Source organism: Notolepis coatsorum (assembly GCF_963971535.1).
Source record: "Notolepis coatsorum genome assembly, chromosome: 5".
NCBI classification, from domain to species: Eukaryota; Metazoa; Chordata; class Actinopteri; order Aulopiformes; family Paralepididae; genus Notolepis; species Notolepis coatsorum.
The window spans coordinates 15804266-15948444 of record NC_140169.1 but is presented as its reverse complement, the minus strand read 5'-3'; the positions used below and the strand labels follow the sequence as shown (position 1 = coordinate 15948444).

Here is a 144179-nt window from a genome sequence, read left to right as displayed (position 1 = left end):
GTTTCAGTAGCACAACCAAGGGTGCACACCTGGGAGTGCTACATTCATTTTATATTATCATACATACATTCATACATACATTTATATATATATTTATTGTTGTTGCTATTTGCTTGGTAGGTTAATGTATGATGTGTAGCACCTGTGTAGGAAATTGTTAATGTATGATGTGTAGCACCTGTGTGAAGCCTGATGGGAGGGGCTACCAGCCGCTACAGAAAATCTACAGCCAACCAATAGGAATCCTTGCCAAAAGGTGTGTGGGTGTGGGTGGGGCGGTTATAGGTAAGGTTTTATTGATTGATTATTTTATGTTTGTGTCTTGCACACAAAGTTCCCAACCCTCATGGGAGATGTACAGAATATTGTACATCTCGGTCTTACACAAAATATTCTGCCTTCTCCCCGAAGATTGGCAAATAGTCTGCTACAAAAAAGTTCCCATATTGGTCCAGCTCAAAGAAATCAACATAAATTGAAGACATTTTAGAAGAAAGAAATGTATCCCTTACATCATCATAGACAGGAGAGTAAAACAAAAAATTGACATTCTCAATTTTGCCTAGCTCACACACAAAGTCTCCTCTGGAGTGGCATTACACGTGCCAGTCTCTAGGGCTAATGGTAATGTTCCTGACCAAATATGTGCACATAGGGATCTTTGTCTTTTGTTTAAATTATACTTCACATAAGGTTCTGCACTGTAGCTATTCTTTATGAGACAATAAGTTCCTAATTTTCTGTTTATACCATATGTCAGCAGACAATTCAGCAAACAACATTTAATTCATAATCTCCTGAATATCTCCAGGATTCTTGGATGCATATCCTATCCTACTGATTAATAACCTGAATACTCTGTAAAACCCACTGCAAAGAGGAGATAGAGATTCCACTGAGATGCCATCATTGATGCATTTACTGAAATTAAGTCATGAGGTTGATTCACTGTTAAGATATTTCACAGTTGACGTCAAATGTCGTTCTGTCAACCGATTCCCACCCACATCCCCGCCCACCCTGAAGACCTTGCCTCAAAGAAAGGGAACTGAAGAGTAAAGTAATTCTTTCCATCCATGTGTAGCAGGGTGGATTATCCCTGCTTTATGGGAGTGGATGTACACGGCCACCTGGTAGTGAAGACGCAGCAGAGCTGGGTCCAGCTGAGTCCCCGACTTTAGGCCAGGAATGTTGAAGTGGAGGTCGAGCAGCAGGAGCGGATGGGGCCTAGGATTCACTGACTTAGGGATGTTACGCTGGTCCTTCTTGCCCTCCAGGGCGATCAGCAGTAGCTCCCCACACACCCACACTTGCCCCAATACTTCATGGGCCCTCCCACACCCGATGGCAGTAAAGATGGATGATATATTCGCTCCCCAAAGCAGTACCCTTCCTTAATGATGAGTAGAGACCTTTCACAATGAACTATAGGCAGGGGGTGGGAAAAGGGTTAAACTGTAATGAGCGTTACCCGGAAAGGAAAGGGTTAGACAGAATGCACATTAACAGTGGTCCCATTTACGTCTCCTTTACTGGAAGTCTGATGCACGTTACAGATTATTACACACCTATGGAAGTTATTTCCACACTGGGCACCTAGTGCTCTCGCTCTATACTACAGACTCAAGTTATTCCCACACTGGGCTAGACACAGTAATAACCTCTTCCCTTTAAGGGTTATCTACTGCTCCGCTTCTCCGTAGGTGGGGGAGAGAGGGGAAGAAGAGGGAGAGGGATAAAGGAGTTCAATGGGATTTTTGTAAAAGAACACACGTTATTATTACACTCAACCAAATGACAGTGGGCCCACGTTACAAATAAAAGTCCTATCTACAGCCGGCTTTTCCCAAAAATAATAAATGGTCGGGGCGCCCCTAGACACTGTTATCAGTGTCAGTTCAAAGCACTGTTTTCTCTTCGCCCTTAGAGAGCCTGCGCCGCCCAGTGGCGAATGTCTATCGATAAAACTTCAGCACTCGGAGCGCCTGCTGTACTTATCCAAATGGCAGGCCCGCTCTCACCACCAACCGTCCGTGTGGTGAGATGGCCGTCTGGAGGTCTCGTGATAGCAGGCAGCCGGGCAGGTGACTGCTGGGACAACGGCTCGGAGGGGCTGGAGGAGTGTGCAGTGTAGTGACGTCCGCTGCTGGGCTGAAGGGGCGACACACGAGCTAAACTGTGGTGCTAGCCTAAACAAAGCTAAGCTGTGGGTCGTGGTGAACCCCCTGTCATGACGCATATACTTACTAAAACGCAATGTGGGCAATATCCACCACACTCTTAGGCAGTCGCTCGACTGCTTCTACGTTCACAATGTCTCTTCCGCATTAACTAAAAGCTAAGCTATCGCATACTCATTACTAACCCGCTTCGTAACAGGGTTTATATCTTGCGTGCTTGATCTCCGGAGCTACAGCTCCGTGCGTCCTCTCCCCTCTGTGGAAAACGCTGAAGAGGAAGTGCCTCCCGTCGGCGCCGCCTCTGAGCCCATCCTATTTCACCTGTATCTCCCTGCCCAACGTCGTCACCAGCTCCCCCTGGCGGCACCTGTATCCTGTCCCACTGTGAAGTGTCAATGTTAGGATAGGGACCCATCAAGAGAGGTAGCAAGTTAAGTGTCAATGTTAGGGTAGGGAGGATCAAGAACGGTCAGCCGGTTACACAACGTCCTCGCGAAAACAGGGAATGCAAGGAATTAGCGTTAGACACATTGAATTATTGTCAGACATATTCAGGTGTCTACACATGCAGAGAATTGAGAAACCACACTGTGCTTTAAAGCCCCAAACCATAATTTTTTTTTAATATCCTATCAATGTAGGGTATATTCACATACATTCTTGAAGAGTTTAATCTGTAGTAAACAAGGAAATTCCGATGTTGGGAACTTTCTTAACCCATTGTAAAATGGAATATAGATCTGTTTTACTTGTGTTTGCAACCAATACCAACATAAACACGCCTTTCCAGCCACAAAATACAGAAAATACAATAAAAAACAACCTCTTATTTACTTATTGTTTAGTGCTAGTCCTTGTATCAAGAGCTCATTCAATCAAATGGAGAATGGAAACATGTCTCCATTATTATTTCTTATTCTAGGCGGTGGGGGCTACCCATTTGATTACTTTTGGATCACTGAATGAGCCTTTAAGATTTGTCTGAAAAAAGGAAAAAATGGCAAGGAAACATGGTCTGATTACTGAACTTAAGTACTTGGAATCCAGTCATATGTTGGACCCTGACAATTTAGAACTGGAAAACGCAGTGTTGGTTATAAAAACAGAATTACAAGCAATTCAACATGAGGAAAATGCATTTGCCCTCTTTCAGTTGCGTCGAAAATATTATGAATCTGGCGATAAGGCTGGTAAAATGCTTGCTCTCAGACTGAAGCAGTAAGAAAATCGTCAATCAATCTCTAGCATATATGATGAAGATGGCTCTTTGATTTGTGATCAACTTCAAATCAATCAAGCATTCACAAAATGTTATAGCACACTGTATAAATCAGAATGTTGTACGAGTGAAGAGGAAATGGAAAACATTTTCAGAGATATAAATCTCCCAACCCTCTCTGAAGAAGAAAGGGAATCATTGGATGCACCTATCCTGGAAAATTAAATTAAATCGGCTATCAAATCCCTCTCAACCGGTAAAACGCCGGGTGATGATGGCTATACAAGTGAATTTCTTAAGTGTTTCCAAGTCACTCTTACACCACTTCTAATATTGCTGTTTAATGATATAGTGGCCAATCAATCCATGCCGCTAACCATGCGGCAAGCTACTATTTCATTGATTCCAAAACCTGGCAAGGATCACTTGCAAATGTGTAATTTCAGACCTTTGAGTATTTTAAATAATGATTATAAGTTGTTTGCGAAGGTCCTTGCAGGGCGATTGGAAAAGGTTATAGCCTCATTGATTCATATTGATCAGGCTGGCTTTGTACAGGGTCGTCTAGCTTCAAATAACATGAGGAGGCTAATGCATGTTATGTCGAGGGCGGGGGCCTCCCAGCATCCAGCGATGGCAATATCGCTGGATGCTGAGAAAGCCTTTGATCGAGTGGAGTGGAAATATCTGTTTTATGTACTTCCTAAATACGGTTTTGGACCGGTTCTCATGAACTGGATAAAGGCACTTTACCATGAACCGGTTACTTCAGTCAGAACAAATGGTATAAGGTCTGATCCATTCCATCTCTATCGATCTACCCGCCAAGGATGTCCAGTTTCACCGCAAATTTTTATTCTTTCCCTCGAACCACTTGCCTGTGCTATACGTGCTCATAAGGAAATCAGTGGTATTCGTATTGGTAGTTCTGTATCATAGTGGCTCCGCTCGGCATCACTCATGCACTGTCCTCGCACACGTGCACGCGCACTGAATAAAGACCACAATGTACCTTTATATCCCAATATTTGTCTGACCACACCCCTATCAGCTTCCCATATAAGCAGGGGTGGGGCCACCCCCTCGCCTCCTTCTCGCTTTCACCACAAGGAAGTGCCTCAGTAGATCCCCACTTGACGTAATGTGATGATAGGAGAAGAATTGGAAAACAAGAGATGCATTGACATCATATCTTTATTTTCTCTCTCACTATATTCGAGAAAATACGGCGATATTGTCTTCGTACTGGAGTGTCTGGAAGATGATGATCATTCTAAAAATCCTCCACCGGTTTTCGTATTGGGAGTTCGCGCCGCTACATGCCTTCCAACTGCAGTCCGGTAAAAGCACAGCTGGACTTGGTTGGTGAGTAATGTTTTGCTTGCAAGCTCCACTCGTCTGTTAGTGCTATGGGGGCTAGCTGACAATGTTTACGAACACCGGCCCCAGATTAAGTGCAGTTCCTTCAAAAAGTGCTTTATATACCAAGGTCTTTGAAACTCGTCTTACTATTCCCGAGGGCCCGCTCCACTCATGCAAAGTAGCTCGCGGAGAGTTTGTAGGAGCCACCTGTCGGCTTTAATGGAGTCTCGTGGTCAAACTGTGCTCTCAGTTTAACCACCAATCTCCTATTTCATACGTTATCTCTCACCCACGAGCTTCAATAGTTCTCAGATTTGTACAAAGGCAAATCCAAGCCTGAACGATGTCGGATTGCGTCTTGACAACTCGCATCTGAGACGTCTCCCAAACGTTAACTGCCCCGCGCACCGATTCTAAGAAAGCCCTACTGATAAGCAACCTGGCACGAATCTCATCACTTGGCCGCGCGCGATCTGAACTAAATACAGACCAGTTTAAACCTCTCTTACTGGCAGTCATAATATTGACTGATGAAGGGTTTGTAAAACCCATAATGGTACTCTCTTTCCTCCGCCAGCCGTTTCCCAGAGCGGGGGCCCGGTTTGACGAGTGAAACAGCGCCTCATTTAACCCGTTCATCAACCAAAAATGCTACTACCAGACCTTCAATTGTTCCCTGAACAATTTCCCTATTTATACCGTTCCTAGTCCTGGTCTTAACCCGGGCCAGTCTCGTTTATAAATTCGTCACTCCTCGTTTCCCATCTGTACTGTTCCCCCCATTGCGCGCCCCTCCTAATACCCCTTATTTCAACTGACAGTATCGCCCGATCGAGACCAGACCAAATTGTGAGAATTGGTTCCTGATCTCTGCCGTAATCGATATCATCAGTCTGTTGTTACACACCATCTCAACCCCGTTCGGAAACTGTCCGATTCCTAGACACATTCTCTCAGTTCAACTCACCGTCAGACTTTGCTGTTCGTTGCTCGGCTGAGGATGGTGAAGAAAGCCGTCGTCGCTTCTGCTGATGAGAGTTTGAGGTCCAGTAGAAGTGTCGGTTCGGATGATCAGCCCGGGAGTCACACGGCACCACTTTAACGTGTTATTTCTAGGTTCTATATATAGCTATTATGATCGTTCTAAAGTGTATAGTGGAATAGCTTGTCTTACTCTACGATGTACACGTTGTAATGTCATTCATCTGATTGGTTCCTTGGAAATCAATGTTGAGACGGAGACAGCGCGGCGGTTCGATAACAGACTGTCTGTTGTTTAATGAAAACAGCAGCTTAATCATCAAGGTGTACAGCATCAAATTATTTCTATTTCTAATCAGCTTTCCCGGAGGGCGTCTCGGTTCTCGAACTGGTAGGTGATGAATTCTCCTTAGCAGCAGCTGTCTCGGTCCGTCTGTGTGCGTCTCTGCGTGTCGGTGTCTCTCCATCATTCACCCTACAGTTTTTAAAAGAGACAACTCCTCCCATTTTCCCTGCCCGTCAGGTGACGTTACTCCAGAGACCCCGCTTCCCTATTGGCTAAATTACTTCTAGAAGGTATCCCTTTTTGAGTGACACGTCTTCCTGGTCTTGTGAAACTGTGTTTACAAGGTGACCCCTGACGTGGTCTATAACGGGGATAATCCTACTTTCTATAGGCCGTTTTACTTCAAATCACTTGTGTTACTAAATGCATTGTTTTATACAGGATTTCCTTTTTAGATTACTTCCTATTTAGTCTAACTATTTTAGTTAAATGCTTTTCCCGAACTCTGGAGCCTTTCTACAGCTTATTTAACCTAGTTATGGATCTGATTAAACCTAGTTTCTTCTATAAGATTACAATGGTACTTTTAACTTTTGTTTTATCACTGTTTTACTACTCATGTTTTCTTAACCAATATTCTAATGTGATTTTGTTTGACAGTTTACTTTTAACTCTGAATTTATCCATCTCTTTCTATTTTTGTTCTAAACTAAAATAGTTTAGTCGTTTAGTTTATTGGTTCTATTGGGCAGACTATTCCTGATTATTCTGCCTTTATTATTACTCTACATAACTTAAAGTGGTAATATTTTGTTTAGTTGTTACCTTTTGTTCAAATACTCCAGTATTATAATCCAACATCTAGGGTTATTTCTATAATGTATATAACTAAATTTAGCTTTTCCATAGACCAATGTGTTTCCTGTTTGGTATCAAAATGAATGTTACTAAAGCCCACTCCCTTCTAGACTAACCTTTAATATATATTTATAATACTTTATTGTTATGCTTCATAGTATGAAGCATACGTGAGAGTCTGACCAGCTGCTTCCTGGTCCAGCTCCATAATTAAGAGTGGAGGTCGTTGGATTGCTCAACCACCCCCCAGTATCCTGGTGCCCAGGCCGGTTGATCTTTTATCTAGAGTAAACAAAAACTCTTTCCTGCTTACTTCATATAGCCTTGAGGCTGTCAGTTTATGACCTAAAGTCAGTCGAATTGGTTGTGTGAGGGAAGATTGTCATCTGATGCCAAGTGGTCTGTTTTTATCTAGCTGATCCCTGTGGCCTTGCTTTGTAGACGCTATTTTGACGGGGGATGGTGACCCTGTTAACAGCTGTTGGATTGGGTCCTGCTCCGTTGGCAAAGGAGACAGCAAACCATCCTGTAGTACTGTACTGGGCATTTTGATTTAATCAATTTACGACACAGGTCCTTAAGAAGTGGGGTGACATGGGCCGACTTCGGTAGGTTTGAGATCAGGCGGGCCGCTGCGTTTTGAATGAGTTGAAGAGGCTTAGTGGCAGTGGCCGGGAGGCCAGCGAGCAGTGCGTTGCAGTAGTCGAGGCGGGAGATGACTGTTGATTGGACGAGGAGTTGGGTAGCTTCTTTTGTCAGGAAGGGGCGGATCCTTCTGACGTTGCTCAGGAGGAATCTGCAGGTTCTGGTTGTCGCTGCGATGTGAGCAGAGAAGTTCAACTGGTCGTCGAGGCCAACACCAAGGTTCTTGGCGGACGCGGTCACAGCTGCATTCTCGACTGTGATGGAAAGGTCGGTCAGGGGGGAGGATTTGGCCGGCAGGTGGAGCAATTCTGTTTTGCTTAGGTTCAGTTTGAGGTGGTTGGTCGTCATCCAGGCGGAGATGTCGGACAGACAGGCCGAGATCCGCTCAGAGACGTGGATATCTGAGGGAGGGAAGGAGAGGAAGAGTTGAGTATCGTCGGCATAACAATGAAGGAGAAGGAGAAGCCATGAGACGTGATAATGTTACCCAGTGATTTAGTGTAGAGGGAGAAGAGAAGGGGTCCTAGAACCGAGCCCTGGGGGACACCCGTCCGCAGGGGGCAGGTGGCCGACAGGGTCCCTCTCCATGACACTTGGTAGGAGCGGTCATTGAGGTATGATGACAGCCATGTCAGTGCAGAGCCAGCCACTCCCATTCCTGCGAGGGCCGCGAGGAGGATCTGATGGTTGACTGTGTCGAAGGCTGGAGATAGATCTAGGAGAATCAGGACAGAGGAGAGGCCTTTCGCTTTTGCTAAGTGAAGTGCCTCTGTGACCGCAATGAGGGCCCTTTCTGTGGAGTGGCCAGTCCGGAAGCCAGACTGATTAGGGTCTAGGAGATCATTCTGTAAGAGATAAGCAGTAAGTTGGTTGGATACAGCACATTCAAGTGTTTTAGAAAGGAAGGCGAGAAGAGAGACAGGATGGTAGTTGCCTATGACGGTGGGGTTCAGGGTTGGGTTTTTTTATGAGCGGCGTGACTCTGGCTTGTTTTAGGAAGGTGGGGACCACCCCCGAGTTGAGTGAGGAGTTGATGGTTGCAGTTAGGAATGGGAGGATGTCTGCTGCTATGGTCTGGAGGAGTGGGGAGGGTAGCTGGTCCAGCTGGCATGTAGTCAGACAGTTGGACGTTACCAGTGTCAGGGTCTCAGCTTCTGTAATGGGAGAGAAAGATGACAGAGTGAAGGATGAGGTTCTCGATTCAGCATTTGGAATGGGTGGGGGTTGGGAGAAGGAGCTGCGGATGTTCTCCACTTTTTCCTCAAAGAAGATCGCGAAGTCTTCGCCAGTGTGAGTGAGGAGGGAGGACATGGTAGCATGCAGTTTGGGAAGATTCTTGGCAGAGGCCTCGATCCTATGGTGAAAGAAAGAAGCTTTGGCATTAGTAATGGTTTTGGAGAATGTTAACAATAGGTTGTGATATGTGTCGATGTCAGCAGTGAGGCGTGACTTTCTATACTTCCTCTCAGCCACTCTCAGGATCTGTCTTTGTTCTCTCACTGGATCTGTCAGCCGTGGACTGGGTGGGGAACGGCGGGCAGGTTTCTCAACGAGGGGACAGAGCTTGTCGAAGGAGGTTGCAAGGGCTGAGAGGAGGGTGGAGGTTGCCATCTCTATGGGGAGGGCAGAGAAGGTGTCACTCAAAGGTAGAGAGGATAGTATGTCAGAGGAGAGGGTGGAGGGGGATAGGGAGGGCAGGTTGCGTCTGAGTGAGACAGTTTGAGTTGGGGTGAAGACCTTTCGATTAAGCATGAGAGTTAGTGAGAAGGATATGAAGGAATGGTCAGATACATGTAGGGGAGTTACCGTGGTGTTAATGATGCTGGAGTTACGGGAAAATATGAGATCCAAGGAGTTGCCTGCTTTGTGGGTGGGAGGCATGGCAGTGGGAGTCAAGTCAAACGATTGTAGGATGGAGACCACTATGACTGAGTGAGATGAGTCAGGCAGGTTGAAGTCGCCCAATAGAAGGAGAGGGGTACCATCTTCCGGTAAGGAGTTTAGAAGCATGTCCAGCTCATCTGTGAAGTGATCGAGCGGACCTGGAGGGCGATAGAGTGTAACAATGGTGAGATTGAAAGGATTAGAGACAGATACTGCATGATATTCGAGAGAGGAGAGTGACAGTTCTGGGAGTGATGTTAAGTTTGTAGCCCATGAAGGAGATGTCATGAGGCCAGTGCCTCCACCCCGTCTGGAAGGTCGAGGTGTGTGAGTGAAGTTATAGTTTGTAGATAATGCTGCAGGTGTTGATGAGTTATTGGGGGTTATCCAGGTCTCAGTTAGAGCCAGGAGCTGCAGATTTAGACTATGGGCGTAGGCAGTAATGCAGTCAGCTTTCTTGACTGCTGATTGACAATTCCATAAGCCTCCCGTACTGTGACAGGTGTATTAGTGGCTGTAGGAGGGTAGAAGAGATTAGCCAGGTTGCTAGCAAACTGCCGTGGCTGGGTTGAATCTGTTCTGGAGGAGCAGATTGTGGATATAGGTATGAGACACATTGTGGTGTCAAGAGTGGCAGGGAGGAAGGGAGGTAGTAGAGAAATAGTAGAGTGGGAGGGAAAGGGACATTTTTCAGAGTGGAGTGAAGGATAGGACTAGGGTGTACTTAGCACTAGGTGGATCCCTCTGCGGAGAACTCCAGGAAAACTCCTCCTCTTTGTCCCTCTTTGTCCCTCTTCGTTTCTCGACGCTTCGCTGACGCTAAGCCAGCAAGCCTTTAAATCTCTATCACTAATTAGTGCTGTCTTAACACCTGGCCCTTAATGGGGGCACTTAACTAAACAAAATGGCTGTTTTAAACACGCCCCTTTAATCAAGTCAGCTGGTTCCTCACTTTTACAATTTCACTAATAAACTTAAAATGGCTTACCCTAGGTTTCAGTATAAAGCAATGTTTCTCAGTGAGTGTGTCCTGTCCTTCCTTAACAGATCTCAGATCTCAGATTTCAGTTTACAATCAGAGACAACATGTATTCACACACAAGAGTCTGACCAGCAAAATGACAAAGAGCTCTGGTCAGACGTACATTAATACACAGAAATAGACGTAACATTAGAACAGATATGACTGAAAGTATAAAATGGCCCAGTTAGGTTATATATCGCATAGCTCTGCTCTGCGTCATACTGGAATCCACTTCCATATCAGTTCTAACACTGAATAAATCTTCACATGCACCTTTACATACCATCATCTGTCTGGCCACACCCCCATCTGCTCCCTACATAAGAAGGGGTGTGGCCATACCATCAGCTCCTTCTTCAGTTTTCACCACGTCGAGTGCCTGCAATGTACCACACTTTGAAGATTGATGGATTTTTGAAGAAGAAAATAGGATATGAAGGAGCTACGTTGACATTATATCTTTGTTTTCTCTCTCACTATTTTCAAGGAAATACAGCGATAATGTCTTCGCCACTGGGGTGTCTAGAAGATGATGATCATTCTGACCTCCACCGGCATTTTCGTATTAGGCGCTGGCCTAATCCCCGTCCCCAGGGGCGACGGCTGTTGTGAGAGCTAGCTACCTCTCTGAGTGAGTGATGGTTTTGATACGCGAGCGCCAGTTGTGTTGCTATGAGGGGATTAGCTACACGACTTACGAAAGCCGGCCCCAGACTGGTACCCTTTTTTCTGCCTCTTAGACGGCGGGGAGAGGGTCCTGGTTTGACGCCCACGGTAGTCAAACTAGTGGGACCGTGACCAAGATCTGTGGTTAAAACCCCCGGATCTTTGGACGAATGGATTTCTCTCTGTCACGTGAATGGCCCCATCTTTCAAGATGAAAGTTACGCTAGCACGAGGAAAGTGGGTTTGGTGTTTCGTTATCGGAATTTTCTCCACGCCCAAGTTGGTTGCAGCCCATAGGAAATTGTGCCAGCACCGCTGTATACCGTTCTGAAAACTGCGTTAACTTCTTTTTCTCTTCTCTCTTAGGATGAGGAGGGGGACAGACGGCGGCTGTCTGAAGTGTTGGCCTATATTATGTTCTCCTAGTTGTACAGTTCGGTGCTTAGCTTGCGTTCTAGCTGGGTGAGCTACCTGTTAGCCAGTTAGCTGTTAGCTGCGGCGCTAGCATGATACGCTCGCTAGGCTAGGAACGTTAGCTTGATGCTACCAATCGGCCTGGAGTTGGCTGTTAGCTTACGCTACACCGTTGAACATTAGCCGTGAGAATAGCAGGCCATAACACTCTGACTACAACGTCATCTTTGACAGAGGATGTAGTCTGCCCTACACCATGATCGGCTGTTGGAGGGGGGCGTCTTAGCTTCTTTTGCCCCACCAGCGAGGACTTTCGTCAACGTGGAGGCCAGTGTTGCGGTCCTCTCAGACTGCGTTCATTGGTGCAGGTAAGGGTCCTTTGGACACTTAACGCCTCTTCCTTCCTTCCCTTCTAAATGTTTTGTAATACCGATGTTTTTTTCCAAAACGTATGTTGCTTCACTACATTGGGGATGCAACATGTGTTGTGTGTGAATTGTCTTGTCGCTGGTATAGCTTTCTCTCTACCTAGAAAATCGGCGTTGTTTTTTACGTGAGTAAAAATTTACTGGTTTGGTTGTGATGAGAAATTGTGTGTTCATGTAACGTTAGACAACGTAGTTGAGCTCACAACTAGCTGGGTTAATAACCCTGCAAAGCTATGCTTAGTGACATAATGATCGAGGGGTGAGTCCTTCTCTCAGCCTGTGATGACAATAAACAGGTGGCGTGTTCACATATTAACAGGGCGGTACCTGTTCAACCGAGTTGTATCAGGGGTAAGGTGGTGTGGGGTGATCCCCCCGGTTTCCCTGGGACCCCCCCCCCCTCTCAAACATGATTTTGTTTACAATATATTGTTTCACTATGTTTGTGGGGATACGGTGTAATCCCTCAGCTTCTGCTGGGGTTGTGCTCTTGCTTAGAGAAACAATTCTTTTCCTAGAGAAAAGATTGTTTGGTCGCTGTCGTGTGGATTTAGCAAGGCCTGTGGCCAGTACTTAATCGAGGACTTGTGTCTTCTCTCGTTATGAAAAACGGTGTTCCTCTTACGGTAGTGAGAGTGTACTTTTGCCTTTTTTGTTGTGATGGAGGGTTGTGTGTGTCGTTAAGATCCACAACTGGGTTAGGTGTTGGCCTGCAGAAGTCACATGTGTAAGCTCTTGTACCGGGGCTCTTAAAGGGGCCCTCTCTTGGTCTGTGTTTTTCTTCCTTTGAAAAATTCAGATGGCAGGTTCGCACATGAGTCTATGTGAAGCTGTTAACGCTTCATGTAGCATGCTATGACTGGTGTCATGGCTCTGCTTTGTCATTACATCATATCAGGGGTGAGGGGTCATGAGGGGTGAACTGGTCAAACCTTCCTCCCCTTTTTCTGACAGAGAGCCCCCTGCTGGACAACTACACCACTTTCCGACAGCAGCCTTGACCGCTGAAGGCACAGAAACATATCCTTTTTCATACCCAAATTTTTTAGGTTGGCAGAATTTTTCCTCGATCATAACTTCACTGGGACGTCACAGATAGGGATGCACAATATATTGGTGACCATATCGGTATCAGCTGATATAGGTGATTTTCCTTTTTAACTTTATTGGTATCAGCTGATATAGACCACCGCAACACTTCCGGTAGTCTGAAATCATGGGAGAGAGAACGGGGGGAGAAAATGAATATGTGGATGAGAGTCTTTGAGTCAAGAACTCACTTAAGTCTTGACATTAAGAACTCACTTAATGTCAAGTCTCTCATCCACATTCTTTCATTTTCTCCCCCCGCTCTCTCTCCCATGAGCTCAATGTAACACAGTGGTCTCTATAGGGGATTTTTAAACTTTATTGGCATCAGTCTAATGGACAAAACTAGGGCATACAGTATACCAGTGAACACACGTAGGATGATAATAGTGATTTTATTTTAATTTTTTGCCATCAGTCCAGAACTGGGCAGATGTTGATAACCGCTGATTAGTTGAAAAAGCCCTCAGCTCGGAACTAGGCAAAATCTGCATATGGCTCGCCGACAACAAACTATCATTACACATGGGCAAAACAGAGTCCATTCTCTTCGGTTCAAATAACAAACTCAGCAAGACCGACGGCTTCTCGGTTACAGTGGGTGACAATATTGTCACAAGGAAAGATGAAATTACCTACCTGGGTTCCATCCTAAAGGCTAATCTTTCCTGTGACAAAATGGCATCCAATGTAATAAAAAAAGTCAACCAACGAACTCGATTCTTGTACCAGATCTCCTCTCTGGTAAACAAGAATACCCTGAAGACTCTAGCAGGAGCACTCATTCAAGGGTACTACGACTATGCTTGCACCTCATGATACCAAAGCACCTCAAAGGCACTAAAAAACAAATTACAAACATCTCAAAACAAGCTAGTCAGACTACTGCTTGACCTGACTCCTAGAAGCCACCTCACCCCTGCCCACTTTGACAACCTAGGATGGCTTAGAGTAGACGACAGAGTACAGCAACTTGCAATGGGCCTGGTCTACAAGATACACTACGCGACCAAGGTACCCATGTACATGTCAAAATACTTCCCAAAGGTAGTGTTGGGAAAGTTCACTTTCTACATGAACTAGTTCAGTTCACAGTTCACAATTTTTAAAATGAACTAGTTCAGTTCATAGTTCATAATTCAAAATTAGTTTAGTTCTTTTTAGTTCTTTTTTGATATATATAGATTTTTTTATATAGATTTTTCACGTACAGTTACTTACATTACAAAAACACACATTGGGACAATGGAGGGGGGGGTCCTCCAGTTAATCTCTATGCCATCATCCACACCATAAGCAAGCAAAAACAAAACAAAAAGAAGCAAGCAAAAAGGAAAAGCAAACCATCTCTATACCACATTTGTAAAAATGGAGGCTTATCCTTAATCCAGTTTATCAGAATGCATTTCCGGGCTGAAATAGTTTGAATTATAAAGGGTGTCACCCCTCCTACCCAACCCCCCCCCCCCGAACCACCTCCAATGTACAGTCCCCCCCCACCTACCCAACCTCCTCCAATGTACAGTTTCTATGTCAAATGTATATAGGCCTGCTCTCTTTTCTGGACTCTTTTTGTATCACAAACAGTACTGTATTTGCAAATCTGGTATGTCATAAATGTATAGATGTAGCAGTACTGTCTATCTGTATGTCATGTATGTCCTGATTAATTGAAAATGGGGGACCCTGATACAGTACAGCTCAATACATACAATTGTTAAGGGGATGCAGACCAGAGAAAGACTTTCGTCTTTTTTACATCAGGGTCCCCCATTTTCAATTCATGACTGAGCTGTATACTGTACCCATTCTGCAATATGTTAATAAAGTGTTCAATCAATCAATCAATCACTTGGCCCCAGAACCTGGATAAACACTTAGATTCCCAAAAGTAGTGATAGACTGTAGCCTGTAGGTACCCAGGTCTGTTTGACATTTCGAACATAAAGGAGATATTGAACGGCCCATTTTGTTAGTTCTTTTTTCAATACGTTGCTGCAAACTATTATTTGTAAAAAATATTGAACCACACAGACAGCAATCAGAATACTGGCATTTCCATAACGCTTTGCACCGCGCATTCAGTCCACACTGCAGCTTTCATCTCTACAGTATATTTTCAAAAACATGAGGAACAACTTTGCTTGAATTGTCTTTATTATGAAAACTAAAACAGGACGTTTGCATATTCTCAATGTTGCTGTCGACGTCGTCGCGTCGATGTGGGGACTTGCTTCTTCAAACCGGGTGGACAAAGTTTACAGACAAACGTTAGATTGTTTCCGTCTGAGTCAGTACTGACTTTAACGTTAAACTATTTTAAATCCCCAAGCGCCGACATCTAGAGGTAGAGTTCTCTGAGCGAGTGCTGCTCTCGACCTGCTGCTGCGCAGCTCTGGGCTTCTGCGCGCTGTTAGGAAATACCCTTATAGTTCTTTTATTGAATGAAGCAGTGAGACAAGTTGAGTCTGAAGTCTGGTGCCGCCAAGGTTTTTATCTCGAAGTACACAGAGAACACAGGAAGGACAGCTCTTCAATCCGGACCATCTGCTCGAATACACCCGCAGAATGATACTTGACCACAGACAGCCACATATTTTATACAGTATGGTACATAGGCCAACCTCTTTTCTACCTTGGTGATTGATAGCCGTCATGTCACAGTTTGAGGACACAGGATCTTATCAGAATGGTATTGTGTATGTCTCTCGGTGTGTTATGCATTGATGTCTATGTGATGTGCGCTTGTGTGTGTGTTAAAGTGAGAGACATGAGTTTGCATGTTTAGCTGGCACTTTCGACACTCTCGAACAAAAAAAGGGGGGGGGGTGTGTATCTCTCTCTATGTGTGTGCATTAGTGTCTGCGTGATGTGTGCCTGTGTGTGTGTTAAATTGAGAGACATGAGTTTGCATGTCTAGGTGTCACTCTCGAACAAAAAAGGGGGGGGTGTGTGTATCTCTCTCTATGTGTATCCATTGATGTCTGTGTGATGTGTCCGCAGAGTGTGTTAAAGTGTGTGTGCTGGTGTGTGTGTAGGCTTGTGCATGCTCCTGATATCATCATGCACCTGTGTCCAGACTGTTTCAAAGGGGGCCCTATGTTTACACAGAGACCGTTTCATGGGGCGGCCTGTGTCTACACAGAGACATCTGACGTCAGTGTACAGCCTGAAGAAGATATTGACAACAGATCAATGAATTAAAACTATCAATCCCCCTTTTGACATATAAATCTATATGTCAACACAACAATTCATTGTGCACCCAACAATATGACACAACCATCAATCATCAAGACATACACTAAGCATGGACCTGTCAAAAGGCCAAGGTCAGGAACAAATAGAGTACATCTCCGGACATATACCTACATATCGGATGACCACCAATACTGCCATCAATACATCAGACCTGCACTTAACCAAGAGGGCGTGTATATCATAGAAGCGTGAAGCTTAACTATACGGGGGCCCAGAGGCAAACATAGCACGAAGCGCATGGAATAGCAGAGACATGTGACAATTAGATGGTCCAGTGGTCATCCAGTAGCGTCCAGTGTCGTCAGGGCCGTAGATGGGCAGGCCATAGATCAAACACGTGAAAATACTAATTACAATTACCCAATATAACCCACAACTAACACGAGGATACAGTCATCAAGATTCACTGTATATTCATAAAGGAATGAAAACACAAAAAAAAATAACAATAAACTGACGTTGATTTAACCTTAACCAGGACCTGTAAAATATGGAAATGATGCTTGACCGCTTTCGCACAATGTACATGCCTGAAATACTATGTAAGACAGTTCAGCCAGGTCAGTTTTCTTTTGCACAATATCAACCATATCTCAAGACAGTTCAGTTTCAGTTCAGTCACATTTCGCATAATTTCAATCAATTTATACTTTCTCATCTATTATTAATTTATTCAGTTGTTGTGTCCAATTCAGTTCAATTTATTCAGTTGTTGTGTGGAGTCCAATTCAGTTCAATTTATTCAGTTGCTGTGTGGAGTCCACACAGAGTCCAAACACCGCAGGCCATCAGGCAGAGAGTGGCGAACGACACCGTAAGTCAGCCATCACCCCCAGAGGACACTGCATCATACTGAATTCAGGCCGAAGTCCTGTTGCCGGCCCCTCCCCCTCAATCCGGCACCAGCCCTATATTTTCAGGCGAGCAGCGAGCAACAGCTCGTGACATCGTCGGGGTTGTATTTCCACCCCACCACCGGCGGAGAAGGGCCTCGGTACGGTTCTCAGCATGACCACAGCGTCCCTAATGAAGCGGATGACAGCTGACCGTTCCCCATCGCGTCCATGGTCGCTCAGCCTCTCCCCAACCCGATAGCCTGTGGAAGAATCAAAGCACACAGAACACCACACAGCTTACTCAACAACCAGTACAATGCATCCAGACTTATTTATGAGAAAACCCATTGATTGAAATACATAAAAAATGCGTAAAGAACCACTCAACTTTCAGATTCCAAGTTCCGGCACATCCGCGTCATACTTCGTCACCACCACCCAAACTCACAAAATGAAAAAGAAGCCCACATCAGAGATACATAAAAAATAATGCAATGATTTTCAATGGTTGCAATCTCTATGCCGAAGGATCATTAGAAAATCAGACTAAAATTCACATAAACCAAATCAAAACAAAACACACATTGTCCCACATCAGAGTATACAATATCCTATGAGTAGACAATATTCTAATGAGTATACCATAAAAAGGAAATAAAAAACAAAACACGCAACAATATCTTGACCCCATTCTCACAACCCTACCACGACCTCATAGAAACTTGCAGTTGGTTCCCCCACATCCTCATCCCCGGACGCCATCATGTCAGCAGAGTCCGGTGGCTCAGACACGGGGGACCCCAGCTGGACAGGAAAGAGACGGGGAGGAGAGCCGGCCGGCGCATCCTCCAAGGGCTCCTCATAGGCCGGTGCCTTGAGCACGGATCCTGCACTCGTCTCGTGGGCATCCTCTCCATCCCCCAACAGGGCCCCCAACTCGCCCATACACAGGGCCTCCAACTTGCCCATACCATGCATCCCCAACAGGGCCTCCAACTCGTCCATACCATACATCTCCAACATGGCCTCCAACTCGTCCATATCATACATACCACCCTCTCCATCGCCTACACACCCAGCCTCCCCCCCATTCACCATCATCTGGTACCCAGCATCCCCTTCATTCACCATCATCTGGTACTCCGGTACTTGCGCGAATCTCGTGTCAACCGCAGTCACAATAACTTTCTCACAGAGTTTCCTGATGCATGGAATACAACAGCATCCACATAGGACAAATAGTGCCACAGACGTTATGAGGGTTACCATCACTGACGCTATCAGTCCTTTCCACTGACCAAAATGTTTGCTCAACCATTCACTAACGACATTTGTCACTCCTGAATCAGTCGCCATACTTGCAGACAGGGTCCTCAGCCCCTTCAGGGCTCTGGTTACAGACCCATCACCGGCTGTGTTGTTGGGGAGGAAAATGCAGCATTGGTCCCCAAATAGCGAGCACACGCCCCCTTTCTCGGCCAAGAGCATATCTACAGCGATCCTATTTTGGTAGGCCATCAACGAAGTGGCTGATAATTGCTCAGACAGTCCCTCAATTGCATCACGAGTCATGTTCCCTAGCCTCTGTAGATTGAAATGAATATAATTGATTCGGTCCACATTCTTATTAGGGGTGATCCAGACGAAGATTGACTCGAACCCTGCAGCAATCTCGTCCACCAGCTTAAACTCGCTTGGTACCCCCCTTGGGATTCCTATTGCATCCACGTACGTAGGATTACCTGCATACAAATCAAAGCTTGCCGCTCTCCTCCTGCGGAAGAAATGCAGGGGATGCCTGACACGTATAGCAGCAGCAGCTCGTTCTATGTCAGCTACGGAAATAGAGGTTATTGTTACCGGGGCAACCAGTGAGATCAACGTACATGACCCTGTCCATGCCTTATCGAGCGTGTTCCTCAACTTTGTCCCTCCACAATACCAATAGATGTCCGCACGTGATTTTGTTAGTCTAGACACATTTTCCCAACGGGTAACATCTATGGTGATGTTGCACCACGTCTTGTCTATAGCACCCATCCTCTTCTCATCATTTGGTCGGATGTGATCGCGCCTATAGCACACATGATCACCCCGTATTGGATTGAACAAGGGGGGCCTTATGTCTTTGGGCGAGAGTGGGTAAACCCCGTCCAGGTATCTACACCCTTTACTGGGGTTATCAGTCATCATGAGTTCAGTCATGCACCAGGTCTCATTAATTGAAAACATAGAGGGTACCGTTAGTAACGCCGGTCTCGCTCCTGCACATATTACACATTCCCTTCTGGTTGCAGCCGCCGCATTTTCAGTGAAATCAATCCAATAATTCTTCTGGAAGAATCCAGTTTCCCTGGCAAATGCCCTCTCAATCGTGTCAGAGTCCCCTTTTACAGGTCCAACAACCAGGGAATTGTCAAGGTTTCGAATTACAGGCCTGGGTGGTACGGACAAGGGAGGTACTTCAAGGAGGTCCTCCTTGATTATTATGTGGAACAGAGCACTCGGAAAATCATTGGAGATAGAGGTAAGCCAAAACGACCCCCAGTCGTGTACACCGGGGTCTACAAGGGTTAAATCCAGAGGATTGCAGTTAGCTTTGGTACAGTTCCCGGGTCTAGGTAGTTTGGTGAATACCAGTCTCTGTATCAAGTCTCTACCACTGGACCTTCTCATGGTGGCGTCTATGGGTCGCGGTCCCTTCCTGGGATGTCGGGTGGCCCAGGCCGCCCTCTTGTAACTATCCCAGCAAGGATTAGTGTGGACCGGCTGGTCGTAGTAACTCAAGCATAATACGAACATCTCGTTCGTCATCAGCTGTTGGTATGTAACAGGGTTACCGTTGCACGTCAGGATCTCACATGCGTCAAATCTGTAGCTTGCCGTAGCTCCGATATTGAATCTAAACCTAGCGGGGGGGCGTGTCATCCTCCCAATGTCTTCCGACTCCCCTCTCTCATGGGATAACTTAGATACAGCAATAAACCTAGATGGATAAGGGCCCCCGGGCGTGTATGGCTCAGAAACGTCTCGTCTCTCCCGGCTGTGCTCAACCCTTGGCACACCAGAGCTAACATTACCAGAGATATCACATTTAGGATCAGATTTTGGGTTTGGGATGTCGAGCGGGAATGCTACAGCATACCGTAAATCCAATGGTGGGCCTGTATCAGAGGGGATTGCAGTTGTATTTCCTGCTTGTGTGTTCCTATAATATCTATCTACCCCCCATACGAAGGGAGCAATAACCAAGGCGGTCATTGCGACAATAATGAATATTATCTCGGTAGCTGAGCATCCCAACCCGGCAAGTGCCCTCTTACTCTTGGTAGCTGGACATCCCAACCTGGCGAGTGCCCCCTCACCCTTCAATTTGGTGTATTTGGACCCGGGCATTTTTGTCTCTAATCACTGGATACTTCGGCCAGGTCCCTCCGTACTGCGTTAAGATCCCGCTCGGTGGGGTCTCTTGACTTACAAATATGTGTCTTATGCAGCCAATTACTGAGACGTTCCTCCCTAAGCCAGACCTTAACACAATGGGTAGTTACTTCTGCTACCTTGAACGGACCTAGCCAGCGTGGGTCAGACCAATTGAATTTGTTCACTTTTCTCATCACCCAGTCCCCAACTTCCACTGGGCTGGTTTCCACTTCTCTGTCGTCCTTGGTCAGTATCTCGATCACCTGTTGAGATATTGCCATTACAGCGTTGGTCATGCCTTTTACGTAATCACTCAATTCGGAGTGTGCCAGCACCAATGGTGGAGTAGTACTGGGCGCGGTCTGAAATGGGCACGGCATCTTCCTACCAGTAAGCACCTCATGAGGACTCACATTGAGAGTCGCAGAGGTGCTGGATCTCATGGTGAAGAGGACTATGGGAAGGGCTTCCGGCCAAGCCAAACTGGTTGCTTTGCAGACTTTTGCCAGCCCTTCCTTGATAGTGCGGTTTGCCCTTTCTACCAGCCCCTGCGATGCGGGGTGGTACACAGCCCCGAATCGGTGTATTATACCGAAATGTTTCTCTACCTCCTGGAGGGCTTCATTAGAGAAGTGGGAACCATTATCGGACCGGATTGCTTCAACTAGCCCGAATCTGGGGATTAGTTCTCTGATTAGCCATTTAATCACTTCGGTTGCCTTCTCAGTCTTGGTGGGAATGGCCTCTACCCACCGGGAGAATGTGTCTACACACACTAACAGATACCTCTTCCCCTCCACCCGATGTTGCACTCCCATATCCGTAAAGTCTATGCAAATTTCTTTCCATGGTGCCGCCGGGGTGGGAAAACTACCGAGACCTGCTTTCAGTGCTGCCTTTGGGTTAAACTCACAGCATATCTCACATGATAACACAAAGTATTTACAAATATCCCTTAGGTGGGGGTGCCACCAGTGCTGGGAGATGAGGGTGTTAACCTTTGACCCTGCGCAGTGCCCTCTACTATGTGCTTCCTGACAGAGTAAGTTGAGTAGTCCAGCCGGAGCTACCACCTTCCCCTCATGGTTCCTATATATACCCTCCTGATCTCTGCTCGCTCCCTTCTCTAGCCACGCCTGCTTCTCCATGGGAGCCGCACCCTGCTGAAGTTCTCTGATTCGCTCACTCGTTAGTTCTCTCCCTTCTGGAGTGTCCTGTTTTCCTTTAGTTGGTTTCTGGACCAATTGCTTCTGCACAGTGGGGTCTCGGTATCCAGCAACGCGTTTAGCCTCCATATCAGCAGCGTTGTTCCCCTTTGTGATATATCCCTCCCCCTTTTGGTGTCCCTTGCATTTCAGTACAGCCACCTCAGCAGGTGCGGTCAATGCTTCGTAGAGTTTAGTAAGCTGTGTCAGATGCTTAACAGGTTCCCCTGACGAGGTGACATACCCCTTCCTCCCCCAATGCGGCATGTCAACATGAATCGCATGTGTGGCATACGCAGAGTCCGTATGCAAGTTTACCCGTTTACCCTCAGCTGCTAAACATGCTTCTGTTATCCCCACTAGTTCAGCCAACTGGGCTGACGCGGTCTGGGGTATTATGCCCGATGTCACTGTGGAGTATCCCCCATCCATTCCCAGTTCTACCACAGCATAGGATGAGATAAGTGCACCAGTGGGGCCATGATGACTGTGTCCGTCGCTAAACAGTGTCATGTCTGGTGAGTCGAGTGGGAGGTCAGACAGTGACTCATGCAGCTTCATCTCTTGTCGCGTTCGTTCAATACAGCAGTGGGTGTCTGCTCTGCATTCATGATCCTGTTCAGTTTCCATTTGCTCAGCCATGTTAACCCTATCTGTGCTGAAGTGTACATGGGTCATACCTAAAATGCGCTTCAGGTTTTCCGTCCTATGGCTTGATAGTGTAAACGCACTAGCGTCTAAATATGCCTTGACACCATGCCCTGTATGTACAATGGTCTGATTGTCCATTGTGATGTGTGATGTCTTTTGTAAAGCCTTACCTATGGCTGCAATGTTACGAGTGCATGATGGATGACCCATCTCTATTTTATCTAGTCTAGTACTATAATACATCAGCACCTGTCGCCCCTTCTCTGTCTTCTGGTACAGGACTGAGTTACAGATCCCGCCCGTTTCGGAGACATCTAGATGAAAAGGTTCGGAGTAGTCAGGTGTGTGGAGAGAGCATGCTTCGGACATGGCTGTTTTAATCTCTATGAAGGCCCTCTCGGCCTCTCCGGTCCAGATCAATGGGGCTTTATAGTCTTGATATCCTGCCTCCGTCATCATCTGTCTCATAGGAGTCACATAATCAGCAAAGTTTGCTATGAAGTTCTTACTATACGTCACTAGTCCTAGAAACTTCATCATTTCTCGTACCGTGGTTGGTTTTGAGTAGTGCAGGATGTCATGTCTAGTGCTATTAGTCATCTCAGCGCCGTCTTGGCTGATTACCTTCTGGAGGAATACAACCTGTGGGCGTCCTACTTGGAGTTTCTCTCGAGACACCTTGTATCCATAGTGGGCTAAGGAGGCTAACACAGCCTGTGTCGCCGTCATGATATCAGCAGAGGTTTCAGCCGAGATCAAAATGTCGTCCACGTATTGGTAAATGGTAACGCCCTCCGGCAACTTAATGCCTTGAAGGTGTGTCTTCAATACATGATTAAAAATAGAAGGAGAGTCTATATATCCCTGGGGCAACCGGGAGTATGTGTATTGTTGCCCCTTGTAGGTGAATGCAAATAGTTCTTGACTCTCATCATCTATGGGGATACTGAAGAAGGCATTAGCAAGGTCAATACAGGTGAACCATATCTGTTCAGGTCTTTTTGCATTCAATATGGTGTATGGGTTTGGTGTATCATACTTAGTGGTCTCGACCACCTTATTGATTGGCCTGAGGTCCTGGATCATTCTATAATCCTTTTTACCTGGTTTGGGAACTGGATTTATAGCGGTGTTCCAGCGAGACCGGGTGGGGTGTATTACACCTCCAGATACTAGTCCCTTAATAGTATCTTTTATCCCGTCCTGCTGGGCTTCACTGAGCTTGTACTGAGCCCGAAATATGGGTGTGGTTCCTGGCTTAGTTTTAATCGAGATTGGATCTATCTTTAGCCGTCCAACATCCATTGGTCCCTGGGACCACAGTGATTGAGGTAGCGAATCTATCAGTGCATCAGTGTCGGGGTGGTCTGTGTTTTCGCGTCCATGTGTTCTTGGTAAACGTTGTTTCTGGCATTCTACCGTGACCTCTGATTCGTGGGTTATTCGGTATGATTTAGTTCCTGGAGAGTACCAGAGTAAGTCATGCTGCGTTTTTTCCCAATCAGTAGCCTGCATGCATGCCTTAATCATGGGGCCTAGGTTCTTCGCTTCACCCCCTCTAGTAACCCCTAGGGTAAGGTGCGGACTAGAGGAGGTTCCTAGGTTATAATACTCAGCCTGTTGTGGGGTCAGTACCACCCCAGCCGCGGTGCCTGCTTCACCTACATAGATATGTTCTATCCGGAGTCTAGGTTTTGCGTCATCTTGACCCTTTCCCCATCCCTCCCACAGGGCATCATAATTCTCATCCTCCGCTAATGAGTAGAAGAACGTACAGTGCGGAGGGTCATTTGGGGCTTTTTGTAGGTACTGGGAAGAGATCCAGGGTTGCCATGTTTGGTTTGCGTCGTGGAGCTTGCTGCTGTTAAAATCCACGCACACTCCCCACCATACCTCAGCCATTGTGTCAGGGTGGGGCTGGCCAAACTGTGTCTGCTGGACCATTTGGTGCTTCATCACCTGCCATGGCGTGGCACATGTTAATGAACTCCCATCGGGGAATAATATGTCCATGCTAAGGGGGTGACACATTATCTCAATATTAAGAGAGCCCAGTATGTCTCTGCCTATCAAATTAAGTGGGCAGCTCTTAGCTAATAGAAATGAATGTTTAAATCTCTGTGTTCCCCAAACACAGTCGGTTGTCTCAGACAACGGCCACATTTCGGTGTTTCCCGAGAACCCAGTTACAGGGACGGCATCCTTTGAGTGTGGCAAGTGTGTGTTAAGTGTAGAATACCGTGCTCCTGTGTCCACCATAAATAAATGATCACGCCGTTTATGGTTAACTTGACCATGGGTTCCATGAATAATTTATCTACGCTGGACAAATCGCCTGTGTGTGGGTCTGGGCCTCCCTATTGGTTCTGGAACATTTGGTGTGGCCCACCACGGGGCATTTGATTCGGGCCGGGCGCCTGGTGGGGCGGGGGCATTATGGCCCTGGCACCCCTCCCCCTTCTCCCTGAGTTGTAGGGACATTCGCGGGACCAATGACCAGGCATTCCACATGAAAAACAGGTTCCTGTCCCGGGCACTGGGGCGTCTCGCATCGGGGGGTAACCCCATGGTCCGCCGCCCCGCCCCCTTCCATACCCCCTCCCATACCCCCTCCCATACCCCCTCCCCCCCTGAGTTTGGAACCTCTCGTCACCCCTATCCCATTCGTCGTCCATGTTGGACATCTGGTACTCCGCTGGTGGGGGATACTGAAGGTATTGTGGGGTGTGAGGGGATTGACAGTATGGTTCCTCAAGAATTACTTGTGGCATCTGTCTATATGACTTGGCGCTATTCATTTTGTCTTTCATTTCTTTTGCCTGTCCCTTCAGAATATGCGACTGGAGATTAGCCAGTTCCTTTTCAGATTCTGCTCTCTCCTCCAATTCCACATCTATGTAATGGACTAGATGGGAGGACCAGAGTTCATGAGAGAACTCATTTATGCCAATAATACCTCTGAGCTTTGCTTGAACGTTCTTGTTCATGGACCCCTCAACTGCACCGCGAAACAGTTTATCCATGGTTGGGGTAGTGTAATCCCCGGTGCTATCTACCCACGTCTCCCTGACCCTGAGTATGTATTCCGTCCCGGTTTCATCAGGTTTCACTGGTAGGTTGTTCAATTCACGCACATTCTGTTTCGTGGGGTATTTCTTCCTAAGTGCCGGCCATAATAGGTCAATCAGGTCACTTAGGGGGGTGTCATCTGGATCCCCCCTTGTATGTGCCTCAATTTCTACCCCCTCTAAGGCAGACCGAGAGGAGCAAGCAGCGAACACTTTACGAAAATCCCCCATGGCCGGTTCATGCCCCACACATGTGTCTAAATATGCCTTGATAAACATGGTTGCACCCTTATTGATGTCCGGCATACTCTCCTTCATGAGTGTTACGTCTCGGAGTGCCATTGGCGAGAATGTCGTGGTGACCCTACCAGTACCGGACGATTTGCTATGTGTGAGGGGCATCATATAGGCTCTATCGGGTCCCACCAGATTGTACACATTACTACCATACCTAGTCGGTGAGGCCCGAGTCCTATCTACCCGTTCCAGGTCCCTCCGTGTTGCTGGCGTGGAGGTCAATGGGGGTGACTGTTGGAGGTGACTCCCCACCCAGTCTTGTACCCCCTGGGTTTGTCCATTCTGAGGCGTGCCCGTAACCAGTACCGATTGTAGCTGAGTTATAAGGTCCTGCACCTCGGCTAATCCTATGCTACTTACGTCACTTGGGCCGGCACCTAAGCTGGCTCCTGGTGCCGAGGTCTGGTTATCTATACACCCCACGGGCCCCCCGGTCGATTCTCTGATACTTGCGCCACTTGAGCTGGCGCCTGAACTGGTTCCTAGTGCCGAGTTCTGGGTGTCTATCCTATACCCCGATCCTATGACACTTGTGTCACTTGAGCTGGCACCTGAGTTGGTTCCTTGTGCCGAGGTCTGCGTGCCTACTCTATACCCCACAGGCCCAGCTTGGTTTGTTCCTGCGTATGGACTGGGCGTGAGATTACTACTATGTTCCGCCACTTCTGTCAGGTATCGTAGGGTATCGTCCTCCCTAACACTATTGGCACCGGATGGTCCGGTATCCAATAGCCCTGCTCTGATCACAACCAAAGGTCCCATAAATGCTGGTGCAGGTGTTGTCAGGGGCATTTTTAATGGCACCTGTGCATCTGCATATGGTGGTGGTCGACTAGAGAATGGATTGGTCGTGCTAAACACAGGAGCTGTTGGAGTGAATGGGGGAGCCTCAGCTGCTATGAGGTTATCAATCACCCTCTCTGCTGCCCTTTCTTCCATCTGCATAGTCAGTTTAACCTCTCCCAAAAAACAGGAGCAGTCAGCTAAGAATGACTCGGCCTCGGCTAGCTCCTGCTTAGCTTTAGACTTTGCTTTGAAACAGTAGATTTTCGTTCCTTGCAAAACAGCCATCGCATTAGCTACTCTTGTGGCTGCTTGGCCTGCACATGTGCCAAGCTTCCCTTTTACAGGCATCTTCTCCGTCCATTGTCCAAACACTCCGACCTTTTGGACCCGTTCCGCCCATTGTACAAATCTTGTACTGGCTTTGTCTCTTTCTTTGTCGGCTACTTTACCCAGCCAACGTGAATGTGTATCTACTAATACTTGTCCGACGCTACCCGGCTCACACGACCTCCACTTTTGTATAATGCGTTCCGCCATTTTATTACAACCTCAATTAAAAGAGGAAGGGGGGGGAGAGAGACAAGAGAGAGTCAGAGAGAGAGAGAGAGACAGAGAAAAAGACAGAGAGAGGGGTATGTGTGTGTGTGTGTGTGTGTGTGTGTGTGTGTGAGTGAGTGAGTGAGTGAGTGAGTGAGTGAGTGAGTGAGTGAGTGAGTGAGTGAGTGAGTGAGTGAGTGAGTGAGTGAGTGAGTGAGTGAGTGAGTGAGTGAGTGAGTGAGTGAGTGAGTGAGTGAGTGAGTGAGTGAGTGAGTGAGTGAGTGAGTGAGTGAGTGAGTGTGTGTGTGTGTGTGTGTGTGTGTGTGTGTGTGTGTGTGTGTGTGTGTGTGTGTGTGAGTGAGTGAGGTGTGTGTGTATGGGGGCCTTGTTACTACCTGGTACAACCCAATATTAGAACGTGCTTACTAACAACTCCAATATAATCCTCTTAATTATATTACCCAGTGTTTGAAAGTTAATTAAATGTGGGATAATACCAACCCCTTTAAATAACCCCCTGAACTATATATTTGTCTTTCCTCTAAACAATATACTTATATTTTCAAAAATAAGATACAAGAAAAAATTCTGACACAGAGGAGAACAGGGAAAAAGGAAAAGAAAAAAAAAAAAGCAACAACATCCAGTCTTCTACCACAGCATAGAAACATGCAGTAGAAAAATGGGAGAGTCAGCGAGAGAGCGGGTGAGGTACGAGAGAGTGAGAGAGAGAGACAGAGAGAGAGAGAGAGAAATGGCTCGTGTTGTTGTAGTTTTCTCGACGACGTACAGCAAGCGGCACCAACGTAATATGATTATGTTGAATGTGTGTGAGAGAATGTGTGTGTGTGTATTTAGATGCGTTGGGGTACAGAAAGAGAGAGAGATAGAGAGAGAGAAGGAGGAAGAAGAGAGTTATAGAGAGAGGCAGAGGGGGGGGGAGGAGAAGGAGACGGAGTGTGAGGAGGTGAGTTATGGAGAGAGAGAGGGGGGAAGTAGGAGGAGGAGGAATGTGAGGAAGTCCGGGTGAGTTATAGAGAGAGGGGGGGAAGTTGAGTTATAGAGAGAGTACGAGGAGGAGGAGAGAGAGAAAAAAAAATAGTCACCCTAACCACACAGCTTTATCACAACCTCCAATCGCTTGCGCTATTGAACTATTATCCGACCTATTTAAGTAACGTGTCCCTCCACTTTTGGGGGTCCGTTCAACTATGCTAAAGATGTTTCCTTCACTTGCTCCAGCTAAACCTGGGATTCAATACAAATTCACTATCCCCTAATGTCCCACCCCCGTCCGTGGATATTAATCTCAAAAGCCTGTATGTCGTTCAAATCGTTGCTATAATAACCAGCCAATCTTCTACCCCTTAATTTGGGGCGGGCCTTGTTGAAGAATATAGCACCAATTCGTCTTACATCTAAGCTTTTCTGTTAAGATTCAATAACATGCCACCCGCCTTAACATTCATACAGAATCAATTTATAGGCCTTCAACCTCCGTTGGAACTTTAACCAGCTTTATAGGCCTTCAACCTCCCGTTGGGACTTTAACCAGCTTTATAGGCCTTCAACCTCCCGTTGGGACTTTAACCAGATTTATAGGCCTTAGGGCCTCACAGATGTCAGCAGACGCAGGTATTTCTTTTCTTATCAAAATGACAAAAAATAAAAAATAATAATAATAATTCTAAATGACAAAAAATTCTAAATGACAAAAAAAAAATTCTAAATTTAGATTTTTGCCAATCTGTAGTTACTTTTAAAGGCTGGAATTTTGCCTACCGTTTTGTCATTTGAAGAAAAAACACCGGCGTCCGCTTTAACCTGGGCGGCTTTCCTTCAGCCGTCACTCCTTGTCCGTCTCTCCAGGACGATTTGCAGAGAGGAGAGAAAAAATACAGATTATAGATCAATTATTCCTGTGCTCTCACATATACCAATATTCAGAACAAATCATAAATTTAGAGTTTTCAATGTGCAGGAATTTCAGTTAAATAGGTGTAACCTGCTCACCTTTTCAATTTTTTAGCGCTTGTTTTGTCACTGAAGACGAGACACCTTGGTTGGGACTCCAGACGACAACTGGTTCACCGCGATCAATCCAATCCCGGACGAGCCCCCATTTGTTAGGAAATACCCTTATAGTTCTTTTATTGAATGAAGCAGTGAGACAAGTTGAGTCTGAAGTCTGGTGCCGCCAAGGTTTTTATCTCGAAGTACACAGAGAACACAGGAAGGACAGCTCTTCAATCCGGACCATCTGCTCGAATACACCCGCAGAATGATACTTGACCACAGACAGCCACATATTTTATACAGTATGGTACATAGGCCAACCTCTTTTCTACCTTGGTGATTGATAGCCGTCATGTCACAGTTTGAGGACACAGGATCTTATCAGAATGGTATTGTGTATGTCTCTCGGTGTGTTATGCATTGATGTCTATGTGATGTGCGCTTGTGTGTGTGTTAAAGTGAGAGACATGAGTTTGCATGTTTAGCTGGCACTTTCGACACTCTCGAACAAAAAAAAGGGGGGGGGTGTGTATCTCTCTCTATGTGTGTGCATTAGTGTCTGCGTGATGTGTGCCTGTGTGTGTGTTAAATTGAGAGACATGAGTTTGCATGTCTAGGTGTCACTCTCGAACAAAAAAGGGGGGGGGTGTGTGTATCTCTCTCTATGTGTATCCATTGATGTCTGTGTGATGTGTCCGCAGAGTGTGTTAAAGTGTGTGTGCTGGTGTGTGTGTAGGCTTGTGCATGCTCCTGATATCATCATGCACCTGTGTCCAGACTGTTTCAAAGGGGGCCCTATGTTTACACAGAGACCGTTTCATGGGGCGGCCTGTGTCTACACAGAGACATCTGACGTCAGTGTACAGCCTGAAGAAGATATTGACAACAGATCAATGAATTAAAACTATCAGCGCAGATTCCACTGTTGTTGAACTTGTGATGAGTCTGATGACGTAGCAGGGGGTGTACAGGCGCGTTGCCAGATCGGTTGGTTTTCCACATAATTTTAAAGCCTGTTTACGGTGTGTTTTAACAGGGGTTTCGGCTGAAATACATATGAAATCTGGCACATCTTTGAACGCCGTTATAACAGAGTGCTGAGAATTAACGCACTTTTGAACTCCGTTACACAGCGCTGAGAATGAACGCGTTCTCAATTACGTTCATTTAGCGGATAATCAGTAAGTTCAGTTCACGTTCGCCCAAAATACGAACGCGTTCATGAACGATCGTTCATTGAACGCGTTCAGGTACATCACTGCCCAAAGGTCAGTGAATACCATGATCACAACACCAGAGGGAGCTCCACAAATCATGTTAAACCCAGATTCGGCTCAAACAACGGACTAAACACGTTTCGCAATTATGCCACATCAATGTGAAACGCCCTACCCAAAGCTGTAAAGGAATGTGAATCACTACCCACTTTCAAAAACACTCTCAAAAAACCTAGTTGTACAGTAAATGACCAAGTAAGGCTTTGTCAGTATTCCAATGTACAGTGTAAAATGTGTGTGTCCCCCCTACCCAACCCCCCCCCCCCCCCCCCCCCCCCCCCCACCTCCAATGTACAGCCCCCACCCACCCACCCAACCCCCACCCCACCCACCCAACCTCCTCCAATGTACAGTTTCTACGTCAAATGTATATACACTCTTTTTCTGGACACTTTTGTATCACAAACAGTACTGTATTTGCAAATCTGATATGTCATAAATGTATAGATGTAGCAGTACTGTCTATCTGTATGTCATGTATGTCATATATGTTATGATGAATTGAAAATGGGGGACCCTGATGTAAACAAGACGAAAGTCTTTCTCTGGTCTGCATCCCCTTAACAATTGTATGTATTGAGCTGTACTGTACTGTACCCATTCTGCAATCTGTTAATAAACTTTTCAATCAATCAATCAAAGTTCTGTCTAATAAAAAATTAACAACTTTACTTGAGCGATTAGGCAGTTCCAAAAACACTTCAGCCCAAAGTCCAATACACACTTCTTCAATCAATATCTGAAATGAAAAAATAAATACTAACCTTTGCATTGTCTTTTACTATAATGCAATTTTCTACTAATTTAAGTAATTTACCTTGCCTATATTATTACCTACTATTCGAATATGTCTAATACTACTATGCACTCAAGACTGTAGCACTTAAGTTCAACACTGTTTGACGAACATTGTTACTTACCCTTAGCTGCCAGAGTTGTACCCTTCCTGCTGACTTGTTGTACAGAACTTGTAAGTCGCTTTGGATAAAAGTGTCAGCTCAATGACGAAATGTAATTGTCAAAAAGCAAAAAGAGCTTACAGGCAAAGTAGAACCAGGCAACATGACAGATGCAGATTGATACAGATACTGACAAACTTCAATGACAATATAGCAAACAACATACTGTGGGTGATCTGACTAGTATATATACTAGAGAGACTAATGGTGATCTGACTAGTATATATACTAGAGATAGAGTAATGAGGAAATAGGTGTGTAGCTGAACAGGCAGGAAGACAGGTGAGTAGATAACAATCAGATGAGGATGATCTATTAATTCCAGGCCAGTGAAGTGGCAGAGTCTGAAATGACAAAACAGTAAATGAATATGGCAAAGGGAGGCAGAGAATAGGAACAAGGCAATCAGGGAGGATTCATGACAGTCTAGCTGCACAGTTTCTGTGTTGTTGTTTTATGGTTTGGTTACTTGTGCACAACAGCATTGAAATAGAACTGAAGACAGGTTGTTTTCTATTTTAGTGTCTTCATGTCTTGTAATTTTCAGTATGTACAAGTCAAGATTGGTACAGACCACACTATAGATATCTGTGAATCTATGGGAGGAGGGGTGGGATGAAAATAAACAAATAAATACAACAATATATAATAACAGTCGATACAAAACACAAACATATGTAATGTTGGACATACTTGAAGCTGATTTACATGATTGCCTCAATTTGAGAAGTGCTAGCTTTTTTCAGTTTCAGGAAAGATACAGTATATTGAATATATATATTCAATATGTCTATGTCTCTATACATATATTCAATATAGTGACAACTTGTCAAAACGGTGCCTATAGTTTCTTGATAATTAGTCATATTTACTTTTGCACTAATTAAAAAAGATCTGTAGTGTGAAGCAAGTAGTACACGCCTCAAAGGCAATATTGACACAAGGAGTAGTTCCCATTTTGCAAGGCTTGAAGACAAACTGTAAATTAGACTTAAGGTAACAGCATAATTTAGGGACATAATATTATGCATCAGGGGCGGCATGCATGGACAGTTAAAACAAGCAGCAGAATATATTTGGTTCTTGACAGGAGGAGGCTGCAGCTTTTTTAGGAACCATGGCTTCCCTGGGACAGATTATCTTCTGGAGGTGTGCCAGGGTTTCAATATTGTTCTTTTCTGGTGGGGGTTAAATGTATAGATGTGAAGATAATGAGGTATGTAGTCACGACTGACCACAGTATGAGGAACTTATCAAGCTCTTGGTTTACTTGGTGTTACTAACTTTATAGTCAAATCTGTAACATGCGGACAGTACATACTTTGCTTACATTTTGTGGATAATAATTGTTTTGTCTATTTCCTTCTCTTTGTAGTATGATCGTCCTCATTTTTGTATTTGCTGCCATTATCATCCTCATCTTAGCCCTGTCATTAACAGGTAAGAGACTGAGATTTGCATGTGTCTACCACTCTACCTCATTAGTGACAGTGATATCGCCTGTGTTCGGTTATTTGAGAGAACACATGAGCGTGTTTATACAAGCCTGTTTGTGTGAGTTAATGAGTAATGAACTGATCCAAACATAAACAAAGCCCCACCACCAAAACAAAAATAAATATATAGCATTAACTCATTCAACGCCATAGCCAGTGCCCATCTCTGCTCTCTAGCGCCAGCTTTCCATTGCCTATTTTCACGACATTTCACGAACTTTGCGGATCTATTGTATATTGTATATTATAGCTATGGAGAAAATAGTCTGGCTCATTTGACAGACACTATTTGTAGTCCAATATGTTTAAAAGAGTTAATTTATTCATGTATACGTTCGCGTGTTATCCCGTGGTGAATATTGTATAGTTTCAGAGTGATCCAGGCTAATTCCTGGAAGCTGAGTTATGGAGCGCTATGTGCATTTTGCGAAAGTCGTTTGCGTTGCTCGCCTGGACACGATACTATTTCCAAATCAAAGGTATATAATAGGTATTATGTTTCATCATGAAGGCATCAAAGGGGGGGGGGTCGTTTTGTGATGCTCTGATCATCAGCAACGGCATACGTTTTGAATACTACATACGTTGATCGTTGCGATCAATGTGAAATCATTGTAGGATCAAAGTAGGATTGACGTCATATAGTCCTTACCTTTGCTAGGAGTTATTCCAAAATGAATATTCCAATTGTCTGATCACGAGTTCCAGTATTGATGTCCATCGGGTCCCTGACATGAAATGGCACAAAATATGCATCAAGTGTGCTGGACGCGTTCCAAGTCGCTCAAATGAAGCGTGTCACTTGCCCGGGTCCAAATTCGCCGCTCGGACCATATAAAATGTAACACACAGTGTGAAATAATGTTTCAAAGGGTAGGCGATACTGCCACCTAGCAGGATTCGGCTGGCATTGCACTCTCGGGGTCTCAGAATGAGTTCCAATGATAACACCGAGGTCCGTGAGAGTGTATAGAATATTAAAATAGAAAAAAAGAAAAAACGATCTAAAAACTATTACGCGTTTGGCGCTCAACGGTTGGCGAGCAAACACGTAATATTACGTGGTTGGCGCAGAATGAGTTAAAGACATGCTCTCATTCTCTGGGTAACTGACTCAGCTCTTGGTACCAGCACTAATGTCACAGGTCGACATAAATCTACCATCTACCTTCAACGCATACCGGTAGTAGGTTCCCAGAGAGAGCACACAGACACAACAGGTACAAAAGGAATAACAAACGTTATTTATGCAATCAATTCGAACCATCACAGGTGAAATGTGGAAATAACTGGTGGAAGAACAGCCAACGGTTCAGCCACGAGTTTAGAGGTGTCTGGGGGCCTTCTGGCAGACAGACGGTGGCACTGCGGCGACAGAGGGGAAGGCTAACCCTGCACTGGCTGCTACTGTAACACAGTAATGGCTAGGGTTAGTGCAGACTTCACTTAATGCGACCACTTACACTTATGTGAACCTTTCACACACTGGAGAAACTTACAAAAAATACAATACATAGTGTCAGGGGCCAAAACAGGGGCCTCTCTTGATACACAGCAAACACAAAGAGCCACAAGGCCTATGCTAACTTCAACTTCATGCTAAAAACATCACCACTGCCATAGGTATGTCCCCATAACCCACTCTAGCGGGTAGCCTTGCGGGTAGCCTCACAATAAGAGTATGTTGGTGGCTGCTTCAACACTGGTTCCAAGCCACTCTTCAGGCCACCTATCAGGCACACAGCATAACATCCAATAGCATACTAACAATAAGCCCACTACCCCAAGTTCAAGTTCATTATCACGGCTACCTCTTGTTTGGCAATCAGGCCAATGTCAGTAATCCTTTGGCCCAAAATGGCCATTCAAACAGTTGAAAAAAAGCAGCGAAAATTACTGTCAACACTAGACAAGGTATATATTTGTATTCATTAATTCATTCATTTAATTAATTTATTTAATCTTGAAAGATCATTGAGAGCAGGCTCTCATTTACAATGACGTTTAGACGAACAATACATGGTAAATGGTAAATGGTGCATTTACAGTATATAGCACTTTTGTCCAAAGCTCTTTACAATACAAGCTCTTTGTTCCTCACATTCACCCATTCACTCACTTGATACATGATACAAAAACAATGTAAAAAAACAATTCAAATCAATCTTAGCATGCAACGACCCACAATCGGCATTTTGGCGACCTCTAGCGGTTGCATATTTTTTAATACAATATATATACTGTATATCGAATTAAAGCCCTATTTGTTGCCTGTCGATATCCGTTCAGCGGTTCTCAAGTTACATGCCGATATGTGAGGCGTGCGCCGAAGTACACGGCAGACTTTTTATTTTTTCAAATACCACTCCCGACTATCGAGCCTCTACCTCCGTCAATCATTTGGCGATCTCAAAGATTATTAGACAGGGTTGTAACCAATGAGTAGGGCTTTCCAATGGTACCCCAGCTGGGAAGGAGCAAATCAGGGATCTAGGTTAAAAGTCACGATCCAAAACAGGAAGAGAATTCTCCGCCGAATGCATTGAGTAATCGTTTTCTGAGCTCTCTCACTCTTTACCAAAACCGCTTCTAATCACTCATTTCTGAACGGATTCTTATGACATTTGGACATGTACTACACAACACTTCAGGCTATGGACCCAGGCTGTGTTGTCAGCCATACCAATTTTTGGGGAAATACTACTTCTGGACTACTACCTACTACAGAAAAACGTGAGTTTTTCTACAACTCAAGTTCAGACCTATGTTACTCTATTTCATTAGCACTAAAAGTGAATTTTCTTTATTGTAACAGAGACTTCAGAATGTAATCTTTCAAAAGAGACCAGGTTCATAGCACAGGCATGTGCTATAAGTATTGTATTTTCGCTATATCCATAAATGTTTCATCCATCCAGCCTGACGTTATCATTGGGAATGGGTCTGAGCTCGCAAAGGGCAAATACCGCCACCTAACGTCTCCCTGATGGTATTGCACATCATTGGAATACCTCTGGCTGGGGCTGTGCATCAATCTAAGAAGTCCGGTCCAGGTTTTTCTTCTCGGGCATGCAGTATCGTTATAACACATTGACTGGGGACACTCGGAGCAGCGTGGATTATGTGTTTTGGACATATAACATTGGATCAATAAACGCGATCAATATTTGGAATGGCGATCAGGAATCGGATTAATGTTTTTGCAGGACATCAGATGTGAGGTAAGGACTTTATGTTACGAATCTTGGGTTAATCCGATGTTCCTTTCACCGCCATCTGAGCGCGCGTGTGTGTGTGTGTACGGAGAAGCGACTTTTCAGACGCCGCTTCTATTCGCCCATGATGACACATATAATATCGATAATCTAGCGTTTATTTGAAAACGATTCATAAATCAAGCGACAAATGGCACGATTTCTAACTAAATACATTGAAGCTAGATTTGCTGCATGGAGTTTATTGAGATGAGACAGAACGCTCTAGAAATATATTCATATTCATCACAGTCACAGTATAAAACGGAAATGTATGAAAAAATTATCTGTTTCGTGCATGTTGACTGGAAGCAACTCACTGACGATCACTGTGTTATTTAGATCTATTGCTATTATATTTTATATTAAGCACTCGCAAATAAGTCCTATCCTACATTGGATAAAGCACTGGCGCTAAAGGGCCATCAGCGCCCTCTGCTGTTGGCGCTGGAAGTGTTAAGCAAGTTCCAAAAAGCTTATTTTCCATTTATGTATTAAATTCTTCAAGAACATGAATATACCCCATATTTATATGGTAATAAAAAATCTAGATGGGGTTTGATCTATATGGATTTATTTATTAATTATAAACAAATAAAACAAGACAATAGAATAACACAATCAACACATTAACAACACAGTATCAAAAACACATAATCCCTCTCCAACACCCTCCGCATCCACTCAGAAAAGGATATTTGGGCAATGTTACACAATTCCTGTGAGTCTATGGAACACATCTGTAAGGTTTAAAAAAAACAAAAAACAAAAAAAACAAAAAAACAAAAAATTGTATTTGTAATCAAGTACTCTAAAGCAGCATTTTTCCACTTCAAGATTTCAAGCTGTTTTGGGCTGGGCTTCGCCCATACTCGCAAAGCGCTTTGAGTGACAGTCACCCACAGTCTGCACTGGCAGACAGAGAGAGACATAGAGAGATTGAGGGGGATACTAATTAATTTCGCCACGGGGGGCATAATCCGTAGGGATGGGTACTGTAACTGAGGGGTACAATTCCCTGACTGTATTACTAGATATGATACTTACTACCACTACCTTTGTACTTAATATTCGGCCACCCAGTACACGGCATAAATATATTATCATAAACACTCTCACGTAGATGAAACGGATCCAACACAAATGTACGAAGTCGAAGTATGCGTTTATTACTACACAGCAATGGTGTGTAGAGCAAGCACTTAATCACTTAATTACATTTATGAATTGAAATAGTATGCACTTTTATGGCAAAGAGTATTCGTCGGTATATCAATAGAGAACGTCCAATCTCCGATGGCGCAGGTGGTAAATATACGACCTGGAATAGTTAAGGAATAACAGCAATGATACTTTAATGATTATATACTAGATACACTAAGGGGGGGTTAATCCGGTCGCTTGTAAGACAACAGGAGTAGGAGGGGGGGGGGGGTAGAATCCGGCTGCCTCGTCCGGCCAAGGGTATCCCAGGTGAACCCACTGTAGTGCCGTTCAATGCGCCGGCGATCCTTGGACCACAGATGAAAGCAGGTGGACTCTTTGTGGGCCGGCTCTCTCCGGTCCACGGGGGAGAGACGTGAAGCGACCTCGTCTTGCAGAGCGTCTCCTCACCTTGCGTCCTCTCCAGGGGGGGGGGGTTCCAACACACGGCAGTGTCGGGGGTCTTTATCCATGGAATAATCAAAGTATACAAAGCATAATCCGTGCCTGGGAAGGCGGGCTGTCGTCGGTAGAATAATCCGGTATACAGGTCCACTCGCTCGTCGGCTCTGGGGCTCCTCGGGTGCAGCTTCACATGGGGTCAACCACCCTGGGTAAGCAGCCAGTTCTCTGCCCGAAACGATGGGGTACTGACTACGGTAGTATTCTCACCGCACGAAGCACTATATATTAACAGACTATTATTAGCTTAATAGACTACGTCCAACTCGACGATATAGTGCCAAATATGACTATTCAAATATTAATATACACGATGTCTCAATACCGATGGTAGGCGAACTTGGCCTTACTCCCACACGTGGCGTCGCGGGGAGGCTTTACGTCTGTGACTCTATTGGAGGGTAAGAAACTGGACTGAAAAGAAAGTCCTACTTTAGTAGCGCAGTATATATACGCACTATGAACAAATAGTCCCATTAGTGGTGCGGTAGCCAGATTCCTACGCGGAACTAGGACTTGTTCGTACATGTGGAGCGGTACGTTTGAACTGGGTCTGAGGGGTATGGCAGCCTGGCACCAAGGTCTCGACCAATAGTAGAATGGAGACTATTATGGGATGTTCAGTAGGCTAGAATGGATATTCAATGCATATTGTACAAGGAATATACAAGGGATATCAGGGAATATTAGAGAATATACAAATACAATTAAATATATATATATAAATAAATATATATATTCGGTTTAATCTGGCCCTTCACAACAGCCACCCCCTGATTTGTCCCAGACCTAATCAGTTAAACAGAGACAGATTAATCGCGTTGTCTATTTACACATAAGGGTTTGCTGTAGGGGTCAGTCAACTTCACAAAGTCATAGGGTTGTAGGGTCATGGTCATCATCGATTGTGTCTGGGAGTCGAGGCAGTTCTATGAGCCTCACCACGGGACGGGTGTAAGTGCGACCCTGGACGAGCACTTCAGCTGCTCGGACCTTGCCGTCGGCACCGGTGATCACTTTGCTTACGCGGCCGGCCGGCCACATAGCTCTGGGCAGTGATTGATCAATAATCATGACGACTGTTCCTTCTGTCAAATTGTCTCTCTCCTTTACCCACTTCTGGCGGGTCTGTAGAGACGGTAGGTAGTGCAGTAGGAAACTGTTCCAAAACTTGTCGGCTAATACTTGGCTGTACCTCCACATTCGTCGGCCGTTCGCTTCTTCAGGCCGGTACATTGTCTGGGGTAATGCAGGATCTAGCCGCCCCATCGGGAGTGTGTTGGGGTCTGCGGAGATAACAGTGCTCAATCCACAGAACACAGGCTTCTTATTCTCAGCCTCCTCCTGACTGGCTTCCCTCGGGATAGGCGTGGGCCACTCTCCTTCCGGGAGCTTTAGGAATGCTGGGCCGTCACTGTAGACATTGCGACGGGTGAGGTCATCCAGGGGCATCCCCCGGGTGATGACGTCAGCTGGGTTCTGTTTTGTATCAACGTAGCGCCACTCTGTTTCTCCGGTTAACTCTTCGGTTAAGTCTTGAATCTCGGTGACTCTGACTCCCACGAAGACTTTGTACTTGCATGAGTCCGATTTGATCCAGGCGAGTACCGTCGTGGAATCTGACCACAGGATTGTTCTAGACACCGGTATGGTGAGCTCACGTTGGATGAGCGTGGCTAGGTGCGCTCCGGCTAGGGCTGCACAGAGCTCTAGACGTGGGATAGATTGTTGCTTGCGTGGGGCTATTCTCGAGCGGGCGAGGACAAATGCTGTGTAGATCTCTCCCCCCTGGTCTTGGGCCCGCAAGTAGGCTACTGATCCGTATGCGACCTCTGAGGCGTCACTGAAGACGTGTAAGTCCATTTTACATGTCTCTGGCCTCACCGTGGGTGGGAAGTAGCTTCGGCGCATATTAACGCCTGGGAGTGAGTGGAGCTCCATCTCCCACTCTCTCCAGGTGGATGCAAGTTGTGCGGGAATGGGGTCGTCCCAGCCCTGGTCCTTGTCCCACAATGCTCGTACAATCATTTTTGCCCTGGTGGTGTACGGTAGAATACATCCTAGCGGGTCATATTGTCGGGCGAGTGTTGTGTACACACTCCGTCTGGTGGTCGGCGCCGCCGCCGGCCTTCCCTGCTCCGTAGTCAGGGGCTTGTGTCTGTAGTGAAGCGAATCTGTTTTGAATCGCCACACCAATCCCAGGGTCATCTCCTGGGCTTCTCCCGGGATTGTAGCCATCCAGGTCTCGCTGCTGGCTGCCTTGTCCTCGGAGGAGAGGCTGCGCAGTACTTGCGGATCGCTGCTGGCCCACTGGGTCCTCTGCTACATGTTTCTGTAGTGCAAATGTAGCACAGCAGGGGCTGCACGTCGTTCCGAAGGGGAGGACTTCCCATTGGTAGATGGCTGGGTGCTCATCTCCTGGCTTCTCTCTCCATAGGAACCGTAACAGGGGCTTGTCCGCCTCTACTAATCTCACCTGCAGGAACATTCCTTTAATGTCCCCGCTGATGGCCACCTTTTCCTGGCGGAAGCGGAGTAGAACGCCGAGTAGGGAGGGGCCGAGTGTGGGACCGGGCAGTAACTCTTTATTCAGATTTTGGGATCCGATCTGGTAGCTGCAGTTAAATACTATGCGGTCTTTACCGTTGTGATGGACCTTGTGGTGGGGCACGTACCACGATTCAGTGGTCTGGTCAGCCTCTTTAATGTCCATCTTTGTGACGTGTCCCGCTGTGATGAGCTTCTCAATCTCAGCGCGGTATACACTCTCTTGGGCGGGGTTCTTGGCTAAGCGCCGCTCCGTGTTCAGCAGGTACCGTTCTGTGGCGTCTGTCTTGGCGTGGAAAGTAGGCATTCCTTCTCGCCGCAGGAGTGGCGTGGCGTATCTCAACACGCCGTTGACCGGGACTCTCTTGGTCCCTGTCTCGAGGAGGTGAATGGCGTAAATGTCCTCTTTAGAGCGAATGTCTTTCTTTCCGTTCTTAAAGGGCATTTGTTCCAAGGTCCATAGCCGCTCTACGTGTTGCAGGAGTGCGGTTTCTCCCTCTGTGACTCGGGAGTGGAGACATCTAGTGGCTGTACTTAGGTTGAGAGATTTGGCGAGCGGGCCTTGGAGAGTCCATCCCAAACGGGTCTCGACTGCTGCAGGACAGCCTCGGGGTCCGGTATGAACCCGGTCTATCGGGACAATGAGGTCTGCATGGTCGGAGCCTATCAACAGGGTCGGCATAGCATTGTCTATGAGCGGGATCGGTAACTTGCGCAGATGTGCATATTTCTCCATCAGCTTGGCGACGGGGTATGTGTACCGCGACAGCCCTATTTCTTGGCTGGTGAAAGCGTCTGTAATCTGGTACCGTCGCTCAGGCTGGCCGCTTGCTGCGATAGAGAATGAGACATTCTCGCCCTTTATCGTCTTCAAATCTCGTCTTATTGTCCGAATTGTCATTTGGGTTTCGCTTCCCCGCAGCCCTAGCTGGGCCGCAGCGGAGGCGAGCAGCAGGGTCTTCTCTGACCCGTCATCGAGGACGGCGTAAGTGTCCAGGACTTTATTCTGGTAGCTTAGTGTCACACGCACTACTTTTAGGAGTACTCGGGCTCCACTGCTGCTGGCGGGATCGATGTACATGACGCTCGCTTTGCGGCTGGATGGTGCAGGTGAAGGGCGCCGTCTGTTACTGTCGTGAAGTATGTCCAGATGGGCTCCATCGCACTTGGTGCACCTTTTCTTTAAGCGGCATTCGGCTGCCATGTGTGAGCGCGCACAGCGAAAACAGCGCTTGTTGGACTTTATCCATTGACCTGCTTCCTCGCGTTCAGCTTGGGGAAGGAGTCACATTGCGCTAGCCAGTGTTCTTTCTCACAGTAGGGGCACACTATCTTCCACTTCTCCGTTCTGGAGGGGGTACTGTGGCTCCTGCTGCTCGGTACTGACTCCGATTGGTGCATCACAGTCACCGATCTTCTTCCATCATTTAGTCGTCTGGTTCCTTCTCTGGAGCCAGGGGTGCTCCGTCCGAATGTATCTAGCCGTAGGCTGCTGACTTCTCTCGCCAGGAAGTCTGCTAGATCGAGGAGGTTCGGTTCGGGGCCATTCGGGTCTCTGTGGTCCCTCTGCCGCCTAAAGCGCTCCTGACGAGCGGGCGGCAGCTTCTCCAGAATCCTTTCCACATTTGAGTTGGCGTAAAGTTCATGCCTCCCCTTCTCTCTTTGCGCTCCCAACATCCCTACCAGGGACTGCACTCTGATGGACAGGTCGTCCAGTGCTCGATTGTCTATTGCTGGGGGTAAGCGGTCGATGTGTCGGATCTCCTGGATCACGTAATCCCATATGCGCCCATACCTCTGGTCCAGTGCTACCAGCGCTGCTGTGTATGGGGTGGTGGAAGTCGCGTAGGCGAGCGCTATATTATGTGCGTGGGGCACCTTTAAGTGCTTCAGTAGGATGGCGTATTTGTGGCGTTCATCCAATACATCCACCAACATGGTCTCCAGACACATGCGGAGTTCTGTATACTGGGCCCGGTTCTCTTGGGTGAAGTCGGGTACCATAGGCGTGCCAATGTATGACGCTGACTGTGGATACATCGGCGAGCGTTGGGGGAGAGGCCTCCTAGGCGAGTCTCCTCCCGCTCCTTGGTATGGGCTGGTACCGGCAGTGTACCATGGCCCGCTTGTCCAGGTGCTGTTCCTCGGTGCGGGTCGTGCGTCGTGCTCACCCGTGTATAGAGTCGGGGGTCTGTAGCGCAGCTCCGCGGGGGTATAGCCTGGGCTGTACCGGACCTCCTGGTCCGGTAGAGTACTGTGCTGTCTTCGGGCGTGGTTCTCCTCCTCTTCCTCTTCGTCTTCAGTTAGGTCATCCAGTGCTTGTAGTCTCTGGTTTAGCCTCTCCACAGGATATGCTGCTCCTTCCCGGTTGCTAGGTCTCGCTTGGACCGGTGGGGGGAGGTGGTCTGTGGGGGGTATAGACCTTGTCTGTTGGTCAAGTTCAGGGTTGTTTACTCGGCTAGGGGATGCCGCCCTGGAGGTGTGTCTAGACGAGTTCCTGGAGCCTCTGGCGGAGGGAGAGGGTGTTGTCCGTCTGATCAGCTGTTCTATTAGTTGCGACTGCTGTCTGTCGCGCGCTGCGTCCCGTTGAGCACCGGCTCGTTCTCGGGCCACATTCTCTTCCATCTGAATGCGTCTTATTTCTAGACGTATCTGCTCGTGTTCGCTTCGCTGCTGGATCTGCAGTCGGTCGCGTTCAGCAGCGGCGTTCAGGCTGATGAGGAAGGCCTGCTGTAGGGTCCTCTCTGCCTCGCTGGGAGAAGGCGGTTGTATAGGGGAGCCTTCCCTCGGGGTACTCCTTGCGGAGCCTTGGAGCTCTATCTCCACGGTGCTCTCCCCGTCTTCTTCCGTGCCGAGTTCTCTCTCGGTAGCGTTGTATTCCTCCCGGGACTCATCGGGGACTACTTCTTCAGTACTGGCGGGGTGTGAAGTCATGTCTGGTTCCCACTGGTCCCCACCGTGAACTTGGTCAGTTACATTAGAGCCCGTAGGGGCCTCTATGGTCGGGGTAGTCTGGGCGTTGGGGTTAGACATACTTTTACTTTCTAGTTTTACCGCGTTTACTGTTAGTAGAAGACTAGGTTGTTGACTGACAGCGTAAGCCTCTAAGTACTGAGGGAGCCGTCGTTCGCGCTGCGGGCGTTGGTTAGGAGGATCGTTTCGTGGAGTGTTCATCATAGGCCATTTCAATATTAATAACACTATATTAATATTACACTAATTACCCATCCGGCTCAAAGGACCAATTGTAACTGAGGGGTACAATTCCCTGACTGTATTACTAGATATGATACTTACTACCACTACCTTTGTACTTAATATTCGGCCACCCAGTACACGGCATAAATATATTATCATAAACACTCTCACGTAGATGAAACGGATCCAACACAAATGTACGAAGTCGAAGTATGCGTTTATTACTACACAGCAATGGTGTGTAGAGCAAGCACTTAATCACTTAATTACATTTATGAATTGAAATAGTATGCACTTTTATGGCAAAGAGTATTCGTCGGTATATCAATAGAGAACGTCCAATCTCCGATGGCGCAGGTGGTAAATATACGACCTGGAATAGTTAAGGAATAACAGCAATGATACTTTAATGATTATATACTAGATACACTAAGGGGGGGTTAATCCGGTCGCTTGTAAGACAACAGGAGTAGGAGGGGGGGGGGGGGTAGAATCCGGCTGCCTCGTCCGGCCAAGGGTATCCCAGGTGAACCCACTGTAGTGCCGTTCAATGCGCCGGCGATCCTTGGACCACAGATGAAAGCAGGTGGACTCTTTGTGGGCCGGCTCTCTCCGGTCCACGGGGGAGAGACGTGAAGCGACCTCGTCTTGCAGAGCGTCTCCTCACCTTGCGTCCTCTCCAGGGGGGGGGGGTTCCAACACACGGCAGTGTCGGGGGTCTTTATCCATGGAATAATCAAAGTATACAAAGCATAATCCGTGCCTGGGAAGGCGGGCTGTCGTCGGTAGAATAATCCGGTATACAGGTCCACTCGCTCGTCGGCTCTGGGGCTCCTCGGGTGCAGCTTCACATGGAGTCAACCACCCTGGGTAAGCAGCCAGTTCTCTGCCCGAAACGATGGGGTACTGACTACGGTAGTATTCTCACCGCACGAAGCACTATATATTAACAGACTATTATTAGCTTAATAGACTACGTCCAACTCGACGATATAGTGCCAAATATGACTATTCAAATATTAATATACACGATGTCTCAATACCGATGGTAGGCGAACTTGGCCTTACTCCCACACGTGGCGTCGCGGGGAGGCTTTACGTCTGTGACTCTATTGGAGGGTAAGAAACTGGACTGAAAAGAAAGTCCTACTTTAGTAGCGCAGTATATATACGCACTATGAACAAATAGTCCCATTAGTGGTGCGGTAGCCAGATTCCTACGCGGAACTAGGACTTGTTCGTACATGTGGAGCGGTACGTTTGAACTGGGTCTGAGGGGTATGGCAGCCTGGCACCAAGGTCTCGACCAATAGTAGAATGGAGACTATTATGGGATGTTCAGTAGGCTAGAATGGATATTCAATGCATATTGTACAAGGAATATACAAGGGATATCAGGGAATATTAGAGAATATACAAATACAATTAAATATATATATATAAATAAATATATATATTCGGTTTAATCTGGCCCTTCACAACAGGTACCGTTCACATTTGAACCGGTACCTGTGAATCGATACCGGTACCCAACGGTACTTTTTTCGGTACTTTAGTCTCTAAAAACTTTATCGACCTACCTCAGTTGTAAAAAATCTATTCAAAACTTAATATTTAATAAATAAATAATGTATTATTATTATTATTATTACTTTATTATTATTTACATCTTACTGATGTAAAGCACTTTGAACTGCAATCCCCTGTATGAAAGGTGCTATACAAATAGTTATTATTATTTATTTAGAACAACATATATATATATATATATATATATATATATATATATATATATATATATATATACACAGTCACACACATATCTTTAAATAAATGTTATGTTTATTTAAGAAAAATATGTTTAACAAATTTACAAAAAAAGGTACACATCTATATATTTAAATACAAAATAAATAAAGGTATTGTATTTTACAAAATAACAAGTATAAAACAAGGGTAAACAAACCACTCTAGCAGCAATTAACTATTCTGCTGATCACAAAATTGTCAAATACACTTCTATATATTTAAATAACAAATAAATGAAAGTATTTTACAACTGATTAAACAAACAAACAATCTAGCAGCAATGAACTACTCTGCTGCTGATTGAGGCCCCGTTTAGACGAGCGTTTTGTGAACAGAAACCGCAAAAGTCATCTTGCGGTTTCACTTTTAATTTTACGTTTAGACAAGCGTTTTGGAGTGGAATTCTCCGTGCAGACGACGCTGTAACGACGGAGACCCGCTGTCACACGATTGGCGCATATGTCACATGACGTGCTGTGAAGACCCGCCCTACTCTGCCTCTGATTCGCAGACTGTGGATGGGGAATGTGATTGCACCAAAGCAGAGTCACTCACAGACAGTGGGTCCATTCACGCCGCGGGACAGATTCTTGTGTATTTAACCCTTTCACTGCCACACGACAGCCGGTTGTGTGATAGTAAAGGGGTAACCTTCTGTCGTGTGGCAGTGAAAGGGTTAAAAGTACTGCCAATGTAGCCTTCAGGTGATCTCCGTTGATATAAGTCAGACATACTTGCTTTGTTTACGTCTCGGCTACTGGCGCATACCTGCTACCTGTGACGTAAGCAGTACGCGCGACCAGAGCCGTGACAAACCTTTCGTCATCGTTTTAACAGATTTATACGTTTTGATAGTTTAGACGAGATCGCAAAGCTTTTGCGTTTCTAGGAATTCCACCCTAGAAGGTAGTCTCACTTTTTTGCGGTTTCACCCCGTAAAAACGCCGTTTCCGTATAAACGAAAGGCACATCCGCAAAAATATTTTTGCGGAATCACCTGCTAGCGTTTCCGTCTAAACGGGGCCTGAGTATTCTAGCAGTTCTTTTTGCTCCACTCACTGTGTCTTTGGAGAAGACCCGCTCTGCCACGGTGTGTTTGGTCTTACATAACAGCCTGTGGCTTGTTTACCAACGTCACATCCGCTACTCTGTCCTCCTGACTGCGCTTGCTAACGTTAGGGAGCTAACGTTATGTCCGACGATTAGCTAACGTTAGCTTAATAACGTTAAAAGATACAAATATGTGAAACTATGGAAGGAGTAAGCCGACCGCTAAAAAGAAAACCCACGCGGCAGCGCGAGCAGATAACAAAATAAAGTTTCGAGAGGAGTGGAAGTTTGGACTCTTTGGAGATAGTAGTGTTTTTTTATTTTTTTTATCCACTTTTTCTCCTTATTTTCTCCCATCCCAATTTCATATCGCCAATTCTCCCCTTCAATTCTCCCCTCCCCTGTCTTTAACGTTGCTAGACTATGCCTCCCACTGGTCGGCTGTAGTGAGGATAGAAGCCTTGCATCAGGAGGAGGCAGCCTGTCGCATCTTTTCACCAGACAGCGCGGACTCTCAGTGGCGAGGAGTAACGCGTGGGAGGCTCACGCTGCCCCCGATACTTCCTGTCTCTGCTGAACAGGTGTCACCCAACCGACCTGTAGGAGTCGCTGTCCACAACGTCCAATCCCCACCCATCGACTTTCCACCCGCTACCTCTGCCAATTGAGATAGTATGACGACTGGCCCAAGCCGCAGGCAACGCTGACTCGGGGAGTCGAGACCGGAGTCTCTTGCATTGGTGACGAGCACAATCTCCGCTATGCCACCCAGCCGCCTGAGATAGTAGTGTTTCAAGAGCAGAGGTGGAAAATGAGCTACACTTTCTAACAACCTGCCCAGTGTGCCCACTGTACCAAGATATTAGAGACATAATACACTCCCCATGAATTGCAAAACACCCAAAGAGAGTTTGAAAACATGTATTGTGCCGTTGACATTAACGTGTGGTTTCGTTTTGCGGTAAACAAAACGTGACGTCATCAGACTTTTTTTTTCTTTTTCTCATTACCTCATTGGATCTCAATCGATACTCGGTAGTACCGACGTGTTTCGGTAGGTACCTTTAAAAGTACCAAATTCGGTACCCATCCCAAATAATCCCACGAGACAATGCATTGGTAACTTGTTTCAAATGACAATATATACCCCTGTGAATATTATTGCATGGATCGGAATACGGGCGCGCGTGTTGGAGCGTGCGCAATGATATTTTGCAGCATGTTGACAGTGATATGCGAGTGCTCCCGACTGCATGTGTGTGTTTCCCAGCGCGCGGTCGGGAGTGTGTGTGGGGTGCTCCGTGTCCCGCTCTCTCTCTCTCCCTCTCTGTCTCTCTCCCTCTCCCTCTCTATCTCTCTCTCCCTCTCTCTCGCTCGCTTGTTCTCTGCTCTCTCTGTCGGCACCCACGCCACGTCAACCCGTTTGAGGAAGTGTCAGTATTTCCACTCGCTCTCGTTGTTGAGCGAATTGTTGATTGTGGGCGGTGACTACAACCAGTGCCTTATTCACGTCAGCAAAACAGTCAAATCAGAATGGCTTAGTTCAGTGAGGGAGGATCTCGTGAACTCGAGACTGGACTGATGAGCCAAAATGAGAATTAGAGACACAGACCCCATTGATACAACCCCACATTGCTAGAAAACAATGCTAAACACTGGAAAAGGCAATTTATAAGACATGGGACCTTTAAGGTCCCCTTATAAGGGGACCCTGCTTTTTTAAAATCATAAATCGATCAATAGAGACCATATTAGATCCCCACGTGGGGGATCATTGGAAAGCCACACTCATTGCCTACAACCCTGTCCAAACATTTTCAAGATCGCCAAATGATTGACGGAGCTAGAGCCCCGGGAGTCGTGTACGTGTCGTGTACGTGTTGTGTACTTTGCCGTGTACTTTGGCACACGCCTCACATATCGGCATGTAAAGGCGTGAAATTCAACGTCAATATTTACCACAGGCGCTCCCATAGTCGAGCAGACTGTACACAGAGCAGACTCCGTGGAGGTCCGCGCGGCTCTTTGAGCTTTGATCTCAGCGGACAGCAGACCCACAGGTGCGAAGCTACTATTTTCTGACGCGCGGACATCCGCGCCGCTGACTTGGTGTCACACAAAACGCTGCTCGGCGTTTTGGTTGACATCGAACTGCATTTAATGTGACGCCGATCTGCATTTTACTCTGACCACTCGCTCCGTGCCAACTGCCAAGAGAGATGTTTGAATGGCTTTTCTAAATGAAGTGTGTAAAATTGCCAGTTTTATTTCGAAATATTGGAAACGGAGATAACATAGAATGTTATCTCCGTTTCCAATATTTTTAAATAAAACTGCCGGTGCTTTTATTTCATGCAATGCGTGTTTCATTTCAGCACCACGCGCTGTCCACCTCAAGCCTATATGGTACATTGCATCTCGCTGCCTATATACCTGTTATTCAAGTGCGTAAAACTTTTTTTGTGGGAAATGTAGTAAAACTGGTGCGAGAAATGTAGGAAATAGACCGCGGACGTCCGCTGAGATCTGCTCGACTATGAAAGCTCAAAGAGCCTCGCGGACCTCCGCGGAGTCTGCTCTGTGTACAGTCTGCTCGACTATGGGAGCACCTTAACTCGAGAACCGCTGAACGGATTTTGTCGCCTGAAACGGCAATCGACAGGCAACAATTAGGGCTTTAATTATATATATATATATTGTATTAAAAGAAATGCACACCCGAGCCGCTAGAGGTCGGCAAAGTGGCGCGTCGCGAATGTGGGCCCTTGGATGTTAAGAGGTTAAATGTTGTGTTTCTTTTTCAAATGTAGCCAATAGTAAAGACCTTAACCCTATCAAAACAGCAGTCAAAGTGTATATTTTCATTTTTACTGATGTTTTTAAGATTGACTGAAAATATGAATTTATCGAAAAAATGCTAATTATATCTCTTTTATTGTAAAACCGTTAGGAAATGACTAAATCCAGATTTAACACTGCCATTGGAAAAAGGAGATTTCCCCCTATCCATGGATGTATGATTTGGCCATAATAAGGTCAAGGTCAAGGTCAAATATGAATTTATAAATCAAATGGATTATAATTTATTACTGTGTCTACAAATCTTTCTTTTTAATCATCTTCCCTTTATTCATTTGCTTAGATTTTCTGTACACTTGATCTCAAGAAGGTGGTGAATGAGCTCAGTGAGTGAGCTTGTGGCTGCACAATTGTAACATGGTGTTATTCACCGGCAAAGATGCAAGAAAATTCATAATTTATATTCTCCTTTGTTTCATCACGATTTACTCAAGCCTAGTAACAGACACAATATTTCTGACACTGGGAATACATACCCCCAGGTCCCTAGATGTTCCTAGATACCAAGAACATGCTAATTGACCTTGTAGAAGTGGAGCAATCTTCCATTTACTTGGGCATGTACCTTTAGGCGAAATCTTTGAAAATAGAGGTACAGCTTAACAGGTTAATGAATTAGCTTAATTAATTAACCAATTAATAAATAAATTGGTGGTGGGACTCGATTAAAAATATTAATCAAATGAATTCAAGACTTTATAGTTAATTAATAGAAATTAATCACATTTTAATCGCATATCAATATTTGATGCGAAAAGCAAAGTTTTTCAATTCAAATACATTTTGGTATACGAGTGAATCAATGAATATACGAGTGAGTCAATGAATATACATTATACATACGTTTACGCAGCAAAATCCTGTATTAGCTACTACACAGACCAACAGATCAATGAAATTTTTAACAAAGTGCAGCAATTTTAGGAATAATATATATATAGCGCAAAGGACCTTTTATAAACTCAAGCACTTTCGACGTAAAAGTAAAACGCAGTACTTTCAAGTACATTCCAGAACAGTTGACCATTGAACAAACCAGACTAAGAAAAAAAGTAAGTTGCGATTTATTATACTTTATACTTATAGCATTAAAGTGCAGACATATAAAATCAGTTTTTGACATTAGGATCTAACATCCCAATAGGCCACCTTGTTTATGGTTTGTTTCAGTTTTTAAAATAGACAATAATAAAAAAGTGTAAGATAGAATAGACTTAGATAAAATGAGCACACATAAAGTGCAGACATATAAAATCACATTATTTTTCTTTACAGTGCAATAAAATAAAAAATAAAGTAGAAAGCTAACCAGCTACAAGCTAGCCTAGCTTAGCACAAATTAATTGTAGGGTGAAATACGGACCACTAGCATAGCTTAAAACTCTAGGAGAGGTGTTTTTGGCCCATAGCTAGGCTAGCTGATCCGTAGGCTATCCACTTCCATTAATTTGTGCTAAGGCCTAACAAAAATAATGGTTGGTTTCAGGTTGCCGACCGACCCTGCCGATTTAGGTGCGACCCAATATATTTTATGAGTTTAAAAAAAAAATTATATATTAAAAAAAAAAAAAATCATTTTTTTTTTTTTTTTTTTTTTTTTTTTAGAATAAAGTTTCATAGAAATCTTAGTCAAACATTTAGTATTATGGATATTAAACATGCTGGCAGAGTACATGCATCCATGTTGTTGTGAACATTTTAACCCTTTCACTGCCACACGACAGCCGGTTAACCCTTTCACTGTGACAATACAGAAGGTTAGCCCTTTACTATCACACAACCGACGGCGATGCTCCATCATTAGCATCATTAGCTCCGCATCCGCGGAGCTAATGATGCTAATGATGGAGCATCGCCGTCGGTTGTGTGATAGTAAAGGGCTAACCTTCTGTCGTGTGGCAGTGAAAGGGTTAATTAAATAAAGAAATTCCCTATCCATAGTCGCCGTGGGAAAGAATAAAATAAAAAAAAAATAAAAATAAATTCCCTACCTACCCATGGCCAAACTGACAACCAACCTGAAACCAACTATTATTTTTGTTATGCCTAAGCAAGGCTAAGAAAATATGTGTGCATCTTTGCATGTTTATCTGTGTGTGTGTGTGTGTGTGTGTGTGTGTGTGTGTGTGTGTGTGTGTGTGTGTGTGTGTGTGTGTGTGTGTGTGTGTGTGTGTGTGTGTGTGTGTGTGTGTGTGTGTGTGTGTGTGTGTGTGTGCTTTTGTGCATACGTGGATGTGGATGTATCTGTGTGTGCATAATAATGCATCCATGCATTTTCCCTCTGCAATCTGCTTTTAATTTATGCTTGATCTGCAGGCTCCCGGTCCACAATGGAGAGCAGCGATAGAAGACCCGTTGGCAACATTGGGCAGGATATAGTTCTCAGCTGCTTCCTACCTTTAGCCAATGGAGGGCATCCGGCTAGCGATATGTCAGTCACTTGGCGGAAGAAGGGGCTGAGCGGACTGGTTTACCAGTTCCAGGATGGAATTGCACATCTTAAGGAGCAGAACTCTGAGTTCAGCGGAAGAGCCCAGCTTTTCCCTAATGCGGTAGCCATTGGAAATGCCTCGCTGCTGCTGATGGCTGTGAGGATATTTGACGAGGGGGTGTACACCTGCAGTGTTAGCTCCTCCAGTGGTAGTGGAGATATCAGCATGGACCTAAGAGTGGCGGGTAGGAAGCCTTGCCTTTCTGGTTTTCTTGTGTGTATTTGCTCTCTGTCCATGTATCTGTTTGAGCATGTGCTGAGTTCAGGATCCCTGTGCAAAAAAACGTTGTGGTGTCTGTTTGAATTTGTGTGGTAGAATAATGGATTCATACACAACACATTCTGGGTCTGGACCCTTGTACTAATATTTTTTAAAGTAGTTTTCCAAACACCCTATGCCCCTCAACGGGGTAAAGAGGATTAAGTCAGTAAGTCAAGTTTCCAAATCAGAATCAGAGAACAACCTTTAAAGGAACACTCCAACGTCTTCCCTAAAGTCAGACGAGAAGATTGATCTCAGTTTTTGAGTTGTTGGAAGTTGTATTTCTTCACTATTGACGGAGCAAGGCTAGCTGTACCCTTCTGCTTCCAGACCTTGTGCTAAAAAAATTAAATAAAACAAAGTGATTCTGCTGCCCTGGTGGTGTACAACACAGTACCAGTTGACCCAGCAAATACACACCGGGCACAAAGCAAAACAGTGCATTCAATAAAAGCCTTTGTGGAGAAAACCGGGTCCTTCTTTGGTTGCAGCCAATTGGTCAGTCCCACAGAGAAAGACGACATAGGAGATGACATACAGTCTGTGGGCTGCCATTATGAAGCCTGGGTGTGTCTCCATTACATTATCACACAGAAGCGGCACGGTGGTGTAGTGGTTAACACTGTCGCCTCACAGCAAGAAGGTCCAGGGTTCGATTCCCGCTTGGGGACCAGGTTTCCATGATGCCAGTTACCCAGGTGGGGTATCTCCCAGGCCTTTCAGTGTGGAGTTTGCATGTTCTCCCCGTGCTCGCAAGGGTTTCCCCCCCCGATAAGATAAACCCAATGGAAAAACATGCACAACAACAGATCGCTAACGCTGTGGTGTCCTTGACGAAGACGGACAGGAGCACTTGGATTGGTCCCCTGGCGCGGCTCACGTTGACGCCTGTCTGCTCCCGGCTGCCCTTGGGGGGGAAGGACGACGGGATGGGTTAATCGCAGATACGAATTGCATGCATGCATCGCATGTGTGCCGATTGATGACCTCTGAGCAGGTCCTAAATTATAAATTATAGCTACTGTATGGAAAATAGGGAGGGAGCTGGGGGAGGTGCCTGGAGATTATCAGTCACCCGATAAATGCCCAATCGTGTACCAATTAGTCAATAATGTCCAACGTTCTAGGGCATGGCTGTGAGGAAACACAGGCAATATCCAAGTCCTTCACCCTGTTTACATAATCCACAATACTCCCACTGCGTTCGGCATACACAGGTAATTCCACAAGTTTATATTCCATGGGGTAATCCACAGTTTATATTCCATGGGGTAATCCACAGTTTATATTCCATGGGGTAATCCACAGTTTATATTCCAGGTCATATTCAAGGCACGTGATAAAAAGACAAGGCAAGGGGAAGGTTAGGCTGCAGATCGCTGTCCTGTCAACCTATGACACTAGCATGCACCTAAGATAAGATAAGATATTCCTTTATTGATCCCCTTGGGGAAATTCAGGCATCATAGCAGCATGGGGGAAGGGGGGAGGGTACAGATAGTAAAAACAACACAAGCAGTGTAAACAAATAGGTCAATATAATTTACTATCTAACTAACTGAAATATATATTCACAGTATTCACAGTGTCACATAAGGTGCAGTATGCATAAGGTAGTGTTATAATTTACTATCTACTGAAATATACATTATTCACAGTATCACAGTATCCACATAAGGTGCAGTATGCCTAAGGTAGTGTTATTGTCCTCCTTGGGTTCCTATTAGTCCTAGGTCAATGTCTGGCAGCAGTCGCTGCCCCCTGTTGTGGAGCCTGGAGGCCGCTAGTCGCTGCCCACTGTTGTCGCTGCCCACTGCCCACTGATGGCCGCTGGTATGAAGGACTGTCCGAGGCGGTTAGTTGAGTGTCGGGGGGGTATGAGTCTGTGGCTGAACGTGCTTCTCATCTTGACTAGCTCGTCGTAGAGGGGGTGGTAGGGGTTCTCCATGATGGCAGCCAGCTTCCTTCTCATCCCCCTCTCTGCCATCACCTCTAGTCTAGGTAGCTCGACTCCCACCACGGAGCTAGCCTTCCTCACCAGCTTGTTGAGCTTGTTGGTGTCCCATAGCTTCCCCAGCATGCCACAGCATAGAAGAGGACGCTGGTCACTACAGACTGGTAAAATGACTGCAGCAGTCTATTGCACACGTTGAAGGACCTGAGTCTCCTCAGGAAGAACAGCCTGCTCTGTCCCTTCCTGTGTAGAGGGCCTCTGTGTTATCCGACCAGTCCAGTTCATTGTTCAGGTGTACCCCAAGGAACTTATATGACTCCACCACCTCCACCTCCTCCCCTCGGATGGTGATGGGAATCGGGGGGGGGCATCTTCTTGCCCCTCCGGAAGTCCACCACCAGCTCCTTGGTCTTACTGGTGTTGAGTTGGAGGTGGTTGCTGTCGCTCCACCCCACAAAGCTCTCCACCAGGGCTCTGTACTCCTCCTCATCATCGTCGGTGATGTAGCTTACGATGGAGGAGTCGTCTGAGAACTTCTGCAGGTGGCACCCGCTTGAGTTGCGGCAGAAGTCTGAGGTATAGAGGGTGAAGAGGAAGGGTGACAGCACAGTTCCTTGGGGGGCGTCGGTGTTGCTCACCAGTACGTCAGACTGACTGTCCTTTAGTCTGACGTACTGCGATCTCTCAGTGAGGTAGTCCTTGATCCAGGCCACCAAGCCGTGCTCCAGCTGCATCGCAGAGAGCTTCTCCGCTAGCAGTGATGGCTGGATGGTGTTGAAGGCACTGGAGAAATCAAAGAACATAATCCTCACTGAGCTGCGCGGCTTCTCCAGGTGCGTGTACGCTCTGTGGAGCATGTAGATGATGGCGTCCTCCACCCCAATGTTTGCCTGGTATGCAAACTGCAGGGGGTCGAGGGAGTCACACACCAGGGGCTTGAGGTGTTGCAGGACCAGTCTCTCGAACGTCTTCATGACGTGTGACGTCAGAGCGACTGGCCTGTAGTCGCTGAGGGTGGACCTCTCTCTGGGACGACTGGATACGCAGACATGAAAATGATATGAATCTTCTCTCTGACTCTGGGGAAGATGGAAAATAAGTGTATTTGCCTAAATGTTAGACTGTGCCTTTAAAGTTGATAGTGGAGATATAGAAAATAGCGGCATAATAGGTGCCATTACCCAACTACCTTGGAGCGTTTGCAATACAGCATGTCTTCATCATTTCTAAATGTCTTTTTTCCCCTTCATTTTAGCCTTTTCTGCTGTCAAATTCACAATTGCAAGTGATACCCTGACAGCAAAGGCACAGATGTGGCTCCCAAGACCAACTGTGACATGGTTGGACCAAGAGACACATGTCCTGAATGGAAGTACAACCCTCTCCAACAACTCTGCAGGGATATTCCATTTTGTCAGTACCCTGCAGCCGGTCAGAAAACACCACACCTACACCTGTCTCGTCCACAATGCTTTGGTGAGAGGCATGGCGGAGGCAGACATAACAGGTACACTCTCCTTTTTTATATTTTTTCTTCATGGCAGGGCCTAGATTTCCAAAAAGTATATTGGTACTACCTACTATGCTAATATGTCTATAGTACTATGCACGGAAGACTGTAGCACCCACATTTCAACACTGTTTAACGTACTTACTGCCAGAGTTGTACCCTTCCTGCTGACTTGTTGTACAGAACTTGTAAGTGGCTTTGGATAAAAGTGTTGGCTAAATTACTAAATGTAAATTAATTGTAAATGTATATTATTTAAAACAACAAAATAAAATACATTTGTTGCATATTTTTGCAGACACAGGAGTTTCTCAGAGGATGCTCTTTACCTTCAACAGTGGGTCGTTTCTGCAGGTGTCTAAACACCTGACAATTACAACCAGTGTCCTCTGGATTTATCATCTGACCTGATCTCCCTCCATCTCCATCTCTCTCAATCTCCATCTCTCTCTTTCTTTATCTCTCTCTCTCTCTCTCTCTCTCTCTCTCTCTCTCACATGCACACACACAAACACACACACACACACACACACAGACACACACACACACACTTGTCTTGCTTTGTGTTTATTTGAACTATACTGTACTACAGTATATGACAACTATACTGTAACTATACTTTGAACTATATACAGTACACACTGCAGTACATAAAGATGGGCTACAGCAACATTACTGTTATAATGTATTATTAATTTATTACAGTGGATAATGTTGTTACTGTGTAACAGGATTTAGACTGTACTACAACTGTATACAATGTTTTTGGTAATTGTTTATCCACCATAAGAAATATTATACATCTTCGTCATGCAGGGCTGTGGGCATGCAAGTCTCTAAGAACACAAACAACTTTATTTATCAAGAAACTCTTCTATGAATTGTTATGAACCTGAGTTATGATTGATTGATTGATTGATTTTATTTGACAATTTCATAATAAAACGAACGGTCAGAATAACACAATAAAGCCCTAAGATGTATTTCTGTTGTGGTCCCTTGTCTCTATCTTTGTATTAGTTCTCTCTCTCTCTCTCTCTCTCACTCTCTCTCTCTCTCTCTCTCTCTCTATCTCTCTCTCTCTCTCTCTCTTTCCTTCTCTCTCTTCTCTCTCTTTTCTCTCTCTCTCTTTCTCTCTCTCTGTAAAATATGAGTTGGGCTACAATACTCACATGTAATATATTATTACAAATGTACTACATTGGATCTTTGGATAATGTGACTATATAACCGGATCCAGACTCTATACACCTACATAGGCCTAGGACTATTTTGGTAGAAATTCTTCAATCTAATGGAAATTGTGATTGTGGTCCTTCTGCAGGCGTCTGCAGTCATCTCCAACTTTATTTATCAATTAACTATTTCATGGATTGTTGTTGTGAACTTGGGTTTCTGTCTGTCAACGTATACATATATATTGTGTGTGTTGTAGTGACTGTACATAATTCACACAGAACTGTTGTTGGGAATAGTAGTTCCCCCCGGACGATATTGTGTGTAGCACTTCCTGCCTCGAGCATTCATTCTATCTATCGATTCGACTACGTTGACATTGTTGTTATGCTGCTGATGAATAAAGGAATTAGGTTCAACTTCGATACACCGCCTCCGACTCCTTTATCTCAGCGCTACAGTGTATACTAAGACAGACCAAGACTGACCAAAGGTCAGTGAATACCATGATCACAACACCAGAGGGAGCTCCACAAATCATGTAAAACCCAGATTCGGCTCAAACAAGGGACTAAACACGTTTCGCAATTATGCCACAACAATGTGGAACGCCCTACCCAAAGCTGTAAAGGAATGTGAATCACTACCCACCTTCAAAAACACTCTCAAAGAACACCTACGGGAGACTGCAATTCAAAACTGGCCCCTACAAATGTCCTAACCCAGTTGTACAATAAAGACCAAGCATGGCTTTGTCAGTATTCCAATGTACAGCCCCACCCAACCCCACCCCAACTACCCAACCTCCTCCAATGTACAGTTTCTATGTCAAATGTATGTCAGTATTCCAATGTACAGTGCCCCCCCCCCTACCCCCCCCCCCCCCACACCTCCAATGTACAGCCCCACCCCACCTACCCAACATCCCCCAATGCACAGTTTCTATGTCAAATGTATATACACTCTTTTTCTGGATTTTTTTAGTATCACAAACAGTACTGTATTTGAAAATCTGGTATGTCATAAATGTATAGATGTAGCAGTACTGTCTATCTGTATGTCGTGTGTGTCATATGATGAATTGAAAATGGGGGACCCTGATGGAAACAAGACGAAAGTCTTTCTCAGGTCTACATCCTCTTAACAATTGTATGTATTGAGCTGTACTGTACTGTACCCATTCTGCAATCTGTTAATAAACTTTTCAATCAATCAATCAATCAATCAGACAGACACCATTGACACCATTGACCTCATCCTGACCTCTGACAAGTCCAAGATCGCCAATAAAGGGGTTATAGCATGCGGGTTAAGTGATCATTATATGATATTCTGTACCCGCAAAAAGCTAAAACAAAAGGCTGGCTGTCACAAAACAGTCACATCTAGAGACCTAAAAACCTACTCTAGCGAGGCCTTTAACCTTGAACTGGAGGGTCTGGACTGGTCAGATGAGCTCAATGGTACACTGGTTGAAGAAACATGGCTTGGCTTCAAAACCAAATTTTCAACGATACTAAACAACATGGCCCCCCTAAGAACCACTAGGGTAAAAAATCGCGCTGAGCCGTGGATGCACGCTGAAATACTGACCGCTATGAAAACCAGAGACAAAAAATGCTCTGAGTTTCGTAAAAGTCAGTCAAAGCTTAACATAAGCACGAGCAGTGAACTCCAAGCCCACGTGACTGAACTCAAACTGGAAAGAAACAGACTAAGAAATGATGTAAACTCCATGATCAAAACAGCAAAGAAAAAATTCATCAATGACAAAACCGAGGAAAACAAAAACAAACCGTGTGAACTTTGGAAATTACTCAATAACCAACTAGGCTGCAGTAAAAAACTTAAAACCAGATTCTCAAACATAAACATAAAGACGGACAACACGCTCATCACAGAAAAGCTGGATGTAGCCAATTACTTAAATAGTTTCTTCACAAACATAGCCACAACACTGGTAAACAAACTACCCTCCCACTCAGGGCATTATGGGGTAGAACACATAGTAGCTTACTACAAAAACCTAGGGGTCCACAAAGACGACTTCAAACTGGAAATGGTAACAACAGATGAGGTACTCAAAAAACTGAGCGCCCTCCAACCTAACAAGGCCACTGGCCATGACAACATCCCCTCCAAATTCCTCAGAGACTCAGCAGCCGCCATCACCCCAGTCATCACACACATAATAAACCTCTCTATAAAACAGGGACACGTCCCCAAGGACTTCAAAATTGCGAGAGTGACCCCTCTGCACAAAAAAGGCAGTAAATTAGACCCAGGCAACTACCGCCCTGTTTCTATCCTTACCTCCATCTCGAAAGTCATGGAAAAAATTGTATACGAACAGGTCGAAAAATACCTTGCGGAAAAAAATCTAATCTATGAATTCCAATCTGGCTTCAGAACATCCCACTCCACTGACACATGCCTTCTCTATTTAAACGACCACATCAAACAAGAGGTGGACGCGGGCAAATACTGCGGCATGGTCATGCTGGACCTACAAAAGGCCTTCGACACTGTCAATCACACCATTCTGATTGACAAGCTAAAAGCAATTGGTTTTGATAGTCTATCAGTGAGCTGGATGCAATCCTACCTGGAGGGGAGAGAGCAGATGGTGGAGGTAAACGGTACCCTATCCCCCCCCCTCACAGTAAACTGTGGTGTTCCACAAGGAAGCATACTAGGTCCGCTACTGTTCCTAATTTATGCAAATGACATGTCGTCAGCTTGTGACTGCAACTTGTTCCTGTTTGCGGACGACTCAGCCCTGCTGGTCTCTGACAAGAACAAATTACAGGTTGAAAAAACCCTCAGCTCAGAACTAAGCAAAATCTGCATATGGCTCGCTGATAACAAACTATCATTACACATGGGCAAAACAGAGTCCATTCTCTTCGGTTCAAATAACAAACTCAGCAAGACCGACGGCTTCTCAGTTACAGTGGGTGACAATATTGTCACAAGGAAAGAAGATATTACCTACCTGGGTTCCATCCTAGAGGCAAATCTTTCCTGTGACAAAATGGCATCCAATGTAATAAAAAAAGTCAACCAACGAACTCGTTTCTTGTACCGGATCTCCTCACTGATAAACAAGAATACCCTGAAGACTCTAGCAGGAGCACTCATTCAAGGGTACTACGACTATGCTTGCACCTCATGGTACCAAAGCACCTCAAAGGCGCTAAAAACAAAATTACAAACATCTCAAAACAAACTGGTCAGACTACTGCTTGACCTTACTCCTAGAACCCACCTCACCCCTGCCCACTTTGACAACCTAGGATGGCTTAGAGTAGACGACAGAGTACAGCAACTTGCAATGGGCCTGGTCTACAAGATACACTACACGACCAAGGTACCCATGTACATGACTAAATACTTCCCAAAGGTCAGTGAATACCACGATCACAACACCAGAGGGAGCTCCACAAATCATGTTAAACCCAGATTCGGCTCAAACAAGGGACTAAACACGTTTCGCAATTATGCCACATCAATGTGGAACGCCCTACCCAAAGCTGTAAAGGAATGTGAATCACTACCCACTTTCAAAAACACTCTCAAAAAACACCTAAGGGAGACTGCAACTCGAAACTGGCCCCTGTAAATGTCCGAACACAACCCCCGCCAATGTACAGTAAATTACCAAGTATGGTCTTGTCAATAATCCAATGTACAGTGTTGTTTGTACAGTTGTACAGTGTCCCCCACCCACCCCTCCTACCCACCCCCCCCCACCCACCCAACCACCTCCAATGTACAGTCCCCACCCACCCCTCCTACCCATCCGCCCCCCCCCCCCCCCCCCCCCCCCCCCCAACCACCTCCAATGTACAGTCCCACCCCCACCTACCCAATCCAATGTACAGTTTCTACGCCTAATGTATATACTCTTTTCTTTCTGGACTCTTTTTGTATCACAAATACAGTACTGTAATTGCAAATCTGGTATGTCATAAATGTATAGATGTAGCAGTACTGTCTATCTGTATGTCATGTATGTCATATATGTTACGATGAATTGGAAATGGGGGACCCTGGTGTAAACAAGACGAAAGTCTTTCTCTGGTCTGCATCCCCTTAACAATTGTATGTATTGAGCTGTACTGCACTGTACCCATTCTGCAATCTGTTAATAAAGTTTTCATTCATTCATTCATTCATTCATTCATTCACACAAACCCAATGTGTATTATAGCATGGTTCCACCGGCAGATGGAGACACTCGTACTCACAGCCAATAAGTCCATGACCATGGAAAGTCTTCCCTGTTGGAGTGAGATGCATGCAGCTGCAGCACCACGTCGCCCCAGCGGGTTGAGGACCCAGCGGGTTGGGGACCCAGCGGGATGAGGACCCTCGCTTCCATTGGCTGATTTGCTGATTGATTTCGCTTCCACCCAATGGCTGAATTGGAGTGTTGCACTGCGGGCATTGGCTGATCCTGTGGTGGAGGGGGGCGGCTACGACGCGCTGACGAAGAGCGGGCTTACCGGTCACCGCAGTCTCGTCCAGTCGTCCTCTACAGGGGGGGAGGGGGGTGGATACTGGGGGGGAGGGGGGTGTAGGCATTAAACCCATGTCGATTCGCCATATTATGATTGGCTTATTAAACTGTTCTTAGGCTTTTATGTAGCCTATTAGTAAGATTAAGAATACATCATGTGTTGTGTTTATTTTTACCTTTCCGTTTATAAAATTAAAGTTTTGCCATACGCCCCGTTTTTGTATTCATCAATGTATGTATCAATATCTGGAATGAATGAATGAATGAAAACTTTATTAACAGATTGCAGAATGGGTACAGTACGATGCGAATGCACGTTAAAAAAAAAAAAAAAAAAAAAATTGAAGGGAATCGAACTCGCTCGCGAGAAAAGAGCCATAGGATCCACAGCCATGCAGTCTTGCCAATTGAGCTATTTCTGGATACTGAATAAGCGGCGGTTACTGGCATATAGCTCTGCCGCTCCGCTCCGCGCGTCACGTGCCTGTCGGTAACATATATGACATACATGACATACAGATAGACAGTACTGCTCCATCTATACATTTATGACATACCAGATTTGCAAATACAGTACTGTTTGTGATACAAAAAGAGTCCAGAAAGAAAAGAGTATATACATTATATATGGGAATAGGAATGACTCCTATTTCCTATTAGTTGGCTATTTATATATTATATGGTTATTGTAAGGAAGTTGAGCTGAGGACTATTGCAGAACCCAGCGGGCTGAGGACCCAGCGGGCTGAGGTCTATTGCAGAACCCAGCGGGCTGAGGACCCAGCGGGCTGAGGTCTATTGCAGAACCCAGCGGGCTGAGGACCCAGCGGGCTGAGGTCTATTGCAGAACCCAGCGGGCTGAGGACCCAGCGGGATGAGGACCCAGCGGGATGAGGACCCTCGCTTCCATTGGTTCCATTGATTGAAAACTTTATTAACAGATTGCAGAATGGGTACAGTACGATGCGAATGCACGTTAAAAAAAAAAAAAAAAAAATTGAAGGGAATCGAACTCGCTCGCGAGAAAAGAGCCATAGGATCCACAGCCATGCGGTCTTGCCAATTGAGCTATTTCTGGATACTGAATAAAGGGCGGTTACTGGCATATAGCTCTGCCGCTCCGCTCCGTGCGTCACGTGCCTGTCGGTAACATATATGACATACATGACATACAGATAGACAGTACTGCTCCATCTATACATTTATGACATACCAGATTTGCAAATACAGTACTGTTTGTGATACAAAAAGAGTCCAGAAAGAAAAGAGTATATACATTATATATGGGAATAGGAATGACTCCTATTTCCTATTAGTTGGCTATTTATATATTATATGGTTATTGTAAGGAAGTTGAGCTGAGGACTATTGCAGAACCCAGCGGGCTGAGGACCCAGCGGGCTGAGGTCTATTGCAGAACCCAGCGGGCTGAGGACCCAGCGGGCTGAGGTCTATTGCAGAACCCAGCGGGCTGAGGACCCAGCGGGCTGAGGTCTATTGCAGAACCCAGCGGGCTGAGGACCCAGCGGGATGAGGACCCAGCGGGATGAGGACCCTCGCTTCCATTGGTTCCATTGATTGAAAACTTTATTAACAGATTGCAGAATGGGTACACGTGACCGCCACAGGCCCTGATTGATTGATTGATTGAAAACTTTATTAACAGATTGTAGAATGGGTACAGTGACCGATTGATTGATTGTTTGATTGATTGATTGATTGATTGAAAACTTTATTAACAGATTGCAGTGACGTCACAGGCCCGGATTGATTGAAAACTTTATTAACAGATTGCAGAATGCAGTGCAGCGCAATACACACAATTGTTAAGGGGATGCAGACCATGCAGTACTGTTACATTTGTGACATACAGTAAATATATACAAGGGGGAGGGAACTGTACATTTATGATGAATTGAAAATGGAAGTCTTTCTCTGGTCTGCATCCCCTTAACAATTGTGTGTATTGAGCTGTACTGCAGATATATTTCATTTGCCTTACTTATTTACATAAGTATTATAGGCCTACAGCAGTATTGTACATACAGTAACTATAGAGAGTGTGCTGACCTACGGTGTGTCTGTGTGGTTCTCCAGCTGCACAAAGGCAGAGCAAGAGGCTCTACAGAGGGCGGTGAAGGCCTCCGTCACCTCCGTCTTCACCTCCCGCTGCCTCCACCGCTCCAAGTGTATCATCAAGGACCAGTCTCACCCAGCACATCACCTCTTTACCGGCCATACATGCCAAGAGTTCAAGATTTAAGAACAGCTTTTAAGTCCAGTGTGTCATATTATTAATAGATGTATACAAGTGGGACTATGTCCAAAAAGATGGAAGGAGGCTAAGGTTACTCCTTTACCCAAAGACTCCAAATAATTTTTTAATGAGGGCAACTCCAGACCTATAAGCATTTTACCAGTTTTAATCAAAATCATGGAAAAGTGTGTTTTTGCACAAATCCAAGAATATTTTCAGTTTAACAGTCTGGCTACAGAGTCTCAACATGCATACAGAACTGGTCACTCCACATCGACTGCTCTAGTTCAGATGACTGACGACTGGCTCAGAGCTATTGATAACTCCATGATAGTGGGAGCTGTGTTTTTAGATTTCAGTGCTGCATTTGATGTGCTTGACCATTCTCTCTTGATTGATAAACTATGGTTTTAATCCCCTGGCTTTGATGTGGATGCAGTTATCCGTCCTCCAGATCTCAGCAGGTTTATTTGAATGGCAGCCTATCTAGTAGTAGAAGTTTGGAGTGTGGTGTTCCACAGGGGAGCTCCCTAGGGTCTCTGCTCTACTCAGTGTTCACCAATGACCTACCGTGGGCTACTAAGAATGCCAAATTGGTCCAATATGCAGATGATTCCACCTTGTATTATGCTTGTCCATCAAATGGTATGCTTAATGAAGTCCTGAGCAGAGAATTTAATGATGTGAATGATTGGATAGTAGCTAACAGGCTTGTACTGAACATCTCTAAGACAAAAAGTATGGTGTTTGGATCGAGGCATGGGTTGTCTTGTAACCCAAAGCTTATTTTTAGATGGATGCAAATAAATGAAAGAATGCAAGCACTCCCAGACATACCCCACGCGAAGGTAAGGAAAAACTCACTAAAACCTAACAATAGGGAAAAAAGCTCCACAGGCAGTGTGGAGGAGAGAAACCTTAGAAGGGCCATTCAAGGGGGGATCTCCCTTCTTAGATGTTGGTGATAGTAGTGTTGCAGACGGACAGTTGGTAAGCATGCACTCATGTGTGTAGTGGAACACAGATGAGTGCATGCAATAGCAACTGTACATTTTGAAAAATTAAAGATAGAGCTAATAGCGATAGCAACTGAACATTTTGAAAGATTAAAGATAGAGCTGATAGCAATCTATTTGAGGCACAGGGGCGGCGCAAAGAGGGTCACGTCCTCCCCGTCTTAGTCAAGGGACATTTTACACTCCGGTCGTTGCTCAGGGACAGCCGGAGACAGGGAGATAGGGGGCGGCGCAGAGAGGGTCACGAACTCCCCGACATCATCGCGGGACATCCGGCACTCCGGTCACCACTACGAGACCTCCGGAGACAGGGGGGCACGCAGAGGGGGTCGCAACCTCCCGGCCTTCGTCACGGGATGTCCAACACTCCGGTCAACACTCCAGGACAGCAAGTCATAGGGAGACAGGGAGAAATGGCATCCAATGTAATAAAAAAAAGTCAACCAACGAACTCGATTCTTGTACCGGATCTCCTCTCTGGTAAACAAGAATACCCTGAAGACTCTGGCAGGAGCACTCATTCAAGGGTACTATGACTATGCTTGCACCTCATGGTACCAAAGCACCTCAAAGGCGCTAAAAACAAAATTACAAACATCTCAAAACACTGCTTGACCTTACTCCTAGAACCTGCCTCACCCCTGCCCACTTTGACAACCTAGGATGGCTTAGAGTAGACAACAGAGTACAGCAACTTGCAATGGGCCTGGTCTACAAGATACACTATACAACTAGCATGTACATGTCAAAATACTTCCCAAAGGTCAGTGAATACCACAACCACTACACCAGAGGAAGCTCAACAAATCATGTTAAACCCAGATTCGGCTCAAACAAGGGACTAAACACGTTTCGCAATTATGCCACAACAATGTGGAACGCCCTACCCAAAGCTGTAAAGGAATGTGAATCACAACCCACATTCAAAACCGCTCTTAAAGAGCACCTACGGGAGGCTGCAATTCGAAACTGGCCACCGTAAATGCCCAAAACCCCCACCACCTCCTAATAGACAGTCTCCTCCCCACCGCATGTATATATTCCCTCCACGCCGTATGTATATTTCTCTCCCACCCACCCCCTCCTGATGTACAGTCCCCTCCCCATCATATATACTCTGTCAGGATCTAGGGGTAACAGTACTGTATATTTGAATACCGTTTATGTCACAAATGTATCAGTACTAAATACCTATATGTCCCTATGCCATAAATGTCATGTATGTTGTGTATGTCATAAATGTCTATATGAATTGAAAATGGGGGACCCTGATGGAAACAAGACAAACGTCTTTCTCAGGTCTGCATCCCCTTAACAATTGTATGTATTGAGCCGTACTGTATTGTTTGTACCCATTCTGCAATCTGTTAAGGGGAGACACTGCAGGTGAATAGGGTAAAAAAATTAACTATTATAATAGATATCACAATGAAACTTCCCCAGTTGATTACTTATATTAAGACAAGACTTTTTTGTATTACAAGTTTTCTGAAATTGTATGTTTAAATATGCAAATGGGGCATGATCTACTTAAATATGCACTAATTTGCATATACTTCCAGGACAGAAATCTGAACATTGGATAAAGCCATTTTCAAAATTATAGTTTCATTTTGTTGACATATTAGAGCCAAAGGTTATTACAGAGGGGATTTTGGATATCTCTTTTTATCACTCCATAAATCAGAAAATACTCCATTCAGTCCATTTTTATGGTAAAATTCCATATTTCGCCATGTTTTTAGGAATCAAATGTGATATAAATCAGGGTATGAATGCGATATCAACAAACCCTTCTGTAAATACCTTCAGAACATAGATATGAATAGAACTGGAAGGTTTGGTGTATGTGAGTGCTACTGAAGTGGAGATTTCTGGCTCAGAGTATGAGGAAAAACTCTTAAAACTCATTTTTGGGAAAACGCCTTCAAAGTTCTGTATTGTAAAATGCCATACTTTTTTTTTTTAAACAGATATTTACAAACACAATACCTAATCAAACCATTAGTAATAGACAACCTAAACACATGCCTGATAACTGAATAATAATAATAATGATGTTATTGAACTGAACAGAACTACACACAGGCTACAAACAGTGTAGTACAGTTTAGTACCCCCTAATAGGCAAAACATATTTGAATAGATATCACTATCTTTCCCAATTTGTTATGTACATATAAACTAAGAAAAAATATATTGCAAGTTTTCTGAAATTTATGTTTATATATGCAAATGAGGCACTTCCCCATTAAATATGTGCACATTTATGGATGCAATAAGGCAAAATGATGTAAAATAAACAACTAAATGTGTGTTATTGATGTTTTATTGTCACTAGTTTCATAGAAGACATGTTTAGGAAGCAAAATATAACAAAATCTCAAAATCAACAAAAAAAGTATATTTGACTATTCACCTGCAGTGTCTCGCCTTAAATAAAGTTTTCATTCATTCATTCATTCATTTATGTCCTGATGAATAGAAAATGGGGGACCCTGATGTAAACAAGACGAAAGTATTTCTGAATGAATGAATGAATGAATGAATGAATGAATGAATGAATGAAAACTTTATTTAACAGATTGCAGAATGGGTACAATACAGTACGGCTCAATACATACAATTGTTAAGGGGATGCAGACCTGAGAAAGACGTTTGTCTTGTTTCCATGAGGGTCCCCCATTTTCAATTCATATAGAAGTTCTCTGGTCTGCATCCCCTTAACAATTGTGTGTATTGAGCTGTACTGTATTGTACCCATTCTGCAATCTGTTAAATAAAGTTTTCATTCATTCATTCATTCATCAATCCCCCCCCCCCCCCCCCCCCACCTCCAATGTAAATTACCCAGTATGGTTGTCAATATCCCAATGTACCCAACCCCCCCCCACCCAACCTCCTCCAATGTACAGTTTCTACGTCAAATGTATATACTCCCTTTTCTTGACTCCTTCTGTATCACAAACAGTACTGTATTTGCAAATCTGGTATGTCATAAATGTATAGATGTAGCAGTACTGACTATCTGTATGTCATGTATGTCATATATGTCTATATGAATTGAAAATGGGGGACCCTGATGGAAACAAGACAAACGTCTTTCTCAGGTCTGCATCCCCTTAACAATTGTATGTATTGAGCCGTACTGTATTGTACCCATTCTGCAATCTGTTAAATAAAGTTTTCATTCATTCATTCATTCATTCATCATTCATTCATTCATTCATTCAAACTTTATCCGACTTGCTTTCACGCAAACCAGTGCGCCTGTTCCTTAATGATAAGCAAGCAGTGCAAGAATGCGGAAGCATTCTACCGTAGTGGCGTGCGGTCAGCACGTCACTATTCTGCTGACGTCATTCATTCATCTAAGCCAATGGGAGGTCACATTGTTATACCAGGAGTCATACCAGGCACACAGACCAATGAGAGACGTCGATATTCCCCACTGAACTAAAACAGGAAGTAGAAAACGTTCATTCTTATCGGCAAACTTCGTAATTATATGCCAAACCAGTTCGATTTTTTTAAATCTGCTTTCACAGTTACATTCACACCTCTCACCCAACCTTAGGTCATGTCATTAATCCTTACGTAAACCACTTTTTTACGGTGCTTTTAGACTCGCTCTTTGATTTTGAAATCCCCCGACCGGAAGTAAAATAATGCTCAACGCGTCATCCTCGTCATTCGTATGAGCTGTATGTCTTCTGCGCATGTCTTGCTTTACTCGACGCATGTTAAGAGAACCTGCTCTGCATTTTTTTGCTCTGAGGTGAGTAGCAAAGACTTTTCTTCAGTCCTTCACAATGCCAAAGAGCTGCTGTGTTACGCGTTATACTAATGACAAAAACAGAAATCCAAATCGGAAGTTTTATACCATCACAGAGGAAAAAGTGGCTGGTGGCTAACGTTCGGCTAACTCGCTCTGATGACGTTGTGGTCGTGGTAATCAGGGGGAGTTTCTTTGACTCATATCTTGCCTTAGAATCACCAGAAAGGCTTTCGAAATAGTGAAATGCCATGTTGGCCTCAATATTTTCAAAACAAATCGTATGAAAATGTTATGAAATGAACAAGAATGTGATAAAACATGTAATAAAAACGGAGCTCAATGCATGGATTTGATGGTAGAAATCCGTATGGTCCCCCTATACCAAGATGGCGGCGGTCTCGTGACATCAGAGTGTCTTCGAGAGCTCCATCGCCTATTACCTTTATCATAAATGTTTAATTTACAATTAATTTGCTGGTTTCACTGCATAATTCTCCCTCTACAATATTGAATATTTTACATGTTGTAATTATTATTTACAATAAAATATGTAATACACGGTGGGGGACTTCATCATGCTAATACAGAATTCAACTAAATTAGAAATGGAACAAAATATGTGACCACAATATCAGACAGATCTTAATAATAATAAAAAATGACCAATGGCTGAATGTTGTCGGTGTCCAAAGCACCAGTCGTTGAGTCCAGTTGCCTTCAATATATTTGCCCCACAAGAGCGCTTCGACCAGTCCTATGGTAATCATTTCACCTGTATGGTCTTCGGGAAAGTAAGCTGGTTGGAGGCATTTACTTAGAAGATTCCACACTCTTTGTCTATAAAGTGGATGGTCAGGCTCATATAAGGCTCAGACGTCCGACTTGACCACATATCTGACGTTGTAGCGAAATACGATACCGTTTGCAGCTCCTTCTCAACAATGTCCCTACAGTCTGCATACAGCCGTAAGAGTACAGCCTGGGGGGAAAAAAATCGGCCAGGGAGATTGTATTCATTAGCTTCTTGAATCCCATATTATCTACTGTGCTAATTGACATCATGTCTTTTGCGATACAATAACCTATTGCATTTGTAATGTCTTTGTGCCTTTTCTATTTTGTTGTAAAAGAGTGTAAAAGCAGACACTAGCGTTTGTTGCTGTAAGGACGAGGTACTTCCAGGTGCACCTGGCTGACGCCACCACTGACTAAATGTAAATATACACTCGGTAATCATCCTCCTCCTCTTCTACTCCTCTACAGATACTGCAAAAAGGACACTCCTAAAACGTAATCCTCTGAACTGAACCTTTACCCTAACCCTCCTTCTCTCGCTCTCTGTCTTTGTCAGCTATTTTCTATACCACTCTGCCCTTCTCTCTCTCCATCAGCTCTTATCCTCTCATTCTATACCACTCTGTCCCTCTCTCCATCAGCTCTTCTCCTATCTTTCTATACCACTCTGTCCCCCTCTCTCAACCTCCATCTTCAGATTCCTTTATTTCCTTGATTTATTAGAACTGGGACTCTCTCCATCCTTTTCTCTGCCACCACCCACCTCTCATTCTTTCTATATCACCCCCTTCTCTGTTTGTCTCACACAAACACACATACAGCGCACACACACACACACTCCTCTTTGTTCTTTGTTTTTCTTTCTCTCTCTCTCTCTCTCTCTTTCTCTCTCTCTCTCTCTCTAACCTCAACACTAACCTTTAACCTAATATATATATATATATATATACACTCACACACACACTAACAATGGAACCTGCTCCCACGGACCAATTCCATTACTTATGCAAGACCTTCCAAAGATTCTTCTTAGCCTACTGCAACCTACATAAGATTGAAAGCAATGCCAGACAACTGGATAAAATCTACCCAAAGGCCCACGCAACTGCCCTTGAGGAGCTCCAATATTTCAGCACAGTGCGCTGGTCAGAGGCCTTAGAAATGGCCATAGAATGGTCCAGCCATCGACTAAAAGCGGTGTCTCCTGCGGTAATTGAAAACTTTAGACAACTAGTGGTAACACTAAAATCGACACGCACACCGATACCCAAACCAGACACTGAAGCCCCAATGAGAAAGCGGCCATCCACACCAAACCCCAATACTAACACGGACAAAGATACACACACGCCAAAAAAGAATCCCAAACATATCACCTCCCTGCCAACACACATAGACACAGGGCTTCCTGAGACCAAACACTTGCCACTTAAAACACACCAACCCAGCCCCCTAACCGATAACATAGGACCAAAATACACAAGACACATACAAACCATGGGTAAAAACACCTGGACCCTGACGCCAACCAGACCCTTCATAGTTATGGGTGATTCTAACTTGGCCAACCTACCCACCATCCACAACAAAAGGGTCCAGGTTGACTGCTATCCGGGAGCACGTCTCAAACATGCGGCCTACATACTTGAGAATAAAACGGAACCCACAGGCGACGTCGAGGTGGTCATACTTGCATTTGGCATTAACGACAAGCATGAGACAACCGCAAGACTAGAAGAGAGTTTTAGAGAACTAATTAAAAGCGCGCGGACGGCCTTCCCCTCTGCTAGCCTCTTCTCGGCACTTATTAACACAGACACAAACATGGGACATTCTCATAAACTAAATATTAACACCCTAAACAAAAAAATGGAGGGTATCGTGAAGTGCCTTCCCAAACTAGACCAATGGCGCTTTACAACAATCAAGGATGGTATCCACTGGACCAAGAGTACGGGAGAGCTAATCTGGCGTAACTGGACGACTCACTTAGGGCCCAGCTACTACAAATAGAACCTCCCTCCCGACATTTAAAAATAAAATAACCTATACCCCACATGTTAACACTTTGAGTGCCACACCGGGTTTTCCTTTTTACCCCCTGAATGCCACCATCGGCGCCAATGTTAACGTTAATATCGCCTAATCTATGTTTTAAATTATGGCTATGTGTCTAATCTGCCCATCGCATTATAAAAGACTATTTTCCAGTCAGTGCTGTCAAGGCAGATTGTTTTTTTATCGCGTCATTTCCGTTTCAGAGCATTTAGAAGAGCACCCTAGAGGGTCGGAGGTTCACCCCGCATAGTCTCTGAAAATCCTGTTTAAAGTCGATTCGTAGCCAAACGGTGCGGTGAAACTTTACGAGTTTGAATAGCGCTGCTGGTTATCGACCCGATTCTTTGGTTAGGAAACGGGTACATGACCTCTAATAAAAACGAATAGCGCTGCTGGTTATCGACCCGATTCTTTGGTTAGGAAACGGGTACATGACCTCTAATAAAAACGAATAGCGCTGCTGGTTATCGACCCGATTCTTTGGTTAGGAAACGGGTACATGACCTCTAATAAAAACGAATAGCGCTGCTGGTTATCGACCCGATTCTTTGGTTAGGAAACGGGTACATGACCTCTAATAAAAACGAATAGCGCTGCTGGTTATCGACCCGATTCTTTGGTTAGGAAACGGGTACATGACCTCTAATAAAAACGAATAGCGCTGCTGGTTATCGACCCGATTCTTTGGTTAGGAAACGGGTACATGACCTCTAATAAAAACGAATAGCGCTGCTGGTTATCGACCCGATTCTTTGGTTAGGAAACGGGTACATGACCTCTAATAAAAACGAATAGCGCTGCTGGTTATCGACCCGAAATACCCCGTTCGTCACGTTTAAATAGATGGATCTATTAATAGATCTATAAAACGAACAAAATGTGTTCCGTAGTCAAAATTATTACGATTATAACCTCCCTTCTTTCTCTTATAAAAGTACAGGTTATCATCAACTTAATAAGCCCAGCGCTCCACATTTGCTTTCAGTTTAGCTGGTCGTTCGTACTAATACACATTGGCCGTATTAGGGGGTGGGAAACTGATGGGTGGGGATCGGGCGTTGTGGACAGCGACTCCTACAGGTCGGTTGGTGCGCCTGCGCAGTAGAATCAGGAAGTGTCGGGGCAGCGTGAGCCTCCCACGCGTTACTCCTCGCCACCGAGAGATCGAGCTTTGCATGACCTCTAATTAAAACGTAACTAAATATCCGTTTGGCGTAAAAAATTAAAGACGTCATGGTTTGATTAAGCCTAGTCGAACACTCATCTCTGCCACTCGTATAAGCTGCCTCGAGGTAGAATGTACCTGAGTGGACTGTTTGAGTTAGTTCTCTCTACGGATGCACCGAATGGGAACTTCTTGGCCGAAACCGATACCGAAAATAGGAAACAGTTGGCCGAATGCCGAAAGGCCGAAAATGATTAATATAAATATATATATATATATTTTTTTTAGCTACCCGATTATGGCAAAATACATGATTATGGCTAAACTTAACTTAAATAATATTAATAATCACTATGGGCCCATAAAACATTTATTCAGCACTTTTGAATGCATACATTAATTCCAGACTGTTAAGACTAAAAGACTACAACGATTGATGACGACTTCCTGTCCTCGCATTTCCATTTCCGGTTTAACGATAATACATTTTCAACAACAGATTGCTGCTAATTAAACACTTCATTTAAACGGAGTAACATTAACGTTATGTCGAGTTCATACGTGTAGTGTAGTATGAACTCGTCATAACGTTAACATTACTCAGTGTCCACTGTTGCTGCCACCGTTGCGTCGCAGATGGATGGTACACTGTTAGCTCCGTAGCTAATCCGCTCCTAGACTACTGATAGCAGTACCGTTAACGTCGGAGCTGATCAATACTCCGGTTTTTTCTAATTTAGTTTAGAACGGGGTTTCGGGGGGGCATCCCTACTCCCAAGAGGAGTTAGTTATCACAGGGTGTAGAATGCAGGAAGAGCTGCCAAGCTGCTCACGTTACATGTTGCGCATGCTACCGGTATGTCTGTAGTCGCGTTTTGATGACGTCATCACAACAACACGTTATTTGACTTTCGGTCATATATTTTCGGTGCTAAAACCCTTTCGACCGAAAGCCGAAAGAGCCTTTTTAACCATTTTAGGCCGATAATTTTCGGTGCATCCCTAGTTCTTTCCCTTTTGCTGTGACCTTGGCGTGGTGGGAAAGCTTGTGTGCCCCAATGATCCTGAGTACTATGCCAGCATGAGCAGATCCTCAAAGGTTCTACCTTGCTGTACTAGTCCCAGGTGAGAGGTCAGACTAACAACAGCAACAAAACTCTTTAATTACAAATATGTTTATGTGAATTTAGGGCACGGTGCCAAGTTCAGTAGCTATGTGATGACAGACGTCAACATCAAAACAAGTCTGCATATCCAACTGGTTTAGGTAAGGAGAATTGAAATCTTATCTTTTGGCTACATCCGCATTGTATAAAAGCTACTTGTGATAATGTAATTGTGGTAATGCAATCGTGATGCACCTTGAATTGACTATGCAGCACTGATCAGAGATGTTTTGCGTTGCTTTTGCAGATGATGGAAACAGCCGGTGTATGGTGACTGACGCATCCTGGGGTTCAGTAATTGTTGAGTGAGAAGAGACCTTTGATCTGCCACTTCTTGGACACATGGTGCCATGAGAGAAGGGTGAGTATTAAATAATACAACACGAAAGGGAGTTTGTGTTATAGTTAATAAAATCACATCTGTAGTCATGAATGAAATTAGAAAGAGAATCATTGCAGAGAGAGTGTCTCCAACTGCTAATCTGATCCAGGCTTCCTGTCCATCAGGGTTGTAACGGCAAGTATAAACAGCTTTATTAAAGTCGTAATGAAGATTGGTTTATATTGTGCTTGCCATTTTTACACAAACTGACTAGCACCTGGCTGCAGTGCAGAACACCGGCTTTTTTTTTAATTTGTGCGTGATCTGAACCGTACGATACACAAATTGTTTATTATTTGATTAGATAAAAAAAAAAAAACATATCGACCATTGACTGCCCTGTTCTCTAAATATTGGTATTGGCATCAGCCATTGAAAAACCAATATCAGTCGACCACTGGTCATATATCTTGTTTCTGTTGCGTACATTCATAGTTAAAGACTTAGGTGTTCTTAGGTGAAGTACTCTATTTCATTCACACTCCAAATGACACACTTGGATTGACTATACATCTGCAAGTAATGTAGAGCTTTTGGCAATACCTTATCAATACCTTCTCCCTCATATATCTATGAAACGGTTCTTCTTTCAGGTCGCTACTGTGGAGCTCAGCTCCCTCATCCTGTGACGTCATTGGTGGTTGGTTGGTGGTCAACTTCCTCTCTGACCACAGCGTCTCTGAGAGAGGCTTCAGAGCCACATACTCTGGCTCCACCTCCAGTAAGACTCCTCTTCTCTTCTCTCCTGTCCTCTCCTATCCTCCCATCTCCTCTCCTCTCCCCGTTCTTATTGTCATAGCTGTGATACATTTGATCACTGACATATTTTAGATGTCAGCATGTTATGTTATATGTTATGAAGTATGTATTCTGCTAATTCCCTGTATACTCTGCTTATCTGTTGCAGAATATGACTCGCTCACTCGCCTCGCCTTACAACCCGGATGAAACCCACTCTGGAATATCACCACTCCTTCATTCAATAACAAATCCTAATTAAAATACAAAAGGACTGTTCTCTGCCGTTCAGACTCTGTTGACAATCTGCGCATGCGTATGGGGAGTAGGTGCTGAAAACGGGACTTTAGCTTGGCCGATTTAGTTCTGATCGATTAGGAATGGGTCGCGCCGTGTTCAGGAGATTCGGGCGCATAAAAGTCTATTCAATCATGTCTCCAGCACCCCCACAGCCGTAGCTGCAACCACTTACATCAAGGCTCTCATCCACATTCATTAATTTGCTCCCCCTGCTATCTCCTCCCCGATTTCAATGTAACGCGGAAGTGCAGTGGTCTATACAAATGAAGCCTTACTTACTTGACTCCCTGACCCTTGACCCTTTTTATGTGTGTGACACCCTCCCACACTGCAGGTGTTCGGAGGCCCGGACCTGACGGCCCTCGGCTGGCCCAGCTGTGCACCACCAGCAGCCCCATGCACGTGTCCAGCACCGGGAACACGCTCACCGTGCGCTTCAGGTCCGACGCCTACGTCAGCGGCCGCGGCTTCAACGCCAGCTGGGCCGAGGCAGCGGGAGGTGAACGCACGCACGCACGCATGCTGGGCTGATATATATTTGTAACAGAAACACACTTTGTTGTTCAAGACACTTGTTTGTATTTATCAATGTAAATACTATTCCAGCATCCCTGCACTAATGAGACTCACAGCCTTAGTGACTGACTTGTAGTAAGTTGTGAGGTTATTATGATGATAGTTTATTGTTGGCAGTGTTTTAATTGTTTGTTTAGCATGTTTTAAATGTAATGCTCCAGCAATAACCTCTCCTCCTCCCTTCTCCTCTCCTCTCACTATTTATCTACGTAGTGTAACATTGTACAACACGAGTTGCTTTGAACATCTTCCTCTCTCTCTCTCTCTCTCTCTCTCTCTCTAGATTTATGATGGTGCCACCACGTTGGCCCCCCTGCTGCCATCACCTCCACCCAGAACACCATCCTCGTCCGCTTCATGTCCGACGTTCAGTGCCCAGTTCTCTGAGGGTGGGTGTCCCCCTAGGCTGTTGTCACACAAATTGTATAAACATTTTATCTTTTACCTCAAGGTAAAAGGAGGTTTGTTGCTATTGTTGTAGTTTCAGTGCTACACAACTTGCACTAGCTTCGGTATTAGAGAAGGATGTTTATTTGAAAATAATATTTCCAGCGCAATGAACTGGGTTATTTATCTTGTGCATTTTGCATATGTTAACTTTGTGATATAACATGATAATATGATATTGTAAAAGATTCCTGATGATTATCTTGGAATCTAAATCCAAACCCCTGCTATAAAAAAGCTAGTCATAGGCTAGCTTGCAGACGGATAGCTTTCTACTGAATGCACAGAGACGAAATTGGTATCTATCTTCTCATCTGACCAACTAGCTCTCTAGCTGGCTCCTATGTAAATGCATGTATGGTGTTTTGAATCATCGTGGTACGCTCCTCAATAGCACCTTTAGGTGACCTGGCTCAGATAACACTGAACAGAAAATGTCTCTTTAACATTCTGTGTGAATTGTAAATTGTAAATTGTGAATTTTAAATGTCCTCCTCTCCTCTTCTTTACCACTGTCTCTCCTCCTCTCACGCTGCTAGACTCGTTCTCTCCAGTCACCTGGGTCAGCACTGAGATGGTTCTCATCTTACCTAGCTGATGGAAGCTTTTCTGTGCCAGTGGGTCGGTTCATGTCGGACTCTACCCCACTGTCCTGTCGGGTTCCGCAGGGTTCTGTGCTAGGGCCAATGCTGTTCTCCCTATATATGTTTCCCCTAAACCAGATTATTAAATGTTTTAATGGAATATTTTATCAATTTTATGCGGATGACATCCAATTGTATTGTTCTTTTAAGCCCAGTGAGTGTAATCGTTTTTGCATTATTAATGAATGCATCGATGCCATCAAGAGCTGGATGGCTGATAATTTCCTTCAGCTTAATGCAAGTAAGACGGAAGCCCTCATTATTGCTCCCGACCACATCATCCCCATTATAAAAAATTCTATTGGACCCTTAGGTCAGTGTGTCAAACCTCATGTGAGGAACTTGGGTGTAATTTTTGATGACTCTCTGTCTTTTAACAGCCATGTCAACCAGCTCACACGGTCATGTTTTTATCAGCTCAGAAACATTGCCAAATTAAGATTTGTTGTTTCTAGAGCTGAAATGGAAATGATCATCCATGCTTTTATTTCATCACGCCTGGACTATTGCAATTCAATTTTTACCTGTCTGGATAAATCTGTGCTAAATCGCTTGCAAATCATTCAAAATGCAGCGGCAAGGCTTTTAACTGGCACAAGTAGGCGTGCCCACATCACCCCTATTTTATCCACTCTACATTGGCTCCCCATTAATTATCGTGTCCATTTTAAAATTCTTGTTTTAACTTTTAAAGCCCTCCAAGGTAGATCCCCTGTGTACATTTTTAATTTACTGCGCCCCTACTCCCCCAGTCGTGCACTCAGGTCCCCCACCAACATCTCCTGGTTGTCCCACGGACCCGGTTAATAACAAAACTACAAAAGGTGACCGGTCCTTCCAATTTATGGCCCCTACCCTTTGGAACACCCTCCCCCTTTCTATGCGTTCACTTGACTCCCTATCCACTTTTAAGGAACAGTTGAAAACGTTTTTATTCAGACAGGCTTTTAAATAATTCCTGGTTGTATACGTTGTTTATTTATTTATAATTGTTGTTTTGTTTTTAGTTGCACTCATATTTAGTTATTTAATTGTAACTATGCCTATGTTTACGATGTGTCAGAATTGTTTTATGTGTAGTGCGTTCATCTCTATGTTGCTATGTTTTACTTCTGTGAAGCACTTTGTGATTTTATCTGAGAAAGGTGCTATACAAATAAAGTTTACTTACTTACTTACTTTCATCCTCTCTTCAATAACAAATCCGAATTAAAATACAAAAGGACTGTTCTCTGTCTCTTGTGTCCACTCTGACCGGCGTTGTGCTGAAATACAAAATGTTATATCTTCAATACATTTACATTTACATTTACATTTAGTCATTTAGCTGACGCTTTTATCCAAAGCGACTTACAAGTTCTGTGCGACAAGACAGCAAGAAGGGTATAACTCTATCAGCTGAGTAACAATGTTCATCAAAGTGTTGCGTGTTACAGTGTAGGTTAGTTTATTAGGACAAGTGCAATAGATATAGTATTTATTAAACTATCTACACTCTACAGAGTTGTAAAAATGATTATATGCAGGTATGTACAGACGTGGATATATATATGGTAAGAGTAAATACATTCAGGGTTCGTACGTGGTGCTGGAAATCCTTGAAAAAATGCTTGTAACCCACATTTGAAACATCCTCTGTGTTAATATTGTATGTGTACGATAGGTGCTGCACAGTCACAAACATAACTGAATGACTCCCAATAAGCTGATTGCACTGTTAAATGCACTATAAAATCCTACATGGCCTGACTCCTCCCCCCCTCTGTACTTTCATAAAACAGAAAGCATCTGCTGACAGATATACCAGGTCTGTAGTCAGAGGGGACTGTGTAATCCCAAACAGGAGGTCTGCTTTTAGTCAGACAGCCTTTTCCGTGAGAGCAGCCCACACCTGGAACAGTCTGCCAACACGGCTCAGGGAGTATCAAAGTTACATTTCATTTAAAATTAACTTAAAATCATGGTTGAGAGATGGTCATGTGTGGGACCATTTTAACTGAGGGGATGTATTTTAATTTATTTGTATGTATTTTAGTGTATTGTAACCTTAGCCTCCTTCCATCTTTTTGGACATAGTCCCACTTGTATACATCTATTAATAATATGACACACTGGACTTAAAAGCTGTTCTTAAATCTTGAACTCTTGGCATGTATGGCCGGTAAAGAGGTGATGTGCTGGGTGAGACTGGTCCTTGATGATACACTTGGAGCGGTGGAGGCAGCGGGAGGTGAAGACGGAGGTGACGGAGGCCTTCACCGCCCTCTGTAGAGCCTCTTGCTCTGCCTTTGTGCAGCTGGAGAACCACACAGACACACCGTAGGTCAGCACACTCTATAGTTACTGTATGTACAATACTGCTGTAGGCCTATAATACTTATGTAAATAAGTAAGGCAAATGAAATATATCTGCAGTACAGCTCAATACACACAATTGTTAAGGGGATGCAGACCAGAGAAAGACTTCCATTTTCAATTCATCATAAATGTACAGTTCCCTCCCCCTTGTATATATTTACTGTATGTCACAAATGTAACAGTACTGCATGGTCTGCATCCCCTTAACAATTGTGTGTATTGCGCTGCACTGCATTCTGCAATCTGTTAATAAAGTTTTCAATCAATCCGGGCCTGTGACGTCACTGCAATCTGTTAATAAAGTTATCAATCAATCAATCAATCAATCAATCAAACAATCAATCAATCGGTCACTGTACCCATTCTACAATCTGTTAATAAAGTTTTCAATCAATCAATCAATCAGGGCCTGTGGCGGTCACGTGTACCCATTCTGCAATCTGTTAATAAAGTTTTCAATCAATGGAACCAATGGAAGCGAGGGTCCTCATCCCGCTGGGTCCTCATCCCGCTGGGTCCTCAGCCCGCTGGGTTCTGCAATAGACCTCAGCCCGCTGGGTCCTCAGCCCGCTGGGTTCTGCAATAGACCTCAGCCCGCTGGGTCCTCAGCCCGCTGGGTTCTGCAATAGTCCTCAGCTCAACTTCCTTACAATAACCATATAATATATAAATAGCCAACTAATAGGAAATAGGAGTCATTCCTATTCCCATATATAATGTATATACTCTTTTCTTTCTGGACTCTTTTTGTATCACAAACAGTACTGTATTTGCAAATCTGGTATGTCATAAATGTATAGATGGAGCAGTACTGTCTATCTGTATGTCATGTATGTCATATATGTTACCGACAGGCACGTGACGCACGGAGCGGAGCGGCAGAGCTATATGCCAGTAACCGCCCTTTATTCAGTATCCAGAAATAGCTCAATTGGCAAGACCGCATGGCTGTGGATCCTATGGCTCTTTTCTCGCGAGCGAGTTCGATTCCCTTCAATTTTTTTTTTTTTTTTTTTTAACGTGCATTCGCATCGTACTGTACCCATTCTGCAATCTGTTAATAAAGTTTTCAATCAATGGAACCAATGGAAGCGAGGGTCCTCATCCCGCTGGGTCCTCATCCCGCTGGGTCCTCAGCCCGCTGGGTTCTGCAATAGACCTCAGCCCGCTGGGTCCTCAGCCCGCTGGGTTCTGCAATAGACCTCAGCCCGCTGGGTCCTCAGCCCGCTGGGTTCTGCAATAGACCTCAGCCCGCTGGGTCCTCAGCCCGCTGGGTTCTGCAATAGTCCTCAGCTCAACTTCCTTACAATAACCATATAATATATAAATAGCCAACTAATAGGAAATAGGAGTCATTCCTATTCCCATATATAATGTATATACTCTTTTCTTTCTGGACTCTTTTTGTATCACAAACAGTACTGTATTTGCAAATCTGGTATGTCATAAATGTATAGATGGAGCAGTACTGTCTATCTGTATGTCATGTTATGTATGTCATATATGTTACCGACAGGCACGTGACGCGCGGAGCGGCAGAGCTATATGCCAGTAACCGCCCCTTATTCAGTATCCAGAAATAGCTCAATTGGCAAGACCGCATGGCTGTGGATCCTACGGCTCTTTTCTCGCGAGCGAGTTCGATTCCCTTCAATTTTTTATATATATTTTTTTTTAACGTGCATTCGCATCGTACTGTACCCATTCTGCAATCTGTTAATAAAGTTTTCAATCAATGGAACCAATGGAAGCGAGGGTCCTCATCCCGCTGGGTCCTCATCCCGCTGGGTCCTCAGCCCGCTGGGTTCTGCAATAGACCTCAGCCCGCTGGGTCCTCAGCCCGCTGGGTTCTGCAATAGACCTCAGCCCGCTGGGTCCTCAGCCCGCTGGGTTCTGCAATAGTCCTCAGCTCAACTTCCTTACAATAACCATATAATATATAAATAGCCAACTAATAGGAAATAGGAGTCATTCCTATTCACATATATAATGTATATACTCTTTTCTTTCTGGACTCTTTTTGTATCACAAACAGTACTGTATTTGCAAATCTGGTATGTCATAAATGTATAGATGGAGCAGTACTGTCTATCTGTATGTCATGTATGTCATATATGTTACCGACAGGCACGTGACGCGCGGAGCGGAGCGGCAGAGCTATATGCCAGTAACCGCCCCTTATTCAGAATCCAGAAATAGCTCAATTGGCAAGACCGCATGGCTGTGGATCCTACGGCTCTTTTCTCGCGAGCGAGTTCGATTCCCTTCAATTTTTTTTTTTTTTTTTTTAACGTGCATTCGCATCGTACTGTACCCATTCTGCAATCTGTTAATAAAGTTTTCATTCATTCATTCATTCCAGATATTGATACATACATTGATGAATACAAAAACGGGGCGTATGGCAAAACTTTAATTTTATAAACGGAAAGGTAAAAATAAACACAACACATGATGTATTCTTAATCTTACTAATAGGCTACATAAAAGCCTAAGAACAGTTTAATAAGCCAATCATAATATGGCGAATCGACATGGGTTTAATGCCTACACCCCCCTCCCCCCCAGTATCCACCCCCCTCCCCCCCTGTAGAGGACGACTGGACGAGACTGCGGTGACCGGAAGCCCGCCCGCTCTTCGTCAGCGCGTCGTAGCCGCCCCCCTCCACCACAGGATCAGCCAATGCCCGCAGTGCAACACTCCAATTCAGCCATTGGGTGGAAGCGAAATCAATCAGCAAATCAGCCAATGGAAGCGAGGGTCCTCATCCCGCTGGCGTCTCTACAATTCGTAGCCGCATTTCTGCAGACCCCTCTCTGATTGGTTGAACTCTATTTTTGCAGACCCCTCCCATTTCTGCAGACCCCTCTCTGATTGGTTGAGCGAAGCCCCTCTCTGATTGGCCCCCCGCATGAGCCGAGACAAGCTCCTCTAGCCAGGAGTCGAAACTCCGTTAACTCCAGAGAGAGAGGCTGAACGCAATTTATACGCATGGAAGTATTGATTACGCCATAACGAATCATTAAAAAAATATACCGTTAACTGGAATATGTTGTGTGTGCCTTTACACATGTTGGATAGGATTATGTAATTGGTTTGTATAGCGTCGCGTATAACGTTATTTCGCGTGACTTCACGGTTTATTCACATTTCACAACACAGCCAGCGGTCAACTTGTTTACACTCCCCACTTACTGTACAATGTAACATTTAGATTAACCCAGTTGTCTATCTGTATGTCATATGTTACGATGAATTGAAAATGGGGGACCCTGATGTAAACAAGACGAAAGTCTTTCTCTGGGGTCTGCATTCCCTTAACAATTGTATGTATTGAGCTGTACTGTGTACTGTATACCCATTCTGCAATCTGTTAATAAAGTTTTCAATCAATTCAATCAATCAATAACTAGACAGTTACAATATAACATTTAGATTAATTAACCCAGTTAATGCCTTAAGAGAGAGAGGCTGGTGGTCAAGTCAAGAGTTATTTGTCACAAGTTGTTTATTAGCCTAGACATTTTCAATTCATCATCTTGTTTACATCAGGGTCCCCCATGTTCAATTCATGATAACATATATGACATACAGGTAGACAGATGGACAGTACTGCTACATTTAGACATTTATGACATACCAGATTTTGAACTTGTGGTAGGCCTAGACATTTTCAATTCATCGTCTTGTTTACATCAGGGTCCCCCATGTTCAATTCATGATAACATATATGACATACAGGTAGACAGATGGACAGTACTGCTACATCTAGACATTTATGACATACCAGATTTTGAACTTGTGGTAGAATAGAATAGAATAGATCTTTATTTGTCATTGTTGGTACAACGAAATTTGTTAGGAACATCACCACTGGCATACAACATAAGATATAACATGTGCAAAATAATAATGTCAATAATAGTAGTAATATAGTAATAAGTAATAAAGTATCAATGTCCCAATATATAACATACCATCATTGTCCCAAGTGCATTTAGTGCTTGTGCAAATAAATTAATAAATATAAATATTTCAGTCCAGTGAGTTGATGGAAGGAGGGGGGGGGGGGGGGGGCGTTGACTTGCAAAGGATGAAGTATTGTATAGTGCAGCAATGCAAGTCCGGTTCACAGTTATTGTTGTAATGTGGGAGTGGGAGTTATGTCACCGGGGGTGGGATGCGGGGGGGGGCAAGTTGATGTTCGTCGTTGAGCAGCCTGACAGCCCGTGGGTAGAGGCTGTTGGTCAGTCTGCTGGTTCCGGACTGGATGGATCTGTACCTTCGACCAGAGGGCAGCAGTTGAAAGAGATGGTTTGCTGGGTGGTACTGGTCCTGTAGGATGTTATTTATACGCCGTAGGCAGCGGGAGGTAAAGACTGTGGAGATATCTGGGAGGCTAGCTCCAGTGATCCTCCTCGCAGCCTTGACCACTCTGTGGAGGGCCTCCTTCTCTGCCCTGGTACAGCCAGTAAACCACACCAGTAGTCCGTACGTGAGTACACTCTCTACTGCGCAGTGGTAGAAGTTGGCCATCAGTCCCTGTGGGAGTTTAGCCCATTTAAGCTTCCTAAGGTAGAAAAGGCGCTGCTGTGCTTTGCCCACAGCAGAGGCAATGCTGACCCCCCAGGACAGGTCATCAGACATTGTCACGCCCAGAAACTTAAATTTTGAAACCCTCTCCACCTCCTCATTCCCAATGAGGAGTGGAGAGTGGCTGAGGTCACCAGTCCTGCGGAAATCGATGATCATCTCCTTGGTCTTCGTGGGGTTGACAGGCCTAGACATTTTCAATTCATCGTCTTGTTTACATCAGGGTCCCCCATGTTCAATTCATGATAACATATATGACATACAGGTAGACAGATGGACAGTACTGCTACATCTAGACATTTATGACATACCAGATTTTGAACTTGTGGTAGGCCTAGACATTTTCAATTCATCGTCTTGTTTACATCAGGGTCCCCCATGTTCAATTCATGATAACATATATGACATATATGTATGGGCCACTCTCCAGGTGACCTGCATCGACCTTGCCCACACCAGGATCTCCTCCTCAGACTGGTGAGTCATTCGCACAGTGGCCTCAAAAGAGGTATGGTCAACGCAGGTCCAGGATGGGTTCACCGCACGTCTGTACGTGCAGACATGATATGTGTAACCCTTCGGTAAAAGTCCTTCAACACACAAGCAACAAGATGTTATTTTTTTGAAAGCCAGTAAATACTGACAAAAAAAAGCATAGACACTTAGAAGAAGCAATGTATAGTCCCCCCCACCCACCCAACCTCCTCCAATGTACAGTTTCTACGTCAAATGTATAGCCTTTCTTTTCTGGACTCTTTTTGTATCACAAACAGTACTGTATTTGTAAATCTGGTATGTCATAAATGCAGTGTTGGGAAAGTTCACTTTCTACATGAACTAGTTCAGTTCACAGTTCAAATTTTTTTAAATGAACTAGTTCAGTTCATAGTTCATAATTCAAAATGTTGAACTAAAGTTCATGGTTTCAAAAATGAACTAATTTAGTTCTTTTTATTTTATTTTTTTATTATAGATTTTTCACGTACAGTTACTTACATTACAAAAACACACATTGGGACAGGGGGGGGGGGGGGTCCTCCAGTTCATCTCTATGCCATCATCCACACCATAAGCAAGCAAAAACAAAACAAAAAGAAAAACAAGCAAAAAGGAAAGCAGACCAAGACAGGCACTGTACAGTATTGCACTTGCCTCGAGCGCATTCACATGTAGACATACATATATTTATTTTTTCCTATCCTAGGTCTGTCCATACAATGGGGCACTGGGCCTTTAGAAGGATCCGATACATTTCAGCAGGAAAATAGTCTAATAGTGGGGCCCACACATCCTGAAAGGAAGCGTTGTTGACTCTATGCATTGCACAGTGTCTTTCATGGGGTAGGAGCACACCGAAGATCCCTCTATAATACCACATTTGTAAAAATGGAGGCTTATCCTTAATCCAGTTTATCAGAATGCATTTCCGGGCTGAAAGTAGAAGTTTATCAAATAGTTTGAATTGTAAACTCTTTTAAATGCATACGCCGACGTGACGTCTAGAGGTAGAGTCTGACTCCGACTGAGCGAGTGCTGCTGCTGCTGCTGCTGCAGCTCTCGGCTTCTAATCTGCGCGCAGATTCCTGTTCCACTGCTTGTTGTGAGGAGGAGTCTGATGACGTAGAAGGGGGTGACAGGCTGGTTGCCAGATCGGGTGGTTTTACGCATAATATTTAAGCCTGTTTACAGTGTTTTAACTGAGTTTTCGGCTGAAATGCATTATGAAATATGGCACATCTTTGAACGCCGTTATAATAGTGCTGAGAATGAACGCACTTTTGAACTCCGTTACACAGGGCTGAGAATGAACGCGTTCTCAATTACGTTCATTTAGCGGATATACAGTACGTTCAGTTCAAGTTCGCCCAAAATACGAACGCGTTCATGAACGATCGTTCATTGAACGCGTTCAGGTACATCACTGCATAAATGTCTAGATGTAGCAGTACTGTCTATCTGTCTACCTGTATGTCATATATGTTATCATGAATTGAACATGGGGGACCCTGATGTAAACAAGACGATGAATTGAAAATGTCTAGGCCTACCACAAGTTCAAAATCTGGTATGTCATAAATGTCTAGATGTAGCAGTACTGTCCATCTGTCTACCTGTATGTCATATATGTTATCATGAATTGAACATGGGGGACCCTGATGTAAACACGACGATGAATTGTGAAATGTGAATAAACCGTGAAGTCACGCGAAATAACGTTATACGCGACGCTATACAAACCAATTACATAATCCTATCCAACATGTGTAAAGGCACACACAACATATTCCAGTTAACGGTATATATCTTTTAATGATTCGTTATGGCGTAATCAATACTTCCATGCGTATAAATTGCGTTCAGCCTCTCTCTCTGGAGTTAACGGAGTTTCGACTGGCCTCCTGCCTAGAGGAGCCTGTCTCGGCTCATGCGGGGGGCCAATCAGAGAGGGGCTTCGCTCAACCAATCAGAGAGGGGTCTGCAGAAATGGGAGGGGTCTGCAAAAATGGAGTTCAACCAATCAGAGAGGGGTCTGCAGAAATGCGGCTACGAATTGTAGAGACGCATCCCGCTGGGTCCCCAACCCGCTGGGTCCTCAGCCCGCTGGGCGACGTGGGTTCTGAATTGGCGCAGCTGGATACTATTGGAGTCTGGAGTCCAGACCACGCCTTGAAGGCCGTGTCCCATTGGTTTGTGATTGAGGTGTCATATGTCCCACGGAGCAGTTATGGCCCAAGCCAAGTTTTAAGAAAAGTGGCCTAGTGGTGTCCAGTAGGATCTCCTTTGACTATAATGGATTAAACTTGAGCTGTGCATCTTTAAGTATGGTATGTGCAAATAGGATCAATGAGTCACAGTTTATTATGCAGAGCTACTAGTAGTAGTACTACTACACCTTACCATAGTGGTCGTTTGCAGAAGCAAGGGTGGGTTTACGTTGTTTTGTTATTATTAGCCTACCGACCAGGATTTATTTAATTATTGAAAGACTTGGAGATGATGATGTCCCTCGCAAACTCAAAAGAAAACGTGGATCATCCTCACACGCCGACGACAAACTCGAGTTCCAATGAGGAGGACAGCAACAACAACAACAGGGCGGTGTGTAACGTGTGTAAACGCCTGTACCGCGACCCCAAGATCCTGCCGTGTTTACACACTTTCTGCGCCGACTGCATCGGACAGTTGGAACCGTTCTCGCTACAGTCCGGTGGTGTGAACAACGGCAAACGGGCTCCTCCGGAGAGGAGCAGGGACCAGCAGCCTGTCGTCATCACCGTCCTCTGCCCCGAGTGCGACACGGAGGTGGACATCCCTCCGTCGGGGGCGAACGGCCTGACCACCGACCACCTGGCCCTGGACGAGGTGTTCCTGGAGACCCTGAGGACCGAGCAGTCCGTGGTGTGCGACCTGTGCAGCGACGGGGAGGCGGAGCGCCGCTGCGAGGTGTGCTGTGTCAACCTGTGTGAGTTCTGCAGCCAGGCACACAGGTGAGAGGATCCACACAACAAACACACCTCTGCACGTCCGAGGGCTCCACTATTCTATTGCATTATTTATAAAATCCCCCTGTCACATGAAAAAATTTAACAGATTGCAGAATGGGTACAATACAGACAGTACAGCTCAATACACACGATTGTTAAGGTGATGCAGACCAGAGAAAGACGTTTGTCTTGTTTACATCAAGGTCCCCCATTTTCAATTCATAGTGTTGCTTTTGAGTCATCTACTGTCACAATTTGTGTGTGTGTGTGTGTGTGTGTGATGGTGTAACAGTATGTATTTATTCAGACCGATTTGAATAATAAACAAGTTTCAAGTTTCTTTAATAGTTGTCATACAGAAGTACAGAATACTTTTATACAAAATGCTTCTTACTGTTACGCTCCAGAGACTGTGCAAGACAAGATAAGTATGAAATAAAATAACATAGTATAGTATGTAAATTAGAAGTGAAAAAAAAAATGAGGTCACAGTGTTCAGTATAGACATATGTACAATGTTCGATGCAGAATAGACGTAACTGAGTTACCATATAATATACAATACTATGCAGTGTACTAATATACAATACTATATAGTGCAAGGCAGAAATGGGATGAGGTGCAATTTAGGTACAATTTACAGTAGGTGTACGAGTTGTAGTGCAAATCCTTTATCAATAAATATAAAGTGTGTTTGTGTGATCTAAAGTGTGGAGAATGGGTGCTGCAGTGTGTTGTTTGTTTAAGTGAGTGTGTGCGTGTGGGTGTGTGTGCTGTGTGCATTTGATGGTTGTTGCATAGTGTTTATTGTTCGTTTAGCAGCCTGATGGCCTGGGGATAGAAGCTTCTTCTGAGTCTTTCTGTGCTCGCCTTAAGACTCCGGTATCGCTTGCCTGACCGCAGCAGTTCAAAGAGGCAGTTGTTCGGGTGGCTCGAGTCCTTAATAATTCTCTTAGCCTTCCCCCTGCACCGCTTGTTGTAAATGTTCTGGAGGGTGGGAAGCCCCCCTCCAATTGTGCGTTCGGCTGAACGTGTCACTCTTTGTAGTCTGCTACGGTCTTGTGCAGTGCTATTCCCAAACCAGGAGGTGATGTTGCCAGTCAGGATGCTCTCTATTGTACATGAGTAGAAGTTCCTAAGGATCTTCTGACTGACTTGGAACTTCCTTAGGCGCCTGAGGAAGTGAGGCGTTGTCGTGCCTTCTTCACAACACTGTCAATGTGTGTGGTCCATGTCAAGTCCTCGGATATGTGGGCTCCGAGGTACTTGAAACTGTTCACTCTCTCAACCGGTTCCCCCGTCGATGCTGAGGGGGCTGTAGTCCTTGACCCCCGACCTCCTGAAGTCCACAATCATCTCTTTTGTTTTGCTGACGTTCAGGGAGAGGCAGTTCTCCTGACACCACTGTGACAGATTTTCTACCTCTTCCAGGTAGGCCCTCTCGTCGTTGGCAGAGATCAGGCCCACCACTACTGTGTCATCAGCAAATTTGATGATTGTGTTGTTGTTCCGCTGTGCCACGCAGTCATGTGTGTACAGGGAGTAGAGGAGGGGGCTCAGAACACAGCCCTGGGGGGCCCCTATGTTGAGCGTGATGGATGAGGAGGTGCAGTTGCCTGCTCTTACCACCTGGGGTCTGCCCGTCAGGAAGTCCACTTTTCATGTATTGTGGGATTTGTGGCTTTATTTACTGTATGTGACTGGCACCGGGGATGTATGTTTGATTTGAGCTTTGGTAATATGTATGTGTGTGAATATGAACATTTATATTTGCACTAATATGAGCGTAAATAAATACTGTTTTAAAATCCCCTCTGTCGCTGATGAACCGCTCATGAGTAGGGTTGGGCATCGTTTGGATTTGAACGATTCCGGTTCCGATTCCGATTCTCCCTTTCGATTCCTGTTCTAAACGATTCTCAATTCCGATTCTTTGAGGTGCAGGTCAAAACAGGTCACAGCTTATTTCGCTGGAGATATTATTATAATTTTTTTAAATATTTTCATTTTTTTCATACTATTCACATTGTCAGTTGACTTCATACAGTTTAATTTGGTTGCTGTACTGTAACTAGGGTATTAATAAAAAATAAAAAAAATACAAATTTAGAATCGAAATGCAAACATGTTACTTCCAGAACCGGAAGTTAGGAACCGGTTCCTATTAGAACCGGTTCTCGGTGCCCAACCCTACTCATGAGTGAGTAATGTGACCAACAAGTGGGCGGTGTGACACAGGGCTCTGAGGCAGGAATGTCCAGGTTGTTGATTGGATATGTAGATAGGATATTATATGCTGATAGATTCTTGATGCAGGTGTCTGTCAACCTACACGTTCACAACAGATAAAAAGGCTCTGTTTTGCAAGACTCACCAGCCTACATACACTCACTCACACACACACGCTCACCAGCCTACATTACACACACACACACACACACTCACCAGTACATACACACACACACACTCACCAGCCTACACACACTCACCAGCCTACACACACTCACCAGTCTTCTACACACACCAGTCTACACCAGGGGCGGATTTAGGATTGTAGGAGATCCGGGCTTAGCCCAGATAGGTGCCCTTTGGGGACGGCAGATTTTTTTTGAATTTAATGAACCTGTACGTGCAATTTCCTGCAATATAGAGCCTTCAATCTTGACCAATAAAGCTGCTCTTTTCACTATAAAACTCAGTTAATCATAACGTAGTTATGGTTAGATTTATATATTGGGGGGGATATATCATATTTTTCATATGATCAAAAAGTGGTGGAGCAAGAGCATACCTTTGCTCCCCCAAGTTCAATAGTGGGAGAGCAGAAATGCTCCGAATGCTCTTATGGCCAGGCGTCTATGATTCACTGATACAAAGTAAAATAGTGCAGTGCAATAAAATAGTTAGTAAAATAGAATAAAATAATGCAATAGTGCATTGCAATACAATAGTTATCATCGTATTTTTTCGGGAGGCCGGTAAGGAGTGCATTACAGTAGTCGAGTTGGCTTGAGATAAAGGCATGGATCTGGTTTTCAGCGTCCTTTTGATTTATAAATGGCCGTACTTTAGCTATGTTTCTAAGGTGGAAGAATTAAGTTCAAGTTTCAAGTTTCAAGTTTCTTTAATAGTTGTCATACAGAAGTACAGAATACTTTCATACAAAATGCTTCTTACTGTTACGCTCCAGAGACTGTGCTAGACAAGATAGTATCAAATAACATAGTATAGCATGTAATTTAGAAGTAGAAAATGAGGTCACAGTGTTCAGTATAGACATATGTACAATGTTCGATGCAGAATAGACGTAACTGAGTTACCATATAATATACAATACTATGCAGTGTACTAATGTACAATACTAAGTTTTTGTCAACTTGTTGATTGTGATTTAAAGCTTAGGTCTGAGTCTACCATAACACCAAGACTTAACTCGCTCAAATACAGTTAGCAGCTGGATAGACCACAGATGGAAATTAGCTTCTGCTAAATCTGGTGCAAACATATTTTCATGTAACAATGATGAATTGTCAAAAAAAAAAAAAATGTAAATAGATTCGGGGCTTTTCAGAAAACATTCGGGGCTTGAGCCCAAGTAGCCACCCCCTAGCCCCGCCCCTGGTCTACACACTCACAGTCTACACACACTCACAGTATACGCACTCATCAGTCTACACACACTCACCAGTCTCTACACACACTCACCAGTCTACACACACTCACCAGTATTGTACACACTCACCAGTCTACACACACTCACCAGTATTGTACACACTCACCAGTCTACACACACACTCACCAGTCTACACACACTCACCAGTATTGTACACACTCACCAGTCTACACACACACTCACCAGTCTACACACACTCACCAGTATTGTACACACTCACCAGTCTACACACACACTCACCAGTCTACACACACTCACCAGTATTGTACACACTCACCAGTCTACACACACTCACCAGTATTGTACACACACACTCACCAGTATTGTACACACTCACCAGTCTACACACATGCAGATGTGTTGCTTTGTTAAACTTGATGGTTCTCCTCTTTATTGTGTTTTAGGCGTCAGAAGCGGACGGCCTCTCACACTGTCCAGTGTCTGCAGGAGCTGAAGAGCCAGGGCCGCCTCTCCCGCCCGGTCCTCTGCTCCCTCCACCCCGGCCAGGAGCTCCGTCTCTTCTGCGACCCCTGTGACCTGCCCGTTTGCCTGGAGTGCGCTGCCACGTTCCATCGCGACCACCGCTGCTGTCCCACACACGACGTCATCGACGGCCACGGCGACCGCATCCGAGAGCTGGTCACCGGGCATCTGCAGCCCCGCCTGGGGCGCCTGGAGGAGTCACTGAAGAAGGTGTGTAGGATGGTGGTCAATATATATTAAATACCATCACAGCCCTTCCTCTTCCCTAGAAGAATTAGCCAATGTTTAAAGGTAGAATTTGTAATAGCACCAAATGGCGACCTCTAGGCAAAAGAGCCCCACTTGTTGTTACACTTCGTTTACATTTCTTTGTTTTGGTGTGTGTTGAAGTTTAGTAACTTATTATAGCGTGAATTTCTCCTGACTTCTCTTGGCAGAGCCAGCAGTAGCAACCCCTCAGCTCCCACTCAACTCCAACTCGCACATCAGACCAAAACAATAAATGTAAACAAAGTGCAATACCAAGCGGGGCTCTTGTGCATAGAGGTCATTTGATGGCATTACATGCTCTACTTTATTTTTATTTTTATTTTTTTTAACTTTATCTTTTAGCGTTTATCGCTTTTCTGGTCAAGCATGACCGACAGAAACAGGTTGAAATGGGATGTAGAGCAGGGGAAGACATTCTGAGAAATTACGGCGGGTCCGGGAATCAAACTTGTGTCCCCCAGATCCGTGACGAGCACGGTTTTCCCCGACGCAGAAATAGCGCCGAGATATGCGGTGAGCTACGGGAGCTCCCTACATGCTCTACCTTTAACTCATTCTGCGGCAGTCACGAGAAAAGTCGGGTTAACTCGCCAACCGTTCAGCGGCAATCACGAGAAAACTCTGGTTTTAATCGTTATTTCTTTTATTAGCTATATCCATACATTTTTCATCCATCCAGCCTGATGTTATCATTGGGAATTGGTTTGAGCTCGCAAAAGGGCAAATACCGCCTTCCAGCCGGTATTGCACTCCATTATAAATGATGTAGTTTCTTTTCTGGGCCGATCTGAGCCGTGCGGGCGGGGTTTAAATACTCCGGCAGGACAAGCGTTTACAGCGATACATCTGCGATGCTGCCCCCCCCTTCATATGCAATTCCGGACAATGTGGGATGGCTAATCTAGCGTTGATTTTAGGAAGATTCGATAATCAGGTGAAAAATGACAACGTGATAAGTGCATTCCACTAAAACGCTATTATCGCATCTTTTCCTGGGATTACTAAGAATCACCAAAACTATACTCCTATTCAAAACGGTATAAAACGGAAATGTACGGATGAAAAAACAATCAGTTTTTTGCATGTTGACCAGAAGCAACTCACTGACAATCGACGGTGTTATTAGACCCATAGCTATAATATAAAATATATTTTAAGCACTCGCAAATTTCGCAGTCTCCCGTGTCTGGGTTCACTGACCTCTGACCTCTCCCGTGTCTGGGTTCCCAGGTGGAGACGTCCCAGGAGACCCTGCAGGCTCGCGTGTCGGCGGCAGCAGACGAGGTGCGGGCGTTTGCACGAGGCTACGCCGGCGCGGTGGAGGCCCACTGCGTGTCTCTGCTGCGGCGCCTGGAAGAACTCAGGGTTCAGCGCAGGTGAGCGACGGAAGGGACCAGGGATGCAGCTGTAGTGGTAATAATCGACTGAATTGAATAAGTCTGTTACAATAAATAATCGATGCTTCCATTGCCGACATTTTACTCAGAAGCACTAAGAATCTTAAAAAAAATGCTCTAAAATGACCCTGTTTTTTTTTTTAAAGATTTATTTTTTGGCGTTTTATCGCTTTATTGCTACTGGGCAGTCCAGTAGAGAGAGACAGAGGAGGAATGGGAGACAGAGTGGGGGGAAGACATTCGACAAATAACGACGGGTTCGGGAGTCGAACCCGGGTCGGCCGTGTCGCGGCTGAGCGCGCTATGTGGTTCGCCACTGGGGCGCCCCTAAAATGACCCTGTTAAAGTACTTTAGCACGATTTACAGAATGCATGCATGGGAATAACGCAAGGAAACGAATTAAAATGTAATAGTTTAATTGATCAAATAATCATTGGATGAATCAATTACTTAAATAATCATTAGTGGCAGCTCTAGACTCCACCAGCCACCATGACTTAGCTTTGTCTCAATGGAAATTAGTTTAATATGAGGGTCCAACATTCAGTCTCCACAGAGAAAGAGGTGGGTATGTTCTGTGTACCAGCGTATGGCTTCTTAGTTCTTACTACACCACTGTTGTAATTCACATTAAAACGTGGCCTCCGTCACACAACAGGAACCAGCTACACCTGCAAAAGGCCCAGTTGCAGCAAGCGTTGTCGGACACCCGCGGCGGGGTGGAGTTTGCCGAGAGACTGCTGACGTCCGGCTCGGACGCGGAGATCCTCAGTGCGAAAGGGGTCACCCTGAGGCGCCTCAACAGCCTGGTGGAGAACGGCTATGACCCCCACCTGGCGGCCGTCGCCCCGGACGACGGCAGCAGCATCCGCTTCCTGCCCGGGGAGCGTGCGGGGGAGGTGGAGGGCTACCCTGTGGTGGGGCTGATCCACGCCAAGACGCTGGACCTCAGCAAGTGCACCATTGAGGGAGAAGGTGAGAGTTAGGTTAGTTAGGTTTACCCCATAGTTATGACCAGGGATGTGGGTTGACTGGCATCTACGTGAGTTAATTTTCATTCATATTCTGGCTGGAGAAAACTTGTCACATTGACTTCCCTGGTTATTACACACATCAATTTGGCTAAAGGGGGGCGTGACAATGGGCGTGGCCTATCGCAAAAAGGTTGCAGCTATTGCAAATTCACACTTGTTTTATTTGCAATTGGGTGGATATTAATCTTGTTATAGAGGTTCCCGGCACTGGTTTGATACCTTCCCTGGTTTCTGGTAGAATTGACAGAGTTGCTGGCCGAAGCAAAAATGTACCAGTATTTACTTTTAAGCCTGTGAGCCTGTGGACTTTGACCTAGAATTGTCCTCTTCAGTTGTAGGGCCGTCCTAAAGTCTTGATTGATTGATTGAAAAGTTTATTAACAGATTGCAGAATGGGTACAGTACAGCTCAATACATACAATTGTTAAGAGGATGCAGACCTGAGAAAGACTTTCGTCTTGTTTCCATCAGGGTCCCCCATTTTCAATTCATCATATGACACACACGACATACAGATAGACAGTACTGCTACATCTATACATTTATGACATACCAGATTTTCAAATACAGTACTGTTTGTGATACTAAAAAAATCCAGAAAAAGAGTGTATATACATTTGACATAGAAACTGTGCATTGGAGGAGGTTGGGTAGGTGGGGTGGGGCTGTACATTGGGGGTGGGGGGGGGTGGGGGGGGTGGGTAGGGGGGGGACACACTGTACATTGGAATACTGACATACATTTGACATAGAAACTGTACATTGGAGGAGGTTGGGTAGGTGGGGTGGGGTTGGGTGGGGCTGTACATTGGAGGTGTGGGGGGGGGGGGGGGGGTTGGGTACATTTGAATACTGACAAAGCCATGCTTGGTCTTTATTGTACAACTGGGTTAGGACATTTGTAGGGGCCAGTTTTGAATTGCTGTCTCCCGTAGGTGTTCTTTGAGAGTGTTTTTGAAGGTGGGTAGTGATTCACATTCCTTTACAGCTTTGGGTAGGGCGTTCCAAATTGTTGTGGCATAATTGCGAAACGTGTTTAGTCCCTTGTTTGAGCCGAATCTGGGTTTTACATGATTTGTGGAGCTCCCTCTGGTGTTGTGATCGTGGTATTCACTGACCTTTGGGAAGTATTTTGACATGTACATGGGTACCTTGGTCGTGTAGTGTATCTTGTAGACCAGGCCCATTGCAAGTTGCTGTACTCTGTCGTCAGGGCCGCCTGGGAGAAATGCGAGGCCCTGTGCGAGATTTAAACGCGAGGCCCCCCCCCCCCCCTAAAAGAAAAAAATATATATATATAATTTTTTTTAATTTCTTTTATATATTTTTTTTAATACAGTCAACATATTCTTAAATAATAGCGCTGCCCGAGGCTGGGCATGATACAGTCAACATATAGCAAGAGAGAGAGCGAGAGAGAGCTCCCGTTCTACAGTCAATATACAGTGTTATCGCTGCACAGACCCGGCAATGCCCCTGACCCTCCACCAGAGCAAGGCCAGAGAGAGAGAGATAGAGAGAGAGCATGTCTGTTTGTGTGTGTGTGTTAGAGAGAGAGCATGTATATGTGTGTTAGAAAGAGAGAGAAATATATAGAGAGAGAGCATGTCATTTTGTGTGTTAGAGAGAGATATAGAGCATGTCTGTGTGTTAGAGAGAGAGAGAGAGAGAGCATGTGTGTTTGTGTGTTAGAGAGAGAGAGCATGTCTGTGTGTGTGTTAGAGAGAGAGCATGTATGAGAGAGATAAGCAAAGATGAGCCCCTAAAGGATATTCAACTTTTAATGGAAGAACAAAACAGAAGGAAAAGATAACTTCACAAAGGCAACATGAATATACATAGATCCAAAAGGACAAAGATCAACACTTAAATCCAAAGAGAAGAGGGTCTATACCAGAGAAAACAAAGTAGCAAGGAGCCAATGGCCGACATCAGCTAAATAGGCTAACTGCAAATAGAGTAGCCAGGTACTGACACCAGGCCACACACAGCTTTGGCCAACGCTACCCAAGCTACACAAACGACCAAGACAATTCACACACAGCACATGTCGTATCTCCAAATGTTGTGAAGTAACATATGTTTTGCCTGGAAAAAAACATCATTATTAACAAAACATTCGGGAGGGGAAGGAAGGAAGAGTGGGGTAATGTCCAATGGACATCTTACCTGCACCAAGGAACGCAGGGCGAAAGGCCGCAACACAGGTCTCCACGTTGACGAAAGGCCTCTCGCTGGCGGGACAAAAAGAAGCTATGGCCGGAGCCTTGTCATGGTGCAGGCCCGACTACATCTTCTGTCAAAGATGATGTCGTAGTCAGAGTGCCAGGGCCTGCTATTCTCACGGCTAATGTCAATGGTCGTAGCACAAGCTAACAGCTAACTCTAGGCTAACTGATAGCATCAAGCTAACGTTCCCAGCCGAGCGAAAACGAGCAGCTAACGTCGTAGCTAAACAGCTAACTGGCTAACAGTTAGCTCAACCCGGCTATCGCTAACCACTAGCTAACGCAGAAGCAAGCTATGCGGCTACCACTGAAAAACTGTACAACGTGAGAAAAGCAATACAGGCCAACACTTCAGACAGCCGCTGTGTTTTCCTCTTCTCATCCGAAGAGGGAAGGGAAAAAGAAGGCAATACACGTCCCACTACAGAGTGGTGTTTACCATAGCGGTGCCGGCAACAAGTCCCTCGCGGACTATAGCCGACTTGAGCATGGAGATATTCTCATAATGAAACACCAAGCTCACCTCCCTCGCACCAGGTGCTGACACCAGGCCACACCATAGCTGTCAACATTTCGATTTGAGAAAACGTGCACGTTTTAGCCCCGCCCCTTCTCCTGGCCCCGCCCCCTCAGCCCGCCCCCTCCCACCCGGCCCCGCCCCCTCCCAATGGAGCTGCCTCGTCGCTGCCATCTGCTGGTCAAAACCTGTATGTACCCAGCCATTCGTTGTAGGGTAAACTTTTCCTACTTAGAGTGTAAATGCTATGTAAATTATGGTTTTGTTGAACATTTGTATTTCACAGGAGAGAAACTGTATTCAAAGAAAGCTATTAAAATAGTCTTTGAATCTAAATATACTTTCTTTGTGTTGATTTTACATTAATTCCATGATTTTACTCAAGTAAATATCTGTTACAAGCTTCGGTTTTATGTAGAAAAATGCTGTTTTTAATCTAGATTAATCTAGATTGATTACAGAAAATTGTGAGATTGATTAGTTAATTTTTTTTATCTATTGGCGGTGCTGGTGTATATATTATATATATATATATATATATATATGTGTATGTGTATATATGTAATGTGTGTATATATGTCAGAGAATCAGCCCCTTGCGTCCTTAGTGTAAAGCATATGACATGGTGTATGTTTGTTCATTGATGTGACAGTGTCTGGCAACATACTATTGTTCTTTTTATTTCTTTGTGTTTGTGATTTGTCTTGATGTGTTTGTGAAACTATAAAAGCAATCAATCAATGTATTACCATAGTGTCTTTATACCTTCATCACTGTAGGCTACATATTAATACTACAACTCGTTAAAGCTATAAAAAAAAATACCTATGGTCATTAATTTAGCAGTGGGAATATCATTTTGGAACAGTGTGTGTCTACAGAGAAATGTGAGATAGAAAAAAAGCCAATGCGATTTTGTGTTTTTCCTCAATATCTCTGCAATGCCTGCGAGTTACCAGTAACTGTATTTGTCATACCATGACAATTCATGACAACTTTTAAAACGGATCAATTATTATTTATAAATCGCATTCAGGAAATTGGGCGTCAGAGTGAAGGAGGGGGACGCGTGAACCTAACAGGGGAGGCGCAGAGCAAACGGCTGTTCACCAAGACATTTACACATTCCTGCATCACATACACAGTAACTTTGTATTGTTTTATCCACAGAAGATTTGCAAACCCTTTGTTCCACAGACAAAAGCCACAGAGTGGGCAATCAAGAGACACTGGCTAAGTTGATTTGACACCCTCGGTGCCGCATCAGTCTCTCCCCTGAGCTCTGAGCAAATCCGCTCGCTGTTCTGTTCTTATTCTTCTTCGGCTCGCAACCGTCTCCCGGTCTGACTTCCTGTGATAGCGGTCTAATCTACACTGCTGCCACCTGTCGTCACGGAGGAGAATTGCAGCCATTTTGTAAAAAATAATAAGTACGTACCAATCCGTGAGCCGTGAACAGCGCGTGAAGAGGGTTGAAAAAACAGGAGAATACCGGAAAAAACGGTAGGGTTGACAGCTATGGGCCACACACCGTTAGCTACTACAACAGCTAGCCGGCCCGTTTGGCTCCCGAGAGAGAGAGAGATATATCAATGGCGGGAATAGAATAGAGTGCATTAAAAACTCACCAAACGTCCAAGAGGATGGAGACAACCGCGTGGAGTTGACGAAGTTCATCTGCCGAATGACCGTCCTCTTCATCTTGGCATAACAATGCTGCACGCGCTCTCTCTAGGTTAGCTAACGCTAGTTAGCCTTTAGCTAAGCTAGCTACTAGCCGACATCATCATGGCTATCCCGACTGAACCACACGTTAGCACTCAATATTATAACGTAGCTAAAGCTAACTAGCTGTCCCTGCCGTTAGCCGGGATGGCTAGCCTGACTGAACTGTCTAACATGCAACAACTTTCATCTTCAGTCCATCTGCCGAATGACCGTCCTCTTCGTTTTGGCTGGCATAACTAAGCATAACCTCCAAAGCTGCATGCGCGAAATAGTCAAACGCAGCTGACGCACGCCAGCGTACACATAATGTAACCCCTCCCTTCTTGAAACCAATAGTATGTCTGCTGCAGAGCCCCAGAGCTCCAATAGAGAATAGTGCAGAGCCGCAGAGCCAGGAACATTCTACAAACGTGTCTAATGTGAAATATATAAGCATATAAGCAAAACTAGATTTTAGGTCTGTGATGAAAAAGGGCCTCGCGGGAAGGGGGGCCTTGCAAAAAAAATAAAGATTTTTTTTTTTTTTTTTTTTTTTTTGTGCGATGCCCCCCTTCCCGCGAGGCCCTGTGCGACCGCACTGCTCGCACACCCCCTGAGGCGGCCCTGTCTGTCGTCTACTCTAAGCCATCCTAGGTTGGCAAAGTGTGCAGGGGTGAGGTGGGTTCTAGGAGTCGGGTCAAGCAGTAGTCTGACTAGTTTGTTTTGAGATGTTTGTAATTTGGTTTTTAGTGCCTTTGAGGTGCTTTGGTACCATGAGGTGCAAGCATAGTCGTAGTACCCTTGAACGAGTGCTCCTGCCAGAGTCTTCAGGGTATTCTTGTTTACCAGAGAGGAGATCCGGTACAAGAATCGAGTTCGTTGATTGACTTTTTTTATTACATTGGATGCCATTTTGTCACAGGAAAGATTAGCCTCTAGGATGGAACCCAGGTAGGTAATTTCATCTTTCCTTGTGACAATATTGTCACCCACTGTAACTGAGAAGCCGTCGGTCTTGCTGAGTTTGTTATTTGAACCGAAGAGAATGGACTCTGTTTTGCCCATGTGTAATGATAGTTTGTTATCAGCGAGCCATATGCAGATTCTGCCTAGTTCCGAGCTGAGGGTTTTTTCAACCTGTAACTTGTTCTTGTCAGAGACCAGCAGGGCTGAGTCGTCCGCAAACAGGAACAAGTTGCAGTCACAAGCTGACGACATGTCATTTGCATAAATTAGGAACAGTAGTGGTCCTAGTATGCTTCCCTGTGGAACACCACAGTTCACTGTGAGGGGGGGATAGGGTACCGTTTACCTCCACCATCTGTTCTCTCCCCTCCAGGTAGGATTGTATCCAGCTCACTGATAAACTATCAAAACCAATTGCTTTTAGCTTGTCAATCAGAATGGTGTGATTGACAGTGTCGAAGGCCTTTTGTAGGTATAGCATGACCATGCCGCAGTATTTGCCCGCGTCCACCTCTTGCTTGATGTGGTCGTTCAAATAGAGAAGGCATGTGTCAGTGGAGTGGGATGTTCTGAAGCCAGATTGGAATTCGTAGATTAGATTTTTATCCGCAAGGTACTTTTCGACCTGTTCGTAGACTCTTTTTTCCATGACTTTCGAGCGTGGTCTGTGGTCTCAATAAAGACCACAACGACCGTCTCATGGATTAAGAGGAGGTGGCCCTACTTCAGCGGCCTTCTGCACGGCGGCCGCCACCGTACAAGTTCCCCGTTTTGCATCTATGTGCCATCGCTACTGTAAGATTTTCCAAATAGTCCCTCTTTTGGGTGAACCAGCGGTGCAGCTGTAGAGCTTATATTATGTGGGGAAAGTGGGACTCCGACAGCCAACATCTTTATTGTGTATCCCCACCACCCTCTCCCAACCCCCCTAGCTGCCTGACATGAAGTCATATTTCTTAGGAAACCAGGCTTTTGGGTCATTGCAATGCTCTCTATCCCAGGTGTTTCCGCTGGAGTACAGGTGTTCTTTTAAAAGGATGTTGAGCAGCCTAACACTGTCTCACAACAACACCCCAAGGGCTTTGTGTACCTGCATAATGAGCTGTTTACACACACACACACACACGCACACACACACACACACACACACACACACATACAGAGACACACACACACATACAGACACACGCACACACTGGCTGCCTTCACTGAAAAATACCCAGAGGCAATGGAATGCAGGGCTAACTAACACGAAGGCGACATTCCCAGTGTCTACAGGAACCTTTCAAGTGGCAAGTATTAGCTTGGCAAGATGACTAGTGTGTGTGCTGGTCGGCTCCCAACTCTCACACTCACACAAACACTGTCTGGCAGCCTGTCCCTGGGAAGGACAGCGACAAAGCGCTCTGCTGTGAGTTGTGTTAACCTGCAGAGCTGAATGCAGCGTGCGTGCGCCCGCGCGCACGCCTGGGGCTCACGTGCACCACTTGGCCAAAATTGCACTAAATTCAATCTAAATTGCACCACCTTTCTTCCACAGTAACTTGAGTATGTTTCTTAGGGACCCTTTCTCTGTTTCTTTAGAAGAAATTAGGCTGAATTAAGTTTCGGTATCACAGCTTGAGTTAAGCCATTATTCTTTTAATCAAATGTAAACTGTTTGTATGGAGATATATTTTTTCTTTAACAATTCTTACCAGATCTGTATGGTATGTGGAGGAAACATAGAACATCACATAAAGGCTTACTGAGGCTTATCCCACCACAATATGATAAGATGTTTTAAGTCGGGGATTTTGACACTGCTGTCCTCAAACAGCACAGGTGAATGTCTGTGAAAACAGCTGCTTCTGTAATGGTCACAGCTGATGGGGTACTTTGCAAGCAGATACACAGACATGAACACACACACACCAGCAAACTCTTAATCCTGCTTAATAATAAAAAATATTTTAGATTAGATTCAAATATATTCTCATTATACAGCACAAGTACAGTGCAACGAAAATAGGTTTGGCATCCAACCAGAGTGCAAATGTAACAGTAAAGTGCAATAGTAAATATACAATGTACAGGTGATTAAACTGGGTATAAACTACTGGGTGTAGTGCTAATCAGATGTATGTACAGAGTTGTAGTATTAATATGTACAGTGATACAGGTATAAAGATAGTATGGTAGTCAGTCATACTGCCCAGCGGTGGAACTAGTAAGGGTAGGTAATGGATACAAATATAGATATTGTATCTACAGATCTGTAAAAGGATTATGTGGTATGTATGTACAGACAGGTGGATATATATATACGGTAAGAATATGGCTGTCAATGTGGCACAGAGTTCAGGGAGATGACAGCTGATGGAAAGAAGCTGTTCCTGAGTCTGATTTGAATGGTAAATAAATGGTAAATGATGCATTTATATAGCAGCTTTTATCCAAAGCTCTTTACAATGTCTGTTCCTCACATTCAGATTTATAACTGGTGACAGATATGATACTCACCATTGTGTCCTGTATGATAGGGTGGGTTGGCCTTCTCTTGCAGAAAGGCGCAACAAACACTGGTATTTATTTATTTTTAAAGCCCTTATTGGTAAACAACCTGTTTATATCTCCTCACTGTTAGATTGGAATATTGGAACCTATTCAACTCGATCGAATGACTGGATGGTTCTTAGGGTTCCTCAGATTTGTTCTGAGCTAGGGAAGTCAGCCTTTTCCTTTGATGCCTCTAACTCATGGAATGTCCTTCAACTCACGCTAAAATTGGAGGTTCTCCCTTCCCTTGGAATGTTTAAATGTATGATTTCAGACCATTGTGTGACTACCTGTAACTGTTTTAGTTGATATTTTAAAATTATTTTTAAACGTTTTTAATTTGTTTTACTCTGGTGTTTAAATTTCTGTGAATATTGTTTTTATTATGTACTGTACAATCGTCGTTTCTGTAAATGAGGGAAACCTCAGATGCTTACGATTTTAAATAAAGGTTGAAATGAAAAAATTCACCCATTCACACACCGACGGCGGAGGCAACCATGCAAAGTGCCAACCTGCTCATCGGGAGCAATTAGGAGTTAAGTGTCTTGCTCAAGGACACTTCGACACGCTGCCCGGGAGGAGCAAGAATCGAACTGGGAACCTTCTGATTACCAGACGACCTCTCTACCTCCTGAGCCTCTGTCGCCCCTGCTTGAGTCTGCAACACAAAATAGTCTAGTGTTGTCCAAACTAGTCTCACAGTACAGTCATGTGGTTATATTATCATACTGGCAATCGCGTCTCGCTCTCGCCATTATGAGATAACTCTTATCTCCTAGCACTTAATGTGCTCACGAAACAAACAAATGCACTTGCATGCACGTGACCAGGCCACGCCCCTGCGTCTCACTATATGACGCCGGACATGGTCACAGATCTACCTTCCTCTTTTTGTTTCCAACACGGAAGTAGCAGTGCACTCCGTGAACTAGTTGTTATGAAACGCAGGGAGAAATTACACAATGTTGGGTATTTGCCAGAGGTTCACCAGCCCCTGGAATCTTCTCGGCACATCCTAACAGCGCATCGGGCCTGTCCTGGGTTTTCCTCGTCTCGTGACAGCGGACTGAGGGACGTCGCACGACGGTTAGTAGTCGAGCTAAGTCGTGCACAGGTAGGGCCTGCGCTATCAGGCATTGATACTAGCATGAGTAATACTGCTCGTTGTCCCGTGAGACAGCCGAGTGATGTATTGGCGCGAGGGGCAGGATATTTGGGAAAACATGGTCGTCATGACTCTTTTTTGGGTGTTTTTCCAACTATCCTAGAGCGTGCGGCTAATGCTACAATGCTGGGAAGCCGTTCCCTTGTTCCCCGCCGTGGGCTGTCGCCACTTTTCCCTCCTCTTGACCATTTCATTGCTGAAGGTCAATCGGTGTCTAATGTGGGGGGTTTTGCTGAGGCTTATTTACCCTTTATACGGGTGGATGGCAGACCACGTGAGCGGATCGGCGCGGCCGAGAAATCCGCTCTTCGCTCTTTAAAGCTTGGTCCGCTCCGCTAATCACTCATGTTGACCCCGCCCCCAAGTCGCTCTCCGCTCGCTCCCCGCTCACCTTGAATCGAGCGCTCCCCGCTCCCCGCGCCAGATCGCTCGGCAGTTTTTTTTCTTCTTTTTTTGGAGCATGGTGTAAATGAGCTCAAACTACAACAGTCTACACCCCCTGGGCCCCTTAACAATTGTTTGTATTGAGCCGCATTGTAATTGTAGCCATTCTGCAATGTTAAATAACGTTGTTTATCCATTCACTATCTCTATTAACCGATGATAGGCTAGCCGAGCCACAATGCTATGGTCGCTGCCATTAACGTTAGCATGTAAGCTAACGTCAACAACAATGGCGTCGATACTTTTTCTAACTGGACTGAGTGTGGGCGTCTCTACAGTGACAAAGCCTGAACGAACAGCCTATCACAGGTTCACCCTTCTCATTGGTTGAAAATGGCCTTCATGTTTGTACATCGCCATCTGTTGCTTTGGCATTGTACTGCATGTATATATTACATCAGTGTTAAACCACTGTGAGCGGCCTGGAGTGGATTGGAGCGGAGGAGAACTCTCGCTCCGGACGTCGCGCCGACTCATTTTAAAACCCACTCCTCGCTCACGTCAAAACCGGCCGCTCCGCGCCCCGCGCCGCTCACGCTCCGATCCGCTCACATGCACTGGTGGATGGGCTGACGACAGGGCGCAAGGCAGGTGTGCAGTAGAGAGCCAGGTAGCATCGGTCCTTTGCCCTGGCATGGTTGAACGGTATCCCACCCGGAAGCCGACGCCAGAGGGCGAGTCGGCCCGGCAGGTGGCTGTATGGGCTGATGAAGTTTATACTGCCGCAGGACGGAATTTAGCGGCGACCAGTATCATTGCTCAGTTGGGTGCTTTTCTGTCCACAATGGTGTCGGGTAGTGGGGCCTTAGGGCCAGCCGACGTCGAAAACATTGCGCGTGTTTTTGAGGTTATACAGCTTTTAATCCAGTTGCAAGCTATAACCGCAGGGAGGACTAGGATGCTGTCAACACTTGTTCACAGACATCTTTGGTTGGCGCAGTCTTCCTTTGAGGAGGAGGAAAGGCTTCTCCTCCTCAGGGCTCCCCTCTCCGCAGAGGGACTTTTTGGTCTTTCCGCAGGAGCGCGGGCAGTATTTGACCTAGGCCCCACACCGCCTCACACCACGCAGCCAGAGGTGAGGGTGCGGCCTTGCCAGCGGCTGTGGCGAGGCCCCCGACCAGCGGCCATGTTTCCCCCACCTGAGGTACCCTGGGCACAAAGACAACAGGTGATCACAGGCCGACAGCCTTGGCGGCCGAGGGATCGGCTACATTAGATGAGCACGCCCTAAAAAAACGTTGCAGTCTAGCTGTGTCTAGCACGCTCTCCGGTCACTCCCCCCCCCCCCCGCAACACCAGCGGGATACAGGCTCTGATTTGTTCGCTTTGGCTGCGGGCCGCATGCCTTCAGCGAAGCGCAAGCGGCCCCACGTTTCGCTTCTCATGGGAACAGGGGCTGACACCCAGTTGCTAGCTAGGCCTGGGTCTGCCTGTGAGAATGCTGTGCTGTCAAGCGGCTCCCACGCCACACGTTCTGTGTTTGGTGAGCCTGGTGTTGTGTCTGTCAACGAAGAAGGTTGTCAGCGGGGGAACTCGAGGCCCAGGAGGTTGCAGCGTGAGTTCCCCCAGCCCGCCCTCGCCAGGCCGGGTATCACGTTAGTGCCTCCCCCGACCGGAAGACCGGCGGTCGTCAGTCAGGCACGCGTGGTTTGGGTGGTAGTAATATCACTACAGGGCTATGGTGTGTAGGAACCCACCCCATCATGTCCAGCTGCAGAGCAGGTTTCCCTCAGCAGTACATGCCGGGGAGATGTTCAGTGGGGGAGCTTATGTCACCCAGTGTGATGGCAGCTCCCCCCGTATCAGACCGGCCCTTTCTGTCGGGGTCCCCCTTTGGGTGCGATTGCCTCGTTGGTAGTGTCAGGGTGCGATATCCCGGCTCCGCGAGACGCCCTGCTTGCGCGGTTGGCGAGTCCAGGGTTGGCAACGCACAGCGGGTGGGACCGGGCCTCCTATCTACGGTTCCTGGCGGACCAGCGCCAAGTGGCGGCCGGTGCGCTTTGGGATTATCATCACGTATGGCTACAACAGTGCCATATGTTGAGGTGGATGGAGAGAACGCTGAGGCGGGGACTTGTGTTGCAGTTTGCACAACCCCACCCTCCGTTTTTGGGTTTGGTACAGACCCTGTTGTCAGGGTCAGCAGCAGTGACAGCTCTGGCCGACGAGATCCAATCTCTGTTGGCGAAGCAGGCCATCGTCGTGGTCCCAAGGGAGGACGCGATGCGTGGCGTTTACTCCCGGTATTTTCTAGTGCCCAAGAAATCGGGAGGTGTCAGACCTATTCTGGATCTGTCTGCGTTCAATCGGCTGATTGTGGCGAGGCGGTTCAGGATGTTGACCGTCAAACACCTGATAGTCGCTGTCAGAGTGGGAGACTGGTTCACCTCCATAGACCTGAAGGATGCGTACTTTCACATCCCGATCTTCCCTCCTCACAGGAAATTCCTTTGCTTCCTTTTTCAGGGTGTAGCGTACGAATACCAGAGGCTGCCGTTCGGCTACTCTCTGGCCCCTCGCACATTCACCAAGTGCGTGGAGACCGCGCTGGAGCCTCTACGTCGTCAGGGGATACAAGTTATTTTCTACCTCAACGACATTCTGCTCCTCAGCCGGTCGGAGGAGGTCGCCAGGTCTCATACCAGGCTGGCGGTGGAATTCCTCACCAGTCTAGGTTTAGCTGTGAACTGGAAGAAGAGTACTCTGGCTTGGTTCTAAGCTCAAGGCCCATGAGGGCAACCCTCTCAGAGCGACGGCGAGAGGATATTCTCAGCGCGCTCAGGAGGTTCCGTCCTGGCAGGACAGTTACGGCGCTGTCCGTGATGCGCCTGCTCGGCATGATGGCATCTGCTTACTATGTGGTCCCTCTTGGCCTCCTCTTCATGAGGAGGATACAGAGGTGGTTTTCCAGTATGAAAATAGACCTGGTGAGAGACAAGTGGAAGCGACTGAAGGTTCCCATGTCAGTACTGGGGGATCTCGACCACTGGGGGAGGACTGGTACCCTCACCAGCGGGATCTCCATGGGCAGCAGGCTATCACACGTCACGGTCTTCACCGACGCCTCCCTCACGGGATGGGGGGGGGGGGGGCGTGTCGGACCAACGCAGTAGAGGGCAGCTGGACGTACCATGCTGCCCTGTCTGCACTGCATATCAATGTGTTGGAATTGAGGGCGGCCCTTCTGGTCCTCAAGCAGTTCGGCCACCTGGTGGTGGGCGAGCATGTGTTGATCAGGACGGACAACATGACGACAGCGTCGTATATCAACAGACAGGGAGGAGTACGCTCCATCCGTCTGCACCGGGCGGCGGTCGAGCTCTGGCTATGGGCGTCTCTCAATCTGCGCAGCCTGAGGGCGCTCCACATCCCTGGCAAGGAGAATGTGGGCGCAGATCAGCGTTTCCGTTAGCCGGTAATTACCGGTATTTGACCGGCAAAATATGTTGAAGTCCGAATATTTAAATCTCTCCGGTCATAATGTCCGGTGAAAATAATTCCTCTAAGCACAATTTTATTATTTGAATTGTATTAAAATAGGCTAAAATGAAATAGCCTATGCGATGAACGCACAGGTTCCCGGTCCTGATCCAGCTCTTGGTAGCCCCGCCGTGGCCTGTTCCATGGTCGCCGCGGGCCCTCTCTCAGGCACGCGGATCGCTGTGTCTGTTCCCTGTTCTGGGGCAGCCATTGAAGGTTTGGCTGCTGAGAGGGTGAGTCTGGAGGGGATGGGTCTTAACCCTACTGTGGTCAACACCATCCGGAACGTGCGCGCTCCGTCCACTATCGCGGTTTACGCGGGTAAGTGGCGTGCTTTTCAAGAGTGGTGTAAGGTTGGGGGCCTGGATCCGGTGTCCTGCCCCCTGGACGCTGTTCTTTCCTTCCTCCAGTTATATCCTGAATAGACTGTCGGCCTCGACAGTGAGGGTATATGCCGCAGCTATATCCTCTTGTCATGTGGGTTTTGGGGGCGGCATGATGTTCAGCCACCCTCTCGTGAAACGTTTCCTGCTCTGCGTCTCAAGCCTGTGGAATGTTCTCCGTCTCCGAGTTGGGACCTCCAACTGGTCCTGGGCCGGTTGTCAGAGGCCCCGTTTGAGCCTCTTAAGCAGGCGCCTTTGGAGCAGCCGTCTTTAAGACTGCGTTCCTTTTGGCCATCACCTCCGCTAAGCGCGTGGGTGAGCTGTGTGCTCTCTCGGTGCGGCCTGAGTGCCGGTCTATTCGGGCCAATAACGGTGTGACTCTGAGGCCTAATCCAGTCTTCGTGCCAAAGAATATCCGGAGCTCTTTTCGCTCCAGGGATATTGTGGTTCAGGCATTTCATCCGCCTCCTCACGCTAGTGAGTTGGAGGCGAGCCTTCACCTGTCGTGTCCTGTCCGTGCACTGGGGGTTTACCTCAGTCGGACGCAGGATCTCAGGGCTTCCGATCAACTGTTTGTTTGTTACGGTGGCCCTCGTGCGGGTGAAGCGCTGTCCAAGCAGCGCCTGTCACATTGGTTGTGCGAGGGCATTGCCCTTTGCTACACGTTGGCTGGACAGGTCCCCCCCGGGGGCGTCAGGGCGCACTCCACTCTTGAAGGTGTGTGTGTGATCGCGCATGGTCAAATGGTGAGGATCAAGGATGCAGACACACCACATAAAAGGAGGCACCCCCAAAGACTACAAACAGACACACAGTTTCTCCCTCTCACACACAAAATGACCGCCCCCACCAAGCGCTTAGTCTAACCTTTTTCCGGCCAATTTATAGTACACAAATCCAATTTTAGCATCACTTGTGCGCAGGGCTCTACCAATGCTGACACACATCTTTCTCAACGCGGCCTGCAATCATTCAGGGGTTTTTACAAGCCCTCTCTGTCCCTGCGCGCCCCTCGTGCACCATTCTCACATACACAGCATTCACTTTCTATATATCATTTCTATAATTCTCATATTATATAGGGAACATGATGAGTCTCCATCTATACGTCTATCCTAAATATAGGTGACATTTTAATGATGCTATTTTGACCAGGTTGGTCAAATGGTCAGTGAGTATCCATGGACAGATATCCTCCACTCTGTTGATGCAAAAAAGGCTTTTACTTTTCTCCCAACGTATCTTCCAGGCTTATGACCTGTGTTTTCCCCTTGTACAGGCATCTCCCAAGCCTCATCATAAACTGATCAAACCATGGATAACCCCAGCTATTATAAAAATCCCTAAATACTAAACATAGATTGTATAAAAGATTTGCAGTTCCACTCCATTTAATCTTGCTAAATTTAGGAACTATAGAAATAAATTAACTGCTTCACATTTCTTGGTGGATTATATTGTATTATATGTAATTGTTTTTATATGTGTTATATGTGTATAAACAAAACAAACAAAAAAACTTTAAGTACACCATCCTCACATATGCAGCATTCACTTTAAGTACACCATCCTCACATATGCAGCATTCACTTTAAGTACACCATCCTCACATATGCAGCATTCACTTTAAGTACACCATCCTCACATATGCAGCATTCACTTTAAGTACACCATCCTCACATATGCAGCATTCACTTTAAGTACACCATCCTCACATACATTCACTTCAAGTGGCGTCCTAGTCACGCAAAGGGGACATTATTAGCATGCGCATGAATGATTAATGCAGCTTTACACATTTGCGTCAATAACACCTCAGGAATTATGGTATAATTCCTGCCTGTTGTCTGAAGCTATGGTTCGGGACCCAAAATGGGTCACATGCCTTCTACTGGTGGGTCCCCACAAGACAGTATGTGTAATGTTTGAGCCAGAGGGTAGGGCTTCCAGATCAGAAATCTTCTGGCCCTGGACTGAAGAGGATATTCTGGCTCTAGAACGAAAGGTTATCCTATAACCTAGTTATATGAATACTGGATGAGCGTCTCGCTCTTAGCGCCCTGAGATCCCTTGGATGGGTTTCCGTGTTGGAAATCTTTCTGAGGAAGGTGGAGTGTGACCATGTCCGGCGTCATATAGTGGGACGCAGGGGCGTGGCCTGGTCACGTGCATGCAAGTGCATTTGTTTGTTTCGTGAGCACATTAAGTGCTAGGAGATAAGAGTTATCTCATAATGGCGAGAGCGAGACGCTCAGCCAGTATTCATATAACTAGGTTATAGGATAACCTTTCGTTCTAGAGCCAGAATATCCTCTTCAGTCCAGGGCCAGAAGATTTCTGATCTGGAAGCCCTCTGGTAGGACCCTACCCTCTGGCTCAAACATTACACATACTGTCTTGTGGGGACCCACCAGTAGAAGGCATGTGACCCATTTTGGGTCCCGAACCATAGCTTCAGACAACAGGCAGGAATTATACCGTAATTCCTGAGGTGTTATTGACGCAAATGTGCAAAGCTGCATTAATCATTCATGCGCATGCTAATAATGTCCCCTTTGCGTGACTAGGACGCCACTTGAAGTGAATGTATGTGAGGATGGTGTACTTAAAGTGAATGCTGCATATGTGAGGATGGTGTACTTAAAGTGAATGCTGCATATGTGAGGATGGTGTACTTAAAGTGAATGCTGCATATGTGAGGATGGTGTACTTAAAGTGAATGCTGCATATGTGAGGATGGTGTACTTAAAGTGAATGCTGCATATGTGAGGATGGTGTACTTAAAGTGAATGCTGCATATGTGAGGATGGTGTACTTAAAGTGAATGCTGCATATGTGAGGATGGTGTACTTAAAGTTTTTTTGTTTGTTTTGTTTATACACATATAACACATATAAAAACAATTACATATAATACAATATAATCCACCAAGAAATGTGAAGCAGTTAATTTATTTCTATAGTTCCTAAATTGAGCAAGATTAAATGGAGTGGAACTGCACATTTTTTATACAATCTATGTTTAGTATTTAGGGATTTTTATAATAGCTGGGGTTATCCATGGTTTGATCAGTTTATGATGAGGCTTGGGAGATGCCTGTACAAGGGGAAAACACAGGTCATAAGCCTGGGAGATAGGTTGGGAGAAAAGTAAAAGCCTTTTTTGCATCAACAGAGTGGAGGATATCTGTCCATGGATACTCACTGACCATTTGACCAACCTGGTCAAAATAGCATCATTAAAATGTCACCTATATTTAGGATAGACGTATATATGGAGACTCATCATGTTCCCTATATAATATGAGAATTATAGAAACGATATATAGAAAGTGAATGCTGTGTATGTGAGAATGGTGCACGAGGGGCGCGCAGGGACAGAGAGGGCTTGTAAAAACCCCTGAATGATTGCAGGCCGCGTTGAGAAAGATGTGTGTCAGCATTGGTAGAGCCCTGCGCACAAGTGATGCTAAAATTGGATTTGTGTACTATAAATTGGCCGGAAAAAGGTTAGACTAAGCGCTTGGTGGGGGCGGTCATTTTGTGTGTGAGAGGGAGAAACTGTGTGTCTGTTTGTAGTCTTTGGGGGTGCCTCCTTTTATGTGGTGTGTCTGCCTCCTTGATCCTCACCATTTGACCATGCGCGATCACACACACACCTTCAAGGGGTGTGTGTGAGAGTGAGTGAGAGACTTTTGTGTGTTTCTACTGTGACTTTCTTTGTGTGTTTCCTACTGTTTGACTGTCTTTGTGTGTTCCTACTGTGTGACTGTCTTTGTATGTGTGCGTTTTCCTACTGTGTGACTGTCTTTGTGTGTTCCTACTGTGTGACTGTCTTTGTATGTGTGTGTTTTCCTACTGTGTGACTGTCTTTGTGTGTGTGTGTTCCTACTATGTGACTGTATTTATTTGTGTGCATGTACGTGTGTGAGCACATCCACTCACAAAAAGCTCCTGCCTCCTTTTTGTGTCTTTCTGTCTGTCTCCTGAATGACCCGTCCTTGTTGTCCCCCAGGTTTGCAGCAGGGCAGGGAAGGTCAGAAGAGCCAGTTCACCCTGGTGTGCAGGGACTCCGCTGGGGAGCAGATGGGCCGGGGAGGGGAGCACGTCCTGGTTAGCGTCGTCCACAAGGAGAAGAAAAGCTGGTGGGTTTATTTCAATGGATTAGACGGATTAAAAACGTTTTTATTCAATAATATTTTGTACTTTCAAAGTGAATATAATTTGATACACAATCTTAACCGTGTGGGAGAGAAACATGGATGACCTTAAATGTACCTTGAAACTGTGGTTTACTTGTTTGGTTTACTTGCCAGCATTAGAGTTAAACTGACCTGTATTTTGAGTAGGGATGGGACCAAATATTTGAAAATTCGAATAGTCGTTTCTGTTATTAAGATCGATTTCATTTTTGTACAATCGAATATTCTTCTAGCAAACATTCTTATTTAATTCCTTTTTATATTTAGTGGCAGTCTAATTTTCATAGCCTAATTGATCAAAAAGATGCACATGCTACTGTTTCTGTTTGTTTATTAAAGCCGGTTGATAGGCCAATAATACGATGGTGAATGGTGTCATTTTGATTATTTTGATATTCGATATTATGAAACACGAATTTTCTAATAGCACTTTTGCTAGAAAGTCCCATCCCTAATTTTGAGTTCTGATTAATTACATACTGTAATCTTCACATGCTCAGATCCTACCCATCAAGAATCATTGTGTATATACTAGGGTTGGGTACCACTCGCATTTGAACCAGTACCAGTTCCTGGAATTCTGTATCCCCTGAAGAATTTAATTTCAGTTGTAAAAAAGAATTCCAAACTTCTCAATTTCAACATTGTTATTTATTTAGAACATTTTGTTATTTATTGTTGTAACTCACGTTACACACCACACAAAATAAATCGCATGATCAAATATCAACATTATGTGGCCATCCTCAGTAAATATGATCAAACTCCTCTGACCTCCTCAGACCCAAGAGATTGGACAGTAATATATATTTTTGTGGAAAAGTCTCCCTCTTGTCTAGTATATTACACTCTTATACTAAACATGTAAATGTACCAAGATTTGGTACAGATTGATCTAGCGTTAATTGGTACTCGGTTGAACCGATATAATTTGGTCGATAGACCCTTACAGATTTCGGTACCCAACCCTAGTATATAGCCATAATCGCTGTGGGTATACTATATACCCTTAATCACTGTGTGTATATACCAGAGCATGTGAGTGGAGCGCCCGAGAAATCCGCTCTTCGCTCTAGACGTCTGGTTCGATTCGCTCATGTTGGCCCGCCCCCCCAAGTCGCTCACCGCTCACCTTCATTTACGAATCAAGTGCTCCCCGCTCCACAGCTCGCTCAGCAGAATTTTTTTTTGGAGCATGATGTAAATTAGCTTGATTTGACCAAACTACAACAGTCTGCACCCCCTGGGCCCCTTAACAATTGTTTGTATTGAGCCGTATTGTATTGTACCCATTCTGCAATGTTAAATAACGTTTATCCATTCAACTAAGATATGGTAGCTAGCCTAGCCGCAATGCTATGGTCGATCCCATTCACGTTAGCATGTAAGCTAACAACAGCGGTAGCTTTAGTCTCTCGCTTTTTGTGAGACTAAACTCCGTGGTACATTGTGTTGATGACTCTTCACCCCCCCTTAACAACTGTTTGTATTGAGCCGTATTGTATTGTACCCATTCTGCAATGTTAAATAACGTTTATCCATTCAACTAGCTGTACAGTACTAAGCTATGGGCTAGCCTAGCCGCAATGCTATGGACGATCCCATTCACGTTAGCATGTAAGCTAACAACAACAACAGTCTCGCTTTTTGAGAAACATAAACTCTCCGCTCTTGGTGGTACATTGTGTTGATGTTGGTTTCGTTTCATCAATAAATGATGCAGAACACAGTGATTGTATCCTTTTTTTTTTTTATTGGACTTTGTTTGTTTCTCACTGAAAATAAATGTTGCGTTCAGTCACCCGTGATTTAAAGATGGCGGATTCTACTTTGGACTTGAGTGACGGTTCACCCTTCTCATTGGTTGAAAATGGCCTTCATGTTTGTACATAGCCACCTGTTGCTTTGGCATTGTACTACATGTATATTACATCAGTTTCTGTGTGATCGTGTGCACTGAGCGGCCCGGAGCGGCTTGGAGCGGAGGAGAGCTCTCGCTCCGGAAGTCGCGCCAACCGATTTTAAAACCCACTCCGTCGCTCACTTCAAAACCACCCGCTCCACTCCCCGCGCCGCGCCGCTCTCATGCTCTGGTATATACCCTTAATCACTGTGTATACCCTTAATCACTGTGTGTATATACCCTTAATCACTTTGTGTATATACCCTTAATCGCTGTGTTTATATACCCTTAATCACTGTGTATATACCCTTAATCATGTTGTGTGTATATACCCTTAATAATGTTGTGTATATACCCTTAATCACTGTGTATATACCCTTAATCACGTTGTGTCTATATACCCTTAATCACGTTGTGTATATACCCTTAATCACTGTGTATATATACCCTTAATTGCTCTGTGTATATACCCTTAATCACGTTGTGTATATACCTTTAATCGCTGTGTGTATACTCTTAATCACTGTGTATATACCCTTAATCACTGTGTATATATACCCTTAATCACTGTGCATATACCTTTAATCACTGTGTATATACCCTTAATCACTGTGCATATACCCTTAATCACTGTGTATATATACCCTTAATCAATGTGCATATACCTTTAATCATTGTGTATATATACCCTTAATCACTGTGTATATACCCTTAATCACGGTGTGTCTATATACCCTTAATCACGTTGTGTATATACCCTTAATCACTGTGTATATATACCCTTAATTGCTCTGTGTATATACCCTTAATCACGTTGTGTATATACCTTTAATCGCTGTGTGTATACTCTTAATCACTGTGTATATACCCTTAATCACTGTGTATATATACCCTTAATCACTGTGCATATACCTTTAATCACTGTGTGTATATACCCTTAATCACTGTGCATATACCCTTAATCACTGTGTATATATACCCTTAATCAATGTGCATATACCTTTAATCATTGTGTATATATACCCTTAATCACTGTGTATATACCCTTAATCACTGTGCATATACCCTTAATCACTGTGCATATACCCTTAATCACTGTGCATATACCCTTAATCACTGTGTATATACCTTTAATCACTGTGTATATACCCTTAATCACTGTGTGTATACCTTGGAAGCTTTAAGGGATCAGAGCAAGTGCCTAACCTTCGATCCATAACTAACCAAATGTCATTCTTTTTTCTCTCTCTTGGTAACAGAATAGCATATTTTGCAAATATCCCATAATATTGTATGCATAGGGACGGGAATAATTACTTTATCCTATAGCACAGTGGAGACAGCGGTGGTTGACGACAACGATGGCTCTTATGGAGTGTCCTACACACCTGTAGAACCAGGGCCCTACTCTGTCTGGGTCTGCGTCAAGGCTCAGCACGTCAAGGTATTTCACCCACGAGAGCTAGATCCCATTCAGGACTGGGCTGCAAATCATGACTAGTTTGATAGTCGATTAATCTATAGTTATTGAAACAATTAATTGATTAATCGGATAAAAATAAAGAAATCTCCATTTTATGCATTGTATAATCTTATCATCTTTCAAACGATGTGAAAATGTATGGCTACATCAAGAGTGCCAAATATATATATATATATATATATATATATATATATATATATATATATATATATATATATATATGTGTGTGTTTTTTTTATAATAAAAACGTAAAACGCAGTGTTAACAGCCTTTGCTACAGTATACTGTACATCAAATGGCTTCAACAACAGGCCATGGAGGTGCAGCATAACATATAGACTCAACTAATTAAAAAAACGAATAAAAAACTATTAGTAAAAGAAAATTGGAAAAACTATTTTTATAATGGATTAGTTGTGGATTATTCGTTTTTGCAGCCCTCAGGAGTAAGGTGTTCTGTACTAAAAGGCTCCTTAGATAGTCTCCAAATCAATAATGGACATCATTTTTCAGTTGATAATTGTGCTATTTTTTCATTATGAATAACGTCTGAAATTCCTTGTTGAATTGAAACTGAATAGAATTATTGCCCTGCTGAAAGAACCTTGTCTGTCAGCACTGATGATGACTGATGTACCTTTTTATCTATTGCATTATGTTCCCTCTCTTTCTCTCCCCCCCCCCCCCCCCTCTCTCTCTCCCCCAGGGTTCTCCATTTGTCCTGGATGTGAAGAGGAAGTTCAGGCAGCATCGTGGGACATTTCACTGCTGTTGCTTCTGCTCCAGTGGGGGCTCTAAAGAGGCTCGCTGCGGCTGCACTGGAACCATGCCAGGTAACGACATCATCAGCATCCCATATGGGAGACCACACACCCATATCTTTTGTTGTAAAATAATTCAGTATTGGAAAGACATTCAGAAAGAGATTAAAGAAATTATAGGAATAGATTTACCCTTAGAACCATCTTATTCTATTATGGGTGAGGCTCCAGATGGCCTAAAAGAAAAATCAAATATATATACTTGAGATGTCAAAATAAATATGAAACAATAAATATGAAACATCACCAACAGTGAATCAATGGAGAGAAAAAAAAAAAATATATATATACTAGTGCTGTCAAACGATTAAAATATTTAACTCGATTAATCGCATGATTGTCCATAGTTAACTCGCGATTAATCACAAATTAATCGCATTTTTATTTTTTAATTTTTTTTTTACCTTAAACAGATCTTTTTCAAGTTCCAAGTTTTAATACTCTTATCAACATGCGAGTCAACAAATGCTTGCTTTATGCAGCCATTTAACACAAAAGGATGACCCTCATGCATTGCAAATTTGCATCAAATTCAAAACAGAGTGATGCACAAAATAACTTAAAAGAAAATAATAATTTAAAACAATGAATAAAGTGTGCATGAAATAATAGGGGAAAGAAAACGTTAGGAACTTGTTACATTCACACACACAAGGGCTGATTAATCACACACCCCCCTCTCTCCCTCACACACACACTCTCTCAAGCTCTCTTTCTCTTTTGCCCCTTCCTCATCTCTCTCACCCCCCTCTCTCTCTATATCACACACACACACACACACACACACACTTCAGAAACAAACATAGTATCAATGAGAGCATCAATAATACACCTGAGTGAAGTCTAGTTATAAAAAAAAGAAAAAAAAATTTAGTTAATCTTGAGTTAAAAAAATTAGTGGCATTAATAGAATCGGGAGTTAACGCGATATTAACGCGATATATTTGACAGCCTTAATATATACATATAGTATACATAGTGTATATTATATAAACCACTTCTTCTGAGACTATAGAAACACTATAAACATGTGTATATGGGAATATGTATAATGTGAATACAAATGTAATGCTATCTTATACATGTGTATTTGAAATTGTATTTACTCTGTTTATTTCTTTTTAACTAAAAACATGAAGATGGTTGTTGACTTCCTCCCCTCTAACAGTTGACATTATGTTTAGCTCTGGAACTCAATACAAAGGACTTTAAGGCCATGGTTTACACTGGGCTAAAACAGCAACGTTTTGTTGCCGAATGATTACGTTTGCATGTCCAAGTTAAAAAGAAACACAGTTTTGGCAGGAAAACGCATTTCCCTAGCGGGAACGCTGAAAAGGTGTTTTCGTTTTGGAAACTCGCCGACAATGGTGCCATGTAATCTGCGCGAGCCGGATACGGAGCCGTTCTGCCCAATGCCCATGCGCAGTAGAGGCCCGCACGGTTATTTCCAGTGTTTACAGCAGAGCTGTCCCAAGTAGCTACGGCTACCAACGTGTTGTCAAGTTATTGTTATAAGGAGCCCAGTCCAAGCTACAACAGTCTGCATTCCCTTAACAATTGTTTGTATTGAGCCGTATTGTATTGTACCCATTCTGCAATCTGTTAAATAAAGTTTACATCCATTCATTCTGCTAGCATTAACGTTACCAAGCTGCTAGCCACAATGCTATACTGTTATAATGGCATATCCCAATCACGTTAGCACATAAGCTAACAAAATTGGCGATATTTTTGTGGGACTAAACTCCGCTCTTGGTGGTCAATTGTGTTGATGTTAGTTTTGTTTCATCAACAAATCATCAACAAATGAGGCAGAACACAGTGAATGTATTAGTTTTTGTTTATTGCATTTTATTTCTTGCTGAAAAATATACAGTGTATGCTATGTAGCTAAATGGCTCATGCGAGGTATAAAGATTGTGGCTCTCTGAGATTTTGAGCAGGATGTGGATGTGGAGTGACGCGTTCAACCTTTTCTGATTGGTTGAAAATGGCCTTCATGTTTGAATTACATCGTCACCTACTGCTTTGGCATTGTACTACATGTATATAGTAGACATGACAAAACAACGTCTAACTTAACTCTTAGTTGCCTGCCAATACGCAGCGTTCTCAAAAGCTAAATGAAACTAAATGAAATGGCCCTAGTGTAACCCCAGCCTAAAAGTGAACATAAAGTGGACGTTGAACTCTGTAACCTGTGATACTCAGCCAAAAGTTTGAAAAACTGAATTAAGAAATAATGTAAAGTAAATTCTACTTTTGGCCCATGTTCTGTTAGAAGCCTAATATTCCAATATTCCATTTGACACAACACTCTGACCCACTGGCTTAACTGCCCCATGAATGTGGTAATAGACTGAAGCTAAATTATAACATTGATAGCTGGGAAATTCATAGATACCCATGATGAACAGAATAATCATAAGCATCAACATTCAGGGCTGAGAATAGAGGCCTTGTACCTGTTCTCTTCCTTCCAGCCTGTAACCTGGTAACTACTTCCAAAAGAAAATGCCTGATTTATGTGCAGTGGTATAGTAATTAAACACTGTCAAAGCATGATATTACTGTTCTACATGAATGATTATGTTTTGGTTTATGTGTTTTTTTCCCCATACATCAACACATGTCCCTTCTATTCAGAGCTATTTATTACCAGTGATAAATTATAATAGTAATAAATGGCTCTGCTTCCATCGCCATGGACAAAACAATGGTTGCTATGTTACAGGCAGCCATGTTGTAAAAAGGAGAACTACACAAACATTCTGTGCAAGGACTCTATTAACTCATTCAGCGCTAGGGCGCTTGAGCGCCATCGCTTTAATCCATGGGAAGACTGCGAAATTTGTGAATTTAAAATATATCTTATATTATAGCTATGGGTCTAATACACCCGACGATTGTCAGTGAGTTGCTTCCAGTCAACATGCACAAAACAGATTTTTTTTTCATCCGTACATTTCCGTTTTATACCGTTTTGAATATGGGTATAGTTTTGGTGTTTCTTAGTAATCCCAGGAAAAGACGCGATAATAGCGTTTGAGTGGAATACATTTTTCGCCTGATTATCGAATCTTCCTGAAATTATCATTATCATTATTATGTCTCCTCGTGCATACATGAAATGGCCCTCGTAGCGGAAAAGGCTCCTTCTTGTCTAGTATATTACACTCTTATTCTAAACATGTAAAGGTACCGAAGTTTGGTACCGATTCATCTAGCGTGAATCGGTGCTCTGTAGTACCGATGTAATTTGATCTGTACCCTTAAAAGTACAGAGTTCAGTACCCAAGCCTAACGATTTCCAAACCATTCCTCTTTGACGATGGATGTGCAACAGAAATACAGACAACACAAGCAGCACAGTTAACTCAGGGTTCCAGACGGTACAGGCAGAGCAGAATTGGTAACAATCTCTCCTTGCTTGAAACATTCATGTGTGTGTGTGTGTGTGTGTGTGTGTGTGTGTGTGTGTGTCTATCCACAGGAGGGTTCCAGGGCTGTGGCCACGGCCATAAGGGTCATCCTGGGAAGTCCCACTGGTCCTGCTGTGGCAGCAGCACTGAGCAGTCCGAGTGCCTGCCCCAGAGCGTGGTCTCTGCCGTGTCCCCTCGTGGCCAGCTCCGAACTGTAGAGCTCTGAGGCCTCCGCACTCCACCCACCATGATACCAGCACAATAGAACATTGTTTAATTGTCGTCCGTTTTATGGAAAATCCCTTCTGTGTCTAACAGCTGCCTGTAGTTCAAAAGCCATATGCAATGGGCTATGTGAACCACAGGAGGGGTCCCCTGCCCAGCAGTGCCTAATCTGACTCAGGAGGATAGCGCATGGTAGCCTCTCAATGCCTGGCATGTGGAACTAATGGTTTCTACAGGATGAGCGCGAGCCCACCTGGTCCAAAAAAGATGCTGGTCCTCCACCATCTTCAACATTCTGCGTTGTTGTCGCTAAGGAAATCTGATTGTGTTACTGTTGTCATCGAGACTGGATCGTTCACACATGTGGATGGTTTCAGTGGAATTTACCTATCTGAAGTTTGTCCGATGGAAGCGACAGCTGGGACTGGAGGATGGAGAAAAGGTTTGAGAGTTCAGTTGCCTTGCTAAGGAACACCGTGGGCCCAAGTTTATCTCTTCATTGGGAGTGTCGGCTAATATCAATAGCTGATGTGAAATCAAACGTAGTCCATTTTAGTATGTTTGTTTTTTGTTGTCAAGTTGAAACCCTCTTCAGATATACTGTATATCTTTTTTTTTAATCAAGACAAGCGATAAATATATAATAAATGGCAGAGACTATTTGGCCTATTAGTTCAATATGAACAATGATCAATTGCTGCTGTCTGTCTTCACTCAAAACCTCATCCCGACGTTTTCCAGTTGATCACACACTATTGACCGCTTTCACACACGGTGGCCGTTTTGCTCTTATGCTCATGTTCAGGTTGGGATTCTTCTCCACCAAGGTGGGGGGACGGGTGGAAAGGAATCTCAACCTGAGCGAGACATAAGAGCAAAATGGCCGCGGCGTGTGAGAATACGGTCAACTCAACGCCTAGACGTCTGCAGAGAGGGAAGGTTTTGTCTCTCAAGCATTGTGACCTAGAAAGTAGAGTTCTATATGAATTGAAAATGGGGGACCCTGATGGAACGTCTTTCTCAGGTCTGCATCCCCTTAACAATTGTATGTATTGAGCCGTACTGTATTGTACCCATTCTGCAATCTGTTAAATAAAGTTTTCATTCATTCATTCATTCTAATTAGAATACAGAGTGCTGTGTCCGACGTTAAAGTCTCAAGGACTCTCTTGATGTCATCATGTTTTTTTATCCTGAATATGCCTTATCTTGTACAGTATGTGACCGCGGGTGTAACTCTTTTATATGTTAGGAGTAATAAAACCTTATAGACGGTAGGGCTGACCCCTATTAGTCGAATAGTCTACTAATCTGTCGAAAGGAGCCGTAGTCGACTGCCAACCTCTTAGTCAAATACAAAATATATATATATATTTATAAAAAAAAATATATATAAAAAAAATTATCATTCTTTCCAAAAGAAAATAGGCCTAGAAGCGTGGCTAACGCTAATGGCACGCATACCAGAGGCTAACTGCCTACGAAAACAGGCACAGAAAGAGGATTTCACCCATCTAATGAACACACTAGACTAGACAAATATCAAGATGTATCCATCAGTGGACCAATTGCATGCTTTTGCAGAGGACAAGAAGCCTTCAGTCGACTCCTTCAGACATTAAGCACCCCCCACAGCCCAAATGGAACGATAAAAAAATATGTATTATATATATATATATATATATTCTTTTTTATAGTCTACTAATAGTCGACTATCGGCAAATTTCGTCCAATCATAGTCGACTATCCAAATCCTTAGTCGGGGACAGCCCTAATAGACGGTAAAGATGAGCAGTGAAATAGAGCTATGCAAGTGCCTCACGTTAGGAATATGTTTTAAATATGTGCTCTTAAGATCTTTGTAGTGAAGACAAAACAGTTTTACCGCTATTGATATTATACCGTGTAGATGTTCTCCATATGTTTCCCGTAACCCACGGGCTGTGGATTTTGTACATGTGTGGCTTTTCATACTTTTTACTAAAACGATCAATTCTGTTATAGCTGAGGTTTATATAGTAGCATTTTAACTCCTTGTACAATGTCACTGATTTTGATTAAGAACATGTTGATCGTGCCTGTGATCCAAAATAAATACAATATATTCAATTAACTTAGTAGCTTGGTTTCTTTTGTCTATTGTGGTGAGCATAGGCTACATATTCTGCTGTCGACTAAAAACACACCTCTTCAAACAATATCTGAAATAAATATATATATATATTTTTTTTTAACTAACCCTCTTACTGTCTTTTTACTATTATATACCCTACTACTAAGCTTCTATTCTTATACTACTACCAATCTTGCTAACATGTCTATATTACTATGCACTATTATGATTAATTGAAAATGGGGGACCCTGATGTAAACAAGATGAAAGTCTTTCCCCTTAACAATTGTGTGTATTGAGCTGTACTGTACTGTACCCATTCTGCAATCTGTTAATACAATTTTCAATCAATCACTCAGAGTAGTGTAACACTCAAGCTCAATACTATTTGACAAACAATATGCCACTGACTGTTAGCTGCCAGAGATGTACCCCTCCATGTTGTTCACAAACTAAGTCGCTGTGGATAAAAGCATCAGCTAAATTGTACGTACTGAAAATTAACATGATCCCTAATAATTAAAGGATGTGAATTTCCGTGCCTGTCAAAACCATGCATTTGGATTTACCCACAAACTGCTCTCACTGCAAAGAACCATGTTTGATTTGAACAATGCCTCACTTGTTGTCCTCCACAAGTCCTCTACAGCGGCACGGTGGTGTAGTGGTTAACACGGTCGCCTCACAGCAAGAAGGTCCAGGGTTCGATTCCCACTTGGGGACAAGGTTTCCATGATGCCAGGTACCCAGGTGGGGTATCTCCCAGGCCTTTCTGTGTGGAGTTTGCATGTTCTCCCCGTGCTCGCAAGGGTTCCCCCCCCCCCCCCCCCGATAAGATAAACCCAATGGAAAAACATGCACAACAACAGATCGCTAACGCTGTGGCGTCCTTGACGAAGACGGACAGGAGCACTTGGATTGGTCCCCTGGCGCAGCTCATGTTGACGCCTGTCTGCTCCCGGCTGCCCTTGGGGGGGAAGGACGACGGGATGGGTTAATCGCAGATACGAATCACATCGGCGATCCTACAGAGACAATGCATGCGTGTGTGTTCCGGTGTGTGTGTGTGTTGAGGATAATTGCATGCCAATTAAAGACCTCTGAGCACGTCCTGCATTATTATATTTTATTAAAGCTTCCTAAACTATAGTTGAATGAGAGTCCTGTGGTACCTAAGTAAACCGCCAGGAGGCAGCAGAGAGCTACCGTTGCTGGAATTCCCGCTACAGTTGCTGTAAAAGGACTGTACCATTATTCACACACATCTTTTATGAATTAACTCGTGATTATTATTTTGTAAAGCTGTCTTAATAATTAAACTCAGGTCATGCACCAGTAATACACATGCATATCCGTTAGATTCAGAAACATTTACATGTGACTATGCATATCTAAAAGCAATTCTAACAACACTTACATTGTTTAAAAAGAAAATGTAAGCTAATTGAAACCGTCTCATCGCATAAATGTTTGATGAATGAGAGCCAGTGTCCCATTTCATTAAACCACAATAGAGAATCCATGTCACTGGTGGCATTGCTCAATCGGGCAGAATGCCGGTTCAAGTGCTTGATTAAAAATGTTATTAACGGATTGCAGAATGGGTACAATATAGTACAGCTCAATACACACAATTGTTAATAGTGCTGTGACAAACTGTCAAAAAGGGCTTTAGTTTTTGAGATACCCCTACCGGAGGTAGAACAAAACACAAGCATGTTTTTCCTCATCTCTAAGGTCTCCCATATATGAAATGGATTCTTGTATACAAATATTTTACTGCAAAACTTGTTAAATTGATAGATATTGTTATACACCCCCAAAGGAAAAAACAACCAAAATATAGCCTGGCCGTATGGGAGTTGAGACATATAAACTCATGTAGATTAATAATACAGGCTCCAAGAGCTTTCAAACTTGACATGCTAGCAGTCAGACAGTTGCTTAACCTAATATAAAAACCTGGATGTGAATATCTTTATGCATGTAAGAAATATATACCTATGTACACATACTTAAAATAAGCGGAAATGTTAAAAATTTATATCTATGCAGAATGTTCTCATTTACTTTGTAGTAGCTCTGCCATGGATTGTCATATAAACACAGATGAGGGCTTTTTCAGAAAGGTGTGGTTGAACTTGTGCTGAATCCAGCAATCACATTTTACCTATTCACTCACACATTCACTCACACATTCACACCGACGGCGGAGGCAACCATGCAAGGTGCCAACCTGCTCATCGGGAACAATTAGGGGTTAAGTGTCTTGCTCAAGGACACATCGACATGCTGCCCGCGAGGAGCGGGAATCAAACTGGGAACCTCTGGATTGCCAGACGACTGCTCTACCTCCCGAGCCACTGTCGCCCATCTGTTCTTTCCTTAAAGTGACTTTTATATTCTTCATTCCTTTAAAGTGACTTTTCCATTTTGTTTAAAGTGATTGTTTAAACTAAAGTGATTGTTTAAAGCGGTTGCAGCATGTGTGTGTGTGCTCATGTGTACTTGTGAGTGGAGAGTTCAGTGTTCTGATGGCCTGGGGGAAGAAGCTGAGCCGGAGTCTCTCTGTGCTCGTAGCGTGTGTACGTAGGCGCTTGCCTGACCGGAGCAGCTTGAACAGGCTGTTGTTGGGGTGATGGAGGTCTTTCATTATTCTGCAGGCTCTGCATTTGCACCTCCTGTTATATAAGTCCTGCAGGGGTGGTAGTGCAATACCCGTAGTACGCTCTGCTGAGCGCACCACTCTCTGGAGGGCCTTCCTGTCCTGTGCCGTGCTGTTTCCAAACCAGGCAGTGATGCCTGAATTTCCCCAAGGGGATCAATAAAGGAATATCTTATCTTATCTTATGTTTCCAGTCAGAATGCTACAGCCCCGGAATAGACGGAGTGGAGTATCTTCCCCGATACTCTGAACTTCCTTAACTGTCTCAGGTGATAGAGGCGCTGTTTCGCCTTTTTCAGCACAGAATCATGTCTTGACAATGTCAGATCCTCTGTGATGTGGACTCCCAGGTACTTGAAACTGCTCACCCTGTCCCATTTATCCGCAGTGGCGTGTGTGTCACCTGCTGTATTCTCCGAAAATCCACGATCAGCTCTTTGGTTTTACCAATGTTCAGGAGTAGGCTGTTATCCCGGCACCAGCATGCCAGTTCTTCTTCTTTCGTGTAACGTCAGAGGTCCAACTCCGTATCTTGTAGCCATGCCCTTAACTCTGGTCCCACATCAAAGAGGCTGGCTTCCGAGGGTGGTTTGTATAGGGGGCAGATGGTCAGGATGTGGTCAACAGTCTGCTCAGGGTCTCCACACTCACATGCAGCGCTGTCTGCCAGGCCCCACTTCTTTAATGATGCTTTAAAGCGACCAACCCCAGATCTTAAACGGTTCAGCAGAACCCATTGCCGGCGTGGAAGATCGTCTCCTGTGGCGCCATCTCCTGGATCCCAGATGTAGTGGTGGATACGGGTTGGCCCAGCGCTCTCCCACTCTCTCTTCCAGGCTGCCGCCAGCCATCCATTTCTGGATAGGTCCTCAGTGGTGGAACGGAGCATCTCTTGTGCCACCTTGTTGTAGGGGTGGCGGGACTTGAGTCTGCTCATAGGTGCTGTTGTTGTTGTTGTGGTGTTGTGTAGGATGTGCCAGTCATGCTTCACTGCCTTCCTTGCTAGGGCGAGAGTGGCAGCCTCTCGTCGTAGGCCAGCTGGTGTGATTCCTGCAAGGACTGGCAGCAGGAAGACGGGTGTAGCCTTCAGGCATCCAGTGATGATCCGGAGGGCGTTGTTAGTAGCCGCATCAACTTTTTTAACGTGTGGCCTTCTCGTCATTGTTAGAGATGAGCCCCACCACCACGTGTCGTCCGCAAACTTCACTATGGAGTTGGAGCTGAACCTGGCCACACAATCATGTGTGTACAGTGAATACAGCAAAGGGCTCAGAACGCAGTAGATTGAAATAAAGGTGTTCTATTTCAATTTCAACCTGATTCAATTGGATCTTTGTTTCCATATGAAGTATCATAAAATGTATCATATGAAATATATATGTAGGAGCCTGAATATTCTACAAAGTATTCAGTAGTGCTAACTAACTGTTACTTTCCCTGTGTGTGTATAACGTGTGATTTACAGTGTTCCTTTGGATAGCCTAACAGTGTTCCTTTGGATAGCTCGCCCAGTCTAACGACGAGGTGAGGTGCTACTCTTCTCTGGATGCAGTATGGATTACTAGCAATAACATTGAGCCCTTTTTCCCTTTCTGGAGCGGTCCTTGAGTGGGACCAGTGGAGGTTGCCAGCAGGGGGCGGAGTGGCAGTGGTGGCAGGTGGAGCAGTGGAGAGAAGCAAGCAACGAGGAAGAGGGAGTTACCTGGAGGCGAGGGGAGCAGGAAGCTCTCTTCGGCGTTGGACTTGGCCGTGAACGGTCGCAGCCACAACGGGCGTGTGCTTTGGAATAGCCCCGTTGAAGAAGTGACGTTGGAGAGCCCCGTCGGAGCGAGCGGCGGGTGATGAGACATACTTGCTAGTGACGGGTTATCCTAGAAGTATCAGCGATAGTGTGTGAGTAAGAGAAACCGAACCCAAGGACTAACGTCTAGAGCTAACGAGACTAACGTCTAACGTTATCGGGTTATAGTAGTTACTGTGTGCGGTATAGTAGTATGCTGCTAACGGCTCCGTCTGACTTGAGTAGACTACCGGGCGCGAGGCGCTGAAGAGACCGGTGGTATAGCCAGCCACGTTGCGTTAGCAGTGTAACCGATATAGCAGGAGGGTGCGTCGAGACCCAAAGCTTAGCTGTGTTTAGGGTAGCCAAAGTATTAGCACGCGCGACAGAAGCAAGCCAGCAACAGCAGCGGTGGACGTTTCCCAGACGGTACTGAGGACGCCTGTTCCCACCAGCAGAGGACGCCATACAGCACGCTCCTCCAGCTAACCACTGCCTGCTGTCCGCCAAGCCTGGCGAGCGGTGACAAGAGTGGGTCCGCCATCTTGGCTAAGTACTAACAGTACCACGTGTATCAACAGCAACGTCCATTGAAGTGAACGCTAACAACCAGTGTCTAAGGGGTACCCCGAACAATTTAAGCCGGCTTAGGTTAGGTTTTCTTTGGTAACGTGGGCCCACATTTACTTGGTTTATTTGGTTATTTGTTTATTTGATTGTTTGTTTCTTGAATTCCCAATGTGTCTACATTTTATGCCTGGGTTCCCCCAGTACAAGCGGGGTGTTTTAATGTATTGAGCACTCGGTGCCTATGGTGGGAAGAGCTTCCCCTACATTGATAACAAGAGCACCCGGTGCCATATATTAAGGATTAACATTGTAATGGATAACCTGCCCAGGCTTCGATAAAGTAGACCTAATCGGGATCATTGTGTGTGTCTGTTTCTTTAAGTTCCATTTGCTATTCTAACCTCTGGGTAAATATTGTGACTGCATAATTGTTTAACCCTTACACCCCATTTACAGAATGGCATTGGAAGGGTCTATACAGGTGGTCAAGGAAGGGTACTGCTTAAAGGGAAGCCCAATAATACTATTGAACTGACAGTCACTGGGTGTGGGAGGGCTGTCGGAGGTACTGAGGGAGTGAGGGTGTGTGGGGAGCTACTGCTGACCGCCTTGGAAGGCGAGGGAGACCAGAGTACCAGTCCCCAGGTTAGTAAATCCTGGGCCCCATCCATTCCAACTGCAAGCCCTCCAGAACGACGTTCCGGGCCAAAGACGGGGGTACATAATAGGTCCAATACTATAGTATCCTACTACCCAGTGTCTGTGTACTACTACTCCCACAAGCAGGGATAATCCACCCTTCTACATATAAATTATTAAATGTATCATAAATATATTAACAATATAGACCAGAACATTACCTTAAGTGACTTTACTTTGCAGTAACATTGCATTTGTCAACATGCTTCTCACCACTGATAATGGGTTTTGGACTGAAGACTTCATTATGTCAATGTTTCATTTTCTTTCATTTAGGACACCTCATACATTTACTGATATAACTCCCTGACCATGCATGCTATATTTACACATGTGGTATTGCTGGATTCAGCACAACCACACCTTTCCGAAAAAGCCCTCATCTGTGTTTCTATGACAATCCATGGCAGAGCTACTACAAAGTAAATGAGAACATTCTGCATAGATATTCATTTTTTACATTTCCGCTTATTTTAAGTATGTGTACATAGGTATATATTTCCTACATGCATAAATATATTCACATCCAGGTTATTCTATCAGGTTAAGCAACTGTCTGACTCTTAGCATGTCAAGTTTTAAAGCTCTTGGAGCTTGTATTATTAATCTACATGAGTTTATATGTCTCAACTCCCATACGGCCAGGCTATATTTTGGTTGTTTTTTCCTTTGGGGGTGTATAACAATATCTATCAATTTAACCATTTTTGCAGTAAAATATTTTTATACAAGAATCCATTTCACATATGGGAGACGTTAGAGATGAGGAAAAACATTGTTGTGTTTTGTTCTACCTCCGGTAGGGGTATCTCAACATTTTGGGGGCATTGTCACTAGGCTATAAGGGGATGCAGACCAGAGAAAGACTTTCGCCTTGTTTACATCAGGGTCCCCCATTTTCAATTCATCATTCAGCTTGCGTCCCAGCACGTCCAAGGACTACAGGCCGATGGTTCTAACCTCACATTATGAAAACCATGGAGAGGTTGGTCCTGGAGCAACTCCCCCCGGCAATCAAACCCCACCTCAATCAAGGAGTACACCTGTGACCCCAGTTTCCATCAGGGGGGTCGATGTGGACATGGTTGAGGACTAGAAATACCTCAGGGTCCACATCAACAACAAACTGAACAGGTCCTTCAACATCTGTACAAGGATGTTGAGGATGTTCTACGAGTCGGTGGTGGCGGGTGCCTTCTTGTACGCTGTGATCTGCTGGGGCAGCGGACTGAGAGCGGGGGACACAAACAGGCTGGAAAAGCTGGTCAGGAAGGCCAATAGCGTGGTAGGGGTGGAGCTGGACTCTCTAGCGGTGGTGGCAGAGTGGAGGAGCCTTGCTAAACTCCACGGCATCATGGCCAATCCCTCCCACCCACTACACACGACTTGGCTGAAAGAAGGAGCACATTCAGTGTTAGATTAAGACTCCCAGATGTAACATTGAACGACACAGGAAGTCCTTCATTCCGACAGCCATTAGACTATAATGCATCACTGTGCCTCACTGCATCACTGAGCACAGGGTGACAGACAGTACAGCCTGGCAAAATCTTCTTTGGCTGGTTAGTTGTATATTTAAGATTTTAGAATGTATATACATACCAGAATGTATATCCCGGACAATATTATATTCTTTATTCTAATGTATTCTTATTTTTAATATTATTATATTCTTATTCTTATTTTAGTCCTATTGACTACCTAAATGTTTAAGGCTAAGAGAATAATCAAAGACCCCAGCCACCCAAACAACTGCCTCTTTGAACTGCTGCGGTCAGGCAAGCGATACCGGAGCCTCATGGCAAGCACAGAGAGACTCAGAAGAAGCTTCTATCCCCAGGGCCCAGGCCATCAGGATGCTCAATGAACAATGAACAATAACAGAACATCAAATACACCCACAACACACACATCCACATGCACACACTCACTTTAAATAAACAACACACTGTAGCACCCACTTTACCCACTTTAGACACTAACACACACTTTATATTTATTGGCATCAATCCCATGCACCTCACCACAAGCTAAGCTATACCTCACCATTCTACACTGTACTGTATAGACTGTACAGAAGTATAGACTGTACATATACTGTATATATGTATATTGAACATTTTTGTTGTTTACACTTGTTTACGAACTTGACTTTCTATTTTACAGTACATATACTGTATATATGTATATTGAACATGTTTGTGTTGTTTACACTTGTTTATGTACTTGACTTTCTATTTTATACTTATATTATACTTATATTATACTATTTTACACTATCTTGTTATTTTATCTAGCACACTCTCAGGAGCAAAACAGAAAGAAGCATTTCATGCAAAAGTATTCTGTATTTCTGCATGACTTGAAACTTTATTGTTGTTCAATGTGAGCGATCTGTAGTGCAGAATTTCCCTCAGGATTATTAAAGGATTTGTATTCTATTCTATTCTATTCTATTATGGCAAATTGGAAATGAGTAATTGTAACGGAGGTACCGCAGTATATCCACAGTCACGATGGTACAAGTAGTTCAGTGGCTGTGGATGGTAAGCGGTACTGCAAGTAAACTCACTCCCCAGAGGCATCCAGACCCGGAAGCAAGAAGTGAATTCACTTCTTGGTATAGTGGTCTGTGATGCCGCCCGCGACGTGGGAGATCAGGGTTCAACTCCCACTCAGGGCGATCCCTTAACAGGGGTCGAATCGACTAAACACAACGCAACAAGATCACACCGGCTACATAATCACCCCAATGACGATTCAGATTATACCCGGTTTGGGGAGGAGAAGGGAATTGGCATTGCGCACATGTACACACATATTAAATGCCTCTCATCAAGGCAGTGGAAACTCTGATGATTAGTCCAGGTGTTGAAGACGGGGTGGTTTAAAAACTCATCGTCTCTCTCTCTCATACATGAGCTCTCTGCTTTCAGAAAATGGCGGTACATTTAATAGGACGAGCCATTCGACAATCACTGTATTGAACCATGAGAATGCAGTGAAACGGTAGAACGCATACAGTATATTTCAGTGTTAAAGGGTAGAAGCTTCTTTCCAGATTGCAAAGTGGACCCCTGGGAGGAGAGCTCATGCCAACCCACATAAAGCATTTCACCCATTATTAAAGGAGCTCTCGTCTATACGGAGCTACTGAGCAGTTTTGATCCCGCAGCTAGACTGGCTGACGCGCCGTTCTACTCCTGGTCTCATACCAAAACAGTCCTTTGTCCCAATGATACGTGCAGGCAGCTTTACTGGGAAAATGGTGTTTATTTTCCCTTACCGTCAAACAGGATGTCTTCATAAACTGATAAAATAATATTGAACACAGGCGGCTACGTGGCGTAGTGGGCAAGGCGCTCACCACGAATACTGGAGACGCTGGGCTCTCTTATTCGAGCCCTGCGCTCCACATTGCTTTCAGTTTAGCTGGTCGTCCGTACTAATACACATTGGTCGTATTAGGGGGTGGGAAACTGATGAGTGGGGATCGGGCGTTGTGGACAGCGACTCCTACAGGTCGGTTGGTGCGCCTGCGCAGTAGAATCAGGAAGTGTCGGGGGCAGCGTGAGCCTCCCACGCGTTACTCTTCGCCACTGAGGTATCGAGCTGCGCAGGTGAAAAGATGCGACTGCTGTTACCTCAAGTACCGGAGGGGACTTAGTCCACTTTGCAGCCGGCTTGTGGGAGGCAAGAAACAGCGTCCGTGACAGGGGAGGGTTGAATTGGATGATACGAAATTGGGATGGGAGAAAATATAGAAAATGGGAGAAAAGTGGATAAAAAAAAAATAATAATAATATTGAACACAATAACTAATTAGATACAAACATTTCGACCTGTGATCTGCGTCGTGCGTGCGGTCAAAAACCATTGCCCTTTCCGGGTCAAAACTCCTCCTCCTCATACAGGTGTACCTGACGCTTAAATAAAAGAAGCGCCACCCCCTGGTCACATAAATCCACTGCACATTAAATCCATTTTGGCCGTTACACACCGGCCCCTAATTGTTAAGGCAGGCAGACATAACAATTCAAAAAATAAATAAACAAAACAAATAAGAGCCAAAACATGTCATGGATTAAGTGCATCTACATTCCATGAACCAAACACAGTTTTGTCACCGGCCTTACAATGGTGCTACCTTTAGTCTGCAACGCACCAGACCTTGTTTGTCTGGAAATACCTCCAGAACCCTGCCAAGTGGCCAGGACCCACGAGGAGCTGAAGAGTCCATGATGACCACAATATCACCAGCTGCCAAACTCCTTTTCCTCTGGTTCCACTTTTGCCTCTCTTGAAGCAAGGGCAAGTACTCACGTACCCATCTTTTCCAGAAAAGATCTGAAAGATACTGGACTTGCCGCCATCGTCTTCTTACATACTGGTCATGTGGATCGAACACTCCAGGTGGCAAAGCTGGTTTACCCTTCAAGAGAAGAAGATGGTTCGGTGTAAGTGGCTACAGGTTGTTGGGATCATCCGAGAGTTTGGTTATTGGACGGTCATTAAAAATGGCCTCCACTTCACAGAACACTGTATGAAGCCCATCATCATCCAACCTCTGCTGACGTAGGACAGAACTGAGAACCCTTCTCACCAAGCGGATCATCCGTTCCCAGACGCCACCGTGATGTGAACCTGCCGGTGGATTAAAGCTCCAACGGATTCAAGCTTGTGCCAGAACTCCATGAATCTTGTCTTGATTCAAAACGGCCAGAGCCTCCTTCAGTTCTCATTCTGACCCAATGAAATTGGTATCATTATCGGACCGTAAGTGCGCCACTTGTCCTCTCCTGCTGATAAAACGCCTCAGAGCATTGATGCATGCGTCTGTGTCCAATGACACCGCAACCTCCAGATGGATGGCCTTGCTTGCCATACAGGTAAATATGACTCTGTACCTCTTACAGGTTGATCTTCCTTTCTTCACTTCGACTGGTCCAAAGTAATCTACCCCTGTGTTGGTAAAAGGTGGTAGCTCAGGAAGGATTCTGTCTGCTGGAAGATCTGCCATCTTTTGCTCCACTGCTCTGCCATTGTAGCGTTTACAAAAGCTGCATTCAGCGATGATTTTCCTAACAGCTGCATGGGCGTTGGTGATCCAAAACCTCTTCCTCACTTTGGACAGTGTGTGAGTCCTTCCACCATGTCCCAGATTCTGGTGTACATGCTTGAGAATGAGCATTGAAACATGCTGGTCCTTGGAGAGAATGAGCGGATGTTTAGCTTCCTCTGGCATTGATCCTCTGCTCAGTCTTCCTCCAACTCTCAAGAGTCCATCTTCAAACACTGGATCCAGCTTATATATGGGACTCTGTCGACTCACTGCTGCCTTCCCAGATGTTAAAGCAGCAATCTTTTCACTGAATCTCAGTCGCTGACAGTAGCCAACGATGGCAACCTCTGCTCTCTGCAGATCCTCCAGCATCAAAGTGCCGCTCATAGATGTTGCTGTAAGCTTTTGACTTGCAGCCTGCTTTCTCAGACGGCTCTGTTCCAACAACATGACCCTCAACCTGAGGAACCAGGCAACTGCAGTCTTCAGCCTCTTCCAGTCTGAGAAGTAGGAAATTAGCTGGTAAGTAGGACTGGCCATGTCACCCACACTGATGGCGTTTACTGTTGCCTCTGAAGTAGATTCCCAAGCTATTACGGTTCTGCTCTGTATCAGAACCGGGCGGTTAGTACTCTGCGTTGTTTCAATAACTCTAAAGCTCTGGGAATTACTTATTATCTTCTCAGCGGTGCAGGCGGAGAAATCAGGAGGAAAAGGTAGTTAGCAACAGCTGTTTAATCAAAGTTAAGAGTTGTATACAAATTACAATAAAGAATGCTATAATTGTGATCAAAGACACTATGCCTGATGTCTGATAACAACCAGACTAATATTATAGTAGATGAAGAATGATAGTTGTTGATGGCTTTGTTCCCTTGGCTGATGAACAAAGTATAGTTCTGTTTTCCCTCCAAAAGCGATGTCCTTTGTTCTCCTGCTGACCTGCCCGCCTTGAGTGTGGATGGGTGATAGGTGTGTCCTGTTGAGTTGGGTTTCCAGAGTGTCCTCTCCCCATCACAACATCCCATTATATCCCAAGGCCCAGCGTCTCTGGGTGATGACATCATCAGCTGTGGTTTGTCCAATCACAGCCTCTCTATGTTTGAATGCAACAGGAGGCGGTCCTTACACAGTCAACAATATATACTGTCATTTGTTTAATTCTAACAATCTGCCTTAATACATTGCATTTATTCATTTCCTATTATCTATCTTTGAATTACCATTTGTTCCATGAGCCCAGAGCTATCCTTTTTAAACACATTTCTTATCATTATAACCTATTTTCACTTTAAGTGAAAACTAATTACATAGTTTTAGTATGACTTCAGAATTCTTACCCCAATGTAAACAAGCCTGATTATATTTTAACTTACATCAATTTCTTTTTACACAGTTTAATATGGCTTCAGAATTATTATCCCAATGTAAACACTCCTAATTATATTTCATATCAAAACTAATCTAAATGGGTTATCAAACCTTTGATGGTCACATGCAGGCCATCAGATACCAACTGCATGTGACCTAATCATTGTCTTTGGCAGACCAGTTGGCCACATCTGTGTCTCCTAAAAGGAGACACATATGTTTCCTGTCCTTTGTTCTTACCACCCCCTAAGGGGAAGTAAGTATTACCTCAGCTGCCACCCGCTGCCACTGCCACTATATGCAAATGACCTCCTGGAGTGAACACAAGGTCTTGGTAACACACACTCTATGAAACTATAGTTTGAGGGCCAAGTGTTCCACTTCGACTGTTTCTACACATTAGTTTGATTTAAAATCCTATTAATGATGATGATCTATGTCCAAAATCTACCACATTTCCACACTCGGATAGTTTATCTATCCTTAATATGTCAAACATAGATCTTAACTTCTACACACTACTATCTAGATAATACTTAAGACATTTTAAATCATATTAGGATAAAATACATATGGTTTGCCACACTCAGATCCTAAAATTCAACCGTACCTTCTTTTTTCTAAATCTCCTTCTTATGTATACTTATACAACAATATAACACCTTTATTAGCAGTCCATTTTTGGTTATTTTTGCCCCGTGTACAGTCTTTAACAACCTGTTTTCGTACCAAGATCAATTTCCATTGGTTTCAACTGTGATTTGTCAAATTCTGACTTAGAACAGTGAGGAGGGGGGTCAATGTTTTCTAGATTGACCCGGCCTCCTCTTTATTTCTCAGAGCTGGTGCAGTTCACGACTGCTGGATGCGACCACCCATTCTGGGAGGTGGAATTAGAAAGCAAATTGCCTTTCTATCACACCCCGTCTTCTGTCGAGAACATCCTGACTCGTGTTGACCTCTATTAGGGGGTAGGACCCCCTGCTGTATTTTTCTATTGCTGTCACAGCTGTGGGGAGGTCGTCGCTGGCTGCTCAACCCCCGTTGACCCTTGGATTAGTGGAAGAGGTTTGCTTCTCTCCCCCTCCGCCTGGTCGTTGATAGGGGCGATAGCAGCTCCCCCCTTTCGCTTGTAGACCCCCTGGTCAATGGTTAAGGCCTTGCAGCCCGTCTGTTGACAGCCGGAGTTGTTGCTGAGGCCTAGCCGCCTGTCTCCTCGTTGGTTGCCTGTTGTTTCCCTCTGAAGCCTCAAGACCTGGTCACTGCGTTAGCCGGAACTCTCCCGGCCTGAGAGGTAGGCTTCTCCTGGTTCTTCTCTAGGTGCCCTGCAGCGTTGGGATTCCCCATGGACTCTGGGTAGACACTAGCCAGTGTCTGGTTCCCCAGTCTCCCATTTGTATCCTGCAGTGAATATAGATTTCGCTTCGGGACAGTGCAGGTCACTTCTACCACAACAATTGATTGAGAATCCATACTTTTCCTCCCTCAGACTCTCTTTACTGGTCTGAGTTTTGACAACTTTCTATTCCAAATCATATTTCTATATATCTTATGGCTTCTTGGTCGTTTAATATTCAAAATTCAGAAAAATTCACATGGCTCTCTTTATATTATGCTGTCAAAACAGTATACTCCACCACCCTTTGATGTGGAATAAAATTCTAAACATCATACCTCCGTCCTCGGACAGCTGCACCCCGGCCCGGACAGTCAGCACTGACATATCCACTCTCCCAGTAGTCCTGTGTGTATGGCAACAAATCACAGTCCGCCTTAAACACACATCTTCCACACTCTCCGCCAGCCTTCATCAAGCCCACGGAGTCCCCCACAAGCCAATCATCAATTGCACATGTTCACACCCTACACAAAGACTAACTTGGCCAATAGCGACCAAACCTATTGAGCTTTATTAATGTACAGAGAATCATGCTTCCCAACACTTTCACCAATCACGACACACCCCCAGCCCCTAAAACCGGGTATTCAATGGGCGGAGAACAAAAATCCATGAACCAGCTCATGTCCATTCACTTTGTTCCCAGTCCATTTTATAGACATACTACCCCGTCCTGATGTGTCGAGATCACTCCCAGCTTGCCAGGTACCCTAAGAAAAAATATATAGAAAGAAAGGAAACAGAAAACAAAACATACAAAGAAAAACCACGCCAAACCAATAAATGAACAAATAAACCAAACTTGTGAGCTTTTTCTTTTTTCTTTTCAACTAATTTTTAACCTATCATCTAGAGGTTTATGCACCCCCGTATTAACTAAGAAACAAAAAAGGGAAATCAAATGAATAAACAAAATGAACGCTCCCGGCCTAAGTCAGGAATTGCTCGTAACACGTTCTACAGAAAAATAAAAGTAACCACCTATTTCTATTACTCATAACTGTTAATACCCATCTATCAATACTATAAAAAACTAGAAACAACTATGGGTCTTTTTAATCTCCTAATCATGCACTCCACCCTTTGACCAATCTGAATATTGACCAAGCATGGATAATTTACTGACCACTAGCTTCCGCAGTGTCAATATTAACTGTTTAACATAATTTGATTTTCTTGTTAGTCTGATTAGTTCATGCATTTGTCAGTTAATCACCTAACCCCTCTATTTATTTTTTATTCTATTTTTATTCTAACCCGGAGCATATATTTTTTATTCCACCTATTCCATCTTTACCCTAATCAGTTGTATATATTTTTATTCTGCCGGTGGCCTCTGCAGACATGACCTATGAAAATGACCTTTCACTCCACAGATCCAACAAAACTGGCTGTATCCCCCGGGTTGTGGGACCCGGTGGGTCAGCCGCCTGTGACCGGATGACCCTAGGGTCATCGGGCCCAGAACATGTCCTTGCTGCCTGCCATCACCGCCATGGTTCCCTTGAGCCTGTTCTGAGGAGACAGCCACGTACCTTTCTGGTTCAGTCACAGTACCTTGAGCCTGTTGTTGAGAGGGGCCCGCTACCAGTTCTTGTACAAACGCTCCCTGTTGTCCATAGGACGCCGCCTCTTCCCCCATCTCAGTGCTGGCGGCTTGACTTCCCATTGCTGGGCCCCGCCTCTCATCTTGGCTTTGGTGTTGCGGGGGTCCTGGACATGGGGAGCTTGCGGGCTGTGGACACTGTACTTGATACCGACCTTGGTTTTGTCCACGCCCACCTCCTCTGTTCCCCCATCGAGGGCCTCCTGTTGTGGATAGATAGTCCCACTCACATTCCCGAGAAAGGTGTCCGAGAGTCCCGCACGGCCAACACTCCATCCGCCGCACCGCGTATCCATTCGGATTCCTGCCTCTGCCTCCACCTCTTCCTCGTGGTTGCCACTGTCTCCCTCTTGGGGTTTGTTGTTGTTCCGGCGCAGGACCCCCTTGTGGCCCCAACTGGGCCCGTCTCTGGCCATCTGGTTCTCCATTGGAACCTGTCTCCCCTCCGGGCTGTGTGGACTGGATTAGGCCTTGGAGGTATTCCACTACCTGTCTAGCCTCGGTTAGCTGTTGTTCTAGAGGGAGGCACGTCTTCCCCTCTTCCTCCACCCTGGCCCTTGTTGACTGGCTCCTAGTCATCGGGCCACATCCCTCAGTTTGGTACTGATGGTGGGGGTGGAGAAAACCTGGGCACGAGACACAGGTGGGCTGTAGAAACTGTTCATGTATTATCCCATACCTGTTGTCGGTCTCTATTCCCGCGGTACGGCCAGCGTCAACTCCCTGGGACTGCTGCAACAACATCGCTCTCCTCAGTTGCTTTCTTTGTCTCTTGGTTAACTGGCAATCACCTGCAACGGACACTTCAGCGTGGATCGACTCGGGTAATACAGTTGTCTCTGGGTCGCTCGCTGCAACGACTCCCTGTGGTGGAGTAAAAGACATTATTTCCAGTCCCTCCGTCACACTGGACACTAGAGGGGAGTCGATCACATTCCAGTCAATCAGGTTAACGTCACTGTTCAATTCGGTCAATGTAATGTCTGCAGAGGTTATCGGCATTACCCCACTACCGGCATTATTTCTTTTCATCACCTTTCGTAATCTCTTTTTCTGTTTTTTGATTTGGGTACGCATTCTATACCGGCCTCCTTTTTTACATTTGAATACAAGGTTCTGTAATGGCCTGAATATCTTTGGCCATTTTTTCGTCACTTTTATTGTGACATCTCCAGTCGTTGAAATAGACAGATTGTCTACCCTTTCTATGGTTAGTGCATCTAACCCTCCAGTTGCTCCTATCTGTGTATTTTCCATTCTCACACCTTCAAACACTCGTAATATCACCGTTTGGAAAGCAAGTTTCTCTGTATTCAAACTATTTTTACCAAACTTGAGTTAATTTCACTCACACTTATATATTGGTGCAAACAGGAATTGATAACTCGCTATGTGATACTATACCCCCCGACTTTCAACAGTCTCTTTGATTTCCCTGTTGGGGTTCGAAATTGTCAGCGCTGGCCATCCGTCCTGGAGCAGCTGTGAAGAGAGAAGAAAAAATACACTTAATTATCAGTGACATTTCCCGTTCACAATCCATAATTTATCTTTAAGGATGGAATGTCGGGCATCTCCTATACTAAAAATCACTTGAGAGCATTTGTGCAATTTTCGTTTTGATTTATCAATGACACCGCCTTAATCTTTTTTCAGTTGTCTCCATTGGAAAACCAGAACTCTCAATCCCGTTGTCATGATCCTCCTTAACACAACTCCGGGGAACTTATTTTGCATCAGCCTTCTCCTTCTGTTGGTCAATCAGAAATTTGTTATTTACAGCCTATCATTTCTAAACATCTGTATTGGACATGGTAATTTAGGTGAATAATCTCACTTTTACTCTAATTGTTCTTTGCAAATGACTATGTGTATAATTACGCTTTATCTTCGCTTCTATGTGTAACTATATTTATTTCTGTCCGTGAAAGCCTAACAATGTATTCCGCTCATATTACATTATACATATCAGTAACATACATATTTCACCACACAATTTCTCACACAGTTACTATATTTCCCCCGTAACACCTAACCCCCGCTTCTCACGAGAACAGAAATCAATTTTCAGTGCCTTATGTCACTGAAGTCCCCGTGCAGTCAGAACAGTGTCACACAACCCGTTCATAAACACAGGCGCCGACACCATCCCCACATTGAAATCCCTGCCGACCAATGACATCTCACTGGTCAACCCGACCTGTAGCCCACGGCGTCCCCCTCCAGCTTGCAATCCTGGAGCGTGGCACCCCGGGCTTCCTACTCAAGGATATCCAAAGTTCATTCTACTCACAACCACTGCCACACACACACAGCACCTCCGACACCAATCAACCACCATAACCACAGTCACCCAAATACCCACACACAATATAACCCAATGCGCGTAGTGTGGCATCAAGCTTTTGACGAGTGCACGCATAGCGCATCCCCGTTAATGCGCGGTGGTAGACAGCGAGCCCACCCCCGTCACGACGTCTAGCAGTCCCCGTACCCCCGTTAAAATGAAAAATGTGCGCAGTGTGGCAGCGAGCATCGACGAGCCGCACACATAGCGCATCCCCGTCAACGCGTGGAGGCAGACAGTGAGCTACGACGATCTGTCTACCCCCACCCCCATCGCAGGCGCAGCCGAGCAGAGTAAATATGCTCCGACTTACGGCCCACCAACATGAACGCCACACAAAAAATACTGACACGGAGCCCACCGCGTTGCCCCGTGTCAGCAGCGCTACATTTCCCCGTTAAGTCAAGAGACCGGAAGGTGGCCGGAGACCTGGAGAGAGCCAGAGAGTACGGCCCCATCGCCGGTTGAGTACGACATCATTGCCCTAACGCCAGCCAATACCACTACCAGCACTAGAAATTCCCTAAAAATAACAATAAAACTGAATATGGAACAACAACATACACTAAACAAGTCCCAAACTCAACCAACTGCCTTTGAACCCTACAGTAAACAGCAATAAACAATAAACCTAGCACTACACCGCGTTTGAAACCCATAAAGAAAACAATATACAATACACAGAGCCTAACTATGAGAGAAAGAGAGAGCGTTTCGGGGGGGCCGAGGGGGGAAGAGAATATGGAAGAGAGGCGGTGTGGGAACGAGAGCCCTCGTTCATACCATACCACATCACAATATAGCCTGTGCCCATACCCATGAGGGGAGTGAGGGGGAGGGAGTGAGCGAGAGGGAGAGAGCGAGAGGGGGGGGGGGGGGTAAGAGAAAGAGAGAGGGGGGAGGTGAGAGGGAAAGGGAGAGGGAGGGAGGAGAGAGAGAGAGAGTGAGAGAGAGAGGAAGGGAGCAAGAGAGAGAGAGAGGGGGGGGGTGAGAGAAGGAAAGAAAGAGAGGGGGGGGGTGAAAGAGAGAGGGAGGGGGTGAGAGAGAGAGAGAGGGGGGGGGGGTGAGAGAAGGAAAGAGAGAGAAGGAGAGGGGGGGGTGAGAGAAGGAAAGAGAGAGAGAGAGGGGGGGGGTGGGTGAGAGAAGGAAAGAAAGAGAGGGGGGGGGTGAAAGAAGGAAAGAAAGAGAGAGGGAGGGGGTGAGAGAGAGAGAGAGGGGGGGGGGGGTGAGAGAAGGAAAGAGAGAGAGGGAGAGGGGGGGGGGTGAGAGAAGGAAAGAGAGAGAAGGAAAGAGAGAAAGAAAGAGAGAGAGAGAGGGGGGGGGGGTGAGAGAGAGTGTACGAGGGGGAGGGGGGGCCAAGGCCCCACAATCCACCACCAGATTAAAGCACAACAATCTAATCTCACCTTACCAGTACACTAACCCCCTAATGAAAACGTTCTGTGAGCAGAACCCAAAAATACTCATCCTGTCCTCTTCCGCCCCCTACCGTTTTCCTAAATAAACTCCACCTTCCCCTTAACAATGGACGCTTGGTGCCCCTACTAAGATGGACGCCGGCGCCCCTACCAAGATGGACGTCCCATCGCGAGACATCCCGAGAGCCCCGTCATGCCATGACGTCAGCACAGTTAGCTTAGCATATTAGCGTCGTTAGCCACGTCGCAGGCCGCTTCGTCGCAGGCCGCCAGACCGCGCACCCTTATGACGTCACAACCGGCGACCGCTTTAGCCGTTAGCGCGGCTAGGTAGCATTAGCTTAGCTTCTCCCATGATCCCATAAAAACGTTCCCCAACGACCCATCGACCCGTTTCGCCGCGCGGGCCGACACCTCGCAATGTTAATATAACACCACATTCCCCACAACAGAACCCTAATCCCCTCAAAACGCCAGTGTAGTGATCTAAACAGAAATATAAAAACATAACAGCCTATAGGCCGCCACAAAACACTAGCTTGACCCCGCCGACGTCACCACCGGTGAGCTCAGAACGACTTCCGGGTCCCCGCAACATACTATCCCGTTCACCTAAAACATTATACAACTATTTTATCCGCCACGAATATGAAATTTTTTAAGTGCCTAACACATCCCCGTAATCCCAAGACACTATCGATCGACCTTATACATTTGAACCTACGCCTATTTGTCCGCCGCATCCTCCGGTCGCCTCAGAGGCTAATACAGTAGCCAACTGCCGCTGCGTTCCACCGGCCCTGAAAAACCGGCGTTATCATTACATTTCCCCACGGCTAACCGGTGACTTAAATTACATAATAATACAACAATATTCTCATACGTACCACCAATCATACCTAACCATAGCCATTCTCCAACCATTCAATCATACACGCTTCCTAACTACAAATAAAAATACAAACCTCCATTCACTCACATATTATCGTCTCTCGAACGCCGCACAGCATTAAATTCGGCCGATAGGTTCCCGCAGATACGTCCTGTCTATCACGCGATCAGTCAGCAAACCATTCATTATTGAGCCTCTTGAACACGCCGGCCCCTACCTTCTATTAATTACTACGTGTTAATCCTGTAATCGCACAAACCACGTTCCCTGATCATGCAGGTGCCAAATCATCTTTACCATACCTGATTTGCATGTTCTAAATAGCAACAGAGCCCATCTTATACACAGCTCTCTCCCCATTCAGAACAATCAAATCATCAATCATTACCGCGCCCTCTTCCTGAGAATAATTTTTAGGGAATTTATATACTCAGAACGCGCCCCTGTCGCACACACCAGATTGCCGCGCTTCCTAGCCAGAAAAGCCTTTCATCTGCCGTCATGCGACGCTAATACCATTACACCATGATCAGATAGTCTGTGCACCCAATACGTCATCATATTACAACAATATGAGGTCTTTTAATTACTTCACATAATTCTACATGAAGCAATTTCTTTTCCCAACCCCTTGTTGTTCGAACAGAACAGCCCATTCTTCTCCAACACTCACCTGAGGTTGATGAGTGACGAAAAAAAAATTCTCGTCCTGGGCCGCCACTTGTTGACGGGTCGAACGGCACCAAAAATGAAGTAGATTCCCAAGCTATTACGGTTCTGCTCTGTATCAGAACCGGGCGGTTAGTACTCTGCGTTGTTTCAATAACTCTAAAGCTCTGGGAATGACTTATTATCTTCTCAGCGGTGCAGGCGGAGAAATCAGGAGGAAAAGGTAGTTAGCAACAGCTGTTTAATCAAAGTTAAGAGTTGTATACAAATTACAATAAAGAATGCTATAATTGTGATCAAAGACACTATGCCGTCTTGATAACAACCAGACTAATATTATAGTAGATGAAGAATGATAGTTGTTGATGGCTTTGTTCCCTTGGCTGATGAACAAAGTATAGTTCTGTTTTCCCTCCAAAAGCGATGTCCTTTGTTCTCCTGCTGACCTGCCCACCTTGAGTGTGGATGGGTGATAGGTGTGTCCTGTTGAGTTGGGTTTCCAGAGTGTCCTCTCCCCATCACAACATCCCATTATATCCCAAGGCCCAGCGTCTCTGGGTGATGACATCATCAGCTGTGGTTTGTCCAATCACAGCCTCTCTATGTTTGAATGCAACAGGAGGCGGTCCTTACACAGTCAACAATATATACTGTCATTTGTTTAATTCTAACAATCTGCCTTAATACATTGCATTTATTCATTTCCTATTATCTATCTTTGAATTACCATTTGTTCCATGAGCCCAGAGCTATCCTTTTTAAACACATTTCTTATCATTATAACCTATTTTCACTTTAAGTGAAAACTAATTACATAGTTTTAGTATGACTTCAGAATTCTTACCCCAATGTAAACAAGCCTGATTATATTTTAACTTACATCAATTTCTTTTTACACAGTTTAATATGGCTTCAGAATTATTATCCCAATGTAAACACTCCTAATTATATTTCATATCAAAACTAATCTAAATGGGTTATCAAACCTTTGATGGTCACATGCAGGCCATCAGATACCAACTGCATGTGACCTAATCATTGTCTTTGGCAGACCAGTTGGCCACATCTGTGTCTCCTAAAAGGAGACACATATGTTTCCTGTCCTTTGTTCTTACCACCCCCTAAGGGGAAGTAAGTATTACCTCAGCTGCCACCCGCCACTATATGCAAATGACCTCCTGGAGTGAACACAAGGTCTTGGTAACACACACTCTATGAAACTATAGTTTGAGGGCCAAGTGTTCCACTTCGACTGTTTCTACACATTAGTTTGATTTAAAATCCTATTAATGATGATGATCTATGTCCAAAATCTACCACACCTCCTTTTTGACATCCTGGTCATTTGAATCCACTGAGACGTCCAACACAGTTTTGGGCCAATCCTCTTCTGGCTTCCAAAGAAATGCAGGACCTTCAAGCCACCTGCTGCCATTCAGGAAGTCCAAGACCCTCATTCCTCTTGATGCATCGTCAGCTGGATTGTCTTTGGAACAGACATGTCTCCACTGTGAGGGTTCAAACCTTTCTCTGATGGTCGAGACCCTATTGGCTACAAATGTGTGGAAACGCCTGTCCTCATTGTTAATATACTTCAACACTGAAGTGCTGTCAGTCCAAAATACAGACTCCTCCAACTGGAACTTCAGCTCTGCCTTCAACAGTGAGTCCACTCTGACAGCAAGGACAGCAGCCGTCAACTCCAGCCGAGGAATAGTCACAGCTTTCAGTGGTGTTACTCTGGCTTTGCCAAGCAGAAAGGTAACCTGGATGTGGTTTTCCTGACTCAACATCCGGACATACGATACAGTTCTATATCCACCTTCACTGGCATCGGCAAAGTGGTGTAGTTGGGCATGTCTGACCTTCCCAAAAGCCACTGGCTTAATGCACCTATTCGCATTGAATGCAGCCAGCTGCTCCAATTCCTCCAACCACCTTTTCCATTGGTGTATGATGTCCCGTGGCAAGTCATCATCCCACCCACATCCTCTTCTGCAGAGTTCCTGCTGCATTATTTTTGCACGCAAAGTGACTGGTGCCAGGAAATCTAGAGGATCGTATACGGAGCTGGCAATGGACAGCATACCACGTCTGGTGAGAGACTGTTGTTTCAACTCGATCTTGAACCTGAAAGAGTCCGTCTCCACACACCATAGTAGGCCAAGAGCCCTTTCCATTGGAAGTTTGTCTCTGTCCAGATCCAACTCCTTTAGATCCTTGGCCCTTTGCTCTGCTACGATGGACTGTAAAACACCACGACTGTTGCTGATCCACTTCTCCAAGACGAAGCCCCCCTTGCGACACAGAACAATAAGATCCGTTATCATCTGGATA

General features: G+C 44.8%; 2 protein-coding genes across 2 annotated transcripts; both read left to right on the top strand.

Annotated features, from left to right (window-relative positions):
- Positions 1 to 32469: 32469 nt before the first annotated feature.
- On the top strand, positions 32470 to 81444 carry vtcn1 (V-set domain containing T cell activation inhibitor 1; the record flags this gene model as incomplete). The annotated part of the gene is made up of 6 exons (XM_084314021.1): positions 32470 to 32501; positions 32728 to 32792; positions 51547 to 51906; positions 55238 to 55444; positions 75135 to 75299; positions 81419 to 81444. 6 exons carry the CDS (start codon positions 32470 to 32472, stop codon positions 81442 to 81444), a joined length of 855 nt encoding a protein of 284 aa, XP_084170147.1.
- A 4720-nt stretch (positions 81445 to 86164) lies between these two features.
- Positions 86165 to 121341, top strand: trim45 (tripartite motif containing 45). Its single transcript, XM_084315267.1, has 8 exons — positions 86165 to 86907; positions 90982 to 91270; positions 92561 to 92706; positions 93387 to 93703; positions 111208 to 111337; positions 114627 to 114741; positions 115487 to 115613; positions 119098 to 121341. Exons 1-8 carry the CDS (start codon positions 86414 to 86416, stop codon positions 119250 to 119252), a joined length of 1773 nt encoding a protein of 590 aa, XP_084171393.1. The 5' UTR covers positions 86165 to 86413; the 3' UTR covers positions 119253 to 121341.
- The last annotated feature ends 22838 nt before the right edge of the window (positions 121342 to 144179 follow it).

Coding starts and splice junctions, on each gene's coding strand:
- trim45 (XM_084315267.1), top strand. CDS start 86,414: ATGATGATGTCCCTCGCAAACTCAAAAGAAAACGTGGATCATCCTCAC. Junction 91,271..92,560: donor TGGAGGAGTCACTGAAGAAG/GTGTGTAGGATG, acceptor CTGGGTTCCCAG/GTGGAGACGTCCCAGGAGAC. Junction 93,704..111,207: donor GTGCACCATTGAGGGAGAAG/GTGAGAGTTAGG, acceptor GTTGTCCCCCAG/GTTTGCAGCAGGGCAGGGAA.